The 124,282-nt window shown below is 41.6% G+C and overlaps 1 protein-coding gene and 1 long non-coding RNA gene across 2 annotated transcripts; both read right to left on the bottom strand.

Moving 5' to 3' along the window:
• Positions 1-9,447: 9,447 nt before the first annotated feature.
• LOC135444850 (uncharacterized) lies at positions 9,448-13,150 on the bottom strand. The gene is made up of 3 exons (XR_010439322.1): positions 13,083-13,150; positions 11,227-11,499; positions 9,448-10,544 (listed from the first exon to the last, which is right to left on the bottom strand). It is a non-coding gene; the product is annotated as an uncharacterized LOC135444850 (long non-coding RNA).
• A 5,772-nt stretch (positions 13,151-18,922) lies between these two features.
• On the bottom strand, positions 18,923-77,206 carry RSPO3 (R-spondin 3). The gene is made up of 5 exons (XM_064706906.1): positions 76,834-77,206; positions 45,636-45,827; positions 43,960-44,106; positions 41,458-41,655; positions 18,923-19,963 (listed from the first exon to the last, which is right to left on the bottom strand). Exons 1-5 carry the CDS (start codon positions 76,928-76,930, stop codon positions 19,770-19,772), a joined length of 828 nt encoding a protein of 275 aa, XP_064562976.1. The 5' UTR covers positions 76,931-77,206; the 3' UTR covers positions 18,923-19,769.
• Positions 77,207-124,282: the final 47,076 nt, after the last annotated feature.

Here is a 124,282-nt window from a genome sequence, read left to right as displayed (position 1 = left end):
TCAGTTTATATCAAAGCAGTTTGGGAAGTTGGTGTGGAGAACCTCTAAAGTGCTGTAAGTCAACACTATGGGCAAAAGAGTGGATGATGTGTGGTATCATGCCAATTCCATGCTCCTGCACCTTCAGCAAACCTCTGTAAAGTCCAGAGAAGGTGTAAAGTTGGCAGTGCCCTGCACTTGTCTGCTCCTTGCAAGGAGCCAGAGAGGGGCTGAGACTCGAGTTACAATGTGTAAAAGTACTGAAGACAAATCTTGATTTTGCTTGAGTGGCACATTCCTTTCTGAACCCCTTGTTGCTTATCACTCCTTGCATGCCTTTTCTTCTAAGCTGTCCTACGGCAGGCAATCCCCATGTTGCAGTGCCATTTTCATTGAAGTAATAAATGTCATACTGTCATCAAAAACTAAGATACACAAATTTTCCAGGATTACTTCTTTTTACAAATTATATTTATAGTTTTTCACAGTCCAAGACACAAGCGTATCCCTTGTGCTGTGAGTGTTTTAAGATGGTGTCAGTGAGACAAAATGACATTCCCTTGAACTCTCTTGAAATGCAATTGCGGTTGTGCCAATGATGTATGAAATGCAAGCTGATTGATGGAAATCCAAAGCCCCTTTGGGTTTGCAAGTGTTTTTTTCATTTTGACTCTCTAGAAACTGCTGAGGTTTATGCCTGTTTCAGCAATCTTTATTTACAGTCCTGCTGCACTGTAGCTAAACTGATTTACAGTTGCTCTTTGTAGATTCAGAACGAAGTGTCAGTTAAAGGCCGAATTGGTGTATGGAAACGCAACTACTGTACCTCATGGAATATCTGTATTTTGCTTACATAATCTAGATATGTAGTAACTTCTGCCAAAAATGCTGTTATTTAAAATTTTTGGAAGGATTGTGCTGGTTAGTCATGAGAACAATTCCATTTTGCTTTAAAAACAGGAAGCTGAATGATGCTGAGGAGGAGGAGTGGGAGAAGGGGAGCTCAGGGTGAGTTCTTTTTCTCAGTTCTCTCAATCTGTTACTTTTGCTGTATCTGTACCCGTTCTGTCTGTGAACTCCCAAGGAGAGATCCTGATTCTTTTGTTTTCATTTAGTGGCATTAAAAAATTCCACACAGCATACAAAACAAATTTATTTTATTGCCCCAGTTGGCAGGCAAGGTAACATTTTCTTCTGCCAATAAGTAAACATTGACTTTTTCCATTATCCCAGTTGTCAAATTCATATCACAGTATATGTTGCTGTGGAATTGAAGTCATCCATATGGTGATGCAGACAAGCAGAAAAATCCCATCACAAAACAGTTATTGCATTACAATACAGTGTGTTTAAATCTTTTAGTTTTCCAGGCAGCGAGTTTGCAGGATTAAAGCCTTCTTTTCCCAAAAGCAAATCTTGTGCCTTAGTCTCATCATCACTTTAATCCCTTTCTCTTTGACTTTTTCCCTATCAACCAGGGGAGTGACTAAACTCATTAAAAAAATTTTTTTGGGATCTTCAAAATCACGATGCTTACAAAATTTACAAGGTTAGATTTTGGTTTTTGGTGTTTTTTTTTTTAATTTGGCCTCAAGTTTTACATCTGTAGGACTTAGCAGTAACTTATAACTGCACATAAAATATCCATCTGTAGCTATAAAGCTATAAGGCAAGCTTTATTTTAATGTTATTGAAGCTTAAATTCTTGCAGAATCATACATCTTCAGGAATGAAATCCTGAAAACTAGCTGGAGTCACAAGATTCTTGATCTATGGAAAAACAGTTAATCACAAGGAGAAGATCGTGCACACATACTGTATTTTACCTTAGTGAAAGGAAAGCAAGCTATAAAAAATGTTGTTGTCATCTTCATCTTCAATTTTAAAAATAGTGAGTGAGCAATTGCAATTTCCTTTTGTATCACTAGATGGTATGTGGTAACTGTGGGGAAGCTGAGCTCTAAAAAAAATGGATATAGTATAGGTACTGCTGTCTCTCCTGATCCAGATGTTGCACTGACCAGACTCCTTGCTTACAGAAGGAATGCCTGCAAAGCTGTTCCTGACACCTGAAACTGCTCCTTGTAGTTCCAAACCCCTGGCTCTGTTGCAGGCAACTACAAAACTTACTGAGTGATTTGGTGCTCGTGTTTTCTGGGAAACTGCACAGTACTTAGGCCTCAAACTCAGAATTACATTTTTGAAAAGAAGAACTCTATATTAAAATGCTTGAAAACACCCACACTTTATTGGAAAGTTAGCAAAGTCTTCAAACATTATGGATCAGACCCTCTGAACTACCTGCTGGTGAGTGCTCAGTAGGTATAAAAGCCCATACGGAGACAGAATCAATGGAAGTTTAGATTTGTAATTTTAGTTGTAACAATATGAGCTACCATATAGTTTCCATGCAAGGACCTACTTTTACACTAGAGGGCATATTTTTATTTTCTCAGGTAATATTTTTGAACGCTACATTATCACAATCAAAACAGCATCTCCCGTATTAATTATATATATATTTGAAAATATGCTAGTATAAAATGTTTGCTAGAATTTTATAATAGAACCAAGAACATTTTATGCTGTTCCATGTGGATTAACAGTTCAGCAGCTTAAATTGAGCTATTTCCATGTAGTTGCTGTAGTAGTCCATGACACTGTACTTTGAAAATTATCAGTTAAAAATTAAAACTTTCCTGGATGACTCTGTCCTCTGGGCTTAGTTGTGTGAAAAGAGTGTCATAAGTAAAATTTATAGATGCAATTCCACAGTTAAATCTTATTTCTCCTGTTCCATAGGATCCAAAAATTTCTTAGTGTTTTTTAGGAAAAAAAGGTGTCCAGTTTTCAGAAGAAAAAGGTGTCCAGCTGCTTTGCTATTTGGTGGCTTGTGCTTTTTGCATTCCCTTGGTCTATTGTATGCTTAGACACTGTGGTTTTTTGGGTGAGAGGCCCATTATGATGGGCAGTATCATCTGAAGCTTTCATAACTGTTTCTTATAGTGTCACCAGATTCCCCAGCAGCAGGAAATGCTGTGGAGAAGGACTCAGAGTGCAGGGCTCTGTTCTTCACAGCCTGATCTTGGCTGGGCCCTTGCTCCCCTTGGTCTTCCCCACAATATGTGGCAGGTTCCTCGGGAGGGAAAGGAGTGAGGAACAGAGCTATGTTGTGTGGTGTGAGCCCCCCAGCGCTGCACCAAGGCAGTGAACAAGGAGAGAGTATCTTTCTATGGCTTCACCAGACTTTTCTCCAAAAAGAGCAAAAAGAAGATGGAGTTGTTATGGTAAAATCTTGGAAGGAAAGTAATTTCAATCAATGCTTAAATAATTATTCTAAGTGCAGTTTTGATGACTGTAACCTTTTGGAGCCATACAGAGTGAGACAGTTAATGCAAAGATAATACTGCAGATGAAAGAAACAGTATCACTTGCTTTTGCATCCATCTAATAAAGTGTTCTGAGACAGTATGACAGCGTTGCACAGAAATTTCTTAGTGGCATGAAACTTTGAGATGACAGGAGTTCGTTGAGGATTTGATGCATACATTAATCAGTAATGCTGTACTGCCTGTTGTATCTTGGAGTTTGATTAACAAATTCAGTAAGGGAAAATAACATCCATAAGCTGTTAAAGGGACATTCATCATGGATTGCAAAATAAATAATACAGTCAAAAATTAATTATTCTGATAACCCACATAGCCCCCAGGCCACTTATACACTTTACATTTTGCAAGTTACTTTCATTAGGTCCATCAGGATGGACTGCCCATATGTCTGTGAATATCAGTGTGTGTTTAACTGCCTGCTACCTGCAACCCACTTGGGTTGGCCCAGGGTGCATGTGGAAAGTTATGCCTTCTCCTGTAGAATGGAATGGTTTGAAAGCATGACAATGCAATTAACCCCTCTGTAGATCTTCTCTGAGGGGCTGAGAGTGACAAATTTACATCCTGGTTTAATTTGCTGCCAGACTAGTTTAGAAATGGCATGAGCAGGCTGCCCTGATAGCACCATTTATCAGAAAGAGGTGCTCCAAGAGAAGATAAATGACTTGTAATCTCAAAAGAGAAGGGGTGCATTTTCTGCAGCCTAGAGTGCAAAGCCCTTTCCTTCTGTATGCTTAATCCCTTAACTTCAGCCATTTCCTGTTCATTTGGTTAGCTCTAATAGTCCTAGCTGTGCTGATTGAGTTCATATCTGTTCTGTGGATTTCATAGGATGGCAAAAAACAGCTGCAGCAATACTATATTCTCCCTCTGGACCCAGCTGAAGAGAGCAAGCAAAGGAAAATGGAAGGCATGAAAGAAAAGTTCACAAAATGATCACAATACTTTTGGGATCCCAAATTTTCCAGATCAGTAGTCATCTTAACTAGCTATGAAATGAACTATAATACTGACCTGTTTCACTGGGATCGTATCAGAATTCATTAGATACAGTCCTTTGAAGGCAGAAACTACAAAGTAGTAGTATTCTGCTGACCCCAAAATCCTCTCCAGGTTCCTAAGTGTCAGTAGGCAACTCTCTGGGTAAAGCAGCTGTTTTCAATCTGCAGTTACATATAATTTATTGTGCATATGATAAATTATTGTATCTATTATGTATGCTTGAGTTTATATCTGCTTGGGTTTTCTTTGATGCATTTTTTCTTCTCTTTAGTTTGGTTGATAGGACCTCAAGATGAAATTAATTTCTTCAGCTCATAGTGAGGCTACCCTGGGGATGAAACTTGAGCCTTTGTGTGCACTGGTGCATAATTACTGATCTCACTGGAATTTTTAAAAGTGCTGTTCCAGGGCTTCTTGTTGTGTGAATTAGGTCTCTTGGTGCATCTGTAATGTTAGCTTGGAGTTTGTTTGTGGTTTAGGTATGTTTTATAATCCTGAAAAGCTTCTGATATATTAATGCATCATTAATTTTCAAGAGTATGTATTTGTTAAAGGGCTAAGGTAAGTAGAGCAGGCATTTTGTTATTTCATTTGAAGTCTTCACATGACCTGCATTTCTAGAAGTGTTCTAATTATGGAGGGCATTGAGAAGCAGTGGAGGGAAAAGCAGTGGAGTAAGATGTTCTTGCTTCTTGGCTTCTCGCAGTGCTGATAAAAGCTCATGGGGGGTTCATATTAGAAACCGATGAGGAGTCTCAGTTCCACCACTCTGGTTTTGGATAGGATGCCACTTTGGGCTCAATTCTGCCCATTTTTCTTGCTGAGTAGCACTTAACTCTAGAATTATTTTCACTGATTTCAATTAAGTCATTCAGCTGTATGATGATCACTTCTTTCACTGTTGTTCTCTTTCCAGGGAATTTCTGTTAGGCTTTTAAAAATTCAGGTAAAGGAAATGGCTACACTATTTCCAGTAATTTTGAAATGAGCTCTGAAAAATCTCACTTTTGCATTTCTCCATTTTGTGGCACCACTGAGCACCACTGCCTTTAGCTGTGTATTGCCTAATGTCACAAGAACTCGCAGCCAGCAGAGCTCAGTGCCATTCTGTGGTGTTAGCAAAGTTTCAGCTACTCACATCAGCAATGACTAATGTGTAGCTTTTAAAGTACACACGTATGTGATCAGCAAGATGAGTAGGTTGTATCTTCTAATTGTATAAATTCCTGGGTTTATATGAGGGCTGAATTTATGGCATCTATTTACCTGGGGCCTCAAGGCTGCCCCCATTATTCATTTTTACCAGGATGCTGGAACTATGTTATTCCACTGATCCTGGATTGAATTCACTGCTGTTGTAAGAGGATATAACTAACTCCTTGCGTTCCAGTGAAGTGACACTGATTTACATCCACAGACTCACTTGTATGATTTCATCCAAGATTCCAACACAATTGGATAGTGAAACAAAGTTGAAGCATAATGTAATGGCTTGAAGTGTGAGCAGTAAGGCTAGAAAAGGTGACCAGATATGTATGAACGAGTGAATGAATGAATTAATTAATTAATTAATTAATTGTGATTCATATTAAGGACTTTGCAAGGCTATAGATTTCAAAGATGAGGCTGTACATTTTACAGGAGGCATAATGCTTTGTTTGAGTGGAGATGATGAATGAATCTGTACTTCAATTTGAGTTTCCATGGTGTAAAAGCTATCTATGTGTTTTTAATGAATGTGTGCAGTTGGGTACATCTTCACATATGCAGTTGACAATACATTATGCTTTGTGTTGTGTGGCAAATTTCTGTGATGCTTAGGCCCAGCAAAGTAGATATTCTGTGTAGGTTCAGGTTAATTGTTGCTGATGCTTTTGGTTCAGCTTGATGTGATGTCAACTAATTATGTTGATGGAGCGATTATTTGCACCATCTAGCTTACTGCACCTCATTACTCTCACCTCAGTTTCTAGTTTGCTGTAAAATAACAGCAGGAGTGATAAATTACAGAACTGTGCAGGAGAAGCAGAAGGCTTTGCAAGATCTGCTGAGGAATATTCAGGACTCAGGGTATCTGGATAGGTGTGGTGGACAGTTAGCAGTTGCTGGGTATGTGCAGAGGCTGCATATTTCTGCTGAAAAGGTTAGCAGTGGTATGATTACTCCTTCTATAGTTCTAGTCTCTGATATTATCGGGCTTCATTCTTCAGTGAGGCACATAGTATCTATCATTGTTCCTCTTTGGTTAGCTGATGAGCTGCTGAATCTTCTTCAGGAGCCCAGATTCTGTGGCATTGTTTTTTCATTATCTCCAACAATGGGATAGAAATTTCTTGTAACTAAAATAAGATTGAGAGAAAACTTACAGCTTTACACAGAACAAGAACTTATAAAGGAACATTCTTTGACTGATCACCACTCTAAAATGCAGTAGCAGTCAAGGTCTCTCAGGGAAAAAATGAAAGTCCATCTTGGAGAGGCGCCTGGGGTGATAATAGACTGAAAAGGGCAAAGAATGGAGGACTCAAATTTTAAACTCATTTAAAATTGTTAACTTTGTTTAGAATAGACAAACAGTCCAGTTATGACAGCTTAAGAGCTGATGCTCTTAGTTGAGTGCCCGTAACTGTCTTTGTATAAACTTTTAAACCAAAAGGAGCAGGTCAAATCTGGGTCATACTGGGAGATTCAATATGAATATTAAATACACTTCAGCCCAAGTGTCTACAGATATGCCACCCATTTAAATTTGTGGAAATGTAGGTAGACTTCAGGTGTCTATGTGCATGTTTCTTGGGCCTCTTGAGATACTGTAGAGTTTCTGAGACACCCACTGGGGGCTGGTACATGTAACACAGTGCCTGTGGGATACCCAGGTCTGCAGTGGTGTCTGAACTCCAGGCAGGCTGTCCCAGGGCATCTTGGATGGCAATCCATGAGCTGTTCAGGAAGCTGCACTGAGCTCTGGGCAGTACAGTCAGAAGAGCCACTGGATCAACTCAGTTTGCCCCAAAGTGACTTCAAAGGCAGGTGACAGCCATGCATTATTTTGGATATGACACAAGCTTTGCCAGGAGACGTGTCCTTTTCGATGTTCTGTATGGAAGTCAGCGCAGGCTTGATAGGGAATGTAAAATGGCCTGGGCACCTACCTTTGGACAACTGCATTACCCTCCAACCTCCACTACTCTATTCACCAATTTATTGCTGACAAAAACAGGTAAGACACAGATAAGGCATCTTATCTGTGCAGACACCTCCATGGCAACAGTGAAAATTGGGGATGGTAATCTCAGTGTGAAACCTTGTCCTTTGCCTCAGCTCTGAAACAGAGAGGTGAGAGGGGCCGATTTGGCCAAGGAGTCGTTCTCCAGCAGGTCACTGACTCCTGCACCAGAAGCTGCTCTTTCTTGCTTGGGGATTGCTACAGGCATCCATGTGTTGGTAGAAGACAAGGGTTTTAAGGGCAGCTGTGAGCAAAAGAGAGGCTGTTGCACTGGTCAAAGCTACAAAGGCTTTTGTGTCCTGATGGCAGATGATGAAGAATTGGATCCCAAGAGCTTGCACTTGCGTTCTTTTCAAAATATGAGATATACATAGAAATTCCCACTGTGTGATGGCAGCAAAGAGACAGTGTATTCAAGGGGCACCAAAGTTTCCATCTTTCCACTGTCCATGTGTGAGTAGCAAGATGGAGTAATGCTATTATAGAATAATTGCCATAATATTCTTTAACAATGAGAGTCTCACTGATAGCTGAGCATATTTAAATTATGTCATTTCTCATGATGCAGTGAAAGACAGTACCACTGTCTGTCAGTATCCATAACTTTGCAGGTAATTGCAGCTATGTATGAGCCATGCTCTTGATTGATTAAATTTGTTTACCCAATAATTGAAGGCTTATTGTAGTATAATTGTAATTGTAGTATACTGTGTTATTTCTGAACAATGGAAAAGTAAAGGCTGAAGGGTATCCAGTGGAACAAACTACCTCCTGCATGCAAATAAATTGTCCAGTTGCTGTTACAAACAAGAAGCATTGTGTTCTGCCAGACTTGCAACAAAGAAATCATTATATGTCTGGCCTGTTTGTTGAAGAACAATGATTTCTATTTCCAAAATTAAAACCATAATTAACCTATTATTATGAGTCCACAACACAAGAATGAAGAAAATGATAGTGTTAGGCCCCTCTGAGTCTCATATCCCCAATTAGCAACCCCTGAATCAGTGGTTCAGATTTTTCCCACATGAAGATTGCTTCATGCCAGACTCTCTGTTGGTTATGGAGGCATCGCCCCATGGTCTGAGTCACTGAAATGCTTCTCTCATTACCTACCTGCTATGCAGGACATTGCCAAGAAAGGCAAAGTCTCATAGGATGTACTTCAAACACCTTAGGAAGCAACTTAGGCTCTGTTAGTTACTGGAAACCAGAAAATTATATAGGAGGCCTCTCACTGGTTAACAGTTGTCACAGAATTATTTTTTTTAGCTAATAAAAATAAGCTGAAATCCCTTCTTATGCCCTTTTTCAGGCCTGCATTTCACTTTTCTTTGCGTATTGCTGGGAGTCTTGGTCTTGATCATTCTGTCTTAGTAGAATTTTGGGAAATAGAGTAAAAAAAAGACAAAGGTAGCATTTCAAGATTTCTACCACAAAACAAGCTCTCTAAATTACAGCTGAGAATATACTGACGTGTGTGTACGTAAGTATTTGTTCACATCCTTATTACTGTCAGATGTTAAGGCCAAGAGCTTCATAAGTCTTATGTTTCTTATGTGTTGGTAATGTGTCATTGAATTTAAAATGAAGACATTATTCAGGTCATCTGGACACAGTGACAAATAGTAAAAGTCAGTAAAAAAAGTCTCATGGTAGATCTTCAGTATCGCCTAAGCTTCTGTGGAAAATGAGTGAGAACATTGCAGCTAAAGAATTTGCTACATTATTTAAACTGGCTGACCGTGCAAAAGTGACTTCAAATTTTGAAATACAAAACTGCAGTGAGTCAGAAAAGAAAGAGAACAATTTTAATGTGACTCACCCACTCTCATCCTATCTCCAGGTTTAAGGCTGCAACCAGTTGTGCAGTCTGGAATACCCTGCATGTGTAGGGTCAAAACTAAAACCAGATGACTAGTTCTTTTCTTTTTGTAATGAAAACTTTGAGAAAAAACGTGATCCAGAGCTAGAAATCAAGAAGTTTCAGGTAAAATAGGTTTTACTGACTTAATATTATGGTCAGATTTCCGGTCCCATCAGTTGTTCATGTAGCTTCATTCTTCCTCTACACCTCTGGTTTTCTGCCTCCTGTAGTACCTTTGGAGGGACTCCTTAAACCACTGCTTTCCTCAAACAGATCCTTCCTTGTGCTCACATCAGTTCAGCAGCCGCATCACTTTCTGCCCTGCACACCCATGTTTTGCTGGTGAGCAGATGTAACTGCTCAGCCACTGAGGCCGGTGTCAGAGATCCCAAAACAGATCTTCTTTTAGTGGATGTTGCTTTGCTTCCTGGCCATGTGATCCTAGCTGCCTTAGCGTGCATGGCCTGAATTCGAACAGTCACACAGTAGGAACTGCTCTGCCTGGATGTCTGCTCAAAAGTGGGACACTCAGCTGTGAGCCCACCTGTCTGCTAGTCCAGTGAAATGTCACTGTCCTGGATCTGGATATTTGGAGCATAGGACTCTCCCCGTCCCCTTGCATGTGCTTGTTTTACTTTACTTTTTCATGTACTGCATATGCATGAAATAAATCACTTGCTTGGGTAGACACAGACATTGATGCACACACCTGGGGATCCGAGAATTCACTTTTTAATTCTGGCTACATTAGATAGCTCTTTGCTCTGCTTTCTGATGAAAGCTGTATTGGATCCTTGTTTTCAGGATACACTTGGAGTGGGAGCACTATTTCAATATTGAGAAGTCTGCACATGCTGACTGGTAGCTCAGGATCTGTCTGTTGAACACTTGCTTTGCACTCAATTTTTTTTCTCTCCAAATTAGGGTGAAACTGGCCATCACAGTGGAAACTTGCTAGGCCAGCTCACTACCAGTTTTCCAGCATGGTAGCACAAGTTTTTTCCTCTAAGAAAGATGATAACGTTTATGTTTTGCATTTTTCTTCCAAATTAGGAGGCTCCAGTGTTTCTTTGAATCACTGGGAAACAAGGAGAGTAAATTTTATTTGGAAAAGAGTAGAAAAGGTATTATTCTTTTCTAAAATAATGAATGAGGGAGCTAGGAATGCAAACACGCACATCCTGAGATAGGGTAAAATTAGATACTGGCTACAGATGGGATAGAAGAGATATGTTAGTTTTAGTGCTGGGAATCTTGTGTTTTGCTTTCTCTTTTGCTAAATGCTCTCAGTGAGTTATATTGTTTAGTATATCCAGAAAGGGAGAAATTTGTACAAATAAAGAATTATTTATTTCTGTTTCCTTCAGCTGATTCCCATGTGTGGCCATATCCCTTTCATCCTTGGCAGTGCTGCTGTGTGGCTATTATCTCCTTCCTAGGTAGGTAGGTGTGGGAACACTTTTCTGAAGCCTTTTTTTTTTGAAGCTTTGATCATTCTCAGTGCTTTTGCCTGAACAATATCTAGTTATACCACTTCTGTTTTGAACTGTGGTACCTTAAGGGGACACTGAGGTTCAACTGATACTTCTGAGTAGAACAGAAGAATTGTTTCATATATATTACAGGCTATATTTCTGCATGTGTATCCCAGTATGATGTTTGCTTTCTTTGTGATCTGACACTATTTACATTCAGCTGTGAATTAACACTTCTGCCTAAGGGGCCTTTTCTTCTTACTCTCTGCATTTGTATGCTCCTACCTTTATGTGGTGCTCTGCGTTCTCCCCTTTGATTTTCATCTTGCTGCTTTACAGAAGCCCACAGGAACCTTCTCAGCCTTTGCCCACAGCCTTCTGAGAGATTCGTTCTCATGCTTAACTGAGGAAAGAGACTGTGGGAGCTTCAGACCAGCTTCAGCAGAGCTTGTGCAAGGGAACTCGTGTTTGTACAGCCAGCCTTACACAGAACTGTAAGTCACTGTTGCTGCTTGCAAAAATCATGTGCAAAGACACCTTGACTTCAGATCTGTGTCACTGTATTAAAAAATCAAGGTAAAAACTGTTTAAAACAATACACAGTGCTGTCAATGCATGCTTTAACTAATCCTCTGATCACTTTGCATCGCCTGTTGCCTTATAGCAAGCACAGAATGTCCAATTTTCAAATGAATACAGAAATTCCTTTTGATACTGTCAACTGTTCTTCAAACCATGGCAGTTATTGCTCTCCCACAGGGGGAGATGGCTGAACCATGAGGAGGATGCTTCTGCAGCTCCCCCATGTAGCAATAAATAACACAATGCATGGTGCTGCTACTGTGATTTTTTTATGAAATAACATTTCAGTAAAACTGGTTATAAAACACATTAACTATGATTTCTAGGCCTGAAATGATGACTATCCAGCATTCCTGAGTGATGGATTATTTATTCTTGTAGTCAGAAGACAAAGCTTTCTATATTGAAAAATAGCTGATACCTCTTTAATTACAGCCTAGGTACAATGTGCACATTGTGCTTCTTAACCACCCACTGACAGACCCTGAAGTGTAGTGGACCTGCATTTCCTAATGTAAGAAATTGCTCCTAGGATCCTGCAGGACCCATGAGAAAATTGTAAAGAATTCTTACTTATCCCTGAGCAAGTCTGTCTCAGCTGAATAAAACTCCTAAGTCTTTCTAAAACCTTCATTCTTAAGATCTTATATTGAGATGGCCCCCTAATGGTGCACCAGAATTTCAGCTTAAGGTGCCCAGCTGACTTTCAAATAGTTACTTTTAATTATCATTCTTCTCTTTCCCCTGGTATTAATTTTAAAATGTCTCTGGGTGCATGTGTTGAAAGAATTTTCTTGTGTTGGCATTTCTCTCTTGTATAAAAAAAGGAAAACAAACCAACACAAGAATTTGATATCTCAAGCAAGATTTCTACTGCCATGAGAATACTTGGTTTTCTTTTTTTTTTTCTCTAAGCAGCAAGTACAATATGTCTAGACTTCAGTAATGCATCTGGCACAGCAAATGTAAGGTTGTAGGAAACAGGCTGTGAAAAGAAACCACAAATGAGGGATGCTAATTACATCGTTTGATGCACTACTGGAGCTCAGATAATGCCAGCAAGGTAAAAGGATTCATAAGGAGTAGAATATGTGCTCTTGCTCAAGATTATCTGGGAAGCTATCGCCAAAAGGTACTCCAAAGAGGATTTGTCAGGATGGAGGTGGCTCAGCCCTCACTATTCATTAACTATAATGTAAACAACTTAATTAACATTCAAGAAGACTGTTCATTTGTTACAAATCCCATTAGGAAGTGAGCTGAGCATCCATAGTGAGGAGAATAATACAGAAATAGCACCGCATATTCCAAAGGTGTAGAAATGGGCCAAAGCTGTAGCCCACGAGGTCAGGCTCTACCCTTGGGACTCATCTCAAAGATGACTACAAGAGACTAAAATGTGTGAATGGTCTCTCACAGGCTTTCAAGGTGTTTTAAAGTGTAATTTTGGCTCATCTTATATTCTCCCTCTTTTAGAGGTGTTTAATCCAAAGTGCAGGCTTGTTGTCATTATATAGCAAAGGTTCCATAATGTTGTCTCCTTAGAGCCAGTTTCATACCTCCTCGAGATTTCTTGTAGGCAGCCCCTCCAAGCACTAACATTTCCTTCTCCTCACAGCAACCATCTGACTCCACTTCCCCCTCAACCACCCAACCCACTCTTTTATAGCACTCTTCTTCTTATTGGCTACAGCTGTGGCCTGTTAAAGTCAGGCCTGCTCCTAATCTTTAGTAATTAGCCCAGCTGCAACTCTTCAGGGGCAAGATTACTTTCTATACCACCTTTATTTACTTATATTCTATTCCCCTACACAGGCTCCATCAGTCCTGTCCCTGACTCCAGTCACACACACACAGACACATGAGACATCCAAACCACTCAGTCTTGTTCTCAGCAGAACTGGGTTAGTTATCCTACATGAGGAACATCTACAGAACAGAAGGCAGGGGCTGGTGGGTGTGTTTTAGAAAGAAGTAGAAAAAATAGAAGCTGCTCACACTCTGTTAATGGTCAAAGTCACTCTTTAATGGAAGTAACACACTAGGAAAGAGTAATATCTTAGGTATTATTACTGAGCAGAGTGACAGCAGGACATGAACCTCTGACATGGGAGACATTATCACCAAACATGACAGAATTGTGCTCTTCAAACACTGTTCAGAGAATCTCCTGGTTTAAAAACAGGCTGGCACCTCCTTGTTCATTATTTGGTCTCTGGCTTGCAAAACCAGATTTCTTTTTATCAGCTAGTTTAGGAGTAATGGCAGGGGGGCTATGGGGGGTGAAAGGGCTGATAAAAGGATGACCATGAGTTTATTATTTTTGGATATTACTTTTCCAGTAACTAGCAGGAATACATAGTTATGCATCAGAGTCTTGTGGACATTTTACTTCCCTCCTCCTGTGTGAAACTGTCAGAGAACAAAATTATTAGAATAGCTATAGGACCAGATTCTGTTATAATTTACTCACTGGAGGTTTATTTTATGAACAAAGCATCACTGTGAAAAATAACCTCCTTTACTATTTGAAATTGTGCTTTTGCTCTGAGATGTTTTTCAGTTTCTACCATTCAATTTTCACAGCAGACTAAACCAATACATCATTTCTTATGAAAAAGGAACACAGCCCTGAGCAGATTATGCTGATTTCCGTAAGAAATATTACCCACATTTTCCTTTCTCATGGCAGCTTCCTTTATGAACTACTAGGTATTTAAACAGTACATGGATGATATAGTAAGGATTGAATCATTTGTAAAACCAGCTATTTCATGCTATAGCCTAAAGTAGGAATGGAACTATCCTCCTGTTTTTCAGTCACAAAAATTACCTCAAAATCACAAAAGTAGTTCCTTAATATCATGTTCTGGGAAAACACAGATTTCTACTAGAGCAAGGTATTAGTTCCTGTACTGCTTCCCCCTGGACAATGTCTGTATGAACATCTGTAGAACTTTAATAACCTGTTTAGACACAGGAGTACTGGAGTAGACTGTAAATGAGTAGAGATTACTTAATGCATAGATTAAATAATAGTGACAACATGTTTTTCAGCTTCCTGCTTATCTGCAGCCAGCCAGCACTCTGTTCCCTTCTCTACATTAATTTGTCTCATCTCTGGTTTCCTTATATATGCACATTGAGAACTAAACTAATTTAATCCCATTGGTTTCATTCTGGGATCATTTATCCTAGTGCTTTATTCCCTTTATACAAGAAAATGTGGTTGCTGTTACTAGATTAATTTTGTTCACATCATCCTTTTAAAGGTGGCAGACCAACTTTTTTCTCTCCTGTCCTTGCTATATGGCCTCATATTTTGGTGGCACCTGCAGGATTTGTTCTGCTTCCACAGTAGTGACTACAGAAGAAGTTGTGCTGCCAATTTTATCCAAGAGAGCCTGCTTACCCTACGCTACCCTTCTTTCCCCTGGCTGAGATTCCATGATTACAGGTGAGTCTGCTAGTAAGACTGTTTGGTTTCTCTTTACTTTATATGGACACTGTTAGCACTCTGAAACACCGTATAGAACACTATCAACAAGAATTTGCACATGAAAACACAGAAATCTCTGTGTCAAACCAATCAATGGGTACTCCTACTTTTTAAATGCAATTAGCATTCCAGATCTGAAAGGGCAGGCCTAACCCACAGGAGTATCACAGTGAAGTTAGAGGAGAGGAAGATGTAATGGGCAGATGCATTATAAAAATGGTGAACAAACATGCTGACTTCGCTTCTCTTTAAATTATGCCAAATTATTGCAAAACACTAGGAAAAATCCAAACCCCTATTAAGAAGAGGCCACATGAGAAAATTATTAGTGGATGTGTAACAACAGAGTGTGCTTGCTTGTAAGAGTGCAAGGTCTTTAATGAGTAAGTTTTGTACTAAATAACAGCAGTGGAGTAGCAGATCTGAGCCTGCAAATGTGACCAAGCCCTTGCTGATGGACTTAGGAAAGACTGAAGCTGCAGCTGATGCTTGCAGAATGTCACTTTGAAGAGCAGCTCCCATGATCAGCTGTTATGTCATCCTGTGCAGAGGTTTTTGTTTGAATTTGTGCAACTTCATGTGAACCATGTAAACTAAACCCAGTGCTGTCTCTGCAAATAACAACGCATAGCAAGTAAGTACAAGTGTCATGGTAAATTCGTGCTGCATCAGAAAGCTCAGCCTTCAATAAGTTGCAGAGCCTAAAACCACAGAAACAAAAAAATAATTATAGTGACTCATGAGGGCTGTAGAGGAATTCTTCTGAATTAATAACAATATTCATGTGCTGCTTTCCCGTCAGCACATCAACCACAAGCACACAGAGGCTGTTGGTAGCGACGCAAGACCTTCGTTGTGGGCGATGATGGTGATGATGATGGTCCCATTCTGCTGATGGGTTCTTCTGCTGCCACTTTGCTACAGGGTACAGCAAAACCTCTCATTTATTTAGTGCATTGTTCAGCCTGACAACTCTGCTGTGGTGGCTCAGAATGAAGCTGCTGGGACAAATGCAGTGAAGGGTTCAGGAGTTCAGCACATAAACTCTTTAACATTGGATTCCTTTATTCGGATCTTCAGGTGAGAGAACAAGATACAGCTTGGTCAGACAGGTCTGAAGTCTGGGACATAACAACTGTTTGGTTTTCTGTCTCTGTTACTGATGACAATTCCTTGAGCAGCTTAACTGTTGGAAATAGCACTCAATGTGTGTTTATCTACTGGCCTTAACTGATATTTAGTATTTTATTTCAGATATATTCTTTCATAATTAGCACACTATGAATTTGGCTTCTAATTAATGTCCATTCAATTTAGGTTGCATTTTAAGAAAAGCTGTTCACAATTCTGTGGGATTCACTTCAAATCAACTCTTAAAATTTTGAGGTATTTTTTAACTGGAAAGCAATTGACAGGGAAGAAGTTCTGCACCGATTGAGTCACAGCTGCTCCTATAACCTAATCAAATCTTCTCCAGTAAGGTCCTAGGGGTTCTCACTAGCTCTTCCTAGCATGTAAGATCATTGACTCCTGATTTTACACGTTTATTACTGGATGGGCAAAAGGTGTTATTGCAATACACTTGGCCTACAAATGTCCATATTCTCCTTCAGTTTCTTGGGAGTCCCAGTTGAGTAGTTCGCCTACCAGCAGGGTGGTCTACATTCTGTGCAAGGGCTTGAGAAAATTTTAATTGCCCAAGTGAATATACTTCTTAGTGCTTCACCACGGCTATAGGCAATATTATCAAACATTTTTCTGTGTGGGAGGAAGCAACATGACAGGAACTTCCTTGTTCATTTCCAGGAAAGAGGTAGCATGTTTTTTCAGGTTCTAATGCTATAAATTATTACTGGCAGGTGCCAAATTCTGTTTACATTTTTATTTCTTGCTGAAAGGTAACAGCATTCCAAGTTCTGCTTTTGGTAAAACAGACTTGTCACTGCCTCTTGTGTAAGCATAGGATTTATAATAAAGATTTTTGTGACAGTGTATAACAGAGCTCACATTTGTATCCTAAATTACTTTCTTTTCCTTTCTCCCTCTTTCTTTTCCCTCAGTCTGTAATTCTTGAACTATTTGATACTGCTTTTCCAGTCTTCTGTTTATCTTTGCCAGATAAATGGCATTCCTTTGACTCCTCCAAGTGTTGTAGTAGAGAATAACTGAGATCAGGGACATTTTGGGTATAGTATCTAGTTTTGCTTTTTCCTTTTTTTTCTTAATTGCTCTCTGAACACTCTTGTTCATTTTTATAGATTTTGTTTGTGCTTCTATCAAAAGCAATTCTTCCATACCAAACACCCTTGCCATTTAGCTCCTATATTTAATCAAGGCAGGGAAAAAACAATCCTACTCGTAAGTTTTAAGAGTTGCAGACAAATCTTCCCTGAGTGCAACTATTCATGTGGTCCAGCTGCTGACCTAGTTTGCTGAATCCAAGTAGGGATGCTTCATCTGGCCAAAAACCTGTCTTTGGAGGAAGTAAATTGAACAGTAAATTCTTTCCGAGCAGCTGAACATCCCTGTTTGCCCACCAGCGCTGCAGACAGATGAATGACTGCAGCTGTAGGAGAGAGTCTGAAGCACTGGGTTCCCCTTTCTGTTGTGATACCAATACCTCTCAGCCCAGAACTGCTACTTGCACCTCCTCTGGTGCCAGCTTCTGAGTCTGGCAGCATGAGGATTTCTCCTTTCCTCTCTCTCCTTCAGCATCACCCAGAGCCTCAGTGGTGCACACAGGTTCTGCACCTTCCACTACTCTAAGACCAGCTCCTCCTCAGCTGCTGCTGCCAACAAGGTGGGAAGATGTTGGTGGGATTTGACTGCAGCTGCTTGGGTCAGTAGTGGGAGACTGAGACCAAACCACTCTGGAGGAGGACGTAAACAAGTTATGCAGTGGAGCTGGGAGCTCACAAATAGTCACCCCTGCTCCAGCCTCCCTTTGCTAGGTGCCCCTCACAGGCATTCAGCACACCCTGCTTTGCTCTCTTACCCATTCAGATGCCATTGTGTGTGAGGAGTGTTACATGATACTCTTCTCTGTAAAATTCAGCCCTTCAGTCTTCTAAAAGACTGAAAAAATACAATAAATGCATAAAATCAGGGACTAGTTGCAGAAAGTTTTAATGAATTTTCATTAATGTAGGAGGCAAACTGTGGAAGCCTTAAACACCATGTGGTTAGACTACTGCATCTACATGTATCATTAGAGACAAAGCTCTTACAAAGCAAACTGTAGGAGACCATCCCACATTGCTGTCTGGATGATTAGGATATTACTTGGAAAGTCACTGGCACCTGTCACTCAGGTGTCCTCAGCCTGAGAGACAGGCTTCAGTGTTGGACAGAGTATTTTTTAAAGTCAAACTCACTGTGAGAAACAGAAATAGTGAACAGGGAGGGGAACTGACTCCTGCCACCTGTTCTAGTCCACGCTCCACAGTGGGTGGGCTGCTACCCCCGTGACAGCTGTCATTGGGCAAAACATGGCAACAGAACACAAATTGTGAGGTATGTTGGTTCCTCAACATGTTTCTGGAAAGGGTAAGTCCATTTCTGGGCAGCAATCAGTGTGTAGCATAACCTGTGTTTCACTGATGGGCTGTTCTAGCCTCTAACAAACCTGAATGGTACCGCAGGATTTGGTTTGTCCACTGAGCAATGGAGACTTTCACTTCTGCTGTGTCAGAGAGAAGAACTAGAATAGGAATTTAAGTAAAATTGGACAGAAGTTTGTAATTTGTATACGTTGGTAAATTTATTTTTGTGGATACTCTTTTGCTAGATGCACAGTGTGGGTGTAAGTTGTGTCCTCTTCAGTCTGTGAAGCTATGAAATTATTCCCTTCCCCAGCAGAAAAAGACACCATCACTGTGAAAAACATGTACTTACATGATCTACTTTTCTGGTTTTTATTAACTCAACGTTGTCTCCTACAAATACGATTTGTCATTCACCAGAAGATTTGAAATGTAGACTTAAGTTACACATAGGTATAAAAAGCATAAAACAGCACACGGTACCACTGTTTAGACCAGAAAACATTGTGTTGTCCACAGATAAGAGTGTTATTCGAGCTCAGCTCAGTCTCCTTCTGCCTCAGGGATTCAGTCTTCAAAGCTGCAGATGCTTCTGCTTCTTATCCCTCAGCAGCTGAAGCCCTGCTGGCTTTCTCCTGATGTTTCTCACCCATGTCTGGAGCATGGATCGGGAAAACACAGGGCAATCCCATCCTGCTCCACCAGAGGTTGTAAAACCTTGGGCTCCTACTGGCTCTTCAGAAATGTTTTCCTCCTTCTCTTAATTATGTACAATATATGAAGGGATACGATTTTCATCTTTGATTTAGACATATCTCTTGCCTCATACTTAAACAATAACTTGAAAAATATTTTACAAAGAAAAAGAACATTGTTCATCTGAAAGTCATTCATTATTATATTGCTATATTTTATACCCTATTATTATTATATACAAAATTTCTTAATTGCCTTTTACAGATGCATGGAAGCATATAATATAACAGTTTTAAAGGATCCCATCTTTAGATTTTTTTTTCCTTGGCTCATGTCAATCTCTTTAATAAACTATGGTTGCTTGGAGAATATAGGAAGTATTTGGAATGTTGTTTAAAGTTTAATAACTGGTAGCATTGTCCATTTGCGGCCTGAATGGTTGGAACACCTGTCAGGGCGATCTGGAAGAGATAGCAGCATCATAAGACTTAAACAATCATGGAGGGCCATTAATGTGCAGTGTCAGCTGGTGCCAGGTCCTGTTCTTTGTTTGAGGCTTTCCTTTTCTTCGGCTGCGTTTTGTTGTTGCTTTCCCTCTGTTCTCGGTTTTGTCTTCGGGCTGCTCGCCCTTTGCTTTCCTGTCTTGTCTCCTTGCTTTCATCTTTGTTGGATTTTTTCCTTTTTTCCTCCCTATTTTTTTTCCCTGAAAAGAAATTATGGCACATTAGAAAATTTGCTCAGACTATTGAAATTTCTGAGTCCCTCACTTTGCCATGACCCATGAAACCAGCCCTGGTTTAGCAGCTCCCATTAGGAGCTGGACACTAGTATTTGGAAATGTCTGATCACCACACCCACATCCCAGGGGATTCTTGGTATTGCAACATGAATCCCATTGCAGAGTGTCTGCTCCAGCACAGGTGTGTGATGGTCTTCAGGCTAAAATGTGTCTCAATTCAAACTCTAGACCATTGTCACATAATTAGGTATTCAAATACTTTATTGCTTTAAAGCAGGTTGAGATGTTGAGGAATTTGTTGCTGCTACAGACCTCTCCCATAAAGGATATGGTCCCCTTAGGAGCATTAAAACTTTGTATATTGGCTGTGGAGATGATATAATAGAGTACATTTATGCTTGCACATGAGGAAGAAATTTTTTATGCTGAGTGTGGTGCAGCACTGGAACAGGCTGCCCACAGCAGCTGTGGATGCCTCATCACTGGATCTGTTCAAGGTCAGGCTGGATTGGGCTCTGAGCAACCTGATCTAGTGAAAGATGCCAATACCCATGGCAGAGGTGATCTTCGAAGATCCCATCCAACCAAAACATTTCTGTGATTCTATGATTCTTTACAAACCAGTGCAGGAATCACATTGGCTTGAACTTGTAAGTCCACATGAGCCTAAAGCAGATTAGATTTTTGTCTGTGTGGAACTACTGAACTATGCAGCTGAAATTCACCTGCAGTTAGATGGATCTCAATGATATCTTCAAAGGCAACTTCTCTGGAGACTTTCCTGATAGAATGTCATACTGACCCCTATGCCTTCTTACATGGAGAAATTTCTGGACAAGTATTGAAAAACATCATGGCTAAACTCTCTTTCATGGTATCTCAATAATGATACTAGTAATCTGGCCTTCTTTGTTACAGAGAGAATATTTTTTGTTTTTAAACTTTAGCAGAGATAATCCAGGCTTTCCTACACCAGTATGGGGGGAGTTCCACAAACCTGGCAGTAGCTCTTGCTGTTGAGGGTGCTAAATTTTTATCAATTTTGCCCATTCCTGCCTCAAAACCAAAGTCAGTGGTTTTTGATGCCTCACTGAGCTCTGTGGGAGTATGTCACAATAAGGGAGTAGCTGCAGGGGAAGTGGCTTTGTTCTGAGAACAGATAACCATCCAAGGAGGTTCAGGGTGCAGGTCAGATAAAGGAATAGAGATTCAGAGGAGGTGAAGAGAATGCAGAAAGGCAGGAGCAAGATCAAGATGTGAAAATATGCTCTTCTTGTTGTGTAGCTCTATGGGAATATTTTACACCTTCTCCATTCTTTACCACCACTGCCTAGGACTGGAGAGCAGGGGAAAGTTTGGATACACATGTTAAGTAGTGACCAATATCTGCCTTTACCATTTGTTGTTACTGGAACAGTAAAACTTTAAATGTAAAAGTACACCTTAAACTTCAGGGAACCAGTTAGAGATTACCTGAATATACACCCACATACCTGCTGAATCCCTCTCTGAATTTGTAAATGCCCTCTAAGATGCCCAGAGGTGAGCAGGGGAGACCTGCAGAACTGGTGTGGGAGGCTCAGAAAGAGCTACCACCACTGGGAGAACTAGGAGACTTCCATGCAGACGTAAGGCTGCATTTTACCCAGCTGTAATGCTGTCTCTTACTAATGGATAAATGACAGTATGGCATTTCATTCCAGTGGTTTGTAAATGCTATTGGCCCAAGATGAAATGTTATTTGAATGGAAACTGTCCAGACATTCAGTGTTTGACATTACTCACTTGGTGATTAGCCAAAATCATTCAGCTGTGACTTCCCAGCCACAGTTCTTTAAGTGTGTTGGAATGACATGTAATGGTTTCCCATTCAGTCATGGACCAGGATATATGTATTTATATGTGTGTGGATATACTAAGAATAAGATATCTTTGTCTAACTAGAGACTTATCTAGGCACAGCTTTACTGTTTCTGTTTTAATCAAGCTGGTATCTTAACAAATGACAAGGAAAACTGATCTCTGGAAAATACTTAAAACCGAGTCGTAATTATCTTCTACTCTGAGGATAGCTAGTTTGGAGTCCTCTGTGCAGTTTGTACATGGTTTAATGTTACCACCTCCATTCTGCTGCCATTTGTGAAAAGATCTGCCCTCTAGACCTATACTTTTATGGTAAAGCAATATAGCATAGAAGGGTCATCTTTGCTTGTTCTTTTGTTCCTTTCGCTACTATTTTTAAAAATGAAAATTTTTATGTGACAGGGTAATGTTACTCCTAGTCAGTTTGTGTTTCAGTTTTGACCCAAGAGAAGATTCTACCAGCAGTTCTCTGCTAGCATTGGGATATATTTTTGTGTACATCACCCTCCCTGCTCATATCCCTTCTCTCTTCTTCCCAGAGATTTGTTCCTGAATATTTTTTCTTCTTTCTTCTACTTGCTGAAATTCTCTTCATAGCAGCACATTGAACTGGGTACCAGATATCATGGAAATTCATTGAAAATTTGGGCATTTGTCTATCTGTGAAATGAAAAGTGCAAAAATTTCATGGGCCATTATGTTGACAAGTTCATCTCTGAATACGAGTTGGCCTTTCAGTACTTAAAGAGAGAGTATAAAAAAAAGATGGAGAATGATTCTTTATATGGACAGATAGTGACGGGACAAGGGGGAGAGGTTTTAAACTAAAAGAGAAGATTTTTAGATTAGATGTTAGGAGAAAATTCTTTATTGTGAGGGTGGTGAAACAAGTTGTTCAGATAAGCTGTGGCTGCCCATCCCTGGAAGTGTTCGTGGCCAGTTTGGATGGGGCTTGGAGCAAACTGGTCTTGTGGAAGGTGTTCCTGCCCAGGGCAAGGGTGCTGGAACTAATGACATTTAAGGCCCCTTCCAACCCAAACCATTCTATGACCTACTTTGCCTTTAAAGAAGATGACAAGGCAAGGCCATTATTAAAACTATGTTGAAGAAGTAAACCATGCAACAACATGACCTGGAGGAATAGATTCTCCTGGCATTTCAATTCCATTTACGAAGAATGTTCTTGTTAGAACGTTCTCCCGGGCTGCAGCCTGTAACACTTTATGCACACGAGTTTCCCTCGCTCTCTCGCTCTCTCTCGGCGCGGTCGCTGCCGGTTCCCCGGGCAGTGCTGCAGTGCCCGTGCCGCCCGCGCGGGGGCGCCGCGGCTCCGCGCCAGGCGCTGAGGGGGCGGCTCCCGCAGGTTCCCTTCCCGGTTCCCTCCTTCCCTGTCCCCTCCTTCCCTGTCCCCTCCAGTCGTGTCCCAAAGCTCCCGCCCGTGCCCTTCCTGCCGCTCTACCGCCTGTCTTGGCTTCATCTTGCCTGCGGGTGAACTTTCCCGATGAGTCACGGAATTCATGCTATGATGCACTAACGTTACTAACGTTTATTTCTTCTTACAGTTTCAACACAACCCTTCAGAATTAAAAACAAAAAATAGGCGAAGTATTTTTAGACAGGAGATGAAATATTTTCCAATAGAGTGTTTTGCTTATGAAGAGAATATATATAATATCAGAGAAGTATTCGTGAGAATCTAATACATCTCTGATATTATTGCACTATTGTATTACGAATGTAATACATTAATAACTATTGTATTGCGAATGTATAATACTTGCAATATATATTACAATATAGTAATTAATTGGTGTTAAAGTAGCTTTTATGTTGGAACTAAAGCTTTATACAGACAACTATACTGGAAGAATTGATCTGCAGGCACTGTGAGTTTTCTGGTACACAGGAGATACCTTGCTGCTTCTAATAATAGCAAATTCCTATATTGATGAAAATCTAGTGACTTGCTATAATTTTGAGAAGTGCAGTAGTTCAAATTAAATGCAGACATGAAATTAGTTTGGATAACAATATAATTACATGTCTAATCAGATTCAAGGTGCTGAGTTCTTGGTAATATATTTTATAGCCCCGGGTCAAAGAAATTCCTGAGTCTGTATTTACGCAATCCATGTCTGAATACATCTATTTAAACAAGCCAGGGTATTTCAGAGAAGCCTGTGCATTATCTCCTCCGATGTGGTATTTCCACCAGATCTGTAGCAGTATTTTATGGATTAGTGGGAGGATGCGTTGGCCCTGACTTGGGAGGCCTTGGTGCTCAAAAGCACAGTTTGACAGACAGTTACTTAGAAAACCATGGCTGACAGGGATTAACTACCACAGGTGACAGATTTCTTATGTTTTAAGCATTGCCACTTAGTTCCACCTATTATATTCAGCTGAAATTATTACAGGGGACTTGGGTGCTGAAATCCCAAACCACCATAGGAAGACACAAAATGTGATTGTGCAAACTGCTTCGCTTTGATGGGGGGGAAGTATTACAGGGTAGGCTTCATGGAAATCCCAGAGGGATGAGAATCTGGCCTCAGACATTTGTGATGATTGTATTTCTTTCATCACTCCCATGAAGACATTTACTATGGGAGAGCAAAAGGAGCAAGAAGGTCATGGCACTGCTCCTGTTGGGATTACAGGCACTGATGTAACAGGCCCCTCTTTGGAAGGGTCCCACTGCTTCTACTGTGACTGTCACCACGGACCACAAATCCTCCCCACTACACTGTAATAAGCTGAAAAGCTGCAATTAAAGACCACAAACCACTGCTGTAACGTGCCACAGTGTGCTTTCACACCCCTCACAGCCTTGTCTGACCTCTTGGTGCTTCCTGGCTACCAGAGCACTGTCAGCACTGGTGCTGCAGTACCAGTGCCCCAATCCCTCTGTACCCCATGAGGCACAGGGACAAAAATCTAAAGGTTAAGTGCCACTACACTGTATTGCTCTCCTTCCCACCTGTCCACACCCTTCTCAGAGGCATTTTTAGACTAAAAGTCTGTCATGCTTTCGTCATCATGTGGCCTGGACAACAACAGCATGACGCAAAGAAACCATGCTGAGCAAAGAAGCCAGGAGGAGAAGCAAGCCCCAGGCTCTGAACTCCCTTACTCTAGCTCTGTCAACAATACAGTCATGCCATATTATGCAAATGAGCAGATCATTCTCATTTTCAAGAAAAGTGACACATTTTTTTTCTGGAACATAGCCTGTAGCATGTACTCACACTACTTGCCAAGATAACATCCCTCCAAACCCCCGGCTGCCCAGTGATGCAATGGACTTTCTCCTTTCACTCCCAAGCCACAAGTGGCTGATTCATCTGTTATGCCTTTTTGAAGTTTGAACAGCATAACTGCATAACTTTTTTCACAGCACTCTTTTTTTTCTTTTCTTTTTTTCATTAGCTATTGTGGCCCTATTTTATAATCACTAGATTTCCAAGTAACCAGAGTGTGAGGGTCAACAACTTCAGAACAATCTAGATGCTACATGACAGTGCATTGCCTGGCCTGCCTTACTGCTGCAGTTGTTCCAAAATGCTGAAGAGAATATAGGTAAAAAATTTAACAGAGCTAAGGTCTACAAAGACATTCAAGGAGCAAGTAACTTGGCCAAACCTTGTTTCTCCTGCTGTTGAGATGCATGATGGTAGCCTACCTGGTTTCCATACCAGTCTAGATGGATACAGAGCTTAAGACATGTGTCATACCCATAGTTCTACGTAGTGATCTTTGATAATCCAGGATGCCTGGACAAGCTCAAAAGCCCTTGGGAATCTCATGAGGTTTAACAAGACCAAGTTCATGGTGCTGCACCTGTGTTGCCACAGCTCGCAGTGCCAGTACAAGCTGGGCAGTGAACAGATGGAGAGCAGCCCTGCTGAGAAGGACTTGGGAATGCTGGTGGATGAGGCTGGGCATAACCCAGCAATGTGATCCTGCAGCTCAGAAGGCCAATGGTATGCTGGATTGCATCCAAAGCAACGTGGCCAGCTGGGTGAGGGAGGGGATTCTGCCCCTCCTCTCTTGTAAGACCCTGCCTGGAACACTGCGTCCAGCTCTGGGGTCCCAGGCACAGGAAGGACACTGACTTTTTAAAGCAAGTCCAGGGGAGGGACACCAGGGTGATTAGAGGGATGAAGCCCCTCTCCTATGAGGAAAGACTGAGAAAATTGGGATTGTTCAGCCTGGAAAAGAGATGGCTTTGGTGTGACCTAATTGTGGCCTTCAGTACCTAAAGGGAGCCTAGAAGAAAAATGGAAAGGGGCTTTTGACAAAGGCAGGTAGTGACAGGAGAAGGAAGAATGACTTTAAAATGAAAAACAATAGGTTTTCATTAAATCTAAGGAAGATATTCTAGAACTGGTTGCACAGAGAAGCTGTAGCTGCCCCATTCCTGGAAATGTTCAAGACCAGGTTGGATAGAGCTTGGTCTAGTGGAAAGTGTCCCTGCCTATGGCAGGGGATTGGAATTAGATTATCTTTAAGGCCCATTCTAGTCCAAACCATCCTGTGATTCTATGATGATGCTATAACTCAAAAGCTATTGATACTTATGATTGAGCAACTGTATTATGGGACTTGATGACTAACTTGTTCTTACGTGTCCTATCTCCTCTGAAGAATGGAAACACTTCTCTAGATGTAGACTTTAGATGTCTTTGTTGAGGATCCTTAAGGTTTGTTTGCCTCTGAAAATAGGATCTGGGCTACTAGATTGCATTCACTTGAAAAATGTTCTTATTTACATTGTGTGTGCTAGCTTGTCCTTGCAAGAGCAGTGCTGAAGGAGGCACATTAGCAGGAATGAGAATGTTGTTTCCAAATACAGAAATAGCTGGGGCCTGCACCACAGCCATTGGCATGAAGCAGGCAGAGAGGAATGGGAGGATGCTGACCCAGTTATTTACACCAAGACAGGAGATGTTGGGTTTTTCACTGCTGTAGGAGATAAGGAGAAGGTTGTATCCTGTTAGGTGTATGGGAAGTCAGGAGATATCATTTCTGTGGATGGTTGGGAAATGACACTTCTACACTCATGAGCTCACAAGCAAGGTTTATGGAAAGTCCCTGGCTTGTGATGACCTCTTGCAATAGAAACTGGTTGGATGTGCCCTTCCAGTACCATAGAAAAGATATTGCCAGTGCCTGAAAATAGAATATCCTCCAGTCAAAGAAGCAGCCAGAGAAGGAGGATTCCTATAATGAGTTCTGTTTGCTGTTTGTGGAGACATTTACTGCCGCCTTTTCAAACAAATGCTTGTGGGGATTTATTCCCTTCATGCTTGTCTGTTGGGACTAAGGGAATTTGCTAGCAGCCTTGTTTTAAGCAGGATTAACATGCTAACAACACCAATTTTGTAATTACATAACAGTTTTCATCTTATAAGAACCCGCAGCTTATAAAGTCTGAACACAGCTTCCAAAGACAGGGAAGTAATGGCAGTTTAGCAGAGCAGAAAATCACTCTCCATTCCTTAGGACAGGAAATTACCTAGACCATGCTGATATTAAGGAAACTGGCATTTTCTTCTTTTGAGACATTTAATGGTGACTTCTAAATGGAATTGGGTTTTTACAGTTCTCCTAAAAGAGGGAAAAAGATCCATGAGTGTCCAAATCCACTTGATGGGCCTCTTTGGAGAACCAGGAACTAGAAGAAATATTGGGAATAATAGTGATTGGTAGTAAAAGCCCTTACCCTGTTGTTAGAGCATCAGGATATTAAGAAAAATCTCTAATAACCTGTTTTCCTTTTACTCACCAATAATCCAAGCCCTCCCATTAGCTTGGATTGAGGTCATAAATATAGTCTTTTTTAGAGACTTATTTCAGCTGGTGCAGTCTTTTGAACAAACCAGAAATAATAATGTGATGCTGCATTATGTCAGAGTTGCATGTTTAGTCTGCTGCTCTAGAAATAATCAAGAAAAGTTATACATGATAAGAGACAGATGCTAGTGCCTCTGCAGGCATTTAAACTCTTTCTAATACAATAGCAAAATGGAGAAAACCCCCAAAGAAACTTATTTCTTTACTTCTCAAATTTGTGCTCAGTATGCTCTGAAGGGAAGGATGAGTGAGAAAAGATGTTTTCCTTGGCTTTACTTAAACTGATTGCCTCAATGGAACCCAGTAATTTAGATGATACTTATATGACCCCAATATCTGGGTGCATCCCAAGGAATGCCTTTTTCCATTATCAGCCTTGACTCAGAGTTGGGCTATACTGGTGATTGGGTACAGATCCTGGAGGCATTTTGCAAGTGCTGACTCCAACACTTGAATCAAGGCAGCAGTTCCTGCCCTGGTACAATACACCAGAACCAGGGAGCCTGGGCATCTTCCACCATTTCATTTGCTGGTATAGGTGCACCTATACCCTCCTCCTGGAGTCCCCTCCTTACATTTTCTTAAGTTTTCTGATGTGCCAGGAAGGTCAAGGAAGATGAGGAGTCAACAGGATGCCCCTTTGGCCTCTCTTGGCACGGTTCACTTGTCCCCTCCACTCTGAGCATTATTTGTTTGCATTTCTACCTGGGGTGACACCTGTGCTGACAGGTAGACAGGAGTCCCTGTGCACTCCAGTCCAGCTGAACAGATGGATCAGCCTGTCAGCAGCAGGTAACATACAGGGGGACAGCAGCTCCTGATGGATCCTCCTCTCAGCAAATCCATCAGCAGAGAAGCAGGCTGTTTTTACCAAAATTCACCAGAGGCCCAATTCTGACCTCTGTGTTGTACTTGCTCAAACACACAGAGGTCACCAAGGTTGGTGTTTGGTGTAACTGAAGGGAGAATTTGTTTTCAAGGATACTTTTCAAGTCAAGGTGTTGAAAATTGACTGTCTCTTTCTGTTTTGTGTCTCCAGTGTGTGTGTACTGTTTCAGCTGGCCAAAGCATTGATCCTCCCCTCTCTAAGTAGTGCCAATATTTCCAAATACATTTTCACATTGATTAAAGTGACAGGTCAGGCTTCTAAATTTCATGTGGATCCAAGACTCCAAAAGTTCCCTGTCTAAAAGGGTGACATGAGATTTAACTTTGGCCATCTCCATGTGTTTCTGAAGGATTTTTCTTACCTATTGAGAGAACACCTGGCAGTTTACCAGGTGGAGAGAAGCTTATGGAAAAGGATGTTGGGATCACCAAGACTCCTGGGCTGCCTCTGAAAAAGGCTCAGGGAATTTATATGCCAGAAGGATTCAGAGTTTAGCCCAACGAAGCCTAGGAATCTTGGACTAAGTTGCCAAAGGGATCTCAGGTTTTCAGGCTGTTGAGTCTTTGTCAGCACGCCAGGTGGGCTGCCAGAGGCCAACCCAATGGACAAGCTGAAAGGATACTAGGCAGAAACCTAACACAAAGGCAAGGTTGTTTCAAAAACCTGCCTACTTTCAACTGGGACTTCATTGAAATCAGCAAGTTTCTGGGAAATGTGATGACTCTGGTAATCTGGTATTTTCCATTTATTTGGAAAATCAACGCCTATAAAGTATTAAAAAAGTATTTCTAAGTGGGGTTTGTGGTGGATATGCACAAAAGGAACTTGAATGCAAATATTTTAGCGTTGCTCATAATTCTTCAATCTAACATGAATCACAGATAGGAGTTGTCCATGTGAATTTTATCCAGGCTGTCTTGCCTTCTTTTATTTTTTTTTCCTTCCCCAAGAATGTGATAAGTTTATTCTTTTTAAATTCCTCTGAGGATGAACTTTGCATTTAGGGCTTTTTGTAGTAACACAGCTTTGCACACTGAAGTGAGCAGCCAGCTTTATGAGCTGCTGGAAGTGGAATGTGAAGAATGATTTTGCCATGTGACAGTGCATCACTGGAGCCCACTTCACTTAGGATACTTCACAAACTGACTGCCATGCTCTTGAGATGGATGCAGGCAAGTCCCTGTGGCCCAAAGGCTGGAGGAGATGCAGCCTCTCATGACAGAGCAGCCCAAGGTGCTAAGGAAGGTCTGGAACCTCTGATCCAGCTCCCCAAGGAGATCTGCCCCGTGTCCTGTCTCACACAGATCCTGCCAGCAGTGCACAATGGCCATTCAGCACAACTTGCATGTTTTATTTTTCAGCTTGGCAGGTGCCTTGGGAGTGTTGCAGCAGTGCTGGTAAAATGGTAACAGCCCTCGGTGTTCCTGTGGTGTGTGTGCAGCCAGTACAGCAGGGCTGGCTACGGGAGCTGAACTGCTGGAATGCAAGAAAGGTTCTAAGGAGCCTGATGCAAAAGTTCAGCAAGTGATATTTTCGGTACAACGATGTATAGCACAAAGTCAGGATCCTCTCTAGCCTCTCTGGGGAAAATTGGGACTGTGGGGATCAGCAGCCTCTCTCTCCAGTGGCTTCCTGCCTCCAGGTGAGGAAGCCCACTGTACAGCAGTCACCAAATATGTTCACGATTCGCTTTCAAACTGAGTAACTAATCATTTTCTTGCCTACTCCAAGAAATTCTGCTTCAGCCAAAAGCAGAAATTGCTCACTATTTCTACAGATTTAAGCACAATCTGCTTTTGTTAGCAAACTCATTTGGCACTCTTTTATAAGACCTGAGACCAACCTGCAGCCACCAAACCAAATAATAGTTTGCAAGGGTCTGGAATGGCATACTCAGAAACAGCTTACAGATAGTATAAAAATCTCAGGATCAAGAAAACAGCAAATATTGGTGCACACATACTGTAGCAAGATACTATAAGGAGCAGGATGCTTTGTCCAAGGGATTCAGAACAAATAGACTCTTACTCCAACCTCAACCAGAAACTCTAAGAAGTTACTTGAAATTGTTGTTTTACTTTTGAAAATGTTACCCAAGATGTCTCTATGTCCAGGAAGTTAATTTATGTGCTGTAAGAGTTTCTTTCAGATCAAAACCAGAGATTCCATCAGCCTGAAGTATTCACAGAGACAAGACTCTTCCATCTCCATGTTACATCTTCCATTGTGTCACATTTAAACTTGAAAGATTTATGCATCATAGCTTTAGTTTAATTTAAGACCACTATGGAAAAAAAAATCCAGCAACAAAAAATATACTGTGTCTGGGAATGCAATCCTTTTTCCTCAGTGACAAAGACTTTTTTTTCTTTATAATACTATATTTAAATTACTTCCTCAGGTTCCAGAAGTGTAAAGCAGAGGTAAGAGTTCCTTAATTTTGGTGCTTTAGACTCTATGGATAAAAGCCACTACTGCTGCAAATCAGAGCTGCCAAAGTGCACAGAGAGTTCTCCTTGCTGAAGGACCAAATGTCGTACTTCAAACAGAGGGCTCAGGATTCTTTTTTAAAGAATTATTGTTTCCATGCTCATGCTTAAAGGTAGCAAGGGCTGGATCACTCACTGGAATTCCCCACCACCAGCCCACATCCATACAAGAAATAGTCAGTTCTTCTGGATTTAAACTAAATACTTCTGGTTTAGCAATGCACGTTTCTGCTTAGGCAATAAACATCTGTCATCTGCCATTCATTAATATTAATTATAAATGGTCACTAGCTCATGAGATCCAAGTCCACCAGCTGAGATTTTTCCAACTCTGACCTTGTGAGGGTTTGTATAAAAAGTGCTCAGAAGGGTTCTTCGACGCTCGAAGCCAGCAATAAGTGCAATTTGCAGAGTGTAGCATTTAGATTGTGCACTTAGAAAAAGGGCAGTCACAAGGGGTGATGGGGAGTGGGGGAGGGAGGGGAGGAGGGAATACAGAGCCTGAAATGGAGCTCCTTTAAATGCTTAAGAGTTTTAGCCCTTTCTGCAGGCTAATGACAGGGAGAGGCATTGTCCATAATGAAACCAGCCCATCCATTAAACATTACTGTAAATGAAAGGTTGCATGAATTAAAGGTTGTTCATCTCATGTTTCAGGAATGTAGCTGTGTTTCATGTCTGAAGCCTGTTTTAAATGGAGTTCTTCAGATGACAAATGAGAGAGAATTTCAGAAAGCAAATGGGCAGAAGTAAATACACGCTCAAGAACAAAGCAGAGACATAACTGTAGCTGTAAATCTTTACACTGGGGCTACTGTTTGCTGTAGATATTGGGGAGGATTAGATTAGAATGGAGAAATTTCATTACTGGGTCATTTTGCTTGTAAAACAGAACAACAATAGAAAATCCCCACAGTTAATTGTCAAATTCTGACCTTAATGTTAGCTGTATATGTTTCTGTCATGGAACACCAGTTAATTTTTTTGCTACCATTTTGAATTTCAAGAAACTAAGAACAGAAGATTTAGAAAATGCTTTTTCTGAATCTTGCATGGCCACCACATTTTTAAATGAAGAATGTTGGGGTTTTTCTTCCAATAATTTGTCACTGCAGAATTGCTTCAACAAAAATTACTGGAAAAGAATTTTTGTTTGCGTCTGTCCTTTTTTTTTTTTTTTTTCAGGCCTAATCATACAGCAATATGGCCCTCATGGACCATATCTTTATCTGCTCTTAAAAATGACACATTTTCATTGGCAGAGAGTTGCTACCTTATATCTCTCGTAAATTAGCAAGAAAATCCAGCCCTCTACTCTTCCTGTGACAATTATTCAAAGCTGGTGAATGCAAAGAGAAACATGAACAGATATCTCTGCAATGCAAATGACTAAACTGGACAAAAATGATGAAAAGTTGATTTCAGTTCTTTGAGTCAGGCCCAACTAAAAGTCTGACCTTGGTAAATGACAACAGGAGGCCTTATACTGATGTCAGTGGACAGGATACTTAGATTTGTGCTCTGTAAATAGGCAGTGTGCTGTCTTTTTGTGGGAGTTTTGCAGAAAGCAACAGGCAAGAAAATTTTGTGGAGATTTTGTTGCCATTTTATAAATGCTTATCAAAAAATTATCTAGTCCCTTACCAGTCTATTAACCTGAGCTGCTATACTTAGGCTGGCTCTGATGATTGTTTGTCTAACCTCCTTAAAAATCTTCCATAGAGATTCCCACAACCTCTCTCCCAATCTTTAGGATCTCTGAGAATAACACTGGCTGTTACCATCTAATTGGGAATGTTCTCAGGCTTCCTTGGACCTTTATAGCACAAGGTTATGGTAGCAAGTGTTTAACTTCATACCCTTTTCAAAGTTATGAAGGTGAAAGGGAGCTGGGACGTGGCAGCCAAAGCAGACCAAAGGCTACATCAGGTGTCAGAGCTGGCTGGGAGAGGGAGCTGAGAAGAGACAATGAGGCTGGAGATGCAGAGATCTGGGTGGGGAAAAACAAACAGAGCTGCCTGGGTGGGGAAGAAAAGGCAAATATCCAGAGAGATGAGGAGAAGCAGCGGCCAAAAAAGTGTTCCTTTATTTTCACTTTGTTACAGAGGAATGCTGAAAATCCCTGCTTTATGGCTAGATCCACAGTACTCTGAAGTCAATGGGATTTCAGTGGGTCTTGGATCAGGCCCTTGAAATGAGGGCAGCTGTAACACAATAATGAATGAGTGCCATGCTGCCCATGACTGCAGTGTTATAACAGCATTGCTATACATGGAAGTGTTCCATAGCCCAGGATTTAGCTGATTAAACAGTGCTGGATGTGTCGCCATTAGACTTGAAACATCCACAGCCCGATTTACTCTGTAGCTCACATACCCCAAATGTTTTGCATTCTTGGACTAAATTTGATAGATGCCCTATCAAACTTCTCTCTTGCATTTGTTCCTCTTTCCAGGACACTCAGGTCAAAACAATGAAAGGTTTAGGTCTCCAGGCAGTGACAGCCTGCTCCCAGCAGCCACGTCCCTTCACATTTACTTTGTAGCAAGATTGTCCAAAAGTGAGGAAACAGCTTGATGTGGGCTCTGCATCAACAGAAAGAAGTTGTGATGGTGTCCCACTGTGGCACACATCCTAGAAGAGCCTCATTTCCTTTTCCAGCAGTGACAAACGTGTCCCTTCCTCAGAAAGTGCTCCTTGCATCACTAGGAGTTAGGGGGAGGACTTCAGCAGCACGAACTGTGAGCTGTGATAGAAGGCCAGCAGGGTATGCGAGGATGCTCTGGCAGAGGAAGGAAGGGATGAGGCATAGGAGAGAATGGCATGCTGCTCTTTTGCACATTGCCTCTGCCCTGCAGCCCTGCAGAGAGGGGAGAGTGCTCCCAGTTTCCTGTGTGCCTCTCCATGACACGATGGGAAGCCACTGAAAGTGAAGGTGCCATGAATAAGTTGTCCCACATTTGCTCCCAGCTGAGCCAGGGAGGAAGATCAGAGACTAGGCAGACTCCTGCCTGTCTGCATAACATAACTGGGAGTTTGTTTAAGGACTCTGTTTGACCTGCCCTCTTCCCCTGTCATATCTGCTGCGGAGGGAATAGCCCCAGCTGGTCTGGTGGCAAGCCAGAAGGTGGACCTGGACTTTGTGGGCACGGAGCAGACCTCTGCCTTCTTTTCTTTCATGGAATAGACACAGTTGTGGGTTTCACTTTCTGAAGCTGGAGCTTTCAATCCCAAACATTTTTATTCAAGAGGGAAGAGTTTAGGTAGGTGCTAGAAATTTAGTGCTGAATGAATACCTGATGGATACTTTGCAAAGGAGAGGAGGATGGGTTCTCAAGGGGCTTGTATTCCCTTCAGATTTTCCTACAAAGCTCAGGCATCTAAAATATAGTTAGCTAGCCAATTCTGGAGCACAAGGAGGCACCAAAAGGGAAGATTAGAAGAGAAAAAGAGCTGATTTCTATCCCTTATTTGGTTTAGTGATCTGAGGAGGACAGCTCTCATTGTTCACATTTTAATAAAAGAATGCAATCAACTTTTTTCTGATTCAGTTCCCTTACAAGAACAATTGACCACATAGTTCTGTCTCAGCTTTGACACTATTCCTATTAATATGAGGTTGATGCTTTTTATCAACAGCATGTCCAGCACATTTTTTATAGCATGCTCCAGAGGACCTCAGGGCATCTGAGTCACCTCCCCAGTGCTCCCAGGGTCCCCAGGACAGGGAGGAAGCAGAAGGTAGCAAGAGAGGAGCTAGTAGCAGGAAAGGAGAACATCTTCCAAGGAGCACAGAGACAGTGTCAGCCCAGCACCCTGCGGGGCTTAAACTAATTTTGATATCTGAGGGCACAACCATTTTCACCTGACAGTACATCAGGATGCATGTTGTTCAGAGATCACAACCTTGGCATGGTGCACATGTACAGAGGGTGTGCATTCATGTGTAGTACCATAAATACAGGGGCACACAGCATGGGTATACTACCTGCTTGTGTGGTTCATGTGTGTCTGTTAGAACTGGGAGGTTTGATGAGAATCTAATGTTCACAGTAGCACAAACAAAATAACTTGTCATGAAATTTAAAATTACTACTAATTAGTTCAGATTTCAATGTCTCTGTTTGCAGGTAGTAACTTGGCAAAACTTTCAAAACTGCTTATGATCAAATCTTTAAAATGCTACAATGTTACAAATAGTTTTTTCCAGCCTTTTCAGCCCTTGATTTCTAGTCAGTATATCCTCTACTATTCTATTAGCTATTTTGGATTCACAAATCATTTTGACTCATTTTGGCCATATTTTTCCCTCTGAAGCCTGCTCTCCAGATGTCTTTTCCAGGTTGTGCCCATGTTTTCTGGCCAGTGGCAGTGGCAGCTGGGTGCTGACCGTGCTCTGCCTCGCTTGGGGTATCCCCAGGATGCCATTTCCCTTTGTGCTGCAGCTAGTGGATTCCCGGTCTCAGCAGCCCTACTACTGGAGGCTGGAAATGTGTTAAAGTTAAAGAGTCAAAACCCTTGCAAGGAAAGGAAATGAGAAGCCCTCTTGGCAGCAACAAATGGAAAATAAACAACCAAACTCTTCACAAGACAGATTCCTCAATTATAGTAACTCAGGCTCGCAAAGGCCAGAGCTAGGGCCCATTGGCATATGCAGTATGTAAACACAGGGATGCAGTAATTAGCTCTGTGCTCATTTTGAGGTTTCAGAAGTCCTGTGACCTGCCATGGGGTAAGGTCATTAACCATAACCACACTAGTGACCTTCACACAGGACACCCCATCCCTCACAGTTACACGAGTGAACTGTGTACTGGGACGTCTCCCTGGCTCGCATGCTCCAGCCCTCTTGTTTTAAATGCCACTGAGCTTTATATGAGTGAGAGGATGTGACTTGTGGAATGGATTGTGATAGGAATATCTTACTTTCCCACATAGCCATGCTTAGGACTTAAATTTGATTAAGTAAAAGTAGTCAATACCAGAAATATTTAAAATTGTAGGTTTTTTTTTTTTTTTAATCAGAAAAATATTTGCTTAAAAATAGTACTCTGAGGAATTACTGAAGTGGTGTGCAACTCCATTGCCTTGGGAAGAGAATTTATCTTTGGAGTATGGAGTGTATAGGGGTAGCCTATTCATTTGAATAAGTAGATGTACAGCCATTACTACACATTTATCAACACAATAAAACTCTGCTCTGACCCGATTTTGCCGAGACTAGGTAAAATTAGTATTGAACATGAGTATTTTTCAAATCCAATTTTTGTTTTACTGTGGCTGACCTGTGGCTCCCCTGAAATGCACTCATCCTGCTTGGAGTCCCTCCTCACACCACAGCCAATTGAAAGCCTCTTCAGACATTATCTGATTAATGTATTTGGAAGCATTATGTGGACATATAAGAGGTGGAAGAACTAGTACAAACAACAGAAATGAGCTGAGTCTCAGTTCTCTAGGCTATTTAATGGAACCTGCAGTTTTATACTCACTCATGTATGTCATACAGTATAGAAGTTATTATTTTAATTTATGTACCCAAAATTTATGCACTTCCTCATTAAAAATTCCTTAGCAACAAATCTTGTTCCCTTAGTTCCCTTCTGTTCACCAGTCTCTGTCTAGAATTCAGCTCCTTACCTCAAAGGCATTTCTCTCTCTCTTATTCCTGCTGTAAACTTAAAAAGAATCATAGCACAGTGTCTCTATTCTCCTTAGAGCTTAAACCATTAGCTGACAAGCTACCTTACCTCCAGGGGGCTGTAGTCTTTTAAATTTTGACTAAAGTTATCCCTCTTCCTCTCATAACTGTATCCTGCTTTCAGACTGTACAAGGTGACAACTGCTACATTCCACAGTGAAAAAGAAACATGCTATTCTACATTCACCCTCCCATGTCTTCATGTCTAATGCTTGAAATTTTGCCTGTAGGAATAGGAACTTTGTTTGGTTTGTATTGGCACAGAATGGGACACAGTTAAGTTACTACTGCTTCTGTCTTCTGAACATCGAAACACCACCAGCGTGCAAAAATTCAATATAAGAACGAGAAACAATTGAAATGTATTTATTTGCTTACAATAATGCAGCTGTGTAACCAATATCATCTATCTATTAGCTTGCATAATACCCAGATTTCTAAGGTGTCTTTCTTGTTCATAATTTTGATGAGTTCTTTTATTATCTTCAAACTGATCAAAACATATTCTCTGAAAGTGCTTCAAATTCTCTGATTGATGGGGAAGTTTAGTTGGGACTCAACAGGAAGTCATATGGTGAATATTCTCTTCTTGGCAGAATTAGTCATGAAAACATACAATTCTTTCCCTACAAATACTTTTGTATGCAGAATATAGGAATTTCAGAATATTTGTCTTTCATCCAATAAAGTCAATCTCATTTGCAGACAGTACTCCAGAGGGACTTGTGTTAGGCCAGAGCACATTTATTAAGGCAAAGAAATAATATTGATGGATAATTTGCAGTGTTTGAGGAGCTCTGAAAGCTCTTTTACTTTTCCAGGACATCTATTTGCCATTAACAGACATGGATACAGGAAACACATGTCTAAATTTTTATCTGTCAATGGAGGGTAGGAGCCAAGAACATGTTACATGTGGGAAGGTAAAACTTACAGTACACTGCACTGGGTGAACAAAACAAAAAGTGCGAGGAAAAGAAAGGAAGAAGAAAAAACTGGAACTTAATATTATATAGTCATGCAGACTAAAAAGAACACAACATCATGGGATTAAAAGAGGAGAATGATGAAATAAATTACTGTGAGGTTTGGATGAGATTGAACTACAAAAGGAGCCTGTATGCAAAACAAATGGGAATTACCATGTCAGATCACACTGGGATCAACTAATTTAGTGCTAAAATAAGTTAAAAAATCTTTTAGGCTAATTGAGCTATTTGTATCCTCATTATTCCCATTTGTTTGCATCCATTCTGAAAATATTATCATCTTCTCACAGTAAAACATCATTGCATAGCCAGTGAAGGGGAAGTGAAGGGTTGCAAGACATCTGATCAGCTCCAGTGACACACCAGCAGATGGAAACAAAGAAAAAAAGCTCCCTTCATCTGCTTTATCTCGTTTTGTGTGGTTGTTCCATAGACGTGTCCTTGCTGCTGTGCGATAGCAGCGCCTTCCCTGAGTAACATCCTGTCACTGACCTCAACGTCTCCAGCAAAGTCACTGAGGCCTCTGTGACGAGCACACCCCGTCATCATGTGGTCTTTGACCTAAATCCCTCAGCCACAGACATCCATCCAACATGGAAACAGCCAAGAGTGACCGAGCTGACCCTCTCTCCATGGTCATAGAGAAAAGATTAGCAGCACTGCTGGTCACTGCCGGCTCTGCTACGCTTCAAAAGCCAATGCCATGGAAGTTCAACTCTGAAGCAATGCCGAGTGGCCACGGGTAGCTGTACAATACAAAACAGCCTTTTCAATATTTCTCAACAGTAAATACAAACTTATTGACTTTCCCTTTCCTTTCAAGAGTTTCTGTTGTCACCTCCTTCTGCACTCACTGACAGGGCACAGCTAGCCTTAAGAACAGAGCCTGGCTTGCTTTCTTGGTCAATTATTCTATTGTTCAAAGAGGAATAAAAATTTCTTTTTGTGTAATAAGGGACAGTAGCAGTAGGGAAGATATGTTGCCTGGAGATTAATTTGGAAAGCTTTGTTTCCCCATTTCAGCAGGAATAGAAGGACAACTTATAGCTTAATTCTTACCTTCCTAGCCTATCACCATAATTCATGTCTGAATTATGCTCTTTTAACCTAATGTTTCATGTGTGATATTCCTCAGTTTTGTTAAGAATTATCTTTCTTAAAAAAAAAGTTCATCTCCCTGAAGCAATGAATGTGAAGGGGAAAGACTTCTGTGAATACTGAGAACGTAAATGTCAGAACAAAAAAAAAAAAAAAAAGGGGTCTCAGACACAGGCATACAAATCCCAAAGGCAGAGTCAGAGTGGGAACACAGGTTCCTCATTTGAAGGAATTATCTACTGAGCACAAGACAGGCTAGAATGTCGACTTTGACTTGCTCAAAAGAAGGAAAAAGGCCTACCTTTATACATACTGCAGAAGAGAAGGGAAGAAAAAGATTCATGATTGTGAACAAATTCTTGTGGTGCACAGTATTTTTCAAGTATGGTTTGGCTCAAATCCCATAAAATAAGAATGGATAGCAAAATACGTGAAGAACTTTAGTTTCTTCTAAAGTTCTTATTACACAGGAACAGCAGGCATTTCTCAAAGAGAAATGTCTTGTCCAATCTGAAGTGTTTGCCAAATTGCTATAAGCAAACACATAATATCATCGCCTCAAAAAAAACCCAGTTTCATAGTCCAGAATTACAGTTCAGTCCTATATTTTCATCTCTGTCAAGATTAGGCTTTGGTAGGGAAAAAAAATGGACTATTTCCCCAGTTACAGTGGGCTAATGAGAGGCTGTTTCAAGTTGTGCCACTGTGTAGAAACAGAACCAAGCATGGACATTTTGAACATAGAAATCCATAGGATTTCTAAAGGGAATCAGTAAACAGGTTGTCTTGACTGTGACCTTGACACAGGTACATTTCTCTACCTCTTCAGGACACTGCCTGACCCAAGGAGCAGAGGTGACATCTATGCCCTATAGATCAGTGGATATACCCAGTTCTTGGGTGAGGAAGAGTCACCTGTAGCTATCTGGTCCATAAGATCCTCCCTCTAACTGTAGAATCACAGAATCAGATAATATGCTGAATTGGAAGGGACCCTCAAGGATCATCAAGTCCAACTCCTGGCCTTGAGCAGGGTGCCACAACAGTCACACCATGTGCTTGAGAGCATTGTCCAAATGCTTCTTGAACTCTGCCAGGCTTGGTGCTGTGCTGTGACCACTTCTCTGGGGAGCCTGTTCCAGTGTCCAGTCACCCTCTGGCTGAAGATTCTTTTCCTGATAGCCAACCTAAACCTCTCCTGACACAACTTCAGGTCATTCCCTTTGGTCCTGTCACTGGTCAGCACAGAGAAGAGATCAGTGTCTGCATCTTCTCTTCCCTTCACAAGGAAGCTGTAGACAGCAAGGGGATCTCCCCTCAATCTCCTCCTCTTCAGGCTGAACAGACCAAGGGGCCTCAGCTGCTCCCCATATGGCTTCCCTCAAGGCCCTTCAACATCTTTGTGGCCCTTATTTGGACTCTCTGTAATAACATTATTGCCCTTCTCATGAGGTGCATCCCCAGAGAATGAGCTAACCTTCAAAAGGGTTAGAAGATCCAAGCCCCTTGAGCGTTTCCCTAAGTCATCTGCAGGAAGCCTGGCCATCATTTGACAGTGGAACAGGGGGTTGTTACTTGGTACCAGCAGCTACTGCTGCCTCACAGATGTTCACATGGAGGGTCAGCTGCTCCACCTCTTCTACTCACCCTCAGAAGGGGTGGGAGGAAAGAGAGAAATAAATGAGATGGGGAAATTGAAGGAATGGAGAAAAGGAAATAGTCTATAGTTCCTCCTGTGTCTACCAGAGTAACTTCACTGAGGACAGATCAAGTAACTTCCCCTCTGCAAGCAGGAAAGAATAATCAAACAACAGTTATCTACTGAGTGGAATTTATGTAAATTAATATTTCATAAACTTTTTTAGCATCTCTAGTCTTAACACATGTGATGCCATTCTCTCACTGCCATGCTGGGGAGTAAGTCCCACAAGCTGCCTTGCATGGAGGGACATTTCTGCTGGCAGCCTTGATTCTTGGGTGAAACCAAGTGGAGTTTCGCTTGTCTGCCATGCAATGCTGTGATCTTTCTCCCATGCTGGGACTCGATGACCCAGATGCAGATGTGAGGGTCAGGTTATGTTGTTCAGCCAGAGCTAGTAAAAAGAGTTCAGGCTGGGAGAGAGGCCACAGCACTGCATTTACAAGAGTTAAACTCTTGTAGGGAAGCATGAAATAGGAATTGTTTTGGAGGAATCCCTCTGTTGAAGCACGAAACTTGGCTGCCTGATACCCAACAGACAACACCCACCCTGACATGTTTTATGATAGATCTGTTTGTTCTGAGCGCTACAATGCAACTTTTCATCTTGGCAACTCTTTCAGCAGACAGAATTGGGAGACAAAGTGCCTTCCCTTCCGGCCCACCCTGTCCTCTCTAGATCACACAAAGCACATTTTTTGAGCAGTGTTAGGATTTTATTTACTGCAGGCAAAGGCACAATTCTCTCCAGCCCAGAAACCACCACATCAACGGCAGCTTTGATAAAGCCTGAAATTGAGGCCTAAGAATTCAGGTGTGAATTATTAAAACAACACAATATCAATCTCATATTATGATGATGATAACTTGGTACCTTTTCCTTCCTTCTGACATCTCTTTCTTTGTACAATACATTTTCTGCTCTCGGTTGTAGCTGGGCAAGGATTTCCCCTTGCTGATGGATGCTGTATGATCTCTTTGACCCTCACTTCATTTCCTCTTTTGAAACCACAAGTTTTTCCTTTCTTCATGCAAGGGCTCCACGGACTCCACTCACTGGTTTCACAGTGCACTGCAATAAACATAAAATAAACTTAGACTGACCAATATGTTTTTGTATACAGAATACATATGGTACATTATTTTCATTCTGCATCAGCCAAAAGGTGGCAAAAGCTAATGGAATTAATCAGTTGTGAGTTGCAGCAATGCATTGACAGAAATTGGATTGTTAAGGATATGCAGCACAAAATAATGTCAAATAATTATAACAGTTACTATTTTCTACTCACTGTTTTGTAATTACATTCCTGAAGCAAGGCAATAACAGCACTACTGGTCTCAGTGGAATCAATTACTGGGGTTTGTTCTGACTTTGGTTTGATGAGGTGTAAACCCTTTTAGCTTTGGTGGAATAAACTTTGGTCATGCCTGTGTGAAAGGTGAGTGAAGCCATTGGGTCAAGCTGCTGCAGCTCGTCTCAAAGGTGGAAATTGGGAAATTGATAGTTATAAAGGACCAAGTGATATCAAAAGATGCTACACTGGAAGTCAAGTGTCTTTGGCCACCTAAAGACCCATCATCTGTAGCATACAGAAGTTAGAAACAGGCAAAGCAGAGGAGAATTTGGGTCAGTGTGAGGTTTCAAGCTTTTCAGAATGGTGCATATTACCCTTTCTAAACCAGTGATGTGAATGTGCATCCTGTGCTGTTTGGAGGTCAGAAGATGTGACATTTCACACTTATCCAAAGAGTGTAAACAAAACATGGGAATAAACGTGGAAAGCTAACAATATGCTTTTAATAGCAATCCTTCTCTTAAGCCATCTTGCTGTCTTTCTCTTGAAAAAAGATAGTAAATGTATGTATTTAAGTCCAACTGCATGCTTAAGATTGTAAGTCACCACTGAAGAAGGAAAGACTTCCTGCTCCTCTATAAAGACCAATTAGCAAAAATTAACATTTTTCCAGATCCAGAATTTGCGTCTAAATTTTCTGAAACCTAATATAACAGACTTTAGGCAATCTCTGAACCTTCCTCCAGTGGGTTGTCATACGGGTCACTTTTTTCATGTTACACTGGGGCTCTTCTTCTAAAATAATTGGCTTTCACATGCACAGAAAGTTCTGGTTTTACTCCATAGTTTTAAATGGCTTTTCCTCTTTGAGACTGACTCATTGTTAAAGCAGCTAAGTCTACAGCAGTTGGAAACAGCCATCAAGAAACAAAAATGATCCCTTGAATTTCTTTCAAAGATGAAAGTCTTGAAAATAAAACCATAAAAGCCTACACTACCACCTGAACTAATATATATTTGATAAGGAAAATGCCTAACTAGGCACGTTAGTTTTATTCCTGCATTACTTCCCCTCCAAAACACTCGATGCCAGAGAGAGCTATGCACATGACACTGTGGAGAAGACTTCCATCACGCCCAGACTGTGCCTAAGTGCTCCCTCTCTGGTTGCTGGTGGCTGGAGAGGTTACGGCTTGCACTGCAGCTCACAGCCCTCAGCCATCACAATTCACAGCCAATGTACTAAAATAAGCTGAACCCTGCCACAGCTTCAGGGTGCCCATGGTGGGGGTTGCCAAGTGCAGCTGTTCACAGGCAAACATATCTCTTGTTCGTCTCCCATTTGGAGGGATGGCTGAGGCATGGAGCAGACAGTTAGGTGTGGTGACCTCTGAAATTGCCCTTGTGTGAATAATTGGAGCTTTTGAGTCAGAGGCTCAAGATACAAAAGCAAGTCTCTTCTCCACAGCCAGTGAGTCACAATGACATCAATCTCACTCCTTCAGTGTCAGTGACACCCTATTTGTAATCCTCATTTTCTGAAGTCTGGTGATTATTGCACCATTTTGGAGATTGGAGGTTTTTTGGGGGGATATTTCCTTAATATATTAGTTTTTAGCCTTCACCTTTGAAAAGGTAAGCTTCAAAATGTTGTTGCATACATGCTTTGAAGGCTCAGGTGGTACAAGGGAGCTAAAGTAAAGCCATTAGTATTTTAATCTTTTTTAAACTACATGTGGGATCTGACTTAGGCTTTTTGAAACTCTGCTGTTAGTGGTGCTGCACAGCAAAGGAACCAAGCAAGAGATGGATGTCTTGCTACCTCGGGGCAGACCAAACAGGCTGTCCTTCCTCTGGCAGAATTGCCCTTAGTATCAAGGCTGTTTTTGCAGGACACAACCAGGTTTGTGCCTCTTGTGAAGAGGCAGACTTGGGAAATACCTTGAGTGTTTTGTGCTGGGGAATATATCTTGTTATGAAGAACGTTTTCATTTCCCTGGTGTTGTAACTGATCATGCCTTCCTTAGGTCCCACACCTCCTCTGAGAAAACAAGGCAGAACATGGGGAGCAGACTCACCAATGCTGGTGCACTCCATCGTGTGGTTGTTGGCTTCCAGCCCATCAGGGCACTTTTCAAGGCACTTTCCACTGTATAAGTAAAACCCACTTTTACACTTTGTGCAGAAGTTTCTGGTGAAGCAGGTATCACAGTCAGCTTTACATTCTGAAATGCAAACAGTAAACAACAGCGATGTTGCTCTGTGCCATGAACTGCCATGGGCTCTCTCACATATACCAGAATCACACAATTCTAGCGATGTCAGGCAATCCTCAAAGGAAACAAATTATGTTAGGTCTTCTTCCTGGCCAGTACACATGGTGAAGCCAGCCACAGGTGACCCTGGCATGGGTGAGAATTTAGAAAGGATGGCCTGATGCTGAACAGCCTCACACTACTGATCTTCTTGGAGACCTGTGCAAATGGCAGGCAGAGCAGAGCACATGAGAATAGCACTGTGCTGCTTCTGCCCTGCCCTGGCACCACACAGGTACTAATTAACCCCATGGGACACAAGGGCTAGGTCTGCTCCACACTCCTATCTCCTGTCTCCAGGAGATAAAAATATTCATGCAGGAGAAAAAAAAAATGCCAGAATTTAGAATCTGCTTAGGAGCGGTTTTGATCAACATATCTTTCTTTTTCTTTAGATGGTTCCCTGATGTTCAAGCAGATGTTCTGTAGTATTTAATGTATTTTCTGTATGACAACCCAAATTGGCATTGCTGATACATTTCCCAGTTCTCAGAAATTTTTAAGAGAAATGCATAAAACCTTATGTATGGCACAGCTTATGTTTGATATGCAAGGCCACACACTGCTAAAAAGTGAGCAAATACTTTGCAGTGTCAAGTTGCTCTGTAAGAGTTTACTCTGGGGTCCATTCATTAAATAACTTTTATTACCAGGTAAAAACTGGGAGAATTTCTTGGCCAGTACTCTTATGTTTTTATATCACCTGTGGGATTAAAAACAGTGAATTCAACAACACAAAGAGGAGTGGGGAGGACATTGTGATCCTTTCCAGTTCATTTATGGTTCAAAAATCCATAGTGGGGTCAAAATGTTGCCTGAGCAGTAGAGAGTAGAGTTGGCTTCTCTGTCCCCCAGCCTGGAAACAACACAAACCAGTAAATTCCCCCAAATCAGGCTGAAACCTGGCCAGCTGAAACCTGGCCAGCTTCTACAGGCATTTAGAGGACTACAGTGAGCTTGAGACAAGCTATAAAGAGACCAGGGCAAACCACATCTCCAAAGCATGCCACCTGCCACTTTATTTTCTTGCTGCGGGGCTCAGGCGAGTAAGGGCAGTGGGTTAGACAGCTCCAGTACCAAGATTCAGCATTCCTCAGTCCCCTCTTTCTCTTCAGAGCTGCCAGCATTCTCTTGCTTCTGGAGGGCACTGGTGCCCACTAGTGCTTCCCCTTCACATGGGGATGTGGAGGAGGAGGAGGAGGCCATCACCTGGGTTCTAGGCAGGTCATTCATGCAAAGCCAGGATCCCTGAGCTTTAGGCCATTTTTGTGGTCTTTAACTTCTTGCTTGGGTTAATATTTACTGCACTACTACAAAGAACTGAGCAAATAAGGACAGAGCCTGTCCATCTCCTTCTCTATTGACTTGACTCCTAAGAAGACACAGAATTCCAGAGAGAACAGACAAACCCACGTGCTTCCCCCTTCCCCAGCACTTACTTGCACACTTATTAATGTCGGGATACCGTGTCCCATAGTATCCGCTTGGACACGAGGAAAGACACACTCCAATCTGTTTCATGCCAATCCTCTCCAGAACAAAGAAGAGCCTGGGCTTACATGACAGGCATCCGTTGTAGTCAGAGCATGTAGCACACCCTCCTTGGCAACCCTGGCTCACGTTAGGATGCACTGAGAAGAAAAGAATTAAAAAAAAAAAAAAAAACAAACTGTGAGAAAACAATACATTAAACAAGACCATGACATAATGGTTCCTCTGCACTTGGAAGGGTGGACCATCCATCTCTCTGACAGCTCTTAAAGATTGCTTCATTTTTTCTTGTGTCTCTTATGACCTGACTTGTCATTTTAGAAATTATTTCAGCTACATAAAAATGAGAAGCTCAGCTGACATCTTTGCATCTTGCAGATATAACCAACAGTAAATGATCTTTGAAATAGATGATATGGAACAGCAGCATTCTAGAGAACATTCATTTTTCTCTTCCTTATTTTCAGGGGCTTTTCTGCCTTGTGTGCACTTGGCTCAGCAGATAAATTCATATTCCCTTATTCTTTCTTTTCCTAGTTGGATGATAAAAAATCCATCTAGTATATAGTTTCCTTTGTTGACTAAATGCCATTTTATTTGAGTTCTGCTGTGCAGGAGTATGCCCTTGTAAGATCTGATGATACTTTGCCTTAAAAAAAAGACACAGGAGAGCCATCCTTCTCACCCTCCTTCTTTCCCTGGAATGTTCTCTCTGGCATGTTTTTAATCTCTAACAATTACAACCTGATGTTTAGACTTAACTGTGGCATTTACCCTGCTCCAGTCTCAGCATGTAGCATAGGTAGGATTATATTTGCCTTTCAATTGAATTGTTCTAATTCTTCAGACAAGGAAAGCGAAATTTATTACACACACTCCCTAACTTCTTTAGGGGCTTGAGGATAGCAGGAAAGAGGATGCTGTTGCAGACTGTCTTTTCAGTAGCAGACATTAATCTGCTGTGTGATACAATGAAATGTATTAGTTCTCAGTGGTAGGAAATAAAGTTTTGCATCCTCCTGTACTTGAGAAGTTGTTACCTTACCTACTTTTAGTTCCTTCGTGCTTGCTTTCTTAAATAAACTGAAACTGAAAAAATAATGGAGCATCAACTAACGCCAGACCCTGTGTGCCCTCTTGTTTTGGCCTTGCCTTGCATGAAAAATGGTAATTTTTTAAAGTGCAAGCTTTCATCTCTCAGCCTAACAGAACTGGTTATATTTCATGTATAGAAAAAATATAGTCCTCATTTACATTTGTAACTTGTATTTCTAAATACTATTGGCTTCCTGTTCTGCCTTCTCCTCAGGCCAGTGACAATTTTATAAATGTGCACATGCATGGTGTGACTGCCTATTTCAGTGCTTTGATTTTATTTTGATCTGCAGACACTGCTAACTAGCTTGCACTTGCTTGCAATTAACTTGTTTTTTTCAACTCCTTTCTGTGGAGCCCTTGGAAGCAGAACCAGGAGTCCATATGAATCCATGGCTGGCGTGTTGAGAGGCAGCACTGCCTGCTGCTCAGGGCAGGCTTGCCTGGCAGGGAAGTTCAGCAGCACCTCTGTGCTTTGCTCACTTACACTCTCCGCAGAAAAGACATGTCCCATGAAAGGGAAAAGCACTTTGCTGGGCTCTGAGGCTTCAATGGCATGTCCTGCGACCTGAAGAACCTCAAAGGGAATTCAAGTTCATTCTTCCTCTTTCATTAATAAAATGAGGAATGAGGGTTATTTCTCTCAGTAGGACTGGGCACACATGAAGTGTACAAACTTTGGCCTTGCTGTGCACAAACAATTTCAGAAAGAATACAAGAACTCAATTCTCTGTGTGCACTGAGACATTCATTTTGTAGCATAACCTGGAGGAAAGTGTGTTTACAATGAGTACATGACACCACTCTGAGAATAAATGACATTCAGCAGCGACAAGTTGCAACCCCAATTCAGTTATCATACTTGCTTTCACTAGACTCTCAAAATACTGAATACTTAATAAATAGAACACTTTTTTTTTTTTTTTTTTCTGAAAATATTCCAAAGGCACAGAGCTTATTGGTTTTGAAATTAAGAGCCTGGAAAATTTTTTCTTTCTAAAGTTAAGTAAATGAAAACATCCTTATCTCTCTCTCCTCTGTCTTGTGGCCCTTGTATGAAACAGCTTTAAAAAGGCAGACACAGTAATGTGATCTAAGAAGCTGACATTATTTAAAAACTATATGTGACTTTCCTTCATTAAGTCTGACAGTTGGATGAAAAAGCAGCTGAAGTACAAAATATTTGTCATCAAAGCTGCTGTATAAAATATGGATGATCACTTTTGACGGGAAACATATTATGTGTGAGCACCTGTGACACATCATTATGAATAGATTCTCTTGACAGAGAAAACATTATGTGCAACTGCTCTGAGGTCAAGATGTGTGTGTGAGCCAAGACAGGCAATACTTTACAATTGAAATATGATAATTCTCTATAGCTGAGATCCATAACATGGCAAATTTCCATCTCCCCTTTAACTCCAGAAGTACTAAGTATAAAATAAAATGTACTCCTAGCCATTTTCACAATTTTTGCCTCTTCTCCTGGATTCCAGCTACATCTCATACAAATAACACAGCAAAAAAGGAAAGCATAGTTCCAAATGGAGAATGTTATTGCTAGTGTTATGGAGCAAGGAATAGGATAAAATATGCAAGTCAAGCCCCACTGATTTCATGTCATGTAATAACTAAATGTATGAAGCACAATAAGTTCCAGTTCTTGGAAATTCTTAAAGAAAAATATCACTGAAAAGTCAAAATCAACATTTTACATAAAATATGGGTTTTTTCTCTTAAAAATTATTAAAGAGATGCACTTTTTTCATTGCCTCTTACTGCATCTGGCATTTCCTTGAGTCTTATACCTGTGTAATAAAATAGTTTCTCATTTGTCTTGCAATAAGGGTAGAACCTTATTCTGGTCTAGGCAAGCATCAAAGCAGGGAGGGACAAGCCACATGCTCCAGAAACTGGCTTTCTTTGAAAGCACTGGGCTTTGTCATTGAACCTGGAAGAAAAAAAAATGTGGGGCCAAAATATTTGTGCCTAGAGGATGAGATAACTGTTTGAAATTAGGCATCTCCAAGCTCCAGATGAAAATCTCACTCTTGTTACCTCTCAGCCTCCTCCCTCTCTGGTTCAGATCCAGATGCTTGCCATATCCTTGCAATATCTGGGCCAGTCCTTCCCCTACTGCAAAAGGTGGGTGGGATTGAGGGGATTCCAGAATCCATTCAATCTTCTGGGTAAAGAACTGGCCCTTACCCTCCCTCTCTCATTGCAGCAAATTGTTAGTACCTGCTGATCTCAAGTGCTTCGCCAGCTCCAACTACAACCCCAAAGAAGCAACCAGTAGTTTTACCTCTTTTTTTAACCAGTATCAGACACAGAGCTCAGAGTTTAAGTGGTGTGCCACAGGAAGCTGTAAACATAAACTCCACCTAGTGAAATCCAGTCACAGTACAGCAGATGTAAGCATTTCTTCAAATTTCTATACTAAGGTAAACAGCAGAAATGGATAAGTAATGTATATCCACATTGAGAAACACTTTGAAGTGAAAAAGCAGGTGATAAAGCACTAGGAGAGCACAGACCACTCCTGTTAGCCACAAATTATAGATGTGGTAAGAGGGATGAAGAGATTCAGTGCCTTGGCAGAGGGTTGGGCACTGTGGCCCTGTGGGTTAGACACTGGCTGCAGAACCAGGAGGTATGGAGTAGCATAGCTACTGTCTTGGACAGTAGCAAATATGTTCAAACACACTCTTGATAAGTACACTTTCTTGAAACCACTTGGTCTTTGGTGCAGCCCACTCCATTACAAAGACAAAAAAAAAGAAATGTAAAACATTCTCACCAACTTTCAGAACTGACTCAATGGGGATGAAATATTCTATGCATGACCCTGCTAACCATTGAGTGCTCCACCCTCTTGTATCCAAAGACTTTTTGAGCACAGTGAAATCATAGACTCTCAGGGATGGAAAATGCAGCACAGCAGTGGGCAAAGCAAATGTTAGGAGCACAGAGACTCACAGACAAGTTCTTTCTCAGCTCTTACACAAGCATCAGTCAGAAGTGATACAAACTACTCATTTGCAGACTCATGACTGGCTATAGGTCCAAAATCTATCCCTTCTTCCCTGTTTTTTTTTGGTTTTTTGTTTTTTGCTTTTTTTTTTTGTAAAACCTAAATACTGGAGATTAGAGAAGACCCTAAATGGATGTTGAACTATTCCCTTCCCCTGTCTGACTTGAAGCTCTTTTTTTCCCAGAGGCCTCTTTTTGTGCAAGTCATTTGACCAGATATTAGTTAAGTCTCATTAGCAAATGAAATCTCAGAATATTTTCAAGAGCCCTACTCTGGAAACAATGAGTTATAGTCTCTGTTAAAAGTAGAAAGTTAAGGATGAGGAGCTGAGTTTGAATCTGAACTTTTGTGGACAAGAAGCTAGATTTTGACTGTGTGCAGCAAATGAATTCTAGACCTTTGAGATTATATTTTTCAATCAATTTTACTCCATGTATAGATTAGAATTTAGAGGATCAAAAAAAACATGGAAATAAGAAAATGCAGGAGAAATCCAGCTGGGCATACGTTCTGACACCCGGGGAAAAGCACGGGGTAGAAGAATATTCTTTGCCCATTTGCTGCAGCTGAGGTGCACTGTCTCATCACCACTCCAACAACAAGATATCCCTTCAGAGGTTTGCTCTTGAAATGGATGTGCTAGGCAAATGGAATCCATCCCTGCTGCTGCTCCTGGTTTCTCAGGCTTGCGTGTTCTCACAGGAAATATTTTCACAGCAGAGCTGCTCTGGAATTCGGCCTTCCCAGCTGGGCTGCCCCTTGCCAGGAGAGCCAGACCCCACCTCAGCTTTTACCACCACACAGCGCCCACACAGACATGAGCCCTTGTGGTGGTGCAGATTTGGGATGGGAAATCCCATGGGTTCTAGTGTCATTCAATTGCTCTGTGTGCTCACTCACGTTCCTTGCTCTTTCCCTTGCCTGGTGAGAAGCAGCTGCCTGTGGTGGTGGCCTGAAAACAATACTTCATGTAAAGCAGAGCTGCTCTCAATCGTGCAGACCGTCCTTTAGGCAAGCGCAAACAGCATTTGGCAGTCAGCTCTTCTAATGAAAAAGTCATTAAGGAATTCAGTTTGCAAACCACAGCGTATTTCCTCAGACTCTTTCTTGGACAGTGTTTCTTTGTGTGGAAAAGCACTAGAGGTGGGACACACAATGGTGGGGAAGAAAGCTGAACTGTCCTGCAGGCAACAGGATCACTAGGCCTCAAATCACCTGCAGGGAGCAAGGGACTGGATGTGCTGCCATGGGGGAGCAGCTGGGGAAGATAAACCTGTACATGGCAATTCCTACGTTGGATTGGCAATAAGTTTTCTGGGATGCAACTAAATTAGTGGTGATAGCTGAGGAATGTGGACTCTCTGTTCAATCTCCTCTGGGTCTGCAGGAATCTGAGGCACCCACAAAAGAGGCAAAGAGGGAAAATCAGTCTAAAAGTCAACTGTTAAAGGCTTAATGTCTTCTGCTTCTCTTTGTGATTTGATCTTCACAAATATTTTAGGATTTCTTTCTGAGAAGGTGGTAACTCCTCCAGAGATTTGCCTGACTTCTATTTTGTTTCAGACTATTACTGCCATTTGATACAAAACATGTAGCAAAGAGGATTCTCGAGTGTCTTCCTATGTTTTCAAGGGAAAAGATCTTATACAAAACAAAAAAAAATTCCCCAAACATCTGCCTGGCTTGACAATATTTTTCTCTTCAAGAGGCACTTCATGTCTGAGGGAAAAGAAACCAACTTATTTTACTCACCAAATGTCAAGAGTTCTAAAAAGCAACAGAAATGCAAGTATGGGACTGTTCCACAGTCTCAGGGAGTATCCATGTCTGTTTTGTAGTGGCGTCTATGAGCAAGGAGGCCCTTGGCCCAAATGGCCAAGACCTCACTGGGGATTGCCTCATCATTATTAAACACATGTCTGGCAGAGTGATCCTGAAAATTAAGTATACTGGCAGCCAGAATGCATTTCCCCTGAATTCGGTTAGAAAGAGCATCAACAGGCTGAAAAATCTCACCAGGGGTGCAGAATTTTATGCAGTCTCCTAGCATCTTCAGCACAACAGAAATCAGCCACAACAACCACAAATGGCTCCTTGTCATTCCAGAGAGTTTTGTAAATAAACTGAAAAATTCTTTTCACGGAGAGAGAAGGGAAATTGACTTCTTTTTTTTTCCACATACTATGGAGCACCAACAACGTTCAGGCATCCAGGAAGTTTAACCAGTATAGGAACCAAAGAGGATCCCTGAGAAAATTGCCTTAAACCACCTGATAGTGATGGTGAAGGCAATACTTTCTCACATCAAGTTCTAAATCCTGTAAGCAACTACAGATATTACTTTTGGAGTCAGCTGTAGTTGCTTCCAATTACCCAGCCTTCAAGACTATACATTATGATTTTTTTCTAAAATGTAAACTCAATTACATAATCTCTATTTTATTGTCTAGATTAAAAAAATCTGTTATAGAAGGGTAACTTTGTGATCTATTATAAGTAGTAACCCAGTAATTGTAGTGACCTAATAATTCTATAACCAGCTGTGTTATGACAGTTGTCAGATTCAGCTACTTGCAAATAAAGCATCTGTGCTCAGATAAAAAAGGACGTGTGACTTTTGGAAAGAGATTATATTTGATGCACATATAGACAGTATTTTAATAATCTAGTCCTGCAAGTTGCTGTCATGAAGCCCCCCAGCTGATTTTATAGGGTTCATATGGACACAGAGCTCTAAAAACAAAGTTGTCAACATCACTGTGACTCCCTTGATTCTCCAGTCTCTCCCCTACAAGTGATGCATGCTTCTACTGAGGAAAGAAGGAAAAATGTATAGTGTAGAGGCTCATTCTTTGAAATGTGTGGTCTTTCTGTTTGCTGGTAACTTTCCATCTCCCATTTTTGTGTTTCTAACAAAGGTTATGAATGCTCAGGCTATCCTGGTGGCAGCAGAGCCTGTACCCCCCACACCCCATTTGCTTCTCCTGTTTTGTTCTCTTAACATACTGGAGACTTTGGTTGTTGCATATTACACAGATGCTCGTGTACTTCCAATCTGTATAAGGATCATTCAGCTCATACTGTCAACATTACACAACTACAGTAGCATTTGCAAGTTTCTCATTTCCCACAGGGTCTTTTGAGACCAGAGTTTTTCTCTCAAAGTTTTGTTTCAGAAACCACAGAAAGAACAGCAGGATGTAACAGATTTTACTTTCCATGCCGGGGACTAGGGAGAAGGGTTTAGACAGCAAAAGCCTGTAATCCCATGTCGAAACTATGATTTTCTACTACCATGTTTACAGCATTAAAAAATTAATAAGCCAGATAGCAAGCCAGCCCGCTGCCTTGGCCGTGCTCAGATGTGCCTTTGGTCAATTACTTAATATCCTCTCGATTTAATATATTTTCCTAAGTGGAACTGATCAAAAGTTTGTACTGAATGAAATTATTTCTTTCTGTGTAATGATTAAATTCATACCATACTGAAGCTAACTGGAAGCTCCAAATGTGTTGCTTGCAGTGGAACTGTTCTGGACTGATGCCTGCAAACATTGAAACGGAACATGTTCTCTTTAAATTCAAGATTCACATCAAGATTTCAAATCATAGTATAGGTATTAAGGAGTATCACAGTGCTAGAAAATCTCTAAAAATTGTGATCTTCAACTTGTAACAAGGAAAAGCTCTGATCTCACATTTTCATGAAGGAAAAAGGCTACCTTCTCCAGGCTGACTGGACCATCCATCTGCTAGTGACACAAAATACTGTCCAGAATTCCAAGTTGAAATTAATTATTAAAATAGTGCTTGTAGTGACACTCAGCAAATGATATTCCAACTGTTTTCACCTTTCCCTCATGCCACTGGGACTCATGCTAGTCTAAAAGAGAAAGAAGTCAAAAATTTCTGACTGCAAAACATGAACAGTATGATGTGAAATCAGATTAAACTCTGGTGGAAAACAGGCAAGAGTCATCATCACCAGTCAGCTTGGACTCATTGACGTAAGTCCTGGGCCCCTAAAGTCAATGGTAAAACTCCTGTGGAAAAAACGGGGTGAGCATAATTTGTAAATCAGCATTAGCATAGTCCATGGTTTGGAGTGTAGCTATCTGATTTTTAGAGGGCAGCGTGATTGGATGGCCTGTTTAAATTGGGATTAAGTAATAGGATGGGTGAGATTTAAGTAGGCATTCAAATCCTGAGAAACTGACTCAGTTCAACAGCTCTGTGTGCCTGAATTTCCTAGTGAAGTAACTATGAATGGCACGTAGTTAGGGCTTGCTTTATCACCCCTTCTGCGTGCTGCCCTCCCTTTGAAGTCTGAGCCTTTCCCTCCCGAGCAGACACACACTGACCCACATGAAAGCGAGTCAGCGCTCTCACCGAGCATCGCTCACCTCCCCAAACCGTGATGCATCTGACATCACTGCAGTGACACACAGCAGGCAGCTCACTGTGGAGCTGCAGCTGTGCTGCAAAGCATTTGGGCTGAGTTTTTGGGGTGCTGGTGACGAAATCAAGGCTATGGTCCATTTTGTGCTAAAGCAGAGAAACAGTTAATTTTCTTTGTGGTGGTATGCCACCAATTCCCTGAGGACGTGCGCACCAATCAGATCAGTTGATTGGAAGAAAAAAATGAATTAAAATTATTTAAAACTTCTGTTTGGTTTTTGGTTTTGGTGGTTGTTTTTTTTTTTTAATTGATGTAACATCTGTAATAGCATATTTGTTAACCCAAACCTAATTAACATTATAACGCCAGCACATCAAACTTTGTCAAAATATTTGACAAAATATTTCTATTTTTGAAGAGTGTCACGTTCTAATGGAATTTTATTCCATTAATAATTGTCTGAGTGGCTTTAATTTAAAATAGCAACAGCAACATTTTAAAGGTGATAAAGAATTATAAGATACAGAATTTCAATTTAAAAGCAAAAAGAAATTCTACAGTAAAAAAAAATAAACTGAGGCCACCTATTGACAATATTAGGTAAAGAAAAACAAAACTTCATAGCCCAATAATTATATATAAAATCAAGAATTAAATATCTAGGAAACTTTGGATTAGTGTTATGAGTCTTATTAAACATTTTATAGTAAGACCTGAAAAGTCAATAGTTTTGAAGCCATTTTAATGTTTCCGTACAATAGCAAAAAATATGAAAAAAATCTAATTTGTATTTAAAATTTGTCTGTAGCCTAAACAGAAAAAAACCCTCATATTTGGAAAGATTAATGGGCAAACTATGAACTATAAATTTTAATGATGACTTTTTTATTTGTCTAATATATTGTGTAATATCACTGATGCACATCAAAAGTGACATCTGACATTTTCTATGCACAGTTGAAGTGGTCATAAAAACATACTTTTGTTGAAGTATTTCATTGGTAACAATGGTAGGACTCACATCATTTAGGCTGGCTCAGGGCAGAATCCTGGGGACATGTTTAACCTTGCTCTGCACATTCAAGTACAAATTTCTAAGACACATCTTCCTAACCAAGCTCCTTACACCAGAAAATGAACCATTTACTATTTCATGGTCTGCTTTTTCAGGTGCCAGATGCCTTAACCAGCTTATAAAATATCTTTAGTACTTTGCAACATGTTCATTTGAAGAACACTTTTCTAATAACTCCAGTAATGAGGAAGAAAGGACTGTTCTGTTCCGTTCTGTTCTGTTCTGTCATGCTGTAACTTAATTAAGCTGATGCAGAATGATAGAAATAGAACCCATTATTGCAAATAGAACTGCCTAATATAAGTTACACCAACAATTAATTAGGCTATAGTGAAAACACAACATCCCTTAGATATTAGAAAAACATGAAATCACAGCAGTTATTTTTAAAGTATCCAACATGATGAATATTTGGCAGCTCATCTGGTGGCTAGTGGCTTCCCACCATGATGGGCTGCCATGAGACAGGGCTTGGATGTGAGATGACTGCAACAACACCACTCAAAATGCTGGGCTGCTGCAGAAAACTTGTGCTAAAAAATGTCACAAGCAGATGCCAAAGTGGAATAAGTGAAAGGAAAGACTGAACTGTGCCCTAGAATAAAAATATCCTCCTTGACTGGCTTCTTGACCTCCTGGACTTGCACGAAGAAAGTCAAGCTGTTTGTCTCACAGAGGTAGCAAACTGCTACCCCAAGTACCCGAAAAGCATATGGCTCCTGGTGACTGCAATCAAAATCATCCATGAAGGGATCCAGGCCTGAGGTAGAATGATGGACCCAGTTATCAGCTTGTAATCAGTACACCACCAGAGCTCTGCATGATGTTCGAAATCAGCAAAAAATATTATGATGGTGTCAGTTCCACATCTCCAAAGCAAAAATATACACAGCCCAGCACACATGAAAAAGAACCCAAGTAGGAAAAGGTAAAAGGTACAGTTTAACTTTCATCATCTAGTTACTTTGGCTAACAATACCACAGAGTTACGTGCCTTTGAAGAAAGTTAGGGGTTCTTGGGTTTGAAGGTTGATAAAGTTGGCTGGTTAAGGTCCCTTTCTACCATTGTAAAGTACTAGAATCTGTATTTTCAAATCTAGGGCTTCCAGAGAGACAACTAATCTCCTGCTTCATTCCTGTATATAAACCCTCATTTTCAGAAGATGCAGGTGGTCAGAGGTCTGAAATTAAAACTATTTATTCAGGAGTCCAATCAAAGAATTGTTATTTCACTTCTAGAGCCAAACTTAAAAATTTTGGCTTTATCATCTTTGGGCTTCAATTTTCTTCATCTGCCAAGGAGAAACGATATTTATCTCTTAGGATTGTGAGGTGTTTAATTCATGGATATTTACAATATGTCCTCAGCTTTGGCTGAAATTTCTGGCTTCTTTGCACAAGAAAGCCTTCATGAGAGAGTCTGTTTCTGGCACCACATTAAACCTTGCTTTGTAGAGGGTTCTCTCATATACGTCAGATTGTTATGGGCACAACTATTGAGTCATGGGTGCAAGTGTGGTAACAATTTATTGTAGTTATTCACACAACATTTCCATGCACAGATTTCAAAGGCAGACTGAGACAAGTTGAGAAGCCAGTTCTTTTAACTTTCTGATTTCTGCTCTGTGACTGAAGAGATTAGATTATTGGAAAACATGCTATTAGCCCTGGCTTGCAGCCAAAGGGCCTGCTATGGATTCTGCAAGGGGTGCTGCGCTCACTGTAAATTAAGGAAAAGAGCTGGGTAAGTTACTCCAGAGAGGAATGTTCCCTTTGGGAATTGTCCACAGCAAATGAGAGCTATGGTTGGTGAGCAAGGAGCAACAGGGAGAAGAAAAACAACAAAAAAGGTCAGAAATTTCAGGGAAATAAAAGGCTTTTTTTCTCCTCTACACTGAGCACTAAGTTAACAAGCCTTAATGTTTCTTGTTTCCTTTTATGCCACTTTCTGCCTACCCAGACCAAACTGGGAAAAAACCCCATTCAATTGCCATGTAAGCCCATGATTAAATTCCTCTCCATTCCAAAAAACACATCAGCATATGGTTACCTGCACGCATATGTTACAGACCCCTTGACTTCAATTAGACTTGAATACCTGATTAAAATTAAGGACTCATTCTTGAATGGAAACTCTTGTGCTTTGAGCAGACACCTATCTTCCTGAAGCAGGCAAAAGCCTAACTCCCAACATACTAACTTTGAAAATAACACCTTGAACTTCTCAGTCATTAGCTAATTCAAAGTTAAACATTTCTATTTTTTAGCTCCTTACCCAATAGTTTTGGGGAATTTTGTATTGGCAAAAAAAAAAAAATCAAATCTTTTCAACATAATAACCATGTTTTCATGGTGTCTCAGAGAGTAAAACCATTATTCTTTTCTCCTTAGTTTTAGAAGATTGGGAAAAAAATCTCTTCCCTAATACTGCAGAGAAAAGCATAGCTGTGTGAATTCAAAAGACTTATGTAAGGCTTCTAGCACTACTTTATTAACTTTTTAAAATTAATGTTCATGCATTTTAAATCCCTGCCATTATACTTGGGAGTAAGATTCCTACAGTGCCTGGAGTCAGTAGCCCTGTTCCTTTGTGTGTCAGCAAGGGACTCAACAAAGATAATAATTTCAGTGCTTTTTTAATATAAAAGTGTTTGACTTTTAGATTATTAAGTAGTTCTATAAGGGGCTACTAAGCTATATCCTCACAGGAAAGCAAACAGATTGCTTTGATTTCAGTAAGACTCAAACCAGTGTCCTATAAAAGGAGTGACTCAAAGCCTGTTCATTAATCTCTAAAGTATCTTTTTCAGCTTAAATCTCCTGTTTGCCTTATAATACTTTCCATACCAACATCATATGTAACACTCCATATGGAAAAAAGCCAGTACCACAAAGGTGTTCTCACAGAAAATTAGAAAGAGCTGTTCAAAGGCAAGCTAAATAAAAAGGAGGCCAAATGACCGGGGAAAACATTTACAAAGTTTATCACATACATGGGAAAAAGAGAGTAAGTATAATTAATGCAAACTATCTTGATTTCAACCATCCTTAAAACCCCTGAGAAAATCATATAATCACATAGCAACAGCATCAGTAAGACTCCAAATATATGTGTAGGACTTTTCACCCTGTGGTCCTCAAAGCACTTTCCAGCAATCAAATGAGATGCAGCTCCATGATGTAAGTAAATGCTTTAGGGACCATGTTACCTTTACCAACACATTTTTGGAGAAGAATGGGAAATGCAGTGCCTGTCTGTTGGCTGCTATAACCACTCTGAGCTGAGACACTTGGGGAACCCCTTGGGTTGAAGCTGTGACTCTTGCCAGCAAATCCAGATTGGTTGCTATTGGTTTTACTCAGCTTTGTACCACAAGGAGGAGGCACAGCCAACCCAAAGCCCGTGCCAAAGCAATAGTTCAGTACCAGGGATTCAGAAGGGACAGTGCATCCCCTCACTGCTACTTTTCCACCTGTGAAGATCTCTAAGCTTTGGAGGGTCTTGTTGCTTCATAACCCTTGAGAGCTGCTGGTGGCAGGCAGGGCACGGCAATGAGGGAAATTGGGATGTCCTCATGCCTTCACTTCCAGCAGGAACACGTTTCTTGGTCACAACATAGGGACAGCTCTCGATTAGACCCTGCCTCAATTCTCCCATAACAATTTCGTAAGCAAAGAACAAGTACATGAATATTTATCACCAAAAGGGTTTCACTGGCATAGAACAGAGCTGAGCTCAGGCATGCTGAGACTTCAGTCAAGCCTGCTCTTAGAGACAAAAAAGCATAGTAAAATCTGCAACTAGCTTAGGGGACAGTTTTCTCAAAAACAAGCCTTGTCTGAGCACACTTCACAACAGCAGTTCTTTGTCTAGGCAGTTAAAAAATAAAGGCAGTCTGTAACAAAGCATTGCCCCTAAAATATCTGTGCTATAATGATACTGGAAGTAAGGATATAACCGATCAGTGGTTGGAAATAGGCATCAGTGAGACGGCATTCATTAAGATAAAATTCAGAAAGCCTTGGTAGATAAAATCATTGCAGCAGTCTCAGGGAGGCAGTATAATCTCAGTCACAGGTATGTTTCAAATCAGAGGTGACATATCTTTTAAAAAGCATTCTGTAGCTTGGCCATAAATTATTGTGCTTGGGAAAGGAATCGAGTGGATCCAAGAGTTTATGCTGAGCACCTTCTGACATCCCTTGCTGCTGTGCCCCTCTCTAGGGGAATGTGCTGGCAAGATAGCCTTTTGTTAGCATTTTGCATTTTGATGGTATCATCTATATCACAGTTTTCTTACTCACAGTGGGTTTTGTTATGCTTATCAATCTAATTCTACTTTTTTTTTTTTTAAGGAGAATGAATAATAGTAGATAAAATCAAATAAAAGTGCCATATTTCTAATATAAGGTGATGATCCAATATTTTCTTTGTGATTTGAGCACTAGTTGTTTCACAGGAGATTTCAGAAATTAAATAAACTTCAATTTCCTTATAACAAACTTCACATTGTTGCCCTATTACGAAACCTGGAATTTTATGTCTAGTAAGTTTTCTGTGTAGCATATCTCTGCTGAATGAAGCATCAGTGTAAGCAGACAGATGGTAGGAGACTTGTTGATGTTACCATTATATATTTGTGCAGGATGGAGAATGGGAGAATATCAAGAAAGTATCCTTTTGTTTTCACATAATGTTTTTTTGTTGTGTCTTAGCCACTTGTCTAACCCACTAGCTTTCTAATGTTCCTGTTTCTTGAAGAGACCACTACAGCTTTTCTAGAGCATGATTACCTCTTCTACTTGGCCTTCTGAAACTCCTATAATATGCACACACAGAGATACAGAACAAGATATTGCCTTACATGCTCCCTTCATCCCTGCTGTGACACAGAAGCCACCAACTCTGTAAGTCACCATGATCAGAGATGGGAGTACCCACCAAGTCAGCACATTCCTGCTCAGCAGCTCATGCCCAGCCCTCCCAGTTGTCCAGGTTGCTTTTATTGATTCCTCCAGCTAAGATCTGAAGTCACTTATAGAAAATGTTGACAAATTCTGAAAGGTTGGATATGACTATGAAACTGAGTTGAAAGAATGAGCACAGATTGATGTATAGAATAATCCAGACATTATCCAGGCATTTTATTTAAGGTAAGGGGATAAGGAATGGGAAGGAGACTGGTAACTTCAAAAACTAGACATGATGCTAAGAGGTCTGCCTTGCATGCATTATTTGTGAGTACCAGACATTTCCACCCAGGGAAAGCATCATAAGCAGTCTGGATAAGCTCCAGGCCTTTGTCTTGCAGGACTTAACCAGTTCAAGGTGGACACTGGAGTAAAATTTTGTGTCCAATTTTTACCCCTTCTCTATTGGAACTAGCACATTCTACTCAGTGATCACTGAAAATAGAGTAATTAAAATTTTAAAAATCTGTATCACTGATCTCTGTTACGATAGAAAACTCTGCTATGGTGTGCCCATGCATAGACATATATCTGCTGTTGACTGCGTTCCTAGAGCACCATTTATTTTTTAAGCAAACAAATTGGCTAACATGTAGGTGTGTTTATACATCTTCATTAATCTCAGTTGGTTGCAAAAGCAGCAATTTTTATTCTCAAAATTATGTCCATGGGAAAGAGACTTCTGCTGGAATAATTTCTTAGGTATTTCATAATAAGCTCCAGAACAGTGTTAGTGTTCATTCCTTCTCTGCCACTAATATCCTACTGCACAAGGAACATCTAAGATACTGTATAAACAGGATAATTTTGGAATACAATAGGGGTTAAAAAAAAATCCACCAGACCAGTGCTTGTCTTTTCCCCTGTAACACATGACAATTCTTGATACACTTTGAGGTGGAAGGGGACTTGGTGGTTTGGGTTTTTTTTAGATTTTGGTTTTGATTTTTTATTTTTGATGGGGCTTTTTGGGGGGGTGGTTTTTTGTTTCTTTTGGCGGGGGGGGCAGGGGGGCAGGGGGGAGGTTATATTTTTGGGGCAGACCAAACAATAGCAAAGATATCTTAACAGAGACTCTGAGTACTCTTGTGGCTTTATACGGATCATTTAAATTGCATTGGTCAGGGTAGCACACTCTGCCCGTTGCTGTCTGGAAGATTTGCAAACATGGTGCACACACTACAGAATGCTGTCTCTGTGCTGATATTTGTAATGATAACACACTGACACTCAAATTACACTGTGCTCTGGTTGCTGCCTTCTGTCTTGCCCTTTCTTACAAGCGGCCTAGAGGTAGGACTTCCATATGCATTTGTAAGGAGTCTGTAGCTGCAAACATTAATAAGAGCTATCACTTAGGAGCAGTTACTTACACTTTGTTTAATCTCTAATGGATTCTTCTAAATATTTACAGTAGAACAGTTGTCAGACCAAATGCTGGACATTACTGGCAAATTCCCAGCAGTCAAAAAGGAAAGAGAAGAGGGAAGCGAGAGGAGAGGAGAGGAGAGGAGAGGAGAGGAGAGGAGAGGAGAGGAGAGGAGAGGAGAGGAGAGGAGAGGAGAGGAGAGGAGAGGAGAGGAGAGGAGAGGAGAGGAGAGGAGAGGAGAGGAGAGGAGAGGAGAGGAGAGGAGAGGAGAGGAGAGGAGGAGAGGAGAGGAGAGGAGAGGAGAGGAGAGGAGAGGAGAGGAGAGGAGAGGAGAGGAGAGGAGAGGAGAGGAGAGGAGAGGAGAGGAGAGGAGAGGAGAGGAGAGGAGAGGAGAGGAGAGGAGAGGAGAGGAGAGGAGAGGAGAGGAGAGGAGAGGAGAGGAGAGGACCTACTTGTTGCATTCTTCTGTGGGGCTTTAGTGAGACAGGTTCTGCATTGAGTAGCTTGGTGGCACTGAGCAAAATGGTCCAGAGGATTGTGCAAACCCCAGCATCAAGTTGTGGTTCGGTCATGTAAAACTGCCTGTATTCTTGTTTATCTTGGGGAAAATTACTGTTTGACTGTTTGCTTTGCAGACACTGAAGTAAATAAACTGTGTGAAAGGCCAGTGGCTGCTACAAGAGGTGGAAGAGCTCCAAATTGTTTGAGGTTGTCAGCATAGCACCATAGCACCTGCTGTTCTCTTGGACGATCTCTTGGCTGGTAGATCTGGAACCTGCAATATTTCCCTGTTGTTGTGTCTCCCTGACACAGGTTGATATGGACTTTAAAATAAATAAAGTTAATACTCTGAGGCTGAAAGAAAGCCCTTGGTGGGCCTCATCTCCTCAGGCTCTGAAGTTACCTTGGCTCTGGTGAGACCAGGGTGGGTGGTGTGAAGCAGGTGTGGAGGAGTAACAAGAGGATGGGAAGCAGTAGGAGCCTGTGGCTACTGGGAAGGACCTCTGTGCCAGCAGATCACCCACCAGGCTGTCCAGCTGTGTCCAACAAGTGGGGTCTTGGGCAGGCAGGAGGAGGGGACGGTGGCTGCATCACAGCTGGTAGAAGTGCTGGTAGAAGTGCTGGTACATGGGAGGGGGGCCTGAGACACGAGGTGCTTGTGTGTCTCACTCTCCCCCACTGTGACCCAGCAGATCTGTACTTACACAAAAAGGCACCAAGGATTGTTATCTTTCTTCGGAAAAAATTCCATTGACTTGAAAATGAGAGTCTTGCATGAATAAGGATCTATGGATTTGTCCAGATATATAAGTTTTATGTAGCATTTGCTATTGTAAAGGCCTGTCCTAATTTTGAGATGTGTGTGTGTGTGTGTGTGTGTGTGTGTATGAATGCATGTATGAGAGGGAGAGAACTCTCACTGCCTACAACTGTTCTGCCAAGATAAACTTTGGAGCATTTTATAAATTAACTCTGCTCTGTGTGTTTATTTTTCTTTTGGAGATTCTAAAAAGAGACTGTTCAACCCATCTTATTAGGGGCAGCACATTTTTTTAAAGAGAAAAATAAGTTCCGACTCTGCACTGGAAAGTATTTGCTATTTTCAGCAAAAAGTATTCTTTCCTTCTGACCTGGCATATTAGATAAGATTTATATTTCTGACCTGACATTAGGTAGTTAAGATTTATTCTTCTATATTAACTTTACTGAGCTTGCAAGCTATTCATTTACAGCATAGGGAATATATTTATGGCAGAAGCAAAGAAAGTTCACTACAAAGTAGTAAAATATGTTATTAGGAGTGTCCTGTAGACTGATGAAAATTGTGAGTACCCTTGCAGCTGGCTCCCTTCTGACTCTTTTTTCCTTTGTTATTTCAACTTTAAAACTTGAATTTGAAGTCAGTTTCAATGGCAAATGACTTAAAAGAGTCCAGATGATTCCAATATATCCACATATATGTACATACATTTACGTGTGATTGAGAGGTGTGGGGAAGGGGATAACAAGTGACTTGAATTCTCTCCGCGTTCCGCTGGCAATGACCCAGGCATAAGTAACATTGGAGCTCGCTCTCCTGCCAATATAAATCAGGAGGAACTCCACTGGGGTATGAAGCTGGTGTGTGAGTGAGCGCTGAATCAGACCTGGAGCTTTTCTCTATCCAAAGGTGTGGACCCAGGCAATCTGTTAATGTCCAATTGACTTAAAGAGGGGAACCGCAGACTATGATGGAAACCTGGAAGTACTTCAAGACTCTATAGGCAGGTTGGAAAGGTTGGAAAGTTAGAGGCCTCCTATTGAAATCAGTGGCAAAACCTCCCATTAACTTCAATAGGAAAAGAATCAGGCCCTAGAAATGTCTGGAAGCCAGAGAATTGCATGGCTCAAGAAAAAGGTAATAGGAGCTTATGACTTGCACCAATAAATCACCAATGCAAACCTGGCCATGCTTGGTTTAGACTCAAAATTGCTTTCATCTGATGTTTGTTTGAAACTTGTTCATTGTAAAACCTTAAAGAAGAACTGGCAGCTGAGAGAGCTGTCTGAGCACGAGGCCGCCGGCTGGACAGGGTGTGGTACCTCCTCTGCCCCGGCGTCATCAGAGCGAGTCCATCTTAAAGAGAAGCAAGGAGCACTGGCCTGCCTGTGGAGACAGCAGTGCTCACACTCTCCTCTGAACCAGAAGGTTTCTAATTCAGAAACGTTCAGACTAACTCTGTAAATCCACTTAGACTGAATATTTTGGGGGAGGGGGATTATGGCTCCACAGCAAGCCAAGAGGAGGAGTAGATATTTCCATTTGTGGACTTTAACTCCTGTCACAAGCGAGAACAGAGATGTACAGAGCTTTGAGGAATTAAATGTGTTGGAGAAAGGGCTTGGCATAGGGAAATTTGGGACCATCAGGCATTACAAGAGCTGGGAATTGCTTACAGAGTGCAGTGAGCAGAGCTGCACATTGCAGTTCAGCTGAGGAACTCTGCTGCCCATCCTGTCTGCATCAATGCAGCTGAGGAGGAGGATTCTACTTCTGAAAAAACTCCTCTTTGTAAGTTGTACTGAGTCGAGCCCACCTGCCCTGCCACACATCTTGACCATCCCTGACAGAGTGGTGGGGAAAAGCAGGACATTATGGAGGGGGCTTTCCTCCTTCCTCAGTATTTTTGCAAACAAGGCATTTTTTTCTGCTGGTCCCTGAAGGGGAGAGCAGCCGACAAACTAGATGGATAGTTTGGTATCTGTGCTTGGTCAAACAGCCACGGACATGTTCGATGTCAGCTGACACATTCAGAATAGTTCTGCATTTTACAAACTTCACACTTCCTATTCTTGCATTTGATAGACCTCAGGACTAAATTCTCTGTTACTCTACCCAAACCTTTCCATCCTTCCTTATATCTGACATAGGCTCCAAGGATTCACATCTTTCTGTATATGCAGATATTCATGGCTTGTTTTTACAACCTGTCTCTGTAAATCAAAGTTTTTCACTGCTTCTTGTCTCTCACCAAGAAACCCAGTGCTATCATCAAGTCATTACACCACAGCTCAAGGGCATCCTTTCTTTTTCCACCATTTCTCCCCAAAACCCTGGTCTCAGCAACGCAAGTTTCAATAATTTGTAATTGAAAGGGAAAACTATGTTGAGGAAGAAACTTGCTTGCAGAGACAAACAGGGGGGTGAGGATGAGAGAACGCTAAAAACATGTTTCTTTGGGGTGACACTCAGGATAAATAGAAGTTTCTAAGACTATGAGAAAATAAATATTTTAAAAATTGATTTGACAAAAGACAACATTATTGTACATCCTGTATGTTGTATGCATGATTGCATGTGAATTCTGGTGTCTGTTCTGGTTCAATGCATTCACCTGCTAGTTCTCATTTCCTGCAGGCTTGGGCTCGGTTCATGTGTTGAGTGGATTATGAGAAGGACATGGATCATGCACGTATTAAATCTGGCAGGCTAATGGAGCTGATCTAGACTTATTACTTCCTCTACCACTTGCCACTTCAGAAAATGCAACATTTTGTGTCCGTTCCTATGCTCGCTTATTTCGCTAGTCTGTTCTGGTGAATGTTCTCATGTTGTGAATTACTTCAGGCACTACTTTGAGAGATAGTGCTCAGGTTCAATATCTGTAGGAACATAGGGAAGGCAAAGAAGGAAAATACTCAGGAATACACAGTGCTGGACAGGGTGAATAAGTAAACCATGGAGAAAGCCATAAAATATTTCTCCTACACTTTAAAGTGGCAAATTGCATTGGTTCTCTGACAAAAGACAGTGGAATACCCTCATGTTCTGTACCAGCAACTCACAAAGCAAATTACAGACTACATTTCTGCTCCTTTTCTTGGTGATTGGCAACAAAAACCTCCAACTTATCATGGTTTTTTAGTAGCCTTTATAAACATTTAGGCTGGATTCAGTGCACATGCAAATTTTATGCTGGCAGGGCTCTGTGAGATACTTGCTTCCTGACATGAGTTGTAGCTAGAAGCAGAATCAGTCCCTTAACCTTTGTGACATGTTTATTCTGCCTAAACCATCTCCCATTAAAAACAATGCAGAGGCTCTAATTGAAAACCTCGGGTTAGTATGCCATGTGCCTTATGATTGTGACATTTCTGTTTGCTGATAAAAGAGAGGAATATTGTCTTTCCTTGCACATGCACAGATGCAGTTAAAGAAGTGTACCCATACGCATAGCCAACCCCAGGAACATCAGCAGCAGTGCTGCTGCATTATCACAGTGGCAAGGAAAGACCCTTCTCACTGGAATCACCAATTTTCCCTGCCCAGAGCATCATCTTCCTTCCAAGCAGTTAAGTAAAATTCCCAGCCTAGTGATGCAGGTCATTTGAAAAGCAAGGAAGCTTTCATAACCTGAAAGGGAAGGGTCCATATAACTCTCTAGTACAGTTTTAAACATGACAAGATAATCAGAAAGAAAAGAGGGTTCCCTACCAAGTTTCCCAGGCATTTTTTTTGCTGCTCTTTAATTTACCATTTGGTTTAACCTACATAAAACTATAATTTTGTTTTCCATGACCAAACAGATGATAAGAACAGCGGGAGAAGAGATGGAGTTTTCAGACAAACGAAAGAACTTCACGTGGAGTCAAAAACTTCTACCTGAGGTTATCAGCATGAATTTCACCTATATTTTAAGACAATCTTAAAGTGAAAATACTCTAATTCTTGCTTGTGTTGATGTGAACTTTTGTGTATGTATGGGAATGCATATATACAGATAGATATATAGGCATTAATGTGTAGAGGAGAAGGGAGAGATGACAATGCATAAACATAAGTTTTTCCAATTCTAGGACAACAGCTGTGGGGTCAGGGAGTTCCAGGGAATTACCTATATAAGCCAGAGATGTTTCTGTAGCAATCAAGGAAGATGAGATGGAAGATTCTATTTCTGAATAAACTCTCTTATATGGAGTACTGCAATTTCTGTGACTGATCTCTTTTGAGCAAGATGTGCCCAAGGTCTCTGCATACTTCCAGATGAAAAACACAGGCCCTTTTTCCTATTCCCAGAATTAACCTCAGCCAGTCATGGAACCAGACTAGAAGGCTCAACCAGCAAGTATCATAGATGAATAACTTACTTCTCAAGAAATTATGTAAGGCTTCAAAAAGGATTATGGATTGGCTTTCATAATGCTTGGTGGTCTTTTAGTGGTAGCTATGGTTAGAATCCTCCTCTCTCACTGAAACTGTGGAAATTCAAGAGAAGGCTACTTTTTTGATTAATCTATTTTATCTGGACTCAGGTGTGATTTATCCTGAGGGAGAAATGAACTTCTCTGCTCACTGGGTAGCTGGAAATGATGTGATTTCAGAAAGAGGTGAATAGCAGCCTGTCCTCATCTTGAACTGGTACAGTTCAGAGTTTCCTTTGTGGCCAGCCAGATCCTGGCAGAGTAGTAAGATGCCCCCACTCTGATCACTCCCCACTCGGTGCTTCTAACCTCCATAAAGCTTGGGAAGCCTCGTGTTTGGCAGAGTATCCAGGTACAATATGTAGATACCTCATAAATGAAAGAGTGTTTGAAATTTCCTCCATAATTTTTACGTTCATAGAGTGATTGAGACAATACAACCATAATGTATGTCACTGCTTGTTAGATATACTGAACTCGGAGTTAGTAATGTGGCAGCTTACTTGCTCTATGTTTGAAGGAAGCTGGGGCTTTAAAGCAGTATCTTAGTTAATTGCTCAGATGAATGAACATGGTACCCCATCATGGAAAAGAATAAACACTTTAAATCATATTGATTTTGTAGATTTGTAGCAGAAATAAATTATGCCAGTGGAGATAAAATGCAATATTTTTGTCCACAATCTGTCTAGGGGAACTAATTTTTTATGTTTATCTGTTCCTCAAAATTACTTTCAGAAGTAATTATTTTTCAGAAATAATGTACGACCTAAGCAGCAATGAGGATGCCCTTTTGCTGACATTCACTTGAAGCTGACTCCTACAGACAGATTTTTACACCTCTGAAACTTCTCAACTGGTAGCTTAAAAAGCACATTTAAATAATTTTATTCCTAAAGTTGGGGCCTTGGTCTTAAAAATACTTGTCTAGGACATAGCACAAGTTATAAATTCTACACTCTCATACAGAATTCTACTTTCCCTTTTAATACGCCCTCAACTCTGAAACTTGTCAATTGCCCAACTCTTCATAAAACATAAACACAAGAGACAAATGTGTGATTTCATTTTGGACTGCAAAACAGAAACTGTTGTGGGGTTTCTTTTTTTTCTTCTGCAAAACACAAAATCATGTCATTTATTTGCCTTCCAGGCCTTCAGGATCTTGCTATTAAACATCTGTGACCAGTATGCCCAGCAGAAGAAGGTCTCATTTAGCTGATTATTTTTAGTTCTGTGTTATACTAAAACTTCTGGAATCTTCATCCATCCCCATGTGTTTGCGAAATACTTGCACTTAACATCTTCTGACTCCCATGTTGAATAAATAGCCTTTGCTCCCACTTTTCTATTTGGGAGGGCTAGCTCTTCTAATATAACACCAGCAACTCATTATTCAGTGGCATAGAAAAAGTGAAATTAATAATGAACATTCTAGGAAAAGGAAACAAGGTTATGAAACACTTGCCGACACTGGTTTGAGTAATCTTCATGAATAAGCAACTCAATAATGCTGGACAAGTGTGTGTGGGAGGCTCATTCTGGAGAAACTGGCTGTTTTCCTCTCTCTGACCAGTTGAGCTGTTATGATAAAAAATGTTGTTGCTAAAGAAACCTGTAATAAATCCTTATGGGAGTATTGCATGTGCTGATAACATACATAAACTTTGTAAACATATTAAAGTGTCGGGTTTTAGTAGCTCTGGTTCATGGGGATGTTCGTAAAAGATTTTCAAGGAATGCAATGGAAATCTTGTTCCACCAGCTGGTTGCTCCTATGATTCTGGTTTACATGAGGACCTTGTCTTCCTTCCCCTTGAAACACAAACTCACCCTGTAGGGAAGCTGCATTAAAATATCTAAGCCCTACCTCTGCTGTGACTTTCCATGAAAACACTATCACCAGCGAAGCTGTGTACCCAGGGAGTTATCTGGGGAGAAGTGGGGTAGATAAGCTGATGCTTGGTAGATTTTTGCTGTTCCAAAAATCCCTGCTTTGTGTCATGATGAACTCCATTGACACCTTCAAAGTACAGCATCAAAGTACAGCTGGGAGAGCTCTGAGGAAGATATTTCAGTTGCCTTTTCGTAGGTGAGAAGAGTTGGGTGCCTACAAAAGGGGAAAAAGCCAGCACGCTGAACAAAGGAGCCTTAACCTGGTCTGAAAAGATGAGGCCAGAAACTGTATGAAATCCTGGATGTCCAGGGAATTGAGGTGCCCTGGCACTACTACTCTACACTGCAAACCAGTACATTCTTTAACAAAAGAAAGGAGAATTCACTCTTTTCTTCTGAAACACGCCAAGAAGGGAGCAGAAGCCCTGCTGCCCCTTAATGCATCCAAAAGCTTAGCTGCTAAAACATTTGGCCAGGAATGGAAAACCTAAGCTTAATTCTTCCATTTAGCATGACTCTAGACTATCTGTATTGATATTTTCTAATAAAGTGATGTTTTTCACCTGGATTTGCATGTAATCTCAGGTCGTCGCCCATGCCAATTTAGTTTGCACAGGAAAGACCAGGACTTGAGGGCTGAGTATGGAGCAGGAATGCATGTGGCTTTATTCCAATGTCAGTAAGCAATGATCTGCAATATTGTGTGCTCCATGTGGAGGAACTTGGCATTGATATATTTATTATTTGTTGCTATTTATTCATTGTGATTTTTAACACAGGGTTTCTTTAAGAGAAAATTTCAAAGTTGCTGCATGAAAGGATCTGAGCACGGACAGATGTTCAGTGCCAGTAAGATGAAACATCATGTTAGAAATTACAGACCATCTGAGAAATGTCCATGTGTTGAGGGTGAGGAAATTACGCATTATTTGAAGGTGAGTGACTAATATTTAAATCCTGTCCCAGACACACCTTAGGCACCTTATGTCCAGTTCTTGGATGTGAGCCCTTCTGTGTTTGCCCTTGCCCTTTACAGGAAGCCACAGGAATCACACATCGTTACTATCCCAACATCTATCAATGACCTCCTGTTTCATTTTACAGTGCCCCAAAATCTTCTTTACCCTGCAGAATACATTAAATGTCTGAAATCCCATCTAGGACCTTGCAGTTTTAAACACGAAACCTATCAGGATGTTATACTGACACACATTAAGAAGCTTGAAAGGATAAAGTTTATGTCAGCACTACGAGAACTTGGTGTAAACGTGTGGTTTGGAGTTTTACTTTTTTAATTTTTTTAAATTTAAAAGTACTACTACAAGCATTCCTTTATGCTCTTCCTCCTCTTGTTTGGAGCCAAAATATCAGTGCAAGGCTGAGGTGCTGGTTCAAGCTGGCAGGAGCTCGGTGGCACTGCCACAGCCAAAGGCCCTCCCAGTTCAGCTCTGACTCCCCATAGGTGAGTTCTTGCCTAGGAGCACTGGAGCAAGATGTGTTTTGTGGCTCCTTTACTTCAGTGGCTGTTATGTTTGTTTACAGGAGTAAGTAACACTAACATTTTAAAATGCAAGGTCGATAGCTCATAATCTGGAAACTGAAACACACAGAAATGTTTATTAGTCAGCTGTCGGACAACCGTAGTACAATCGTTCCTTAAGTAGCATTGCTCATCGCACTGCTCTGTTCTAGCAACAAAAATAAGGTTAAAGTACTCTTTAATAAAATCGATTGGATTTTATTATGACAAAACATCTAATTTTAATGATTATTTTGTCACCAAAAGCTCAGTTATTCAACTATTTATAAAAGAGTTGGAGCTCTCTTTTTTTTTTTTTTTTTTGAGAGCCATAGCACGTTTTGCATGAGTAAATGTTCTCTGAGTACTTTCTTCTGAAGCATTGTTTGTGGTAATAGCAGACACACAGAGTTTTGTATAAAAATGCACATGGTTTCAGCTGCCTTTTGTCATCTGATAAGATTGCTTTGTTCAGAATTATTTTGGTAAAAAAATTGGCAAAGTGATTTTGAGTTGTTCAGACTCCAAAATTAAAAGTGAGACAAAAATATTTTTTTATAATCTTTTATATCTCCTCCAACAAGCTTTCGCAACTTCTACTTTAATTTTGAGCGAAAGGGACAATTCACTGCAGGGGAAAACTCATTCTTGTGAACATCCATAGTTTTAATGGAGGAGCGTTCTAGTGGTCCCTGTCTATAAATGATTGAGTATGAAATGACAGACAGCTTGCTAATGCTAGCGATAAAGTGCAGTGGTGCAGCCAGCACACTTGCTCTGCAAATCAGAGAGCAAAATGAGCATGCTAAGCAAGAGAAAATGACTAAGTCTGATTTTTGAGTTCTAGCTCAGATTTTATCAGGTGTAACTTCCTTAGTCTCCAGTGAAAAATTTATAGCAAGAAGAAACAGCAGAACGGGGATTGGCAAAGGCTTGGTATGTTAAGGGCAAAGCTCAAAAGAAGAAATTAGTCTCAGTTAACTTGTTTGGCTTCAGTTGGCTCAATTGGTGGAAGTAGTAAAATAGTGATACTTTTCATATGATTAAGAGACTGCCTCCCAAGCAACTTAAGTATGATAGTTTTGAAAGGTAAGAGGCATTGTTTTATCCTCTATAGGGGCTTTACATATTGGAATCATGCAATTTTGCAAGTATTTTAGTATGGGATTTCTTCCAAATTCAAAATGTATCCTGAGGTCCTGCAGAAAAAAGCTCACTCCAGCTTCAGCACAGTCCATAGGACTTTCTCCACTGAAAGTAAAGGAGGCATGTTCAAGCTCTGAAACCTTCTTACTAATAATAGCCATATTTTATTCTCTCTGCAGAGAGAAATAGGACTTTTCATGTATTTTCCGGTATACCATCCTACATCAATATCTTTGAGAAGTTGTAGTAACATATATTTAAAGTCTCACATGAATTTTATATAGTATAAGAAATATCTTCAGCAAGTTATAGAAAAAAAAATTATCACCCTTTCAGATATCAGGTATGAAATGGGAACTGATCAGCAATGTCCTTTAGTCTCTGGGGATAACAACACTTATTGTTCCACATGTACTGGTATGATCAGGCACAGATTTTACATACATACTGAGTTATTTTTTTTAAATAACATAAGCAGTCCATCCTTATCATGCTTCAAAAGCTTCCAGTGATTGGTAGTGATTTCTGATATTTAATTTTTTAAGATATCTCTACAATGAGATATGTTCACAGTTTACAACAACACAATGGAACATCTTCTGTTTCCAGTGACTGCAATAGGAATTTTAAATGGGCAAATTCTCATCCAAAAAATGAGAAATACTCTTTCATTGCAAAAAAGAAAAGGACACACTTGTTGCCATCAAAGTATTTACCCTCACAGTGCTAATATGAAGAGATTAGAGAAAAAATTATCAGCAGCATACAAACACTTTGAAAGAGAACTAACAGGAATTCAATCCTGCCCAAGGGGTGCTGCTTGATGGCTGCTTGCCTGGCTAACTTCTGCTTAAAACTGTTGCACCAAGATACAAAATTATTTCTATTTTTAAAAATTAGTAACAATATCTATATTACATACGAACTCTGTAGTACTGCCATCTGTGGCGTGCAAACCCTGAGCATACATGTATATATCTATAATATAGATAGGTGGTGAACTATTAAAATAATTGTTTCTGCAATGAAGTGTTATTTTAATTAGTAATTTAACTCTTTTTTTCTTGCTGACATTCTACCTCCATGTGAATTACACCCTCCTCAAGAGGATAAAAAGACTGAAGAAATAATTTCACCAGTGGTTTTGTCAATATTTTCCCAGTTTGTTTTAATTTATATAGCTATCTATACAAATGGGCTGTTAAACACCTCCCTCATTTTGAGTTTGCAAGTAGCTGTATGCAAACCAAGCCAGAGATGCAGAGTGTTTGCAGACTGGAGCCCTCCACTAGCAATTGTGACCAGAAGCAGATGCTGGAAAACCTGCAGTCCCGCATCGGCAGAGGAATGGACAGAGGAGCAATGGAAGGCAGGCAGGAGGGAAGGCAGGAAGGCAGGAAGGAAGGAAGGAGCACTGGGTGTCCTGGACGTGCTATTGTAGTGAAAGGCAGGAGACAATTTGACGGGCTACCAATAATCACGGGAGCTCTACCTCCAAACTGCATTTCCATAGAGTCATACATATTATTTTAGCCACAAATGTAAGAGTGTAGTAGAAATACAGAATTTTCTATCAGTTTACTTATTCTGGATTTCCAAATTTAGTCCGTGGCTCACTTCTAGTCCACAGGGTCATGGCAAATGGTCTGCCGGTCACTCACAGACCCGCAGCAAATAATACTTCATTTCCGTCTACTTGAGGGTCAGTGAGAAATGAACATAACTGTCAGTACTAAGTTTTGGGGACTGGTAGTAGTCTGCAGAGCCAAAATATTTTGGACCTATTGACTTGATCGTCCTTTTTTTTCTAAGCAAACTGCAATCACTGGCCAATACACAGAACTTCTTATTTATTGGTACGCTAGTCTATACTCAGCTGCGTATTATTCTGTCTTGTAAGACTCAAACCTGCAACTTTGTTAATCTTGATTGCTCTTATCAGAATAAAACCACAAATTTCTCTGCTAGTGGTATGTTTGCTTTTAACTTTTATTGATTGTGTTCTATGTCTAGTTCTGGACCCATCTTTCTGCACTTTATTGTTGACTTCAGAGGAGTTTTATCTTTCCACAGCCGACTATATCTTTATTACTGAATACAGGACAGAAATTCAGGACTCCCCAGCTAGAAAATTCAGTAGGACTTTGGACAGCAAAAGGATTGCGAACTGGATGTTTCTCATAGGAAGGATTACTTTGGCAATAGGTACAAAATAAGTAATGCTTCAGGACCAGATCCTTCTGATGGGATAATTTAACAAATGAACTTCTATTTATACCAGCTGGGATTCTGGCATGGTGTATTCTGAATTAGCCAGTTCAGATTTTATAATTACTTTAAATTATGTAAGTCTACAATATAATACATGGAGTGGAGGACTCTGATAATAACCAAAACAAAGTAACATGGGCGCACTGACTGCTTGATGGGAACTTATTTGTACTATATTTAAAAATAAGCAGGTTAAAGAGAAATTTTAAAATATTTCCCTAGGAATGTGCTTATGATTTGTGACTAAAGGAGACTATCTCAGCAAAAGAAACAGAAATCCAGGGAAAGTCTTCCACACAGTAGATTAATTTGGCAGGTGCCGTCTTTATCTGCACACTATAATTATAATGAAGTTGCACTATTACTAACAGCAATTCATAGGTTTTTAAAGCCAAAGTGATTAGTGCAAGTGATCATAACCACTTTTATAATCTTTCACAAACACTCACTCTCTAATTCTTTGCTTCAAGCTAAGTAACCACTATTTATACCAAATAGTGTCTTGCAACTAGCTAGATTTGAAGACTTCGGCCAGTGGATGAGTTACAGCACATGCAGGTGAGGTGTTCTGAAAGGCTTTTTGCCTTCGCTGCCAAAATAACGAGCCAGATTCCCATTCTGACCCTCTAGCTGTAATTTTTCCAGCCACTTGTTCTGCTCTGAATTTATCCTAACTCCTACACTTCAACCATAAAACTTTGCCATAAAAACTTTGAGCAAGTGCTCGGTACCTTCCCCACGGCGTACCAACCAGCTAAACATCCGCGGCCAACCCTTCCTCCCTATTTCCCGAAAGCTGCCCCGCTGCGCAGGTTGCCTGAGGACGAGCGAGGTGGGACGGCGCTCTCCGGGAGGAGCACGGCCCGTCTGCCCCTCCGCTCGGGGCAGGAGGCAGACCTGCCTTCTCCGGCCGAGAGAGCGGGGCAGCTCCGTGCCGAGCCGAGCCGAGCCGTGCGGGAGCCCAGCACCTGCAGGCGCGGGCTGCCCGCCGCGGCACGGGACAGCAGAGGTCGCCGCCGGCCCGGCGCTGGCCCGGCGCGCCGCGCTCCAGGTGCCGCCGGAGCGAGTGCGGGAGGAGGGGGCCCCGGGCTGCCCCCGAGCCCCGCCGTGCTGCCCCCCGAGCCCTGCCGTGCCCCCAGCCCGGGCCGAGCCTCCGCCGAGCCCGCGGGGTACCCCTCCTTGCCCCCCGCAGCTTGCGGGCCCGCGGTCGCCAGGGGTTAAAGGAGTGGGTGGGAGGTGATGGAGGCTGCGGAGCCCTCCCTTGCCAAGGATAATAAACCGGATGCCCTGACATGTTTTACTTAGCCCTTAGTGCTCCCTCGCTGTGAGGCCGTGGGGATCGGAGGGCTGCAGCCCCGCTCTCTCTCGTCCGCAGCTCCGCTTTAGGGGCACTTTAGGTGAATCAAAACTTGTTTGCAGGAGGCAAACCATACAAAGGAGGCTTTCAAGGGCCAGCCGTGCCAAGCAGGGCAAGGGAGCGAAGGCTGAGCAGGAGAAAATTAAAATAACAGTACCTCCCCTCCCCGAGGAAGTAACTCAGTTACTTCTTGCTGATGAAATGCAGGGGGCTGTGTTTTATGACATTTCCTCGGTGTCTGCAGCTGTCAGGGGGAGCGCATGGGCATGAGCAACCCCTCAGAAAACGCCTCCTTTCCCGAAGCAGCGGCGGGTCCCATTCAGGCGGGGTGGCGAGGCCGGGTCGGGGGCGCGTCCCGCCGGCCTCTGCCTCCGCATCCCGCTCATCCACGGCTCCTTGCGGCAGGGTCACGGCAGGGCTCCGGCCGGCGGCACTGCCGGAGGTGTCACCGCGGATCCGAGCCCACACCGCACCCCCAGGCCGGAGCCAGAGACCGCCTGAGCGTGGAGCGCCCCGCGACCTGGACAGCGACTTCCCAAGGGGGCGACTCGCTGCTGCCTCATGTTCTTTCTTCCCCGATGACGGGGGGGCTCTCCTTTCTAACGCTCACAGGGGACAGGCAGCCTCTGCCAGCACCCTGGGCGCTGCATCTCTTCCCCCCGGCCCCCACCTGCCTCTGCCCCGCACCCGGGCGGAGATTGACCGGGGCTGGTTAAATCAGAAGGGATGGACTCGCCTCATCCCATGGGATTAAAATCTAAAAAATTTTAAAAATTTTAAAAATTCAGGGGCCACGGTCCCAGGACGGTGAAAATGGGTGGCTAGTGGCCAGCGGAGGCTGAAAGCCAACGGGCCGGACAGAGCCGGGACACCCCCAGCGCCCTTCAGCATTAGCCTATAGCGATAATCCGTACTGCCCGCTCTTGGGAAGGGGGCTTCCTGACCGGGATGGAGAAGGGAGCTTAGGGCATACTGGCAAAAAGTTACCTGTCGTGTCATCGCCCTTTCCCTTCAGAAAGAGGAAGGACCTAAGAAAGGACGTTCCCTTTCACCAGAAATTAAAATGTAAAACACCAGACGCAGGTCTTCCCAGAGCCCGGGCTGCTCATCCCGGTGAGATGAGAAAGAAGAGCAGAGAGAGGTCAAAAATCGCTTTCATCCCTCCAGTTGAATGAAACTGCCTGCAAATCCGCTCGGCCGCGCCGCTGACGCGGGATTTAGTTCCCAGCGCACTCGCCCGGGCACCGGGGGCACGGAACCCCCCGGACAGGTGAACAGCACAACGAGAGGAACCAGAAGTTATCAAAGTATAAATCTCTTCGCACTTACTTCTTCCCTGTCGCCGTACCCTGGAGGCGTGCTGGCTGCCAATGTATTCCATAAAGTTCAAAGTGATAAAAAACCAAGAAATCAGTCGCAATTGCATAGTAACCCTTTGAGAGTTCGACTTCTCCTTTTCGTCCTTTTTTTTCTTTCCTTAAAAAAAGAAATAATAAACCGGGGTGGTAGGCGGCAAGGGATGAACACAGCAGCAGAAATACCTGCACTGAGATCCAAAGCTGGGCTTGGCCGGCTTGATGTCTTTTGCCTTTTTTTTTTTTTTTCTCTTTTTTTTTTTTTCTTCCTTTTTTTTTTTTTTTTTCCCTTTCCCTTCCTCTTCGCTTTTCCTATTGCACTTTCCAGCAGTCTGCCCCGCTACCTGCCGCGAACCTCAGAGGGCAGTCAGCAGCGGAGAGGAGCCGAGCAGACGCCGCCGGGGTCCATGCCGGGCCGGCGGCCGGCAGCATGTTGTGCGGGTGCCGGGGTGCGTGCGGCTGTGCGCGCCCGTGTGTGCGAGGTGCCGACAGGACGGATGGATGGATGGCGGTGGGAGAGGAGTGTGCGAGGGCGGGAGCGGCGGGGGGGCAGAGGGAGGACCCAGCCCCGCCGCCGCCGATCCGGAGCAGCCGCGCTCTGCGCCGCGGGCACCGCCAGCCGCCGGGCGCAGGTGGGCCGGGCCCCCCCGGCTCTCCCGCCCGCCGACCAGGAGCCCCCGGGCTTCATGCGGGAGCTGCTCCTCGGCGGGGCCCCGGGGGAACGGCCCCGGGGCGGGGCGCGCCGCGCCGGGGGGAGGCGAGCCCAGCGCCCCGGCACGGCGGGAGGAGGCTCCCCGCTCCCGGCAGAGCCCCTCGGGGCAGCGGCGCCCGAGCATCCTCCTGCAGCGGGGCTCTGCAGCCCTGCCGGCGGCCCCCTCCCTGCCGCGGGTCCCGCTCGCCTCCCCTCCGCCGCCTGCCCGGCCGGGGTCACGGCGGAGATGCCGCTGCCCCCCGCGCCCCGGCCCGCCATGGGGAGGGGCGCCCCCACTCGCCGGGGGACGGGGCGGGGTGCTCAGCCCTTCCCTGCCGAGGGGCGCAAGGCGCGCACCCTCTCGTCCCCGAATTTGCCCCTTACGTCCCGGCTCGCAGCGGAGGTGGGGAGATGGGAGTGGGGCGCTGGGGGGGGTCTCCTGCCTCTCGGGACGTTTTTTCTCCGTTGTGGCCTTTCCCCGCTGGGCAGGGGTGTTCCGGGGTGGCTTCTCCGGTGGGAAGGAGCAGAGCAAACCCGCGTGTCCTGCCGGGGTCGGGGACCGTCCCCACGGCCGGCGGGCGGCAGGCGACACACGGGGCTGGCCCCGGGCCAGCGGGGTCGAGCGGAGCCCTGAGCCCGGGGTGAGTGAGCACAGCAGCCTCTCGGCCCGGCAGCGCCGGGAGCCCCGGCAGAGCGCCGGCAGCCAGGGCGCAGCTCGGCTGCACCTCGGCGAAGAGAGGCGGCCTGTTTGACAGGAGGGTATCGCGTTTCTTTTCTCCCGCAAGGGTTTCCTTTTGGGGTGAAGGGGAAGGCTACAAAGGGAGTGTGAGGTTGATTCAAGGTAAAACTGGCGACTTCACTGAGCCCTCTCTCGCTTGCCTTCTTATCTCGGGTGCCTATCGCTGGGATGAGAGAGTGAGCCGTGTAAAGCGGCGCTGATCGCATCAAGAACCTCAATGGTGTGAGGAGCGGCCACTCTTATTTGTAACTGTTTTCCCCGCTCTCTCCCCCGGCTGTCCCTCTCAGAGCTGTTAAATATCGGCACCATAAAATGTGGGGGATTTAAAGGTCTGTGGGAGGCTCCCTTTGAAAAGGACTCTGGGGAAAGTCTTTCTAATCCAGGATACTTGAGCCGGATGGGGTGGGATTGCCAGAGAGGCATAAAATAAAAATCATTCAGCAGACGAAACTAGGGGCTACCCTGACATGTAGAAAGTGCATTTGTCTCGATGTTTCATTTCGTTGGAGGTCGAAACTTCTTGTGTGCTAGTGTGTATGCATAAATAGCTGAGCAAGCCAGGAGAGTGGCACAAATAAACTAGGCAGTGGAGAAAGGATGGGACATGTATGTGAGCCAACCTGCAGCTAGCCAGCCAACTGACTCGAACAGCATTAGCACCAGTGGGCAGAGAAAGCATGTCAAAAAATAAACGCTCCGCGAGAAACATAAGGAAAACATTAAACAAATGGGGAGTGCAACTCCCTCTCCTTGCTCTGACAAAGCACGACTGAGAAACTCTGCTCACTGTCTCTCCAGCCTCTTCCCTTCGCTGTGTCCTCGCTCCAGCAGAGATGCGTGGGACAGATGTGTTGGGAGAGAGCCCCGGGGACTGCTTGGGTCACCCAAGAGCCTCAGCAGAACCGACTTGTGGAGCGTGCACCAAGCCAGGGCCAAGCAGTAGGGCAGGGCATGCATGAGTGACCAGCAGCGGGGGGGAGAGGTGGTTTACTGGCTGTGGAAGAGGGGCAGAGACATAGACAGAGGAGAAAACAAAAGCTGTGCCTTGACTCAAGACAGGATCCAAAAAGCAGCCGGGTGAGAGGACGCCAGGAGCCTGGTTGCCTCCACAAACCAGCCCCATTAGGGGGGAAGAAAACCACCCAACAACAATAACAAACTGAACCCATAAACAGTTACTGCCATTCTGCGATAAAAGGAGAAGATTTATATTGTTGAAATGTGTGGAAGGAGCTTGTTCCAGAGCAAAACTCTGGCGTACAATTCTCTGTTTATGTCGCTCATCCCGATGGATGAGATATCAGCGGCAAAGTTCAGGCTGACATCAGCCCTGGGGAGGCAGAGCCAGCGAGCGGGCTGGGCTGCAAGGGCTGCACAGCTGTGCCTGGGCCCGCGCTAGGTGGACCATCAGTTTTGGGGAGATCCAGCTCGCAAGAAGCCTCCCTTCACCAGGCTGGGAGATGTGAGGAGCAGCAGCACACGCTGGGAGGGAGCTGGACGCAGTGTTTCCTTGCAAGTGAAACAGATGAATCGGAAACAGTTCCCAGGGTGGTTCAAGGCAGCGCTGTTTTGGGGTTTATTAAAGAGGGCGGGGAGGGACAGAATGGCTGATGGTCTATGTGCTGCCGGAAAGTCAAATACATCTGTTTTACTGAGCTGCAATGGAGCCAGCAGCAGGAGTCTGTAAAATAAGCTAGGTATTGTTCTGCTGTGGTTTGGATTTTTTTTTTTAAGGATTGTATCCTTTCGTCAAAGAGTAATAGTGTGTGGTGTTTTCACTATCGTAATTCCTGCCCATCCCGTGCTAGAAACCCATTCCATAGCTAGAAAATCTTGATTTCGGTTTTCCAAATAGCTAATACATTGTATTGGAGAAAAAGGTGGCCTCAGGATCCTCAGATTATATTGCAAATAAAATATTAATATTCAATTAATGGCTGATATTGTGTTTGCTTAAAATGGCACTCTAGTCATAAAAACTAGCCATGTGAACAGGACAGCTGAATGCTCACCCTTTGTCATTCTTCTCTAGACTGGAAATAGTTTGTGTAAGTGAACAAAAGAGTCACTAATTTGCCTTTTCAACTTGGGAAACACAGTAAAGGAATAAAGGATTGCATCTGATATAAAACTTGAAAACGAAGCATACTGTGTCTGATACATATTCTTAGTTTTCAGGTACTGATCAGGGTATAGATGGCATAGGTCAGACTCCACCATCAAGGAGTCATTCCTGGTAGCAGCTTCCCCACAGATCTGGGTCAGTAATGTCTGAGAAGGGAGAAGGGTTGGAGGACTGGAGCAGGAGTTCTGAGTAACAGTTGCACAACTCAACACATCTACTATTTGTTAAACACCCACAATATTCTTGGCACTGGACAGGACCCCAAATCATGACAGTCTTTGCTCCAGATTTCTCTTTTCCTGTGCTAACTAAGGGCAAGCACAGTTGGCAAAGCACACAGAAAGACACCAATATATAAGAAATTACCCAGAACCCACACCCACACACACACAGACACATAGATGTAATTATTTGTGTTTCTGTGTGTGTCTCTTTTCCGTATTTCCCAATCTGACAGTTGTTACTTTTCTCTATGTTTCCTAACATAACCCATTTGTTATTTAGTCATGTTCAATTTAGGAGGTTAATCTCCCTTAACATCATGAGTATTCTCAAAAGCTGTTAATATCACAAACAGAAGATTGTACTTGAATAGTCTAAGTATACTGAAAAACGTGAGTGATGAAAAATGCTTTACTCACAAGTTGAACTTAAGTATACTTTTTAAAAAATAAACTGATTCCAAAAGATCCAGTCCCAATATTCTTAATAATGTCTTTATGTTTCAGATATTTAAAATATCTAATGGCAGAACACTAACAACATGTGCAGCAGAGAACAATCCTACACTGGCAACAAATAGACTAGATGACCTAATTGATTTTTCCCATCTCCGACTTGTGCAATTCTGTCATTGTAATAAAATCCCAGTGTAATCAAAGTTTACAGGATCAAGTCCTAAATTAGCATGTCGATCTGGACTACCCCTCTGTCTGGGTCAGGTCCAAAGCCTGCTGCTGTCAGTTTGACCTTTTATCAGTCTGAGAGAGGTTTGATCTGGTCTTCGGGATCACACTGGAGGAGGGATGAATTGTTGTTTTATTGTATGCAGGGGAAAAAAAAAAAAGGCGTATTTGTGGGAAAAACACACAAACAAATTTTGCAGCACAAACCTTCCAGATGCAGTTCAGTTAAGAAAGCCCAACAGGAAGGCCTCAAAATGAGAAGTTTTTGGCACAGAGGAAGTTTTAGCAGTTAATACGAGGATGATCAAACCGTGCTAAGTCATTGTTTCCCTGTATTCATCTATCAGTTGGTCTTCTCTTGGACTTGCGATCCAATTGTAAAACTCTTGGGATGCAGACCAACTTTTTGTTCTGTGTTTGCAGAATCTGTGCCTAGAGCAACTGTGTCTGCAAGAAAAAGTCTCAGCATTACCATGGAAGTATCTGTGTATTTTGGGTGCAAATACTCGTTATAGAACAGAAGCAAGTAACATAAATGTTTTGCTAATGTATGTCAAATTGAAAGAAACCCCAAAACTTTTGATGTAGGCTTTAACCACCCAGAAGGCAATACTAGAATAACTGTTTTGGCTTAAATTCATGCATCAGTTTGCCCAAGTCTGCTTCTCCTGTGGTGACAGCCCATAGGGTGGAACTATCACTGGGTAAAGCTGGAGGATGTGAGTAACCGGCAACAAAGGTTCACTGCTGTCTGACACATCCATTTGTCTAGGCATTGATTTCTCTATGATTTCAGTATTTGGGAGGAGCTGTTTTCTCACTTTGGCAGTGTTTCCTGTGAATTTCTTTGGTGTTAATGCCCATCTAAGTAGATTCCACACTTGCCCAAGTCACTTGCTCATTCTCACTTCCTGGGCTCTGTTGGTCCAAGGGTTTGGGAAATATCCGGCTGAAAAATGAAACACAAAAAAGGTTTTTTTAGCATATTTGGTTTCCTGATCTGGTACACCATAAGAAAATGAAAAAACCTGATGTGTAAAACAGTAAGGGCAGGGAGTGTCTCAAATAGGTCAGTGAAGCAATCTCATCACCGTAGGTGAGATTACAGATGTCGGGTTCCTCGGAAAGGCAGGGACAAGGGAACAAGCCCATTTCTCTGTGTGTGTGCTCACTCGGCGCACGGCGTGGGTGACGGGCAGATTGCCTGGTGTCACTCAGAGGAACAGGTGGGCATGAGGAAGGATGGTGGTGCACAGTGTTGATAGAGCTCGTGTGCTGCAGTTCCAGCTGTCCTCAACAATCCATTGCCAGGATATACTGAAGCAGCTCAGCTCCAGTGGCCTGAAGCCATAAGAGGTGTTACAGGGCTGTGGGAGGTATAGCTGAGGAACCGAGCAGCCACTGTCCCAACATGAGGAACAGAGCATACAACCCTGGCTTACCCTGCCCTGTCCTTCACTAAACATCAGTAAATATCTCACTGATACTTATTCTGTGGGATGTTTCAGTATTAGGCAGATAGTGCTGAGCAGTCTGGAACACTTCTGTACCCAAATGCTCTTGTTGCTTATTTCAAGTGAAATAAGTAAAGTGAAACTCTGGAAAACGGCAAAATGGTAGTCCTGAAGAATATTTATTCTCTGCTTGATTCTGGCGCACTGGTGACATGGGGCTCTTCACAAGGACTTTTAAGCTCAAGTTGATATCCATCTCTATGTCTGGAGAGTTTGAAGCAATTGGATATGTTGCATCAGTTCATATTTTGCATTCAGTTCATCAGAGCTGAAAAAAGCCCTTGTGCTTCTCTGAAGAGAAGTACAGACGTTCCCTAGTGAGAGCCTTACCCTTTTTGTGTACCTTCCAGCATATTTCTGACCGCTGTTCACGAATGGAAAGAATCACATCGTGTTTTACTTCTGAACTTAGTTCTCTTTTTGCATGAGGCTGATGACTGGTCCTTGAATAACAAGGATTTAGTGATGTGGATCTTCTGCTAAGCTAATATTACATCTACTACATTGAACAAATTACAAATCAGCCATCAGACAGCTACAACTTGAAAACTAAGATCTCATGAAAGAGGGAAACATTTTCAATTTAGGAATAGCAAATCCTACCTGGTGAGAATATGACTTTGCAAGTGACATCCAACATTCAGTATTTAGATGTCTAAACTCTCCAAATAAACGGTGGCAATAGGTGTTCCTTCCAACTTGCTACCAGAATCAACGTTCATCCTGAATTGAGAGCAAGCAGGAGCTAGCAATAAGGAAACACTCAGACCAGCTAGGATTTTCTGCACAGCTAAATATCCATTTATTCCTGAGTCAGACAGCCTCCTCCATCAGGGAGGTGGGGAATTAAGATCCTTTCTTTTAAAAAAAAAGTCAGTTGTGTCTTTTTCTAGAGTTCCCTTTAGCCCAATGGCAATGAAACTTGGCCACTGTGTGGACCCATGCTGCATGAGAACCTTCCATGGGAGTGTGATTCCGGGTGCAATTGCACCCCACACCCTGAGCTCTCAGTTGTGTGATTCTTTGGCTGAGGTTGCTTCACAGGCTGCTTTACTGCATCTGTGCCACCACAAACATTCTTGGTGTCAGATGATAAGAAGGAAATTATTTTAAGGCCCATGAAGGGAAATCTTATTTTCTGTCTCTTTTTTGAAAGTATGCTTGCACATTTCATATTATGTGGAAATTTATTAGCAGAAACTGGTGTCTTCTGGCTGCATATACCCTAACCACTAAGAAAAGTCGCTATTGTTACAATTTGTATTTTTCTGTCCCTGTTTTGTAAACAAGCTTTTACACGCTGCTTGATGGGATGGGCCTGCTTCCACTGGTGGCTGGGTCTAGATCCTCAGTGAATTTAGCTCTGTTTGGCCCACAATCTGCTCACGCAAGAGTCCTGCCTGTGCTGGCTCTGGGTCTCTGCAGGAGCTGTACTCGGAGGAGCATTCACCCCAAACAAGGAAGGACATTGTGAATTTAATTAGGTTCTTCCAGCCTCAACTGCTGCTGAAGATGATTCTTAAATCACAGCTTTCTGCACAGCTATCAAAATCCCTTTTGGAGCAAACCTCTGGTACCAATCTGCCTTAATGTGCCTGCAGAGTTTACATGCACTGATAACATTCAGACCATCACAAGGAAGACTTTCATTGTCCTTACATTATGTTGTCCCACCGACCTTCCATCTAAGAGTGAAATAATATCTCCAACTGCCTAATCTGTTAGTTACTTATCTTTAATAGTTAACTGTTTGAGAGGGTTTTAGTAACCACAGACTCATGGAAAGGCATCTAGGGTAGCACTTTGCAGCAGGGCTTATTAAGGACCTTACTAAGACTTTTTAAGAACATTGTTAAGAAATGGCGTATTCCTGGATAAAATATTTATTTATATCGTGTGGAGTTAAGAAGGGGTTTTATCTGCAGCAGTACCTTCTACAATTGGTACTGGCAGGCCATTTATCGGAAGCCAGGCTGTTTAGCCGTGGGGTATGCATTCAAGGAGCACAAGTATATGTTTTTCAGGAACTAGAAAGCTAATTTTGTACCATGGAGTCAAGCAGGGCATATGGTAGATAACAGTCCCCTTTCACATTCTAACACAGGATTGAGATTTCTTAACAAAGGCAATAGAGTTGCAAAACAGCATGACTTTGTTGCAGTTAGTAATTAATGAGGTGCTAAAAGTGCCTAAACAGAGGATCGCGGACAGAGAATGCATGACTCAAGAGGATAAGAAGCCCCCATCATTTCAAACAACAGTGTCATTTAAATAAACAAGCAGCAAGCCGCTGGGTGTGTGAGGTGGGAAGGGAGCAGCAGGCAGCAGCAGCATGCTCTGTCAGCCAGCAATTTTTGCCTGTGAGAAACCAGTTGGGCTTTTCCAAATGCAGCCAGAGTCTTTAGGTGTGAAACATTTGTTTAATCCATTATTGGGGCGCGGGGGAATCACACACTCATCGATGCTGCCACTTTTCTGGTGGCATATTAGTCAATTCCATTTCTAATCAAAGAGCAGTAATTGCCCTAAAGGCTGTTACCAGCGACATACTGTGCTGGATGAAGTTTACCTGGCAGGCTGCTTTTTGGTTTTTCCCCCCTCACAACAAACATAATTTTCTGTGTTCTGAGATGAGATATAAACCACTTGGTTTATGCCTTCTTTATTTATGTGTTTTTTTTTTTTTTTTAATTTGTATTTTAACAAGCTTGGGAGATTTTGTGTCATTCTGCAGAGCACTCCAGGATTATTATTTATTTTAAGCAAAACTAATTCCAGTTCAAGTATTATACGAAAATAGTGAAGGTTTATAAAGTGTTTTTCTTGCAATGTTTACTCTCTTTCCAACCAAACATTTATAAATAGATTGAGAGAAATGTGGCAAAGCACCAAAGTCATCCACTGAGATATTTCATAAGAAACTATAATGTAAAAGTGGAATAAAGGAGCACTTCTGGAAGTGATTGTTGTGAATTCTTTTTGTGTGGGGGGATATGATGCAATATGTCATGTTGACTCTCTGGAGTCTATGGCATAGTGATCCAAATTTATTCCTGGAGGTACTGCCGTGCAGTACATGTGTTGTAGTCAGACTGAATTTATCTATACATTGATGCAGTAAGAGATAGAAAACTTTGGGTTTGTTCTTTCCTTTCTTTTGTGGCTTTAAAAACCTAGCAACTGAGAATTCATCACATGCTGGAAAGTAATGGACCTAGTTAGTAAGAAATAGTTTCTCTATTTTCACATCCAGGCGGCTCAGCAAGTTCATACTCTTTTTTTTTTTCTTACCCAAGTATTGTATTTTTTCATCTTTCTTTCTGGCAGAGAGAGGAGGAAAATTGTGCCTGTCCTGTATTGCCTCTTCATTATTACATATGAAACTTACGGAATGTATTTGATGTTCTGCTTGTTTTTCATTAGAAATGCAGACATAAATGCTATGCTCTGTATCTTGTTTCCACTGGGTTCTTTCTTGAAAATTCAGTTGTTTATTCTGTGCTACCTTTTCTTCTGTTCAATATCTCATTACCGCCTGTAAACAAGCCTGTGCAGCTGCCCGGAGTGGCAGTGGGAGCACTGACAGGTACTGAGAGAGGATCCATTGGTGTCTCCTGTCCTGCACAACAGGACCGAGGGAGTTTCTCCAAAAGGCTTCTAATGACCTAAATGACTCCACTGGCCCTGCTCATTTTGAAATGGGTAACCGATCCTCACTCTAGAAAAAATTAAATAAAGGCATTTGGGACCTTCAGATGTTGCAACACTGTGTTGAGTTTGTTTGAATCCCCGGGGGCCATAGTGAATGAAGGTCCTGTTGTACAACAGGTCCCCAGAGATGTGGGTCTACTCTGACTCGGCACTGCAGCCCAAATGAAAGCCCTCTTACTGTATGTGGTTGGTGAAGACAGGAAGGCTTTGGTCTCCTTTTTGGAAAACGTCGGCATGCACAATTCCAGCTCTATCACCTCTTACTGAAAAAGATTTACCTTTGTTTTCTGGTGCCAGAGAGGCACTAAGGTGCTCTGGTCTGAGCACTGCAGGGGCTTAGCTCCAACTGGCAAAGAGCTCTGTTGAAGAGAGGCTGCTGGGCACAGAGGGATTCTTGCACTTGGAGAGAACTTCGGTGAGACTACAGGGAATTTCTGCAACAAAAAAGGAATCTCCTGATTCAAGCTTTTCCTTAAATACACTCTAGAGGGAGTCAAATCTAAAAGTTTATTTATCTTTAAAGTATTTCGATTGCAGTTCCTTCTTTTAAAAGGTTCTGTTTGTTTCCTGTTTATTTTTTTAGACTTGTCTATTAATGCAGCAATTTTGGTTGAATGTTTGTACTTTTTCAGATCAGGTAGGTGCTAATAGTACTTTAAGAGGCGCTATTCAGAGTGATATATCACTGTCATGGCAATAAATAGCCCTTGAAAGCAGCAGTCAGTTTTATCTTTGAAGGAAGCAGGGCCCTCAGAGACAAAAGTAGTAAAGAAAGTGAGAGTTTCATATTCCAAAGAAATTGAGGTATTGCTTGTATCAAAGTCAATTTTCCTACCAGAATTTGTATGACTTCAGTGTCTGTTGACACCAGGTCTATAACATGAGAACTTCATTGTAGAAACATAACTTTGAAACAGATATCCCATCAATTGCACACTAGTGTCTTGGAGGAAGGCCATATTCTATTTAAAAAATAAGTTCACTTTTAACATCAATATGTAGTTTAAATATGCAACTATCCTTAGTTTTACAGTGATCACTGGACTGTGTTTTGTGGAATTAAACCTATATCAAAGGGCGAAGGGAGGGAAGACTGTGCCCCTTCAAAAATTATTTTGGGTGACAGCGTCTCGAGGAGCAGATCTACCTCTCTTTAACCTCACTTTGCATACTTATCCACTGTAGCAGCAGACAGGAAATTTTCTGCTTTTGTTTAGCTTCCACTGTTACAGCTGCTAAATGTCTCCTGGCTTTCTGACAACAGCAGAAAACAAGCATTTGTCAGAAAACCATGAGTTCAATTTCTTCCCTTAGAGGAGAGAGCAAGCAAGGCTCATGAGGTTCCCCTCTAGAGATTCCTCCACAATCATTGAAGGAATGATGCCCACTGCCTCACAGAGAAGACTATCTGCTATCTGGAAACCCAGAAACTCCACAAATTCCCTGAGATCTAAACACTCAGCAGAGATAATGAGTGGGAGGCTACAGCTAGCAGTTGAATTTCAACCTGGTTTCACTCATCAATGAGCACAACCTGGTGTAACTCGGCGAGGAGAGCCCTGCTTGTGCTGAGCTCTGTGCTGTGAGGGGATCTGTATTTTCTCATGGGGGAAATGAGAAGGGTGTGGGGGGTATAGTCATGGAGTTAGAATTGAACTGACCACATATTTACATATGAACTTGTCCTCTCGACTGCTTTTGTAGTCAGTGGAAAGACACAGGTATTTTATAACTGATTTATTTGTCTTGTGATAGATGTCTAAAAGAGCTGACCTGAATAGTGTCTTAAAATATGTAAATGCCCAAAGTTAGATGAAATAATTTCCCTTCTGCACTATTGTGTATAGACAAAGGAATGCGCAGAGGCAAGGTCAGGCAACTGATAGAGTATGAGAAAATAAACCCAAGCTCATTGACATTTCTGATTTCCAAAATCATTCTTGTTAGCTTTGTTTCACCCAGGCTTGATGCATTTTGCATAAACCCCTGGAAAGCACCACTGCCTCCCTCCCTCCTCTTGTGCCTGTGTCTCCTAGGGTGATGAGAGAGCTTGTCTGTCCTGTGGGACATCCATGCTCATGTCCCTCTTTGCCATTACATTTGCTGTGGACTCTGCAGCAAAAAATTGAAAGGCACATCTCACCTAATGGTTTGCATCACATGGGCAGAGGGTTTTCCTGCAGCCCATCATCTGCAGCTTGCTGTCCATGTTCTTCCCAGCTTTCCAGGTCCATGGTAGCACATTGCCCAGATTGCTCTCACTGTCCAGTTCTCTCCTGAGCAGCTGAGAATCCCTGTCACTGCAGGCTGATGGATGTCCCTTCCTCTGTGGCAGTCTCCCTGCTGGAAAAGTGCAAACTGATGTTGGAAAAAGGAAATAACTGATCAGAAATCGCTGGTAACATTGGGGAGAGCCACCTTGATATCTGTGTTTGGAGAGAGGAGGAACAAGAGTTTGATTTTCAGTTCTCCATATTCTAGAAGGTGCCTTGCCCTACCTAACCCAATCCAACCAAATGCCATCCAATGGTTCATGTTTGGCCCTGGCTGGAAACACTTCAAACTTTCCTGAGAGCATCAATGAACACAGCACGATTTTCATAAGAAGCTTTAGCTTCAGTGCATCCTCTTTTCCTACAAAGCTGCTACATTGAAAAATTTGGTTAAATTCCTCAGCAATATTTTTCCTTTAGTTCTTTCTAACCACAGCATTGAGCCTCCCTTAGGAACAATGTGGGCCATAGGGCTGGTGGATGAACTCTGGCTGTGTTTTTCAAAGAAATCAGATGTATGAAGAGGAAACCAGGGTTAATATGAAACATTGCCCTACATCTCACATTGGCTCAAAGAACATATTTTTCTTCTCTGTGTCTTTCTTTCTCTCTCTTCCCTATTTTTTCTTTTCATTATTAAATGAGATGGATCAGTTTTTCCAAAGTTTAAAAAGAGAAAGTGCAGATTCTGGTGTCACTGTTTATGTGCAGAGATTGACTGCTGCCCATCAAATTCAAAAAACCAGTGTTACTAGAACATTATAAAAGGATATTTTATTCAAATTAGATGACTGGCTGCTGCTTTGGCCTCATCTATGTTTTTATAACTAAGTGAAATATTTCACACTTTTAATCTTCAAAGCCCTTTATAAGTGTTTACTTGTTAGTCTTCACAGTGACCTCAAGAAATATCATTTTTTTATCTTGTCCATAAAGAAAGTGGAGATGGAAAGGACCTGATGAAAATCTCATTTTTCTTATGAGTTGCTTCCCAGCAGAACTTCTGTTGTGATACTGATGATGGGGGAATCTGGTGTGGACAAGGCAGCAGCAGCCATCAACATGCAAACATTACAATCTGCCCTGGGCCATGGATAGAAGATACATGTGGTTGTTGGATTAGCAGTGATCAGTCACAGCAGTATTACAATTATCCCTACCTATTGGTGGAACTGCAGGAGTGGGAATGTTCTTTGGATTAAAATCAGTACAGACACAGCAAAAGAGATTTGCCCACAACCAAGCTTATTAGGTATTGCAACACAATTCTTGTGTAAATACTCCCATTAAGTTCAGCTGGAATTATGAACTCTTAACTCAGGATGCACTGGAAGTCATAGTTAGGTTGTGGAGAGGTGAAAACAATAGTGCCAGTAATTCAGTTTAAATGATTTAAATGACTTTTCCTGGTTGTTTTTCTTTTTTTCTTTTTTTTGTCTTGTTTTCCTCCAAGAAATTGCTGATCTTGAAAGCAGATGCATCCAACCCTGTTCTTCTTCTTCCTGTGGAGGAGTGTGTTGCAAGCACTCTTACATGGCAATGGGGTCTGCTTCCCTCAGGGCCTTGGAGGGCTGACAGGGCAGAGAACATGTGGCAAAAATCAGGGCTGTTGAGCAGTTTTTGAAGGACAGTGAGTAGCATTAGCTCCATGAGATGCTAATTAATGATAGAAATGCAGTGCTGTCATCAGAAGCACTATGGCCCAGATTTGTACTCTCAGGTGATCCAGACTGCAGAGTTGTCTGCCTCGAGAAAAGAATTTCCACATATATAAAAAAAAACATATATAAAACCCTTTAGGGATAGATAATTAACTTAAAATTAATAAGCATTCCTCATCCAGATTATTTTCGAGTAATCATCAGTTTCCAACATTTTGCTTTCACCCAGTTTAGTTAAAGAGGTGAAGTCAAACTCATCCAAGCCCTATATAAATATTATTTCATTTCTTAATACTAGCTCATTTGAATTCACTTAACAGCTCTTCTTGACAACTAAAAAGGCATTTTAAAAGAGGTGGAACTACCTCACTAGTTGGGATTTATGCCAGCTATTAAAACCACAGAGAATGCTGTACTGGGGCAGATTACGTTGCATCTGCCCTCCTGGGGATTCTTGTTCCTGCCTCTGCAGTGCCTTTTCCAAATTACTGCCAAAGACAAACACTGTAATATTCACAGATTCGGGGTTGTTATATCTCTGCTGCACCAAAAGTTCCTTGGTTCAACTAAACCACTTACACACAGAACCTTAAGGAGGTCCTGTCTCCTACCAAGGATTAAAGAGTAAAGTTCTCAGGATTTTTGTCCTTGTTTTTCTGGCTCATTACCAAAACCACTGAGGAGCTCTCCTGTCCTTTGCAAAATCTCACACGAGCAATATGTTCCCTGGCAGTCAGTGCCTGTGTGAAAGGGAGTGGCACAAAGACACAGAACTAAACTAAACTTTCTTCAAGTTGAAGCTGAAGGAAAACCCTAAAGAAACAAAAGGGGGGGAAAAGGCTTAAAAGACTGAACTCTTGCAGATGCCGTTCTTACTTGTGGCTTTAACTTTTTGTGGTGCATTTTGGTAGAACTGGGTCCAGAATGAGTATAAGATGGGTGTGAGACAGGGTTCTGCAATCCCACCCAGTGCTGGTCAGCATTAACATGTGCACAGTTTAGGTTTGTGGTGTGCAGTGTATGTGGCTGGCAGTGTAGCTGTGCCGTGGTTAGAGACACTATGGCAAAAGGGTAATGAAAGTAGGGCTGTACTTCTTCCAGTGGGATCCAGAAGCCAGGGAGCTGCTTTGCTTGAGGATGACCCTCGAGCTGGGAAGCTCTGCTAGACCTGGGCTGGTCCTGCAGGGAGACCACTTGGAGAGCCTTGTGCTGAGCCAAGGCACCAGATGATGCAGTGCTTCAGGCACAAGGTCCCATGAAGGCTTAGCTGAGCCTGATCCTGTGCTAAAGCTCTCATCTCTTCCCAGATGCCCAGGTACTTATGGGGTAAGCATATGCAGAGGTGGCTCTGTTTTGGGATGGCTGGCACTGCCTTATAGAGCCTGAGTTGCCTCTGTGTTCTTCACACTCTCACTTATCTCTGCCTCCCTGTGTTATCTGAGCTTCATTGAGGATCCCTGCTTTTCTCTTCCTCTACTCCAGACAGCACAGGGTTAACCAAATTTGTTGGGCTGACTGAGCCTAAATCTTAGTTTTCCCTGCAAAAACAGGCTGCAGGAAAGGATTTGGTAGAGACTGGTCTGGCTATGGAAAGAGGAGTCTATCTGAAGACTAAGAATAAAAGTGCCACCCTAAAATGAAAACCCCAGAAAAGACCAAGAAAAACAGGAGAAATCCATCCACTTAATGATGTCCCAGACTGTCTAGGTGGCAGCCTGCTGGGGCAAGCGCCCTCGATTAATGGAGTAACCTCTCACCCCTGGAAACTAGTTTAAATCTTGCCTTAGGGTAATAAAGGGAAATTGCATCTGATGGTGTCAAATTAGTCCCTAGTGGACTTTTCTGCACATCACAAATTCACCACAAATTTCGCGTAGTTTGTCATGATTGGCAGAATCTGCTGGGGAGAAGTTTAGGATGAGAATAGCTGGAGTTTTTCAGGCTGGAAGTCAAGAGTCTTTTTGCAAATGGCTTTAACACTATCAGCCCTTCACTGTCAGAACAAAGCCTCAGATTCACCCCCACTCCTCAAAGCAAGGGAAACAAATAGAGGAACTGCCATCTCATGACAGAATTGAGCCATTATTCTCTCTCTTGACTCTAGAGCCAAGGTGGTTTGTCAGAGACACATCTGGCCTATCCCAGATGGACATCAATGTCTCATTTGTGAAGATATTTGGGGTTTCCATCAGTCTGTAAGAGATAAAAATAATATAATCTCATGCTAGGGTTTAAAATAATCAAACCTTCTAAACAATGGTGAGCTTGGCATAAAAAAACTGCATATTCTCTTGAAATGTGACCATTTCACACATCCTGCACTGTGTGAAATGGCAGCTGGGAGACTCCCTAAGTCTGCACGTGTACATCTGCTTCAGACACAGGCACATCTCTGTGTCTCACACTTGCTCTGTACAAACAGAATTTGAGGATAAACAACTCAAAAAGCATATCTTGTGCATTAGAATTTTGAACAAATTGTCTCTAAAGAAATAAAAAGACCCTTTTTAAAGGTTTCAAAGAAAATTTATGAGGACAGGGGAACAAATAGGAAAAAAAAAAAAAGAAAGCAGAGCAGCAGCAGGAGTATGGTGTCTGGAGTCATTCTCATAGCTAATGGGATGTCACATTTCTCTTCTCTTGGTTCTGGTACCTAAAGCAAAACCACCTTTGATGGAGCTGCTGAACAGTGAACTGGAGAATTTAGTGAAAATGAAAATCCCTTCATTCAACAGTAATTTGAGAAAAAAAGACCTTTTTTCAGTCACTGTGAGAAAGAAACAGTGGCCCACATGGTGTTGGAGTAATAACAATACCTACTGAGGCAGTCTGGTGTTACCATACAGTGCTTTGGAAATATCCCAGCCCCTGTTTGTGCTACTGCTGGATGTCCTTGCTGCCAGTCGTAGCACTTGTCAAATGGCTGCTTTCCAGATTTATTGGCTTTGCTCGTATCCTGTTGAAAATCCTTAATAATGGTGTTGAATTGGATATAAACATGTGCTTAATGTCTTTGAACATGAAATTTGAGCACTTTGCAGAGATTAGCTGAAATAAGCTGCAGTAACATGTGAGTTTTCTTTTAAACAACAGGAGGAAACACTACGCCTGTTTTAAGAACAGTGTCACTTGACAAAACAGAATTTAGACACACTGAGCTACCCTGTTGTGTCATTTTGTGAAGACCCCTCATCACAGTGCCTGTACCTACTACAGGGCGTAGCCACTGAATAATGCAAATGAATAGCATAGTGGAAAACATACATTGGAACTTTTTTCCAATATAGGCATGTGTAATGTCATTTTCTACATAACTAAGAAACATGCAAATAAGATAAATCTTAGAAGTTCTGTCTGAACAAAAGAATTCCAGTGTCCATTCCTACCTGTTTTCACCTTTAGCATCTCACTTTGAATTATTAATATCACAATTTTGCATAAAGCTTTCCTCTAGCACAGTCTGTTGTATTGCAGATCCCCACCTAGGTCTCTAATATGAGCAAGTGCTAACACTTAGATCTCCTTTCTGGTGGAAGCAAGTAGCTGCATCAAGCTTTGAATGAAGAGAGCTTTTGTAGCTCTAAAGGCCATCTACAAAGCTGAGATTAAAAGTGCATTAAGACTAAATACTCAGGCTCAAGTCATAGAATCACAGAATTACAGAATAACTTGGGTTGAAAAGGACCTTTAAAAGTTATCTAGACTAATCCCTCTGCAATTAGCATGGACACCTGCTACTAGATAAGTTTGCTCAGGGTCCCATCCCGATTCCTGGCCTTGGAGGTTTCCAGGGATGAGGCATCTACCACCTCTATGAACCACAGAATCATTTAAGTGGGAAAAGACCTCTAGATCATCAAGCCCAGCCTTTGACTGATCACCACCTCATCAGCTAGACCACAGCACTAAGTGCTATGTCCAGTCATTTCTTGAACAGCTCCAGGGATTTTGACTTCACTACCTCTTTGAGCAGTATATTCCAATATTTAACAACCATTTATAACCATTTCTGTGAAAAAAATTCTTCTTGATATCCAACTGGAACTTCCTCTGGTGACTTCTGAGCAACCTGAACCTCCTCTTTTCCTCTGGGCAACCTGTGCCAATGCTTCACCTCTTTCATCTTAGAAAATGTCACCTTTATATCTTCTCTAAATATACCCATTTTTTTAGTTTAAACCTATTACCTCTTGTCCTGCTGCAACAGGCCCTGCTAAGAAGTTTGTCTCCATCTTTCTTATAAGCTGTTTTCAGATACTGAAAGGCAGGAGTCATCTTTTCTCCAGGCTGAATATTCCCAACTCTATCAGCCTGTTTTCATCGGAGAGGGGCTCCAGCCCTCTGATCATCTTCATGGCTCTCCTTTGGATCTTTTTCAAGAGGTCCACATATTTCCTGTGCTGAGGGCTCCAAAGCTGGACAAAGTACTTCAGGTGGGGTCTCAGCAGAGCAGAGTGGAGAGGCTGAATCACCTTCCTTGACCTGCTGGGCACACTGCTTCAGATGCAGCCCAGGATAGAGCTGGCTTTTTGTGCTGCAAGCTCGCATTGCCAGGTCACGTCCAGCTTTTTATTCATCAGGATTCCCAAGTCCTTCTTAGCAAGGTTGCTCTCAATTCATTCTACGCCCAGTCTGGGTTTCTGTTTGGGATTTCTTCAAGCCAGGTGTTGCATTGGAACTTGGCTTAGTTAAGCCTCAAGGAGTTCCCAGGGGCCCACCCCTTGGGCTGTGCAGGTCCCTCTGGATGGCATCTGTCCTTCAGATATGTCAATCACATCACTCAGCTTGGTGTAGTCTCAAACTTGGTGATGGTGCACTCAATCCCATTGTCTATGCTATTGATGAAGATATTAAAGAGTACTGGTCCCAGTAGGCGTCCCTGAGGGACACCATCTGCAACTGGACATTGGAGAAAAAAAGTTGGTTTGTACCTCACCTTCACAATTGTTAGCAGTGTGTCAGCCTTGTCCATCTAAGGGGTGTGATTTCTTTGATCTTCCTTTTTGGGTTAACATATCTGTAGCAGCCCTTGTTATTCCTTGCATCCCTTTCCAAGTTCAACCCCAGCTGCACCTTGGCCTCTCTGACTCCATCCCTGCACAACCAAGCAGCAATCCTCTCTTATCCCAGGGTGCCTGTCTCTGCTTCCTCTGCCTGCTCATTTGCCTCTTTTCCTTTATTTTGGCCATCAGGTCTGTACTCAGCCATGCCAGCCCCTTGCCATTCTTGCCCAATTTCTTGTGCATGGGGATTGGGAGCTCTTGCACTCTTGCCCTGTATTAGACAGACACAGGATTTCCTTTGTTGCCTCCATCTCTGTCTCTCACCCATAAACTTTCAGTCTGCTGCTCTTCAGAGGCAGCTCTTCACAATTTATCCATTTCTGGATCTAGAGGACAACCCATTCTCCCCTCCTTTCTCTCCTGTCCTTCCTGAACAGCCTGTAGCTACCAAAAGCTGCATTCCAGTCATGGGATTCATCCCATCAAGTTTCAGTTACGGTCATCACTTTCTAGTTGCACTATGGCTTTAATTTTCTCCTCTCTGTCCTAACTTGGTGCTGGAAAGGTGAGGAAAGAAAAGAGGGGACTAAGAGATGAAATATGTTCAAATTTTTTAAAAAATAAGCCTCTTTTCTAAGGCACTCTCCCAGTTCCTGTTTTTTGTAAAAACTCAAATAATCCCCGGAGTGCTCTGCCTCCTATACCATTTGCCACTTTTTAGGAGTAAAGTTAACCTAGAATTTTACTTCAGCTCAATTTCATCTTCCATATAAGCAAAAGAGCGAATGATTTTCAGCACATGCAGAGATGAATAGAGACATGTTCGTTCCCTGTCACAAATAACCTGGCCCAACCACTTTAAATCATGCTTTCATCAAAAAATACTGGCAGAGGGAAAGGTCACGGGACATGATGTACAATGGTAGCTCAGGACAACCCGAGATGATGTCATGGGCAAGATCTGACAGCAGAGGAAGGATACAGATCTACACTTTCATTAGTCATGGTTTCTGTACAAATCCGTGCAGAATTTTTTCCTTAAAAAAATACATCCCTTAACTATTTTAATCTAAACCAGCACTGTTAGCTAGTAAAAGCAGTGAGGTCTCATCTTTTTGCTGTCTACTCGCTAACAGCTTAAATTAGACTTAGAAAATTCTTTCTTCTATGGATGTCTGGGGCATAAATAGCACCATATGTTCAGCAGTGGTTTAAATAAAATATCATTCTTACTTTGACAATGACACTGCAATTTAGGAGCCATTGCTGCAATCACAATGCAAACCCTGAAGTATTCTGCCTAATACTTTATAAAATACTTTATAAAATATTGTAATACTTCCTTGATGCCTTTCAACTGCATTATAAATACAGTATTATATTTGTGAGGGGAAAACCCCATGATCTTCTAGTTTTGTGCTGCCGATATACACAAATCAGAAAATTTAAATGTCATGAGGAACAACCCACAGAGTGAAAAACTTGTTCCTAAGAACATATGGACCTCACTGGCCTCAGGAAATATTTGAAGAGTGAACACATATTTCATCAAGATTTTTGAAATCCCAGGGGTGAGAAAGGAACGAAAACATGACAGACTAATTTAAAATGGCAGGTATTGCACTTTTCCTGTTCAACACTGGAAATCAGATACTTGATATTAGCAGAAATAATTATTTTTATTACTCCTATTAAAGAGACTAACACCTGCCATCTCCCAGATTTCTGAGAGGGGTTGAATTTTTCCCCTCTGCAGAGGTGGTTATATTGCCCTGGCTGGGGGCAAATGCCACTACTTTATAGAGTGATGTCTGTTTTATCTTCCCAGAAGATAAAACCTGGAAGAATCTGTTCTGTGCAGAGGGAAAAACAAACTCTCACTGCTGGACCAGAAGCAAAGGCAGCAGCCTCTGAACCCAGCAGGGGTGGACAGTCCATCTGGGGAGGATGGGAGGCAGCTGCCCTGCTGCTTGTTCATCCCGAGGATGACCCCTGCTGCAGCCTGGCTGCTGGAGGCACTGGAGGTCAGGATGCTCAACACTGCACCATGGGGATCTGCTTTCCCTTCAGCTCTTCTGCTACCCCACAGCTTGACTTTGGGAATGTCATTCGCCTCCCATGTTTCCCTCTGCCCTTTGTGGGGGTTATTTAGATGGAAGGAGCCATTCAGATTGCTCATTTTCCTGTTCAGGGCTGTACAGTTTTTAAACCCATTTCCATAAATAAAAGTGGACACAACTTAAACTTGATGACAGGCAGTTGAATTCCTCCTTTTCCTGAGTGCCTTTCACTGCCTTCTTCAGCCACTTGCCTGCTCATCGAACCCATTTCACTTCCAAAGTTCTCGAATGACACTTTAAACATTTAACTCCTGCAATTGAAGTGTCATTTTCAATGTTAGATATAACCACCTCTCTTTTTTTCTCCCCTGCTCTGGTAAAGCTGAGTTTATATACAGAGGTAAGCTTTTTAACCTTCTGACTATATGCAAAAGTGATTTGGGTAGTCCTACATGAAGTCTGATTCCAGGGAATTTTTGCAGTTGTTGCTGTTGTTGTAGTCTCTCAGCGCAGGCAGGTAAGCATACAGGCTGGTGATGAGAAATTCTCTACCAACCCTAAACCACAGCATTTTCAAAGACATTGCACATGTTTTTCAGGCTACTGCATGAAACATTCCCTTGAGAGCCCAGAGGGCTTGGATTTACTGCTGCTGGCACAGGGTATGTGTTGCACTCTAACTAGATGAGTTTTGCATATAAATCACATGCAAGTTACCTACTTTTGCCTTTGCAGCAGAGGAATGGGAAGTCTGTCCCTGGTGATGCATGGTTGATGCTTTCTAGTAGCATGAAGCTGAAATATTATAAAGTTGGAACATTTTACAGAGATGAGTTTGCTGTGCTGGCATTCAATGCAGCAAAACACTGTCACCACTTCCGAATTTCTCAGAGGTTTTCACAAGGTTGGTTTTTCTCAGGTTCAAGGGCACATGAGTCATGTTACTGTCATCAGGGGAAAGAGAGCTTTGGTGACAGAGTCCTCCTTGAGACTGCTCCTTCGTCTGGGCTTGTTGTGTGGTCGCTGATTTCCCCAGAGGGGCAGTAAACCAGTGAGGCTCTCACATGAGTGATGTTCTAAGTATATTCCTCCAGCTTTGAGGCCTTTTCTGCTGCCAAACCCCACTAAGAGGCGTGCTAAGTGGTATAATGGCACTGAGCATCACTGGGCACAGACACATTTCCAGCCGTTGTGGAGAAATTAATCTGCCTTGGTAAGAATGAATGTGTGCTGTGAAAGCCCTGATAAGAAATATGAGATGCTAAGACACACCAGGCTGGCACCAGTTTTCAGTGATCATATTGGTGGCTATGTCTAGAAGCAGATCAAACAGCCAGCCTCCAAACTCCACAAGCAAATGACATTGGTGTCTCTTGCAGGTGACTTTCTGCTTATATGAGATCTGCACATGCTGGAAGAAGAAAGAAGAGGTGAAGGAGAAATATGAGAGAAATTAAGAGACCAGAAACTTCACTGTGTACACCAAACTCCAGGTTCAGAGACGTGAGCCCAACTTCAGCCCTACTACCAGCATCTATGGCTCACCCTCCCTGGTTTTCAGCCAATACATAAGTAGTAAAGGGAATTAGAAATATGGACAGATAATTACCATTCATAAATAGCACAGTTCATACAGATCTGAGCTTCAGTGCCAGATGTCTGGGCTGGCATTGGATGAAGGTTCTCCAGGAACAGAAAGAGTGCCACCACATTGGTATGGCACAGGACCCAAGCAAATGAGCCTGGGAGAAGCGGCTCAGTGCAGTGCTGCACTCTGCTGCCTATCCTGTTCCTGCTGCTGTCACCCATGGTGCTGCCTGGTGCCATGAGGCACTGAGAGCGTGCTCTGAGGGAATGTGAGGACATAAGGTCTGGCTGGATCATAGCTGCCATTTCCAGGGCGAACTGTAGAGGAAGCAGCCCTCGTTGCTGCCAATGAAAAATCAGTGCAGGATTTGAAATAATCTTTACTGTGGGATTTAGAGGGATTTGTTTCAACACTGAAATCTTAATAAGTTTTGTCTTTCCACACTGCTCTGTCTTATGGAATGGGGATGCTAGAAGCTTGCAGGCAGCATCTGGCCTGTAGGTTTGATATCTCTTTCCAGAATAATGTAGACAAATAGAACACGGCACAAACAAAAATAATCCTCTCCTTTTTTTAAAGGAAGACATGTCTGGACAGGAAGCATGGCTGGCTTTTCCCTCTCTTTCTCCATTATGCCAAAGACATTTCACTGTGCTCCACAATCCTGCACTGGAAATGCACGATACTGGAGAAGGGAGAGGAATTATCAAGAAATTGATTAATAGGAAGGTAGAGATTGCAGATAAATGAAGTGGGTGTCTCTGACCTCACCAGCCTTTATCTGTACATCATTTATCTAGAGTTTCAATTAGCCAGCCAAGGGTTCAGAGCTCTCAGAGCAGACCCATGCATCACTACTTTTAATCTAGCAGTATTCATGAAGTCAGGCTTTGTGATGTGTAAGTCACTATGCTGCTTCCAAGACCACTCAGTCACTCTTCAATGTCATCCAGGCTAATAAAACTTGACAAGCTAATTCTGATTCCCTGAAGGGACAAAATGAAGGTCTCTGTTCTGTGCTCCTGGCATATTGGAGTCCAGAGGGTTTATTAATGACTTGAACACAGCAGTAATTTGCTTGAGTTTGGCATTCACCAATACATCAACTCCACCTTTAGGGCTCTTCCTACAAGATCAAGATGTACCAGAAAAACATAATGCAAAATAGTGGGTAACCTTACTAGTGAATAAACTCATTTTGCTAGGATCAATTTGTTAAGTTGATTGTGTTGGCTTATCTCCCATAAATTAGGATTATGTAGTTCTGACATTGTCCATTCTTGTGGTTGCTACCTTGAAAGGATAACTTAACAAACTCCAAATAATATGTTCATGTGTAGGAAGAAGGGTTGCACACATTTTATCAAGATAAAATGTTCATATCTAGATGAATTGGGAGGACTGAGATCCAGTGTTGTCATTGTAGACCCATAACCAGGCACAGGAGGAGCTTGGAAGGGAGTGGAGGAGCAGGAACTGGCTCCAATTCCCGTCAGACATTGTGGTCTCAGTGCTTCTCACTATGCTGATCCTCTGCCTCATTTTGTCAGGGCTTTCACATTTTCTGTGAAAATTCCAGCCTCGCAATCATCCTGTGACACCCCTGGGGAAAAGAAAAATGACACAAAAGCATAATAAAAATAGCTGCTACTGTATTACATGGTAGTTCTCCCACAATTAAAATCCACTACCCAGATTTTGGATTCCTCATGGAATAGTAACAGTCCTCAACAGCAGAGAAATAGTTATGTAGGTGGGAAGGAAACTCTAGAGATACAAAGCTATTTATATCAAGGAACACTTCCCCCATGAATGAAGGCTTTTTGCTGCCCCTGAAATCCAGTCCAAAGAACTTCTAAAACCTTTGATTTTTCTCTCTGCACATTCTTCTGGTAGCATACCTAAATTCTGCTTTATGATAGCACTGAACAGCAAGCACAGGATTTTATGAGGTGGGTGGCAAGAAGACCCAGTGCAAGATGCTCTGTTTCTGTACAGGTGATAGAGCACTGGGGTGATGACAGCACCAGATTGTATTTCTGCTGGCTTAAAATTTATTTCACATATGTTTTGCTTTCTGCTTTAACCAGATGATGATTTCATTTATTTGATCGCTATCTTATGAACCCTATAACATCTTATATTATCATGAATCATCTTATATCATCTGCCTGCAATGACACAGCCCTCCCACTGAGAAACAAACAGCCAGGTCAGTCTGGATTCATACTGGTGATAGTGAAAAGTGCCTTATTGAAAAGAGCAGAAGAGGATAAAACAGCATGAGCAGAAAACAAGTTTTAGAGTAAAAAAGTGTATTTCCAAGGGTCAGGAAATCATGTTTCAAAAGTGCCAGAGCTCATTTTGATAGGTAGAATTTAGTGTCATGACTCAAATCCCAATTTTTGTCAAAGTTTCACAGTCACAGATCCATGGTCTATGTCTTGCTTGAAAAAGAGTAAAATCAGCTAAGATTAGACTTTTGTATTATACACGTTATTGCAAACTAACGATGTTCTGTGTTTCAGAATTTTGTATTTAATACATTGTGTAGCTTTTGATTCTTCTTCAGATCTTTTTAGACTCCAAAAAAAAGCAAGCATATGTCTTCTGGCCAAGCCTTTGCAAGACAGAACTCTTGGTCTAGTAAAATACCACTAACAGTGATACCGTTACATCCTTTCACCCACAAGGTGAGGTTTGCTTTTATTCTGTACATCTGCAGCAGTGGGTTTGAAGCAGTCCATGGTGGTTTGCTCATCTCACTGTGCTGCATTTCAGAATAGTTACGTCTTTCATTTTCATGACCAATTAGTGTTAATGTCTGCAGGAAAGCTTGGATGACTGGAGCCAGCCCCCAGGGCACCATATCCCCACCTCAGCTGGTTGAGGTTGTGCAGTGGACTCTTATTAACCTACTCCTCCTGAAACAAGGGCACACCAGGGAGCAATAACAAGGTGAAAGAGGTTGATATTTTGGCAGGTACCCCTGACCTATTTACTTTGGAACAGCCTTGGAAATAGTACCTGACCAAATTAGGATTGGTAGGAATAAATTCTGCCTTTTATTTAGCACAGGCTGTGTTACTGAAATTGGTGGGAACAATGCACTCCCAGGAACAGGGATTTTTTTTTCCTGAAGCCTCATCGTTTCCTTTGTCGGACCAAAGTGAGCAAAGCTGACATGAACAAGTGGCTTCATGAAAGACAGCTTTTGCTGGAAAACCCCAGTTCACAGCTGTGAAGTATGCAGCTGGCTTTCAGATCGCTCAAGACAGGCCATTGCCAAGGGGTAGGTGTGTGCCATGAGGCAGTGCCACCCTGGCAGAAACTGGGATTCAAGGGTGCTTGAAGTTGTACAGTGCTGTGGAACCACAAATCTTGTCACTGGGAGGGGTGAACAATCAAGATAGCCAGAGCAGGAACATGCTGGCAAGGAGAAATCCTTGTCAGCACTTGTCCATCAACAAAAGGGCTCTGCCCCACCAACCCTTATATCTTGCCTTCTCTTCCTGTGATACACAGGAGAGACCAGAGTTTCAGTTCCTTCATCCTCTCACAGGCTGAGGTGTCTGATCCACATTTACTCTCTCTCATTGCTGGCAGGCAGCACAGCCTTGTGTTTCTGAAGCTGTAGGGAAGGAGTTGATTCAGCAATAAGCATAGGCTGTGCTGATTTGGCTTTTCCAGTGGCTGTCAGCCATGAGTATTACTCATGCCATACCTCCAGGATCATTTGAATCTGCTAGGAATCCAGTCTGCTGCTGAAAGTGGAGCTCTCAAGCTGTCCTGTGGGCTCAGCCTTTCACTGCCACTGCCCTCCCTAGTGCTGTCACTAGCACTTGTGTGGGCCTGTGGTGGGCTGGATCAAAGAAGGCACCCCATGGCTAACTAAAGTCACTCACCCACTCCTCTGCCCATGGAAAACTCCATACTGATATGAGCAAGTGCTACCTCAGAAGTGCTCAATCTGTCTCTGTGAAGAGTTTGAGAAGATAAATGTCTCAGGAGGAAATTAAAAGGGCAGAAAGGAACTTCTTGATCCCTAGCAGTCGTGGCATTTGTGTTAAGCTTGTTTTCAGATTATCTCCAAATGTCAAAAATGGGGTAAGACAGATCCAATTCAAAATACTTGTGGCTTCACAACACCTCTGTGTACAGGCCAGAAAAGTTGCACCTGCTTAGTCCACACTGCATAATGCTGTTTCATGTAGTGTTTCAATGGTTCCTACTATTTGAGAAAACTATACTCAAGTGTCAGGAATCCTGATTGAAAATTAAACGTACAATGAAATTCCCAGGGTAGTCTGTGAAAAAGACAATGTGGTTGAAGTAACCTCACAAGTTTAAAACTGCAAAAGACACTTTGAAACCATGTGTTGTGTAATGATCAGGGTGCTAAATCATGTGTCAAAGCTGAGAGATCTAGTTTCTCTGAAAAGTGCTAATATTTTTTGATGCTGAATAGAAGCTGTGTTTAAAAGAAATGATCAGAAAGCAGAAGTCAGTTTATGAGACCATTAGTGCTTCAGATGTGGTTTGTCTACTTAGCAGCAAACCCAGCCTGTAGCAAACATATTTTGGACATAAGAAAGGAATCATCTTATCTGTGCCCAAACCTCACATAACCATTTGCCCTGATAGTAAAAGTAACCAGTGATTAAATTCTTGCAACAGTGAAGTTGGTAAAAAGTGATGTGTCAGAGACCTCACTGTTTAATGGTTGGTGTCCTTCTGTTGGAAATGAAGGCTCACTGCTGCTTCCTGGCCAAATCTGAAATGCATTAGTCATTTCGGTGATTTGAACTTCTTCCAAGACTTCCTCAGAACTGCTCTTAATAATCTGTCTGCACTGTCTTGCTCTTGGAATTGCCCCAGAGTGTCCCTGCAAATCTGTTGCACCTAATATAGCTGGTGTCCATAAGCCCAATCAGTATTTTGATCTCGTAGTTCACTAAATAACCTGTATATGCTATGATGATCTGGATCAATTTTCACCATTTCCATAAAAAGAAAGTTTATTTCCCTTCTGAAAAATAGAAGCTACTGAAACTCAAATAGAAACAGAAAGACAAGATCTGGAATGGCAATTAGCAGCATTGGTACAGAGGGAATTAAGCAGGTTTCAGTCAAGATAACCCCAAAATGGGATTCTTTGACCCCTGTATGGATAAGAAGGAAGACCAGACTGGAGATGCCAATGGAGAAAAGCTGAACACAGCAATCCAGAGACCATTATTAACACCTACAGATCTTTCCTAGTACTGACAAATCACTTATTCAGCTGTAAGATATCCCCTTAGCTAAACTGAGATTTTCTACATAAAACTTTAGTTGACTGTAGGACCTCCATTTTCTTTGTTTCACTTTTGATCCCTAGAAAGTGGGACTCAAGACAGCCTCTAAGTAGAGAAACCACATCATCAGATACATAAAAAATAGTTTACAGTATCCAATGGTGCACAATACAGGCATCAGTGATAGAAATTCTGCAATTCTTACAAGTGAAATTGCAGGATGTACTACTATGGGTATATTGATCCATATGTTTTTGGGTTTTTTAACACACTTGAGATTTCAGAGGAAATTTGGGTTGAGAGCCCAGTGTATAACTTCAGTCTACTGGCTGACCCTGATCACTTTAAGCCCTAAGCACTTGCAAAGTGCACAGATCTCACAGCAGCTTGTTATGAACTGTGTTCCTGCAACCTCACTTAGCATCCTGTTCCTATTAGCCCAAATTTCAATGGCTGCTGGCACACTGGTGCTGGGCAATCTTTTTCACAGCAGAAATTTCTATGTTGGAGGTGCTATGTTGGAGAATGAACTAGTGGCATTTTTTGATAACACACATATTTCCTCAGTCTTCATTGCACTCTGTCACCAAAGCTTAAAAGAGGCCCACCAACAGGTAGATTGCTCCTATCAAATGCCTACTCTGAGCTAAGTTCAGCTCTTATAATGCCATTTCAGACTCAAAGTATTGCCAGCATTATAGACTAGTAGTGAACAAATCACATGGAACAAACCACGCGTACCAATGTGACAGCAATGTCACTACAGTCCTTTGCAACTGGCAGCATTGAACTGTTATAAACCACAGAGCTTTAGCCATCTGAAGGTCAGTTTATAGGGAGATGTTTAAAAACAAGCACCCATTTCTGGCTTGATGATTTTTTTCTGATTTGTGAACCCTTATCTGGGTTGGAGCATGCCCATCATGCAACTGCTTAAAGCCTACCCCAGAAAGCATGGCAATGCAGTCCTGGCACTCTGCTCCAATACTGACATTCAGCATGAGGAAATGCTGTAGTTATTAAAACCTGCTGTATCCACTTGTAATCTCTGTGATCTCCTTAACAAAGCCAAGCTGCCTTCCTTAGATGCCAGTTGCTCTACTGTATACCTCACATCTCAAAATATGCTCTGAGGCTCAGAAATGAAAGCTGGATTAATGTCAACAGTTAGAACAGGTCTGTAGAGTCTGCATCTTACCATCTGTTAGGAAAAGAATCCTAGACAGAAATATGGAACATAACAAATAGAAAGGAAATGTTGCTAAGTTGGTGGGCTGAGAGCACTTCAGCCTAGGCATCTGGAGAGGAACAGCGTCTTTCCCAGCACATAATGAAAACAATTCAGGGTAGTGCCACTTTATACCACACTGTGAGTCGCAGGATATATCCTTCTGAGTCCTAGCACCTCATATGAGCTGTGCACATCTGGTTGCAGTAATGAGAGGATGGCTTTCTGCAGTAGCTGCTCAAATCCACACTCAGCTAACCCAGATACCAGGGAACACCTGCACTAAGTTCACTAGGGGTGGCCCGTCCTGAGACGCTCTGCGAAGACATGAGGCTCTTAAGATTTACTCTCCACACTTGAAAAGCCCATCACATGGCCTTTGTTTGAGCAATAGGACACACACAGTCCAAATCAGTGTTTAGTATGAAGATCTGGGTTCAGGGACCAAAACAAAGTCAGTAGCCAGAAGTCAAGCTGAAGGTCAGGGGAAGGGCTAGCAACAACAGGCTTCAGTTGTCAGCCAGCCCAGGAGCAACTGTAAGCTCTGGCTGCTCTTTCCAGCCAGCAGACCAGGGTTACTTTAGCATGACCCAAAACGGCTGCTTATTCAGTCATTCCTGCCAGGCCTCACTGGCAGGGAGGTCTGGTCCAAACCTAGGACCCAGAAACATGCTCTCAGTTTTCATTTGAGAAAATAAACAGAGATAGGGTTTCAAACTGTGGGTGTTAAACGCCCATGAAGAACTTGCACGGTACAGGTCATCCTCCCTTCTCAGCTTGAAATATTCCACATGAAAATCTGGCAGACCATATCTAAGCAACAAACACATTTGTCCCACTGTGGGATCTATTTTGAGGCAATACTTAACCAAAGGAGGACTCAGCCCGAGGAAAACATTTTTTCCCAATCACTAGTGACTTGCAGAAGCAATTTGCAAACATGCCTAACGTTGAGCAAAATCTGCTCTTAAAGTGAATGCCTAAATCCATGGCCATCAATGGAAGCCAATTAAGAGCAGACAGAAAACACATTTGACAGTGTCTCTCACATAATTCCCTGTGTTGAAGCAGCATAGAAAGATTAATATCCAGTAAAGCTAATATGAAGAAATACAGAAAGAGATCATCCTTTCAGCTTCTTGCATTTTGTAATTCTCTTCTTGCAAACAGTAATCCTGTCAAATGTCATGTCAGTTTTGTAATTTTTTTTTAATGGCAGGATACTTTAACAGTCATTACTAATATCTCTTGGTATGCAAAGCATGACCATGATACAATGCAGGAAAACTTCACAATTCTGAGAGCAAAATGATTACATGCAAACCTCGAAAACCTTTTCCACTTGTGTATAGATTTGTATCAATTAATTTCTTTAAAAGAGGCTTGCAGATTGTGGACAGTATTAATGTGCTCCTCTTGAGTGGAAATTGAGGATATCAATTACATCACAGCACAACATCTTTAGGAAGCTAAACTAATTTGATTGGCTTAAACTGGAATCATTCCAGATTTATTTAAATATATTTGAGAACAGAAATTAATATCTATCTCTCCTTTAATTAGGGAAGTAGCTCAGGAAGTCTCACTGAAGTTGATGAAATACCTATTTGTTGTGTGTAGCCCAACTGATTTCTTAGGCTTGCATGAATTAAAGATGCCACTGAGGCTTGTCATGTACTAAACCCCAAGTTTTAGTAAATGTTTCAAAAATTTTTGCACTTCTCATGAGACATTTTGACATGCTGACAGAATAAGCATCATGACATGTTATGAAATTGCAATTTGTAGGAAATTAAAAAATAAATTTGCTGCAGTTTTAAGCTAAATCTAGCAGCATTAATTTTACATTTATTATAAAGGATAACTACTCTTTTTTTCTGGCTTTATTCATTAGAGCAAGAATGAACTAATTTAGAATAGGTGGTCCCAAGTTTTCAAGAAGGTTGTATATGGATTTATTTGTAGCTCTGGAAATGCCCAATAGAATGGAATTGCAAACAACTATACAAAATCCAGCTTTTTTAGAAAATGTGTAGTTAGAATGCCATATTTTTCAGGACAATTACATGAGCAAAAATTTTCATGGTAAAGACACACATTCTTTGTTTCCTTTCCCTGCAGTCATTGCCTCGCTGCACCTTGTCATCCTGCTCTGAAGCTCATGACTCTCTCAGGTCAGCCATGAAAATCTGCTTGTGAGTCCATGCTATAAATCAAGCTATTCTGATGTTAGCCCAATTAAAAAGAAAAAAAAAGGTAAATAAAATTACTTGACAAGGAAAGAAAACCCCATTTCCACAGGCTTGTGGTTGCTTTCACAGAATCAGAGAATATTCTTAACTGAAAGGGATCCACAAAGAACATCAATTCTTAAGTGTGGGCATTGAATCCACAAACATTGTCATTATTAGCACCACATTCTAACCAGTTGAGCTAATCTTCTTCCATATATTTCTTTTTAAAGAAGACACTGGGAATTCCAGCTAATGTTCCAATTTACCCTTTCTCTTTAACTTAATTTCATTTCATGAAATTGTTTCATTTTTAGCTCTTTCCTTTCCTCCTCTTTTTTGCTAGACCAGATCAAGAGGCCCTCATACATATGCTGAGACTGAAACACAATCATGTGATAAGAACATAAGTTTTTATTCATTGAGATCCCTGGTTCCTTTGCTGCAGAATATGACAAATTTGTAGTGAAAAAGGGGATCTCAAGAAAGGGACACTCTCCCAGACAATCTTGATTCCACCACAGCAAACTTTCCTGCAAAGGGATTGGCAAAACTTTTACGCGTTATAATTCACTGCAGCAAAGATGGCACATTAGCTTGTAGGATATACATTCTTTGGGGCTTCTCATATGTACGGAGTCCAAACATTAATACATGGAAGAGAGAAATCTAAGCCTTTCATAAATAGCTCTCCATGTTTTGTCTGGGTTTTTTGGGGAAGTACAGTGAGATTTTTACTTTCTGGAAGCTTTTTTCCAAGTCTATAGTTTGGAAGTATTCAGAAAACCACAGTCTAGCTGACAAATACACTATGCATTTCCAATGTATTCTCTGCTGTTTGGCTACTAAACCCACCAAAGAAAATGTAATTCTGTTTAGTAGTGTGACCCCAGTTCTCTCCAACAAATGTGAGTCCATTCAGCACAGGCAGGGTTCACTGTCTGGTTTCAAAGGTTTTTTAGGCAATTTTCTAAGGTACTGAGCTATTCAGAGCAGTGGGGGAAAAAAAAATCTTACTTTTTCATTTAAGTGTCAGTACTTTTTTCTGCATCCAATTATAAACATGGGATTTATTGATATTTTGTGTTAATGCAATTTAATTTGTTAGCTTCTACTTTCTTGACTTATTTGCATAAACTATAATACTTTAGCTCTTCTTTCGTGCTAGAAATCAGTTATATGGCAAAAATCTTCCCTGGCAGTTCTGCTTCCAGACATTATTTTGGTTCTTTTTTGCTGATTTTTCTGGTACAAAATATTTCTTCTGTCACATGCAATTTTACTGTTAGTATCTGAAAAACTCTCTCTCAGTCTGTAAGCATTTGTGGGGAAGAGCTATTTGCTACCATGAATTTTTGTCTTTGCTCTTTTAAAGACACACAAGTAATTTCTTATTCTTAGAATATGGGGAGAATTGATGCCAAGGACTTTCTCCAGAGAAGAGAAGTTATTCTTCTTTGGCCAGACTTGCAGCACACTCAAATTGGTATAAATCCATTGAAGACAATGAATGACTCTTTGATAATTTGTGTGGTGATAATCTAATGCATTTTAGTTTAATTGTTTTATAACACAGGGAAGGTTGGTGAGTATGTATCATTTTAATCTGTCCATATATCTCATGTTAAATACTTAAGGAAGAGGGATTCAGGAATAAATTTAGAGGCATCACAACCCCATAGTCATACAGTTGTTTATCTTGGGAAATATAGGTGAAGGCTGGTTACTCTAGAAGATTCTTTTCTGCACAGCACTGTTTTTCTGCCTCAAATTGAAAGATTTATGCTTTGCTTTATGGTTGGTAGAGTCAATCATTGTTTAAAGGTTTTTTAGGAGGCCTCAATGTCTGAAAGAACCCAGATAATAATGATAATTTATAAAAAGTGGAAAACTGAAGGGAAACAACTACCAACATTTTGATAGAAAGAATATTAATGACATTCATATAATCTGTTGTTCATATTGCTGTGTGCATGTTTTTGATCAAATCTGATCTTTTTTTCCCTCACTATTTCACATATAAGATGATAAAAATGGCACAATAAATTGATATTTGCAGGACAGAACTAGGATTTTCTGATCTGAAGTTAGCTTTGCTCTTTTCAGATCTTGTTGTCCATTTCTGTCAAAAGAGAAAGAAACCTCAACAGACTTGAACACAACTTTACAATCTGTCTGCTGTGGGCTGTGCCAGCATGCTGACTTTAATGCTTCTCTTAAGGAGCATAGATTCACTAAAAGCAATTATAACCACATGGGAACATTCAAGGCAAGCAAAGCAGGGAATGAATTAAAAATGAAAGAACATGGAAAAGTGTCTTGCACAAAAATCAATGGCAAAAGCAACTAGTGTTTTGTAGGAATGAAACTGTGCAGATATCAACCACATCAGATAGTGATGAAAGGACAGCAAGTGACATTGCCATATAGACGATGTGCAAAGAAGTCCAGCCAATGATGTTTTCTAGATGAAGCCAGCAGCAAACACAATCATGCTGTGCTGTCTTTTGACAACCTGTCACCCTTGTTACACATTTATTTTTTGTTCTCTTTAATTGCAGACTGGGATGACTCAGCACACCCAACCTTTTTGATCTGCTTGAGGAATTTGGTACTTCTTGGGATCTGAGTTTGACTGTCTTCCCAAGACTACCCAGGTAGCATGGATGAAAGTTAAAACAGATGAGGAAACATGGTGAGAAAACACAGGCCTTTCATTCCTTTGGAACCAGTGATGGTCCATGCAATATCCGCATCCTTCCAGAAGTGGGCATTTGAACATTCCATCATCAGAGGATGGACTGGAAATATTCCAGTGCCTGCTGCAGGTGTGAAAATGGAAACACTATGAGAAAAGTATGTATCTTAAGTAAGTCAGAAAGTCCAGAAAGCCCAAGTAACTCATGATCTAAGAGATTTTGGGATCCACAGGCTGGACATTGCTTTGCCTTCTTCATCCAAAGGTGAGAAAATGCCTATGTGCAAAGCAGTGTCTTTAGCCATTCCCTCCCATTACGACTTGAAGTGGTGCCAATACTCCTCAGCCTCTCCAGAGAACGTATCATATGTGATGGTATTCAAGAAGTGTGAGCATCATTGAATATTGTCCTGCCCCATGAAGGTTCCATCATCAAAGAAAAAACCCTAAACTGCATAGGAGGAGCACTTATTCCTTCTTATGCTCTTCATGAATATTTAATTACTAGACTGAAAACTTAAACTGTTGCCAGCTAAATTATGCATCCCGTTAGTTCTCCTCAAAAAAAAAAAAAAAAAGAAAAAACCCAACCAAACAACAGCAACAACAACAACAAAAGAGTTGTAGGAACATAAGAGAAATTGTGTCATCATTTTGTTTTTAATTTCAGGTAGAGAAAGATATGAGACCCAGAAGGACACCTGTGCCACAGTGGTGCTGAGAAGGAAGTTTAGCATAGAGACAGACCAGTGCAGCCTAGGAGCATACAAGCCAGTGTACAGACCAAAAAGACTTGAAGACCCAGTCTTTGATTTCATTAAGGTTTACTTGCCCATCTGTAAGATAATGAGTTTTTATGTCTCAGGTTGATCAGTGGAAATATCTATTGTTAAAGACAGTAAGAAGCAGAAGAGAAGACTTACGGAAATACTTATATTTGTACAGATCTCTTTTGAAATGAAAATGTGCTTGTAGTACTAGGAAGATAACAATAAATTTATGGCAGCTGGAAATTCCTCAAATAGCACTTAAGACTTTCAAAATTAGTAAAAAGTTCTCCTTAGACACTACACATAAAAGCCTGGTTCCTGGAATTCAGTGGGAGTTTCATCATCAGTTCTAGTGGAGTTGGTATTTCAATGCACAAGTACAAAGTCATAGAAACCAGAGATGGAAAAAGCTGCCTAATCTTCCTTCCTTCCTTCCTTCCTTCCTTCCTTCCTTCCTTCCTGCCTTCCTGCCTTCCTGCCTTCCTGCCTTCCTGCCTTCCTGCCTTCCTTCTTTTTTATTGCCAGCACATTAAATAAAAAACCAACAAACCAACAAACAAAAAGACTTTTTTTTTTGGATGTGGTTAACAGATCTACTTTAAAATTCCACTTCAGGAAGATATGATAAGCACCTTCCAGGAGCCTCTTCCTCTAACTGCCTGTAAGAAGAGTTTGGTGACCAGCTCAGATGTACATCTACTCTGCTGACACACCTATGAAGTAAGAGGAAGCCCAACTAGATGCCTACTAAGAAATCTACATACCAGATGATATTTTCATTTGGAGGTGATGAAATAAAGTCTTACAAACATGAAGTGAGCTAAAAGCTAGAAATTTATTTATTTGTTCTAGACATTCAAATGAGAAAATTGCATTTTTCAAGATTGCCATGAAGAAATGCATTAGTCTTTTTACTGTATTTTAGTTTTCCTGAGACAAAGTCCAATAGTTTTATCCCTATAGGGCTACATCTCCTATCTACAGATCAAGACCTAAGGATCTGGTGATCTGGAAATCTGTAAAATCATAGATAAAGTCTAGAAGATGAGAACCATACGTTCGTCTTCCTCATCAAATCCTGGAATTAAACTCATCTGTAAGTCTGTGTTTTATCCGCTGCCATATGAGAGGGGTATGTTGCACAAAATACAGAAGAAAATGCAGGTCTAGGTAGAGATGAAAAGTGCCTGGTAAGAGTACTTTGCCTTGGAGAAGGAATGAATTCATTAACATGCCACTTGCTCTCTACGTGGATATGTGCATTTTGCATACACTTATCTAAGGGCCTGAACTACAGCCTAGTGTCAGTAATTTCCCAGTTTTTCTCTCTTCTTAGGAACACTTGTGTTCTCTGGAGGTTTATAGTATAATATGTACTTGTTGGAGAGGCAGATCATATTCTCCAAAGCTTCCTGCCTGTGAAAAAATGGCATAGCACTTAATGTAAAATACTACTTGTCAAGAACTGCATAGCAAATCACACATGATCTCTCCCTTTCCCAATTAAAAACCTACCTTTAAGAAATGTGGCAATAAGCAGAGGCACATGGGCTGTTTGGCAGTCTGCCTGAAAATCCTTGCAGCCAATGAATAATGATTACACTACAGGGCATCTGCTATCCAGAAATAGACTGTACTGTCTCCCAAACCTGCTATTGTGCCTTTGGACACAACACGGTGGAGGTGAATGTATTTTTTCTTCTGGTCACAGTGAGGAGCCAGATTTTCATTTAAATTACAGATGTGATTAAACAAAGTCAAATAATACATAATGTTAGCAAAATATTAACATATATAAACTATTTTGTTTCAGATTTTTCTAGATGAAAGGTAAGTATTTTGCTATAAACTAGAGTAGCTCTAATGGAAAACTATTTTCCATAAGTCTTCTATAAAAAATTCAACATTGATAGAGATTAATGGCTGACATCCCAAACAAAAAGTTTCCAGCAAGTTAATAAACACAGAGAGCTGTTGGGACAGGTCAAGCCATTGCAAGCACTCTTTCTCCACCACAACAGGAAAAGTATTTTAATTTTCATCAGGGACTTAGCTGATAAATCAAAAGCCAAGCCTTCATTTCTTTACAGGCAGGGACATCCAGAGAAAGTGCTGAAGGGTCATGAGGAACAAAAATGCCTCCAGAAGGTTGGGTGGAAAAACCAAGTCATAAAGAGCTGGAACAATTATGAATTTGAGAGAATGAAGGAATTAACCGCTTTCCCATTTTTTATTTGTTTGTTTGCGTGTTTTGAAGCCATGGTGCTTGTGACTTGAGTCTCAGCCACAGAGATTTTCTTTGTCTACTGAGCAAGGGAAATAAAAAGGATTTACAATTCTTAGAACTTCAAAAAGAATATCATATTGTCAACTGAACTGAAATTTAGGAATTTTACCTATGGACAGCCAATTCTAATCTTTTGGAATTAGCTGGATTTTGGCAACCAAGTAGAGTCTAAGAAGTAAAAGATTGCACATTAGGAACTTGTCAGTAGGGGAGCAGCATTAATAGAAATGCTGACTCAAGTCTCCCACATACTAAGAGATTCAATTAAAAAACTTGAGGATATAGAATTTAAATCTATATATAAGCCTATGAGAACAAAACACATGTAAAAATAAGTTGGCTAAACCTGGAAAAAGTTTCAGAAATTTTGGAGTTGGTGGATTCAGCTTTACTCAGAATTCCTAAAGAGAAAAAATAAATATGCATTGTGAGCAAGGTTTCATTTATGTTTGCTCCCCAGTGCCTTAGAAAGTGTGCAAATTGCAGTCACGTTATCACAACTGGAAAAGATGTACGAAGGTGAAAAGGATCTCTGTTCTGTTGTGATAATGATTAAGATGTGAATCTGCAATCGTTTATGCATTAGCTGCATCTTTTTTGCTGACAACATGAAGGTCAGAATACATAAAATTATGCATAGCTGTAGACATTGGCTGGATCAAAGTCACAAAGCAAGCAGACAGGTTTGGAATTGTGGATCCAAACTTCACTTGGATAGTTTATACCATATTAATTTTTTGTGATTTTTATGAACAAAAAAAGTTCACCTGATATTTCAGGGTTGAGCACGTAGTCCTCAAGAAATTTTTGGGGTTTTGTAAGTCAATAAAGATAGTTACGTATTTCCTCATTTGTAACAAATATTGAAGAAGCTGAAATTATAGTCCTAACTTTAATACATGAAATTAAATTTATCCTCTGGCATACAAGCTAATGCTAAAGCAAAAAAGCATGTAAAATGGTAGAACTGTTTATAGCTTTCTGATTCTTTTCCTTATGGGGAAAGCTGCTTCTTGCAATTGTTTTCTCTTAGCATCATTCTCTTATTATATATCAACCTTGGTTCAGGCATTTTGATGCTATTGTCCCACATCAAACTAAACATTACTTGGCAACAGGCAAGGACAAACAGATAGGCTTACAATTTGTTTTTATAATTAGCTACTGTGTCAGTGTGAAAGCTAGGATACATGTCCAAGGTATATGATCATGGAGTGCCGTGCAGGGTTACCTGCTGGGCTCATTCTCAGCATTAACCACCATGAACAAATGGGCACACAGCCGTGTGTAATCTTGGCCTCGGCAAGGGCAATTCCAACGATTACAATGTCTCATTGCTGAAGCTGCTTCCAGACATTTAAGGGGAGATGGACCATGGCAGGACCCGACAGAAAGTCAGAATCATCCCACGTATTTCAGATCATTGGCAATGCTTAAGTTACAGGCAGAGACTTTCTAAATTTCCTTTTCTGTCAGTGGAGAGAGAAAAGTTCACTGCCATTGGCAGATGTCTAAAGTTAGGGGGGATGACTGAAGGCACAACTGTTTTTAGGCATAGGCAAAGTGGCATGTATTGCCTTCACATCTTTCCACATATATTTCCATAGAAGGGTGGCTCACATAAGGTGTAACTGAGCTTGTGCTGCTACAATTTAGCCCTGCCCTCTCCCGCCCCCCAATGAATAGATGCAAAAAATTCAAAATTTATGGGTTACATGCAGATCATCCCCTTAAAGCACCTCCTTTTGCAGACTGAAGATTGTACTCGAGGGGTCTTCATGCATGGTAGAAGGAATTGTCTGGGCAAAGAGGAAACATGACAGTGATGGGAACAGATAGGATGGGAGCAAATAAGCTGGTCATTGGTATAGCTGCTACTCTGGGAAACACCACTCAGGGTTCTGGTACAAGAGGAACTTTAGGAACTTCTTAGGTCCCCAACAGCCCACCCAGACAATTCATCACTAAACAATACATCTGCTTAAGCTGTGTGAAGCTACACTGCAGTTTTTAAATATGTTTCTGTCTGACAAATGCATTCTGTTTGATAGGGGAATGTGCTGTGGTAGGCTATTTGACTCTGTTGATTTCTAATGCCTTGTAAGAGCTTCGGAAGTAATGAAAACACATTTAGATGAATATATATAGATAAGTTTGTACATAGACATTAAGCAAAAATTGTATTCTGTATTTGATAATTTCTGTGAGTGGAATTTCTGTTCTCATCTGACAGAGGTTTTGTACTGTATTGAGCTGTGTAAATTGATACAACAGGACACATCAGAAAACTGGAACCACATTGTTCAACTCACCTCTAGAAAAACTATAGATTAGTTTTTTATTTTGTATTTTGAATCACTTGTGACCGAGTGGTTATGTAGATGTTTTACTCTGAACACATTCTTCAGAATGTTTAAATATCTTTCTTTGTCAGGGCTTTGTTTGTATTTATGCTTTTGTTCTCTACCATGAATGCATCCGGTCAATATTTTCCTGATGGCAGAACCTCTCTGTGTAATGTGTGCATTTGTTTTCTTGAAAATGCAATGAATTTGAGACACTTTCAGTAAAACAAAGAAGTGTTCTGCAAATTCTCTTAATTCTTGACAGCTCTGCCCCAAGGACAGGACCACTGGGCTCCCAACCTTGGGCAATTGTTTTTGTCTGAGAACATCAGAAACTCCTGGTAGTGCTCAGGAAATGTGTTGATTTCTATTAAAAAGCTGCAGGATAGAGAAAGACATGATTTGGGCTTAAACATTTTTTGGCCCAGTATTGATCACACACTAAAGGCAATCTTGTGCCATTCCCTTCATCTTGTTTTCCTACAAAGCACTAAAATTCCTTCTTTGTTGACTCCATCCCCAAATATTTTTTAAAAACTCTAGACTAATATCATTCACTCCTTCATTTTTTATTCACAGCATGATGGAGATAAGAGGTAAAGTGTTCAAATACTTCAACAGAAAGCAGAACATTTTCCTGGAGCTTAGAAAAGAACTACACATACTGTGATATTGTGTGTCAAGCCAGACATGTCTGTGCTGCAAGCGGATCCAGGTTACTCGGCTATTTCTCTAACCAGACCCTTGTAGCTCCCTATCTTTTATTTTTCTGATCTAAAGCAGCCATAACTTGCAAGCCTGGATTTATCACAGAGGTGAGAGGAGACAGTTTTAGTTCTCTGGGCCATCAATCTGGGCAATATGTGCCCCTGTATTACGTCAAGCAGCTGTGGCCACACAGTTGTGGGGCCTCTCCATTGAGATCAGAGCTTCAGCTACCTCTGTCTTAAAAGCATTTCCCCTCCAGGACCTCACCCCAGCTGTGGGTAAGATTTGAACAATGAAATGAAGACAACGTCCAGGTAGTCTCCACATTCTCTTGTCCCTCCTTGCAGAAGGGATTTAGACAATTTGGGCAAAAGTGTAATAAAAAAAAGTAATGGTTAACATTTTTCTTTTCTTCCTAAATGGCTGTAAAGGGAAGCAAAAATGGGCAGCTCAGGGATTGATATACACTGTGTCAAATGACTAGAGATTCATGACCTCAAGAAACTTAGAATATTTTTGACTGCACCTACAAGCCTGAAAATCAGGGTTACTGTTAGCATGATGTGAATTGGTAGAACTTTCAATATTGAAAATTTGGCCTCAAAAATGGGGGGGGCAGTTGCTGCAGAGAAATACACCTCTTCCAAAGCAAGCATTGTCTCTATTCCTACAGTATAGAATCCACAAGCAGGCATCATCTGTCTGTGCTTAATGTGTGCTAGAGGGGAAAATGACAAAATTCCTACTTATGGCTGAAAAACCAAGGATATGAGCAGAAATACTTTTATTCAACTATATAGAATATTTATCCATTTGCTGCCCTGTCAATTTGTTAAAACAAGCCCACCATAGCTTATTGCCACATCCCTCACTGGAATGACGTGTATTAAATGGAAATACAGTTCAGAATATATTTTAAAAGCAGACTTTGCAATGACTGGTATAAATTTATCCTCTAGTGTTCTTTTTAACTTCATTAACTTCACCATATTCATGACAAACTGGGTAAAGCAACAGAACAGTGGCAAAATAAATGGGACCTTTACAAAATAAGCTGCTGCCTTGTACCTCTATTTGAACAGAACTGGCCCACCATGCCTTGGGTTATTCCAAAATGTCTAGACTTTCTTATTAAAGATATCCCATTTTCTGGCTTTTGCCAAGATTAATAAAAACATCAAAACTTGCATAAAATGGCAAATGGATGCAGTGGGGGGGGGGGGGGGGGAACTAAAAACAAACTCCTTAACCAAACCCCAACAATTTACATCAGTGCTAAGCAAAATAATTGAAATTCTTAAGAACAGATGTTACTTCAAATTCACAGGCACAGATCAATGTTTCAAAGAGCAAAGAAGTTTATCATTTAAAGATTGTGTTGGAATTCAGGAGCTGAGCAACCACAAGCAGAAGAGATGCTCCATTAGGTTTTTGTGAGGCTATATGCTGGGATTTGTAGATGGCAACTTCTGCATATCCATTAGATGTCCTTTAAAAAGTTAGGCTGTATAGGACATTCAGAGACATTTTCTGTGGTCATAGGCAAGCAGCACAACTAGTTTGCTGGCATTTCACATTTTCTGCATCTTGTTTTAAATTCTTTAGATTCACTGTTCTATATAAAAATGTGATAGTTTGCATATAGGGAATTGTGGTTGTGTTCAGATCTGTGGTTTTTGCATCCTGGAAGTCTTGTTTTGAGACCAAATCTGGTCATTCCAAATTGATTACACAAAAGCTATAGAGTAGGTTATAATTTCCATGGTGTGTGTAATATGTGGTGTAGCTGATTGGGCACTCAGAAGTTGTGGTAGACCCTCCAGCTTGCTAACTTCCTAACTCAGCAGATCACAAGCTTTTATATACATATATGTCCTGTAACAAGGATGGTGATGTTATTACTGTAGGTCTAATTAGATATCCTTTAATGTTGCTTTCACTCAAAAATCTTGGAGATGCATTTCATCCGGATTTGGTTCTTTTCCAGATTTGTTAAAAAGGAAATAATTATTCCGTATTTCCACCACAATTTAAAAAATAACACAAAATACTTGCAGGACATTGCAGACTGAAGGGAATTAAAATAAAACCTCATCAGGAAAGGGAAACTTACACCAAGTTACAAAAAACAAAACCAAAACCCTGCATGAGTAATTGGATCCCAGAATGTAATGAAGTGTTGGCTGAACGTTGCGCTACATACCAAATACTCCCTTTAACAAGATGAAATCTGAAAACAGTGGAAACATAGATCAGAGTTTCAGCTCAGAAATGATAGTATAAGAACAAGGAGCTGGGTTTGAAATGGGATTCCCATTTGTATATATTTTTAAGTTAAACATATTTTTGAAGAGACCTATTTTTTGTGAGCAACTAGAATCCAAATGGAATAAAAGCCTCAAATGAAATCTACAAGGGCTTAAGGGAACTGGCACATCACATTACTAGGACAACATTTTTTTTCCTAAGGCAGTATTGGCACTAGGTAGAAATTAAGTGGAGAAAGAGGAGATAGAAAATGTTATTTATACTCTGGTCATAAATTTGAGTTGGACAATTTTTGTTTAAAATATAGTCTCTCACAAAAATAAAATAAAAATTAGATGTGTTTGTTTGTAGTCACTGGATCTATTGATAGTAGAAATTCAGTTTGTCATAACTCTGGAAAGAGTCAAAGATGGGATGCTGCATGAATACACTTGAAAGAGATTTCCCTCTGCTTTTCCTCTCTCCAGCTCTGGAGTTTCCCATGCTGTGTAGGACAAGGATGGATTAAGCAGAAAGGGAAGCTGGACAAGGTTGCTGCACCCCAGGCCTCCCGAGGTGTCAGAAAGCCCACCAAGAGCTTAACACAGCACAAATATTACTTGAATGACACTTAAATGACACGGTACTTGAAGTACCGTGCCTTTTTCTCCCTGACACGAGAGTGGGATGCTGGAAGAAAAGCAAGGTTTTAGGTCTCAGCTCTGTACGCGAGGAGCAGTTGCAGGAGCGAAGGAGAAGGAGGACTTCCTGATCATTCTGCTCAGAAATCACTTCCACACCTCTATTCCAGGGTACAAAGTAGCACACCAGTGCCATGGGGCTCCACTGTCCTCTCTGTAAACATGAACTTCAGTATCTTACATCAGTGTCTGGAGATAGAAACAGACACAAACTTAGGGAGAAATACCTGCTTTAGGTCCAGGTCTACTTTACAAGAACTTAAAATTCCCTGAGGTTTGAAACTTCACTGTATTAACAGGCTGTTATTTAAAGCTTGAACTGCATTTTTTAAAATAGAGACAAACACCAAGTCAGAAGAATATGAGTTTCTCCTCATTGTCTATTCTTGTCACAAGTTAGTGATATTCCATTCTTTGATTCTGTGTAGTTACAACCATCCCAGGAAGAGGAATTTTGCCATGCTCTTTGCTTAAATGTGGCACATTAAAATCTTCCCACTGAAGTGATTAGATCTCTGGATTTTACTGCCTGGTTATGTGGCAGCAATGCTTCTTTTCAACTAAGAATAAAAGCAATTGAACTTCTTCCTGCACACTGTGGGCCTTATTTCATTATCAGAAATTGCCCTTGGTTTGATAATTTTGAATTTAAACTTGCTATGACTGGGGGAGGTCAGATGTATAGGCATTGTCAGACACCCAGGGCTCAATTCTCCTAAACATATGGGAGCATCCCTCCCTTTCCCCTGCCTTTATCATAAAGGTATTCATGCTATGGTCCAGAAATGTCTGATTCTCTTGAAGATCCTACAGAAGGTCTGCCAGTCCTCTGTAGCAGATATCCTCTCGCATACACCTGGTGTGACACTGGTCTCTGGAGTAACACTGAGTATCTGTGTATGAGCAACACAATCAAACACATCAAGACATTTATCACAGGATTTTCAAAAGTGTTTTGTCACTCATCTCCTACTAAAAGGCATTGGAGATTGATTCGGATCATTATCATCATTAGCAACCTAAATAACTGGTCTTGATACTCAAACCTGTCACCATACAGCAACCGAATATCTTGCACAATGGCTGGCACACATCCACTAGATAGTTTGCCAGACACCAGAAAAGGTGTAGAAGAGTATCTATGGACAGGATAAACCACAGGACCTGGAAATCAGTGCACAGCTGACTATGTTTAGAAGACGGTTTTATTGCCATATAAAAGCATTATAAATATCCATTAGCAATACCAGCCTGTTATCGCAGAAATAAAGAATTATATATATACTTGACTGCATTTCAATTAACAAACTTGAAAGTTTTAAGCATGTTTTTAATATGTTCTCACTGGCTGCCAAGGCTGCACCTCTGTAGAATTTCTTCCTCACAATTTCTCACTGACGCAAGTTTCCCTTGTGTAGCATGGGGTGATGCCTAGAAGGTATAGGCATCTTTTGAAGAGGCTGAATGAAGAAACTGTGTTCCTGAGTACTGTTCCTGATTTCTGCCACCCTGACCTGCCTGCCTTGGCCCCAGAGATGTCAAAAAATCTGGGAGCACGAACCAGGCTTCAATCCCCTTAGAAATGTGTAAGAACAGTTGTAGAAAGAAGGGAACAAATAATAGTCCACAAAACCACAGTAGAATTCCTTCTCTTTTGTTCTTGCAAGACATTTTTACCCTGAAAAAATGGAGTCATTTATACCACAGGAGTAATATAAAGCAAACAAAGTCTCCCACTTGAACAGATAGATCCTTGCAAGAGTGAGAGACATGCCTTGCTTCTTCACTTTGTCCCTTTAACTCAGATTTTACCCCATATTGCGGCTTACAGGTTGTGCAGTGCACTGCAAAGTAAGGGCCAGCCTGTTTGGCAATATTTCCTACCATCACTGCTGCTAAATCAGACAAGGATGCCTGGACAGAAGAAGGAAGCTCTGTGAGTTTTGCCTCTGTAATAGGAAGAGCACTTTCCCTCTCCAATGAGACCACTTTCCCAGCTGGCATAAAGTCACTGACTTTGCTGGAGCTCACCCAATGTAACACAGATGAAGAACTGGGCCAAAATAGAGTCACAAACATTCAGATGAATAAATACTTTAAAATGTTTATACCTAAGGGAGAGAAACTGAGGAGAGAGAGGATTAGCTGTGCTTGAGGCGTTAAATGTGTGGATAAGCGAGAGTCACTAATAGGCATCCATCCATACCTTTCAGGCTGTCAATAGGGTGTCCCTCACCTCTGGGTTTTCTTCTCTCTTTTCTCCTCCCCCCACCACAACATGTTTGGCATTTGGAAGATTTGAAGTAATTTCTTCCTTTGGCCTCACCTGGGATCTTTGCTGTCCCAGAACCTCCTCTTGACCTCAGTGTTGTGTTTTCATTTAAAGTCGGGGATGTCTATAAATGTCAGCAGTACAGGGCAATTAGAACTTTGAAAAGGGCTGTAACATAAACCAGCATTATAGTGAAATGGATACTGCCTTAAGCTGCCTGAAATTCACTTGCTGTTGGAAAGACAATATCCTGCCATTCTCCCATGGTGGCCTTCAATTGAACACATTTGGCTGAGGGTTGACCCATTATTAGGATAAGTCTCTGCATGGCTTGAAACAATGAAGAAACACAGGGGGAGAGAAGACAGCAAATTGGGCTGGTAGTTAGCCAGCACTAAGCAGAAATGTGACACTGGATTAGGCCTTTATAGCTGTCTGTGGTGCTATCTGTGAAATCCAATGCTCTCCTTGTTTTCCTGCATTGCCGGCAAAAGCATGTGGCTAGATGTTGAACGAAATCCCCCCTTCCTTTTTTTTTTTTTTTTGACTAATAGCCTCTAAAACATACCTTTCGTAGCTCTAAAAATAAATATTCATCCCAATAGCAATTTCACAATTTCGCTCTGTAGTACGGTGCCTTTTTCTCATATGTCATTGCACTATGTTAATTTATGATGTTTCTGGGTACCTCTGTCCTTGTCCCTCTAGTGCACATGTGCTGCTTTCCCTAGCTGCTCCAAGTTGCTATATATAAACTCTAATTCTGCCTCAATATCAGCTCCATTAAAGCTGTTTGAACTCCCTCAAAACTCAAGGCACTCTCTCAACGTGAAGGGGAAGGAGAAAAATTTTCTGCACAAAATATGTTATGAATTAATCAAAACTATTTTCCTTTCTTTCATGATGCAAACTAATGCAAAAGCAATATGGTAACACTCCCTGTGCAACTGAGAGTACGTGTTCAAGTCAAGCAGGACGAAGAGAAAAAGACAAAAGCTCCGAAGAGACCAATTCAATGGATTTCTATGCAAATACATATATTTCTGCAGAGAGATTTCATGGAAACTGTCTCTCTGCTCCTAAGGCAACATTTCATGTTATTACACTTTGTTATATACTAAAAGTCCATACAGGCAGAATCTTGCCAATTTTCTGACAGGGAATTTTGAAAAGAGATTTCTCTGAATTATAAATGTTTGGATTCATGCACTGCATTTTTTCCTCCTTAAACCTAGTATGGAAACACAGAGCCATGAAACACGCCTGTGAATATAATCATGCTTTCCTGCAACTCCTTGGAATTCAGTCAGTTCACTGATCCTGCCTACTACCTAACAGATAGGAATGTTTTTTTATGGCACCTTGACTTTTCTCAAAGGTGCACACTGCGCACTCACCTATACACATTTAATCACAATCAGATTGAGGGTTTCTGATGCAATACCTTGAAGAGGTTCCCAGCAGACTTTGGGTCAGGTTTGAAGGTTTTTGAATGGATGCTTTAGCAAAATGGTGGGATTTTCACACCCACCAGGGGCTGTCTGGGGCTGGTTGCTGAGCACTGTGCTGTGCTGTTCCATGAGTGTCCCTGGCCTTATGTTGTGAGGATGTGCACACTGAAAAAAGCAGGTACATGGATAAGCTGTAAAGGCTGATTTCAGAGCACACATCTAAACTTCCCAGTCAGTATGATGCCATTTTAACATCTGTAATAAAACTAGTCCTCTCCATGAGATACACAAACAGGTCATGGCCTGTGAAATTGCCAGAGCTGTCAAGGGAAAACCAAAGTATGAGGTTGATGCTGGAAAGAATGTGTAATTTACTACACAATGGTCAGTACAAGTTCTTTTTCCAAGCAGAGCTAACTCCCTAGAAGCAAATTTTGTGGCTCCATAGGGCATAATATGGTTGTTCCAGCACATTTCTAGTCACCCTGAGATGTTTTGCAAACAGCATGGCGTGCAAGCTTTATCTCTGACCTTAGCAGTCCTGTGATGAAACTTAATGCATGCATGGTCTCAAGTAAATATGTTGCTTACACAGGAAGCATGCCTGCACAGCAAGCAGTATAGTGCTGTGTACCTCAACTCCACAAGGGTCAAGTCCACCTTTGGGAAACAGGCAGGAATGCAAAAAGACTTTAAACTTGTCTGAAAATCTGTGTTGTCTGCTGAAGAGACAGAGGTATGTGACATCTGGAACAGGAAGAGCTTAAAACAGGGGAATGGATGCCTTTTGTACATATAATATTTTTCCTGATATAAGTAAGCCTTTAGATATTTTTTATGTACTCTTGAAAGTTGTTTAACCTACCCACTCCAATTTCTAGCCTGCACAATACCTGAGTTATATCCCACTATGGAAGA

The sequence above is a fragment of the Zonotrichia leucophrys genome, chromosome 3 (assembly GCF_028769735.1).
Source record: "Zonotrichia leucophrys gambelii isolate GWCS_2022_RI chromosome 3, RI_Zleu_2.0, whole genome shotgun sequence".
In the NCBI taxonomy this organism is placed as follows: Eukaryota; Metazoa; Chordata; class Aves; order Passeriformes; family Passerellidae; genus Zonotrichia; species Zonotrichia leucophrys.
Note: the sequence above shows the minus strand (reverse complement) of the source record. Positions and strands in the feature narration are given on the sequence as shown.

Bases quoted from the DNA above. Each gene is read 5' to 3' on its own strand.
- RSPO3 (XM_064706906.1), bottom strand. From the start codon at position 76,930: ATGCAATTGCGACTGATTTCTTGGTTTTTTATCACTTTGAACTTTATG. The intron at 41,656-43,959 runs GTGAGTCTGCTC...TGTTTATTGCAG, and splicing joins GATGGAGTGCACCAGCATTG to TGCACTGTGAAACCAGTGAG. The intron at 19,964-41,457 runs GTACCAAGTTAT...ATTTCTTTTCAG, and splicing joins ATGTCAGAAGGAAGGAAAAG to GGAAAAAAAATAGGGAGGAA.